Raw genomic sequence first — 135,747 nt, 5'->3', positions numbered from 1 at the left:
GACGGCTCCCAAGGCTTTAGCAGACGCGTCTGTGTGTAACTCGAATTCTTTCGTGAAGTCAGGAAAAGCTAATATAGGTGGTGATGTTAGTATCTTTTTCAAGTCTTCAAATATTTGTTGTTCAGTACTGGTCCATATCCATTCTTTCTGTTCTTTCTTTGAGCGTTTCTTTGTTGAAGTTCCAGGTATCAGGTCTGTAAGAGGTTTTGTAATTTTGGAGAAGTCGCGTATAAATCTGCGATAATATCCTGCGAAGGAAACAAAGGATTTCAATTCATCAGCATTTCTTGGAGTTGGCCATGTTCTTATCTTCTCTATCTTAGAAGGATCTGTCTCTATACCATGTTTGCTTATGACGTGTCCTAAGAATTTCACTTTTTCTTGTATGAAGTAGCATTTTTCAGGAGATAGTTTAAGTTCGCATTCTTTAAGACGTGTTAATACTTTGTCGAGTCGTTCTAGGTGTTCTTCGAAAGTGTTCGCGAAGATTATCAGGTCATCTAAGTATATAACGCATTAGTCATGTTGTAATCACCAAGGCATTCCTCCATAAGTCGTTGATAAGTGGCTGGAGAGTTGGCTAGACCAAATGGCATTTTAACCCATTCAAAAAAACCAAGTGGTCCTACAGTAAATGCAGTGCGTTCTCGGTGTGTTTCTTCTACTTCTACCTGATGATACCCTGACTTCATGTCCAAAGTTGAAAAATACTTGGATCCATGTAGAACATCGAAAACCTCTTCAATACGTGGCAGAGCGTATGAGTCTTTCACTGATTTAATATTGAGCTGCCTGTAATCAACACAAATTCTGAGAGAATTGTTTTTCTTCCTTACTAAAACAATGTTAGATGCCCATGGTGACTTTGACTTTGTATAATTCCTGCAGATAACAAGCGTTCAAGGTGGTTTCTGACTTCTTCTATCATATTCGGTGGTATTCTCCTATGTCGTTGTTTGAAAGGTACTTCATCTATTAAATCTATGCGATGTTTAATTCTTGTGCAGTTTCCAATATCTGTGTCGTCTTTCGAGAAAATATCTATGTGTTTCTGCAGCAGGCCTTTGATGCGTTTATTTTGTTCTTCTGTAAGGTTGTTATCTGTATCTATGGTAACTTTATCCATGATATCTTGATTTGAACTGTCTTCATCTGCCTCACTTAACAATTTATCTTCTATTTTAACAGGTTGTAACTCACATATGATGGACCTAGGTGAAATCACTACACTGTTTGTTGTGAGATTAGAAACTGTAACCACTATTTGTCTGTTTTTCTTGTAGTCATAGTTCACAATTCCTGGTGTAATGTCTATGAAATCTGGTAAAACACTATCTTCTGTTTCATGGATGATGGCTGTTGTCTGGCCGTATTCTAATTCCTTGTCCGTTTCTCCTAAAATATCTCTCGACTCATTTGGACCTAGAATGATTTTGGATTGCTCTGCACATCTGACTATGGCTACCTTATTTTTATTTCTCTTCAACTCTTTTTCTCTGAAAGTAATGCATCTGAATGCTAGAAACCAAGGAGTGTGTAAACCTGCTTTCTGTATGAACTGAGGACCAAAGTTCTGTTTGCATTCTTGTAGAAGTTCTGATAGTATGTTGGTGCCAATGATAACTGGGGTTCGAAAAGAGTAGTTTGTATCTGGCGTTATCAAAAATAAACACTGCTGAGGTGAAGCCTTTGGTAAACCATTTGTGATTTTCAATTCTGTTTCAATGTATCCTATGTAGGGAAGTTTCTGTCCATCAGCACATTCTATTCTCAAATTCACAATATCTTGTAATGGTTGAAGTGGAGCTATCTCAGATAAATTGTCTTTCCAGTATGAATGTGAAATTGCACTAATGCAGCTTCCACTGTCTAAGAGTGCTGTTGTTTCTAAATTTTCTATGATGATATTTACTTCATTGGTTTCACCTATTAATTTGGGGTCTTGTTTCTGATTGGTGCCTTTGTTTGACCCAACAACAGAGGCACTTATTTTTTGGGCAGTTCCTGGCAATATGACCTTTTTCATTGCAGTTAAAGCAAGTAGGTTGGAATGTTCCTGTTCCAGTTGGTCGTTGTGGCCTGTAATCTCCTCTGCCTCTTGCTCCATCGTAGAATCTCCTCTGTAATTCCTTCTTCCACCACTGTTTCCTCTGTATGAGCCTCTATATCCTCTGTTAAAGTTCTGACTGAACTGTCTATCTGGTGTTTCTTTCTTTTCTTCTAATTTGTCTATCCTTGCATTCAGCTTTAGTAGTAACTCTTCTGTCTTATTCAGTTTCTTCAATAACTCCTCATTTGTGTTCTTGTCTATGTTGACTGCAGCATGACATTTCTTACTTTCAGGTTGTTCTTCCTTCATATTAGCCTCTATCTTCCTAAGTTCTATCTTAAATCGGTCGTAATCTGCGACGGTGTCATATTTATATCCCGATAGCTGTTTGATTTCTGGCCGGAGTCCTCTGTATAACACACTCTTCAATTTTCTATCATCTGACTTACTTAGACCTCCCAGTGAAACGGCCTGTGTAAATGTTTCTTCTAGTCTAGATGCATAGCTTGTTATTGATTCATTAACTTTCTGGTGACTAGAGTAAAATTTCTCCATAATGCTCTCTTGTGTTTCTACATTACCAAATGTCCCTTCTAGCTTCCTCATCACTTCATGAATATTGACGCCAGTACCTAATCGTCTTATAATGTCACTCGCATTTCCTTTCACCGCTCTCCTAAGTCCAAGTAGTATCTGTTCTTTACTAAATACTTTTTCTTCTAAAAGTGCCTCCAATTCAAACTTAAAAGTAGGCCAGCTTACTTCTCCTTTATTCTCCTCACCATAAAATGTTGACAGTTTAGGGTAGTGATGACTACCTGTCTTTGGTCTGGCTCCTAGATCCTCACCAGATTTTGTTTCAGATGCTGCAGATACTGTATCCTTTCTAAGTTCATCTCCTAAATGTTTCATATAGGACATCAAGTCCTCTGGTTTCTCAATCTTTGGTGGTTTCATTTTCATAGCATGAAATGCTTCAAGAATCTTTAAATCTTCCTCTGTAACTGCTGTTCCACCTGTTGCACCTTCTTCTTTATCACTCATCTTGACAATTCTTCTGTTAATCTCTGATAAGCCTAATTTTCTTCAATAATATTTCAAACACTCAGCCTCCTTCTTATATAAGTCTTTTCTCTATGTAATTCAGTTATGCATTCACTATTCAATATGTAACACCTATTCGCACTATATAATCAGTGTCTTTCAGTTCGTGTTAATATTCTATTAATATTTAAGTATTTCTTAATTCAGTACTGCACTGTACTATTCACTTAAGCTAGCTTCTTCTAGCTCTAATTCAATATTTCATGCAGTTTAGTTATACTATATCTTAGTATAATGTAATACTCAACTGGGATCACTTTCTATTCAATTCAGTTCAATGTGGTCCTCTGCAAAATTTCACCTAAGTCACTTTTTTTTTTTTTTCACTATTGTTTCACTTCATTCAATATGCTTCTCATCAATCAGTTTACTTAGCTAAGTATGACTTAAAACTAAGTTTACGTAGAGTTTCTATCGCTTTAATTCACTTTCAAAATTCATTCAATTCACTTTCTCTATTCACGAAATTCACCTTCAAATTCACTTAATTCTACTTCACTTTTCAATAAATTCACCTTCACTTTTCAATAAATTCACATTTCTTCTTCAATATATTGAAACACCAACTCAGTAATTCAGTATGCGCATCACTTCAAATTCACTTCATCTATTTCAATACTAAGTCTTTTTCAATCTCAATACAACTAAACAACTCACTGTAGTTCTAAATTCAATTCAATTCTGTTACAACACCTTTCAGTGAAACTCCAATTCAACTTCTAATCTCAATCAAACAGCTTCTTATAGCACTAAGCTTCAATTTCACTTAAGTCTTTATAGCATTCAGTGTTGCTTAATAATCAAAGTCAACTCAAAGACTATTTGCTTTATACAACCTTTCAACACTAACCCTTCATTCAATTAACTTCCTTTCGCATTAACAGTAATGCTCACTTAGTACTCTTATGCAGTGACTACTGCTTAAATATAAAGAATTTCAGTTTTCAGCTTTCAAAGTCTACTTTCACTTTCAACTAAATCTCTACTTTCACTTTCACTTTCAAAATATCATTATATCATACACAATAACTTAACACCCTTGTATAAGTAAACTCATCAATTATCTTTTATCACCTCAATCTTATCTATCTATATCAGTAATCTATACAATCAGTAATCCTTCAATACCTGTTGTTCATTCAACCAAAAAATCAATAACCCCTTTCATCAATATAAAATATCAATACCAATATTTCAACAATAAATATTTCAATCACCTATTTTCCACTTTATTGCACACTAAAACATGTGTCTAAACCAATAAACCTTTTACCACTATCAAATATACTCAATACTCAATGTGTATCTTTATATCAGCCTCTGGCTTTGATTAATAAACAATGTATATTATGACAACTTTATATGGTAGCAATTTATGCTTATATACCAAACAAGTACACTTTATTTTATACTTGAGCTCAAGTTTAGTTTTCTGTTATTAATTTAATTTCTATTAAATCAATCTCAGAAACTGTATACTTCAATTGAAAAAGGCAGAAATTAAATTTAATCTCAAACTTTTTCAACTATTCAATTAAATTGACAGTCTAAGTCAATATTTCCTTATAGTTATACTAGTTAGGACACAATATACATGTATAACACACAAAGTATCAATACTGTTTACTTTTCAGCAAAAAAATATCTTCACCAAAAATAATAACCAACTATTTATTTTTATGTACCCACTGACCTATATATTCATTGAGTAGCCTTTTACTATATATGATTATATCTAATAATAGTAGTCTGCTATGTCAGATTAGGGTCATGTGGTCTGTGATGTCACAAATGTAAAACAACTCAACCAATGAAAAATGAAACCATCTGGGTCAAACCAAATATGACAGGTCAAAGAGGTCACATGTTCTATATATGGATTGTAAACAACAAGTAGTGCACTGTCACAGCAAAACAGGTTCTGCTGACTTCTACTCAATCACTAAACTACAGCTTATCTATAGAAAACTGCTCAACCTTGACAGTACAACCTTGTCAGCTATCAAAATCCTAACTAATTTAAATAACAAATAAATTCCACTACACAATGTCAACTAAGGTCAAAATTTAGTTCAACCGGTCTCAAAAGTGTTTACATTACTGAATTTGGATATTTTTTTTTAGAAATGTCTCTAAATGGCAGTTTTAAAATTAATTACGATAATTAGTTAGACTGTTACAAGAATACTAGAAATAGTAGACTAGGAGAGAAGAATTATTAAATTAAGAGTACCTCTACCAAGAAAGTTAAGTTATATATGCAATGTGACAACTCTCTCACTTACACTAAGCACTTCATAATGTACATATACAAAAACTGCAGTTATTCATGAAAAAACCACAGACAATATAGCTGTGTAAAATATGAAAATGTGTTGAAATGGCAACACTGACTTTAGCAATTACAGACTAACTGCAATTTAAGTATAGAAAATTCATTTAACTCACCAACAGTTGATAACTGTTCTGTACTTTAAAACTGTTCTACTGTAAAATTCTTGTAAAAATGGATAATGTCCTATTATGCCACTTATACACACAACACTGTCACTGTCTTAAACTGTTTGCTTTGAAAATAACACTTAGCTCCTGGTGTTAGGAACTAAATCACTGTTCTCCACTGTACTTTCTTCCCGTCATCAATATGAAAAGTGATAAATACTTTTCACTTAAAATCCAAAAATTAAATTCACTGTTCAACACTGTTATAAATAAATCCACTGTCACTGTTCATAAATTAACTGTTCAAATTTAACTCTCTTTTCACCGTCACTGTAAATACTAGTTGTCCTCGGATTTGTATTTAAATTACAAAAATGTTCTGAAGTAGAACATAACTTTTACATCCAGTTCTGTAGAAGTATCAGAATGAAAAATCTGATTACCGTATTTACACCAATAAAAATCCATATAAATTTTTCACGTGAATCACTGTTTTTAAATGAGCGTTCATGTGTATATCTACTAATCTAGTGTTGCTGGCTGATGTTCTTCACTAGTGTATGGCTTGTATACACAATATCACGTTGGGCGCCATTTGTCACTTGGCTAGTTTTACTTAAAGTCCTTTTGTAAATTATAAAGAAGTATAACTGCTAGTGGGGGTTGAGGAGTAGGTCCATCTGGAGGCCGTGTGTAGGAAACAAGCTCTTTGTACCTTTATCAATTTATTGGTTGGTAAACTAAGCATCCTGAAAGTACATAACATTAACAAAACTTACAATCAGGTAATACACATAATAGATACATCAGAATACCATACATATTATAATAAATGCATAAATATCTTATTCATATGGTAATACAGGTTAAAACATATAGTTGTGTGTAGTGGCACCTTGCAGTCATTAAACACAATACTTAGGACATATACTTGAATTATATGTAAACTTACATATACATTAAAAGTATACAATTACATATTACACATGGACATAACAAAAACATGTATGCTTACCAAGTTGTGGACTTAAATGCATCACCACTATAGAAAACATCACCAGCTGCACCAACAACTCATCTGCTCTATCACACTGTGATTCAGGTTAATGGTCTGCAAATGATTAAATTGTTAAATGTGTAATTAAAAAATGAGACAGAGATATGTGAGAAGACTGCCATTTATGAAACATGATTTTACTCAAAATATACTAATCTGTCTTAATCAGAAAAGTCCAAAACTGTAAAGGTTAAAATCATTATCTATCACTTTATAAGACTAGCAAAACTGATAGGAACCTTATAAATGAAAGTAACTAACCTCTGACTAATAATTCCATTCCTTTAAAACTAATATATTACTGATTTAAAACAACCTCTACCAAATACATGTACACAGTATCAAAGCTTTCCAGGTAGTGAGATATTGATCACTGATGCCTAAACCAATCAGAACACAGTCTTTTAGAGGGAACAAATTGACCTAAGGTCAATACACCTGACTGGACACAAACTACAACTATGGTCAAAGGGAGATAACTTAGCTTAAACAACTACTTAATCCAAAGCCTTAAAATCAAGACTGCCACACATACGTTCATTTTTTACTTGTATGGCCTTTCCGATTATTATAGTATAAGCGGGTACTGTTTTGTCAATAAAACTAAATTATCGCGTTTTCAGTATTTTTATCAAGCCTTGTGGAAAGATGTAAACAATACAAGTAAATAAAAGAAAAAGAAGAATCATAGAGCTCTAACTTAGAAACCGAGCCATCCGACAATATTAACATTGTAACTTAAAAGTTTTCAATATTTTAAAATGAATAAGTTATTATAATTAAATCAATATAAAAGTGTTAAGGGTAACACCACTACCCCTTAAAACACAACATATTAACTATTATATAAATATCTGTAAAGATTAAAAGATATAAGGCAATGAATTGGACACATTTGGAAATCAAAGATGGCCGCCTTCATAGTATTTGTCTGAGAAAATTCATTGATTGTCTTTCTCTAAAAATCTCAACATGCGCCCTGTGATTTTTCACAAGTTTCTTGAAACAAGGGTTTGGCTGACTCGTAGTCTGTCTCAAAGAAGCAAAATGGCGATTGTGACAGTAAAATATATGTAACCGCCGTAGTCAAAGCTTGTTTACACCACCGCCGTAGTCGATGCTAGTTTTGTGTATAAAATGAGTAAGAACGAAGTTTTGGCGGAACCGGTAGTTATTTTAATTTCAAGGGAAGTAACCCAAATAAAGCTAAAATGGCCGCCTGTTGCTAAGGACATTGTTTACGCTTTTACACATGTAGCAATTTGCTTGCCACAAGAGCAACATTTTCAAACGTTTTTAATGTTTTTAAAGTGGTTCTTTATTGTCCTGAATACTACAGATTTTTGACGATAACACTGATCAACTACAGTAGACCTTTTACTATTCCTGTGGTTCGTACCAAAAACACACGTACCGACATGTCAATAAAAAATGCGTTGTTACTTGTGTGAAATTATACCACAAGTTATTCTTATGCTAATGTAATTTATTATGCCACTAAATTATGATCTTTCTATTTCACAACTTACTGTCACACGGCGAGAAAATCTGGAGTAAGTTCCTGTTTGGGACCTGGAAATGTTTGAAATACAGGTATGAAATAGCGGCATCTGGTGCGATTTAAGTCAAATTTTTGAGAAAATGTTATTCCTTTGCAAAAAATAATTTGGTGCAACTTTAATGAGTTTACCAGCCAACTGGGGTGTGTGTGTGTGTGTGGGGGGGGGGGGGGGGGGGGGGGGGGGGGTGCACGGTCCCCCATTGCCCGGCCTGTTAGCATGCGGTGAAAAATGATTGAATTCGTAATATTGTTTTTCCTGAAATTTATATCTTTTCAGCGTGATTCAAGCATAATTTGACGTTACTGTAATGAGCGTCTAAGGTGAAATGCGCCCCAATGTTTTTGTCGAAATATTGTCCTGAAATTTATACTTTACAAAATTCAGGATAGATTTATATGCGTTTTAGTTCCAGTTTTACTTTTTCACCATATTGTTTGTATTTTTTTGCTATTTTGTCAATATGGCCCCTATATATCGTCAGTTTTCGTGTAATGCCGAGTTCTGAATGTTTTCGGCATTTTTCCTTCCCTGTGCTCTGAATGTCATGTCATATAAATGAAAAATACAAAATAATGTCCATTTTGCAAACAGAAAATACTACTCAATGGTATAAAAGTCAGTGAAATGAAATTGGCCCTTAGAATGGCAGTGACGACTTAGTGACGTCAGAACGAAAATCACATCAAGAATCTTTTACTGTATTTATTAGCGGAGTCTCAGCTGATGTGTGACATCATCCAAGTTCATGCAAAGAGAATGATGAGTCAGAAAAATTAAAACCAAAAGAAAAATATATGTTTGTTATTATTAGCTTCCATACATCACAGAACTAATCTTGCCAAGCTTGGCCCAGGTATATAAAACTAGGTTTGAAGCTTTAGCGTCTGACTCAGTGAGCTGTCCCAGCTACTTCGTAACCCATATATCTACTTTTCATTCAGATCTAAATATACTGAAGTTACACATTCTTCATAGTTATTCTTCTTGGATATTGGATTTAAAGTGTTCCTAAGGACAATATATTTACTACTCCAATAGGAGGTGCGCAAATACAAGTTGCGGAAGTTACCAGTACAAAGCAAAGCATTGCAAATATTGAAAAATATTTGCTGTCAATGCTGTACACCTTTTGTTTTTCTTGCATTCTTATATTGGTGAATCAGATTAATGAAAACTGGAGAATAACAGATTTGCTGATATATTCAGCATGGTGAAAGTTTATATATATACTTGAAAGCTTACACCTAGAAGATTTCTTTTATGTTTTAGCTAATCCGAACTTCCTTCGGGGTGAGCTGTTATAGGCGTATGATCTGGTACCTGGTGTTAACATTTTACAACAAAGTTGGTTCGTAGCATCCAGGCATTGACCTATCAAAGCAAAGGCTTGGCCTTTAAAAGGGGCGCGGATGAGCTAGAAATAGAAGAAACTTGAACAAGTACATGAATCGCTGGATGTGATTTCACTAAACTTGGTCTGTAGCATCTTGACATGGACCCTCCTGAATTTGGTTCAAATGGTTCAGCTTGATCCCTTTTAGTGGCATCCAGAATTGTTTTTAAAAACTTCTCATGAAGCACTTCATAGATTTTTTCCAAACTTGGTCTGTAGCACCCTTCTATGCTCTTTTCAATTTTATTCAAACTTGGCTCTTGTAGGGGCTACCAGAGCAAAAAATAGAACAACTTTTTAACAACTTGTGAACCACTTGATCGATCTTCATCAAACTTGGTATGTAGCATAATTATATGGTCCTCTCACAGTTTTATTCAAAAATACTATTTGGCCTCTTTTAGGAACTGCAAGAGCTAAATATGGAACAACTCCTTGGTGAATTGACATCAAATTGTCCTGTAGCAGCCTGGCACGAACCTCTTTAAAGTTTTTTAAAAAAACGTCATACTTATCCCTTTATAGGAGTCACTCCAGTTAAAACTAAAAGAAAACAACAACCCCCCCCCCCCAAAAAAAAAAACAAACAAGAGGATCTTGAAGGCCCTGTATCACTCACCTGACCTAGTTCTTGACCCTAGATAACTTGGTATTTAACGTGGCCTAGATTTCATAGAGACAAACATTTTGACCATGTTTTATGTAAATCGGATCATTATCCAAGATTTTCAATGATCTTACCTAGTGACATAAGTTTTGACGTTATGTACCCCACTTCTGAACTTGACCTAGATTTCACACGGACTGCCTATGGAAATTAGATTTATCAAATGTATAACATGAAAATATTGGTTAAATCAATGGATGCTCCCTGAAACATGGTTATTGCATATTAAAAGAACAAAAAGTGGCATTCATCGACTGGGCACATTTTAAGCTTCCAAAGAAGTTTCTTAGAACTTAAGCAAGTACTTCCTAAGAAGTATGCACAAGACATGTGACTCTCCTGAAGTTTTGCTGAATATCAGGAATACTCCTGACAAGAAATGGTACTATATAGTATACTAATGTTGAATAATCAAAGGGCAAACATTATCTGACCGGAACATAACGATAATATGTAAATCTTTTCTTAAGATGGAACTTTCCTATGAAGTTTGATGAATTCCATCCAGTGGTTGCTGAGGAATACTCTGGACAAGAAATGGTACTATAGTACACTAATATTGAATAATCAAAGGGCAATAACTCTGTGAAAAATCATCTGACCTAAATATGAAGACAATATGCTCTTGGGAGTGAAGTTTCGATGAATTCCAATTAGTGGTTTCTGAGGAATACTAACAAGAAATGGTACTAAAGTGAACTATGTTGAATACTAAAAGGGCAATTACTCAGTGAAAAATCATCCGACCAGAGCATGAAGATAATATGGGCATCTCCTCTTGGGAATGAAGCTTCCTGTAAGTTTTGGTAAATTCGAGAAAGTGGTTGCAGAGGAACACTCCGGACAAGAAATTGCACTAAAGTATTATTATGCTAAGTTATCTAAGGGAAATAACTCAGTGAAAAATCATCCAACCACAACACGAAGATCATATGCTGGTCTCCCCTTAGGACTAAAGCTTTCTACATGTATTTAGTTTCTCTAAATCCCAGTGGTTGCCCATGAATACTCTTGACAATAAATGATACTATAGTTTACTAATATTGAATTATCAAAGGGCAATAACTCAATGTAAAATCATCTAACTGGAATATGAAGACAATACGTGCATCTTTTCTTGATAGTGAAGCTTACTATGATGTTTTGATAAATTCCAACCAGTGGTTGCTCAGAAATACTCCGGACAAGAATTGCAGAACGAATAGATACAGGGAGGGAAACACAGTCGGACAAATTAATGACTATATACTTCCCCTTTGGGCGTGTTAAAACAAATACCACACTTGAAGCAATTCTCTCCTCATATGCGTGTATTGAAAGTACTTATATAATTACATGCAAAATTGCAAATATAGTCAAATATTATAACATATAAATAATTTCTTTCCTGCATGTATTGTCATATATTATTGAAATTGCCTTTTTTAATTACATGTAAAATTACAAATATCACATATAAAACATTTTTCTCCTCAATGTATTGCTATATGTGATTTTAGATTTTGTTTTTCATTACATGCAAAATTACACATATCACAACTGAAACACTCTCTCCTGTATGTATTGCCATGTGTGTCTTGAGGTTTTGTTTTTGATTACCTACATAATTACAAACATTACACTTGAAACACTTCTTTTCTATATGTATTGTCATGTGAGTCCTGAGTTTCTTTTTATTACATACATAACTACAAACATCACACTTGAAACTCTTCTCTCCTGTATGAGTTGCCGTATCCCATACGAAAAAGAAATTTAATAAAAGGTCAATAAAAGGCAAACAAAGGGCTAGCAAAAGGTACTTCTATGTTTTGTTAAAACCTTTTATAAGCCTTTCATTTAACAAAATACTAACAAAAGACTATTAAGGATTTTGTGAGTAATACATTTTGTTTACCTTTTGTTTCAGATACTGCCTTTTATTAATGTTTCATTACACTTATAATTTGAAATTTACCTTTTATTAGCATTGGATTGGACTTATATTCTTAAATGTTGCCATTTGTTTGTATTTCATTCCACTTAGAATCAACACTTACATATTTTGTTTGTATTTCATTACACTTGCTTTCAAAAACAAGAAGTCTTGTTCATATTTCAATATATTTGTAGGTTTGGACGACTTGTTTCACAAAATCTAGCATAAACAAATTAGTTTCATATTTCATTGATATAGGCTAAATACTGCTGCTGCTGTTTTGAATTTAGAGCTACATCTACCATTCACTATGTTCTTCATATACATAATTACACTAAGGTTTGTCAGTAAGTAAATGGCTACTGAGCACTTGCAAATGCATAATATTCTTTATCATACATAATCAGCTTTAAGAGAGACAATCTATAAACAGAGACCACTTAAAATAATAATTAAAACTTCTCCTGAAAAAACAATTACAATGTTTTTCTCATTCCATAGAATTCCTTAGACTTTTTTAAGATAATGCAAAGTTTTCCTAGTAAGATTTTTTTTATTTAAATTGCAGCAAAGATTACATTGAAAATCTTAAGATTTGTTTGAATTATACTAGGTATCCAAATTAATTGAAATGAAACAAGGAATCTAACTAATTAAAATTTATGTCAATGTTTTCATTTTGTATATTAAAAGGATGTTAATTAGAATTCTATCATTTTATTTATAATTAATATAACAAGATATATCATTGAAAATAGGTCCTATTTATAAATTATATAAGCTATTTATTTTTTGGTTATTGAACACCTCAAACAACAGCACCAGATAATAGGCATTAAAAGTCATTTAATAAGTACAACAAATTGTAAATGATATTATGCTTTTGATATAATGTTACATCCTCATAAGTGAATTAGTCTATTCTTTTGATGATTGGCAATGATTAATTATCCTGCTTTTACAGCCACTTGATATACTGCTGTTCAATGTATACACATGTGTTAACACACAGAGATACAGCTTATCTGATCAAGATAAGGACCAATGAAAATACAGGCTTCTGAACCGTTTTACCCCTGTACACCAAAAAATAATCCCCATCTTTCTGCTTGTTTTTTTTTTTTTTTCTCTGAGATCTTTGCAAATGCTGTGAGCAAATAAATGGCCAAATTTTCCCATGAACTGTATACTTATATATTTGAAGAACATAGATATTCCCTTCAGTAACTATATATTGTACCAAAGGAAATGGCTCATGAATACAAAAATTTGAATGCAAACAGGAAGTTCGTTGTTCATGTTATTGGAGGCAAATGGAATAAAGCTAACTTGAAACTCTAAAATGCTTTTAGAGAGATATCAGGTAAGTGTTTCAAACTTTCTAATGTAAAATTTTAAGTTTTACAGCTATATGTCACAGATCTTGAATAAATAGTCTGAAGCAGGAACTTTATTCATTGCAGTAGATTGAACTTTCGATCGCCTGGTTACAGGTAACTTTTTCAGGTATATGTGAATGATAGATAATTTATAATGCTTCTAAGAAAACAGTTAAATATTCAATACTTAATTGTTGCAGTTCTCAATTATTTTTTTTTAAAAAGTACAAATATGTTAGTAAAATCACTCTGAACCTAGGACTTGCAACAGCCTCTAAACATTTTCAGATGAAAGAGTGTGCATATATCTAGTTATTAGAGGTATATGCCTATATGTATGAATTGATGTAGTTGGAGAAATCAGATCGCTTCAGTGCATGACTATGCTACAGGATGATACAAGATCACAGACAGGAATTCGATCAAGAATCAAACATAAATTACATAATACTTCAACTAAATTGTAAGTTAAATTTGCAAACAGTCTTATACTATACAATTACTATAAAAGATTGATAAATTGTTTATTTTGTCGGGGTTAGCCTCACACTGAATTTAAAGGTTGATCATAATACACCAATATTTTGTCAGTTCTAAATTCTAAAATTTCTTTTTACGATTGTCTGATAAAAAACAACAACAAAAAACTTGCATTATTTTATGGTGAAGCAGATGAGGGTCAGTACCCACAAGTGGTGCTCTCAATATTTTCATTTCGGTGTCCAATAAATATATAAATAAATGGTTTTGATACATGTAAAATGTTTAAAACTGGCTTTAGAGTTGTCATTTCACATACTACTGTACTAAGTTAGGAATACTGTATTGCCTAAAATTATATTTTAATCGCAATTACTAATATTACTCATTTCTGTAATTATGTTATATCATTTTCAGAAATGTATGGCTGGAATGAAGTTCCTGACCCTGGTGATGACTTTGGAAAAGCAAAGAGACATTCTGATGCCACCTTGTATTGAGCCTGCAATACTCCAAAATGATTTTGTTGTATTCATAATTTTCTGTCAAATAATATTTTAGCTTAATTTTCAAATTTAAGCTAAGTGAACTTTTATTATTCTAAACCACAAGTGTAAAAGCCGCTGGCAGATGTGTTATTCCCCTTTGAATTTTATTCTTTTTGTTTTTTATGAAACCCAGATCTGTCTCAACATTAGATTAAAATAATTTTGTAATGATACTATTTCTTCTTTTTTTGTTTTGTGTCAATATCAGCAATGTTTTCCAATGGTTTTCCATCAAACCTTTCCTAACTTTTGCAAAGAATTCTTCTAAAAAATTCCTTCAACTTTAACGCGATGATTTCCAATGTTCAAAGAGTTCCATGGACTTTCAACTGCATTTTCACAGGGCTGCTCCCATGGGTATGTGAGTTTAAATTTAAATTAATTTTCAGACTTTTTTTTTTCATGCCGTTTTTCCAAACTTTTCCATGGAACATGTACAGACGGGTGTTTTTGTGACATAAACACTTTCTAGTTTTAGTTTATGTTTGGGATCATGCAAGATATCTGGACAGTTTTTTTTAAATTCAAAATCAAGAATTTATTTAATTCGGCAAAACAAACATTTTGGTTATCTTACAGTATTTGTTCATTGCTGTGAAATTGATAATTGCATGCATTTAAATAACTTTTTACATTATTCTTTTGATCATAAATATATGTATAAAAATGTATACATTGATTTGTCAATAGTGTTTGATTAATGTGTTCTTACGAAAACTTAAATAAAAGGCAATTGATGATATACCTTTTATTTATGTTTTGTTTCCAATATTTTATTTGCAATTTGTTTCTCATATGTAATGAATGTGAATGCCTTTTGTTAGTATTTTGTTACTACCTTTTATTCATGTTTTGTTTCTTTGAAACAAAATATTAATAAAAGGTCTCTCTGCCTTTTATTCATATTTTGTTTCCTATATTTTATTTGCAATTTGTTTCTCATGTAATGAATGTGAATGCCTTTTGTTAGTATTTTGTTACTACCTTTTATTCATGTTTTATTTGCCTTTTGTTATCTCATTTGCATATCATTTGCTAGGCTAATAAAAGGTCTTCAAAACATAACATTTTATTTGCCTTTTGTTTCAGCCTTTTGTTACCCATTTTTTTTTCGTATGGGATGTCTTGAGGTTTTGTTTTTTATTACATTCATAATTACAAACATTACACTTGAAACACTTGTCTCATGTATGAGTTGCCATATGTCGATTCAGACTTTGTTTTCGAATACATGCATAATTACAAATATCACACCTGAAATGCTTCTCTCCTATATGTTTTGCCATGTGTCTTGTCAGATTTTGTTTTCGAATACATGTATAATTACAAATATCACACCTGAAATGCTTCTCTCCTGTATGTATTATTTTTGCCTTGTTTGTCTTGAGGTTTTGTTTTTGAATACATGCATAATTACGAACATGGCGCTTGGAACACTTCTCTCTTGTATGAGTTGCCATGTGTGCCTTGAGACTTTGTTTTTGAATACATGCATAATTGCAAATACTACACCTGAAATGCTTCTCTCCAGTATGTATTGCCATGTGAGTCTTGAGGTTTTGTTTTCGAATACATGCATAATTACAAACATCACACTTGAAACACTTCTCTCCTGTATGAGTTGCCATGTGTGTCTTGAGGTTTTGTTTTTGAATACATGCATAATTACAAACATTACATTTGAAACACTTCTCTCCTGTATGTATTGCCATATGTCTATCAAGACTGTATTTTTGATTACATACAAAACTACAGATATTACACTTCAAACATTTCTCACCAGTATGAATCTTCATATGTGTCCTGAGCCGGTATTCATAATAACATGCATAATTACACTGCTCACATTTAAAGCGTTTTTCTCCTGTATGAATTTTCATATGCTTACGGAGTACAGATTTGAAATTACATCCAAAATTACAAAAATCACACTTGAAACACTTCTCTCCAGTATGTCTTTTCATGTCTACAGAGCTGGTTTTTGTATTAACAAAATAGACTAATTACACGTAAAGAATTTCTCCCTTGTATGAACTCCCATGTTTCATGAGTTCAGATATTTTATTACATACAAAATGACGTGTTTTAATAGACTATTTGCAATTACAAGTAAATCTACAAAAATCACTCTTTACACATTTTTCTCCTGTATGTAATTTCTTAACTGTATGGAGTCTATTTTTGCTATTACTCTTAACACCACAAATTTCACACCTAAATGTCTTTCTTCCAAATGTATTTTCACAATGTGCTTGTTAGGACTAGCTTTGCTATTGAATACCAAACTACAAATGCAGTTATAATGCTATTTTGAGGCTGATGTATTTTAACTGGTGGTCCAATTCACACTGTGTGCTTCAAAGATAGGAACAAGCACTGCATCTTTCTTTTGTATGAAGACTTATTTATATTCTCTGTTTCACACACTCCACTAGTATTTTTGTTTGTTACATCTTTTGCTGTATCTACATAATTAGTTGTTCTGTCATAAGTTCTAGAAGGCTCGACATCCTGAAACGAAAAATTAAAGACTAAGTTTTATTCATATTTATAAACAGCAGAAAGTTTTATACTTGACCTTAAATGGTTTTAAACTTTGACCTCCATTTGATAGGCATCGGTCATTCAAGCAACAACATCATCTGGTTATGTGTGTGTGTGTTCGGGTTTAACGTCTTTTTCAACAAGTTTTCAGTCAAATAAACGACGGTGTCTACTTGTAGCAGTGAGCACAATGCCCAACTTTATAGTGCTGCCTCACTGGAATATTATGCCGTAGAGACGTTGCATGATACCCCACCCAGTAACATTATACTGACACCAGGCTGACCAGTCTTAGCACTGTCCTCTTAATGCTGAGCGCCAGGCGAGGAAGCTACTAGTACCATTTTTTTATGGTATGACGCGGTCGGGGATTGAACCCACGACCTCCCGCACTCGAAGCGGACGCTCTACCAGTAGGCTACTGAGGCGGTTCATCATCATCTGGTTATGGGGAACATGTGTGAGTGTATGTAAACATGCTTAAAGGCACTTCGAAGCTAAGGAACAAAAACTATTTTTACATAAATTTCAATAATGACCTTGACCTTTGATAACTAAGCATGGGTCATGTATGCGACATATTTTCTGGTCACAAGGAACATTTGCTTGTAGTGGTAAGAAAATCCTTAAATAAATGCATATTAAAGTTATCAAGGGAAACAGATTTTTACTTGCATGACCTTAAACAGTGACCTTGGCCTTTAACAGACAAGCATAGATCATGTGTTGACACATTGTGTTATAATGTTTGTGTGTAGCACTAAGATCATCCATCAATGCATATAAAAGTTATAGAGCAGAAACAATTTTTACTTGACCTTCAATTGTGACCTTAAAGTTGACCTATGACCTACAAGAATTAGTCATGTACGTGCATAATCTGCATATTGCTCTTTACACTTATCATTGCATTGATACGGGGATGACTGATACGGGTTTATCTTGTCGTCCAATCAAAGCCTATGTTGTAGGTTATTCCACCATTATCCACACGCTTATGCCATACAGTTTAAATAATCTTTTCAGTGAAAGTCTCAAAAACCATTTGTTGTATTTTTAGTTGGAAACAAAAGTTCTACCATGAAATTATTCCCTGCATCTGTTTTTGAATGGAAAATATCTACATTAATGTTACATTTGCCGTGTGAAAATGGCTAATAGCCTAAATCTAGGCTTGTTTAACCGAGAGAGAAAGATGTCGTTTTTATATGCTAATTGCCTTGTTGATTCAGGGTATTTAGATCAAAGATTTTATGACATATGTTGATAATATTAGCAAGTCGTAACTGTAAACTGTTCCCTGAAATTATTTTTTTTCATATTGCTTTGTTCTTCACCATTTAAAAGCGTGTTAAACCTGAAGTTTTTTTTTTCAGAAAGTTTGGAGTCAGAATCAGTTTCAAAGCAGTGTTTGCCACTAAATGTAAATTCGTTGTCAACCTTTTTTTTAAACAAGAGGGCCATGAAGGCCCTGTATCGCTCACCTGACCTATTGACCTAAAATCATAAAGATTAACATTCTGACAAAGTTTCATTAAGATATGGTCAATCATAAATGTGGCCTCTTAAAGTGTTAACTACTTTTCCTTTGATTTGACCCGGTTACCTTGTTTTTGAACCCACATGACCCAAATTTGAACTTTAGGTGATCATCATGATTAACATTCTGACTAAGTTTCATGAAGATACAGTCATAAATGTGGCCTCTAGAGTGTTTACAAGCTTTTCTTTTGAAATGACCTAGTGACCTAGTTTTTGACCCCACCGGACCCAGATTTAAACTTGACCTATAGATAATCGAGATTAGCATTCTGACCAAGTTTCATAAGATATGGTCATAAATGTGGCCTCTACAGTGATAACTAGCTTTTGATTTGACCTGGTGACCTAGTTTTTGACTACACATGACCCAGATTCAAACTTGAACTTGAGATCATCAAGATTGACATTCTGAACAAGTTTCATTAAGACTTGGCCAAAATTGTGACCTCTAGAGTGTTAAAAAGCTTTTCCTCTGATTTGACCTGGTGACCTTGTTTTTTCCTTTGATTTAACCTGGTGACCTAGTTTTTGACTCTAGATGACCCAATATCAAACTCGTCTAAAATTTTATTGAGAGTAACATTCTGACCAAGTTTCATTAAGATTGGGCGAAAATTGTGACTTCTAGAGTGTTAACAAGTTTTTCCTTTGATTTGACCTGGTGACCTAGTTTTCGACCCTAGATGACCCAATATCAAACTTGTTTAAGATTTTATTAAGAGTATGGAATCAAAATTTGCATATCTGCCAGAATCACAGAGTTACAGCAAAACCAAGTGTTAAGACCCTATTAGTCGCCTCTTACGATCATGCAAGGGTAAGGCAGTGGTTCCAATTCTTTTCATACATAGATCATCCCTGAACAACATGGGGTGACCAAGATTCAAACTGATCATCAAACTTGACCTAGTGATCATGAAGACAAACATTCTGACCAATTTTCATAAAGACTGGGTCACAAATGTGGCCTCTAGTGTGTTAACAAGCTTTTCCTTTGATTTGACCCTGTGACCTAGTTTTTGACCCAACATGACCCAGATTCAAAGTTGACCTAGAGGTCATCAAGACAAACATTCTGACCATTTCTCATCAGTTTCAAACTTAAATTGTGGACTCTACAGTGTTAACAAGATTTTCCTTTGATCTGGCCTAGTGACCTAATTTTTGACCCCACATGACCCAGATTCGAACTTGATCTAGAGATTATCAAGACAAACATTCTGACCAAGTTTCATAAAGATTGGGTCACAAATGTGGCTTCTAGAATGTTAACAAGCTTTTCCTTTGATTTGACCAGGTGACCTAATGTTTGACCCACATGACCAAGAATTGAACTTGACTTAGAGGTCATCAAGACAAACATTCTGACCAATTCTCATCAGTTTCAAACTTAAACTGTGGACTCTAGAGTGTTAACAAGATTTTTCTTTGATCTGGCCTAGTGACCTTATTTTTGACCCCACATGACCTGTTTCGAACTTGACCTAGAATTCATCAAGACAAACATTCTGACCAAGTTTCATAAAAATTGGATCAAAAATGTGGCTTGTAGAGTGTTAACAAGGCAAATGTTGACGCACAACGCAAGCCGACAGACGCCGGACAATGACTGGTCACATTAGCTCACCTTGAGCACTTTGTGCTCTGATGAGCTAAAAATTAACCTTTTGTCAGGCATTCCTTACCCTGTTTGAGTAATTCTCTACGTGCAAAAATAATGTTTCTTACAGCTATAATTATAATCTACACTTTTGAGTGAGATAAGTGTTAGCTTTCTGTTGACATTTTAATGTTTGAAGTTACGTGGTGAAATATATATGTGAGCTACTTACGCTAATCAATCAGTTATTGGACATTGGGTAAAATCTCAGCTGAATCTGATTTTTGCCTCTGATCTAGCAGGTAATTGATAACAGGGCAGAGGCAATAAACTGACCATTAATACTCAGCAGGTATGTTCATAAAACACTAAACTCTTATTCCTCTATCAGTTGTTTATCAGGCACCTTACAGATCATTATGTGATTTACCCCTCTCTTTAGGGACAACATGAAGGGAAGCTGACTGCTCAGCTAGTTATCATGTAATTTGAGGTAGTGATAAGACTGAATGGAAACCATTCAGTTTCATCCCAATGTCCTATGAACAAAATATCGATCGCTAATGATCGCTAACGGCTGATCGATATTTACAGGTATGGACGACAAGATAACACAGATAAATGTACAGTCTACTCGCGTATTCAGAACCAGTTCACATAAAAATTAAAATTGGACTAATGCTTCAACATGTACAATATCGTTTATACATATTCATGAATATATCATTTAACTGCCAATAAAAATCTTTTATCTAAATTCTGAAATATCACTTACTTTGCGTAATATTCAAATTTTCCCGAACTCTGGACGTTGGCTATTTCGAGTCATTTCCGGGTATTTCGAATCACTAGTGCCATTACTCATTTCTACCTTTAGATGTTTATTGATGGATACTAGTTTTAAAATGAAATGTTCTTTGGAATGTTAGAAAAACTTCATGATTGGTAGATCACACAAAATAATTATTTTGAATTAAAAAATAAGACAATATATATAAATGAAAGCTGAATATATTTATTGTTACAGTTTCAACATGGAGAAACACGCCATTCTGTGTAACACAAAGTAGCATGTAAAATGGTTCAGACTTACTACTGACATGAGTTCAAGGCATTTTAATAAACCATTTTTAAATGAATTGGGTAACACTAGTAAATATTAATTTAATGGTGATGAAAGGTAAATGAGGTATATATGTTATATATAAACAACTATTTTGCATAGAATAGAACAGACCGTTAGTAGCAACCCCAGCATAATCCAATAATCAATTAACTGATAAGGATTTTCTACATAAATTCCATGGGTCATTAGGTTTATTATCCAAATAAACCATTTTATTACTAATCAATTTATATAAAACTGATATCAGATAAATCAGAAATGAATTATCTTTCATAAGCTGCAAATTTAAAGAAAATCCATTAAGGAGAAGTATGTTAACTAATTTATTAATTACCAATTATTGGTAATAATCGGTATTTTTCACACCTGCGCGCGCGGCTATTTATGGTGGACACGTGTTTATGACGGGGTGTGTTTTCATTTAAAGATGCGGTAATCTTGCCATTCATGAATATTTATGAGGTAATATAATCCAATCAGAGAAAAGAATGAGCTTCACAATGGCGTTACTTCCGTAAAAAATGACCAGACTAAAAATTCGGATGGTTCCTTCAATGACAATGTAAGATTGTGTGTGATTGAACTAGCCGGTCTTGAGGTAGCTGTTGAGAAAATCCCAAAAGTCATCCAATCTGTTTCCCATCACATGTTCTCTAAAGATCTTGCTAACAGTGATCTTCCCTCAAAGTCAACTACCCAAACTATTGTCGACGAGGGCCACTTCATCGCAAAGAAATTTATTGCCTCCAAGATTGATGCAGCTGAAAGTTTCGGTATTAACCGCGATGGAACCACCAGAAAAAAAAACGAAAAATACTGGATACTTCAGTGACTTTAGACAGTGGAGAGATCATGAGCCTTGGTTTTACACGCGTTGCACATGAAACTGCAAAAACAATAAATGAAGTAACGAAACACCATGTTCAAGAAATGTGTGATATACAAACAAATGATAAGAGTGGTGAATTAGATTCTGAACAGTACATAAGAAATACATTAGAAAAGCTCTCTTTTAGTATGTCGGATCGTGCAAGCAATGAAAAAGCCGCAGATAGACTGCTTGATGAATGGAGAGACAGTGTAATAAATGAAAGTCCTGAAAATGATAAGCAAAAAATTAAACACTTCCACTGTATGGCTCATGTGTTACTAGGTTTTAACAAGTAAGCATGTGATGATGTGAAAAGAGTTGAAAAAAATATTGTAGAAGCAGAAGGCCCACTCGGTCGGGACAGTCTTGAACAATTCAAGTTCTGGGGTAAGACTGGTACCGTTATAGAGAGAGTTGTACGCACAGTATCCGACACATTTGCACCAGCTGGAGACCACCATGGATTACGAGACAGGCGGGAAGCTCATTGTAGCGAAAATGGTGTCAAGTCTGTTATAGGAAACTATAAAGACAACAGGTTCAACGGTATATTCCAGACCTCAGCCGAGATACTTCATCATTCAAATGATATGCTCGAGGTTCTTAGTACAGTACAGCAACCAAACAGAAAACTTATTTCAGTCAAGGCAGACTTGCAGTGTCCAACTATACAAACACTTCTTCATTGTTTTGTACTGTTCTTTCTCAGAGTTACAGGACCTTACTGGAATCTTGTTACGTCTGGCTTAGTGCCTTATTTGAAGCTTTATTCACATATTCAGAGCCTTGCAGACTATTTGCAAACTTGTGTTGCAAATCCCAAAACCCTCTTGAACCCTGAAAATCACTGGCAATCTGATGATGTTGCTGATGTGCAAAACAGAAAATTATTTGAAAATCAAGTGTTCAAAGAATCTGACAAAACAGAGTTACTGCTTGAATTGATCAAAGTAGTTTCTAGTGCAATGCTTAGATGCATTGAAAAGCAGTTAAAGGATTTTCTCCCCGGTGGCCAGTTTAGTGAGGAACCAAACCCAGAAGATTTGAAATGCACAGGCTATGCACAGTCGACCAATCTTGGCTGCGAACACCATTTTGGGGACTTGGATTCCAGTCAAAAACGTCGCCCAAATGCATCTATGCACCACCACTCCTCAATACAGTTGCTGAAAAGAAATCGCAATAACATGTTGAAATGGCTTTCTCATATGCCCTCTACAGACAGAAATAAAGTTATGAAAGATGCAAGAAAAGGGGGGCTGTCATTGAGAAAACTTCATTTAGAATCAGAGAAATGTGTACTAAAAGAAATTCACAATGACATGTTAGTAGAAAAAAATAAAAAAATAAAAAAGAGAAAGAGACTTGAAGCAGAAATAGATGATGAAAATGAGTTTGAAAATGATATGAATATAAACAATGAGAATTTCAGTGTCGGTGAATATATAGCTGTTGCTTACCAGGACAGTTGGTACCCGGGCATTATTGAAAAATCTTGTGATGACTGTCTGTTTGTAAATTTCATGGCTCCAACAAGGCGACCTGGGCATTTCACTTGGCCATCCCGGAAGGATGTGCAGCAAGTGTCTCTTGAATTTATTATAAAACGTGCATTTTTACCCGAGTGCAGAAATTCTGGGCGCTTGTGGTACATTTCTTGTCATGAGGAAATAAACACAACATTCAAAAAATACAGCAAAATATACTTTTGAGTTGTGAGAAAGGTTGTTGTATGTGTGACAGTATAATGACTATGATAAGAACATGTTATTTATTCATTTAATTTGAGCCATGTCTTGGCAAAAACAGTCTGACTTTGGGCCAGCTTAATTATGCGAGTTCCTCACATCTCGCATTTCTGGTTCAGTTTAAGCTAAAATGATTGTGATAAATGCTATTTATTTTTAATTTAGATAACCAAGTGATATTGCTATGTTTTAGTGTTTACATTGTATAAAGCAAATATTGATTATTGTTACATAATGTTTTTGTTTTATGTGTATGATGTGTCTTCATCTTTGAATAAATGTCGAAATCTACATTGATTTTTTGTCAACTTAAAGAAAACTGACATGTATATACCAGGTCCTAGCCAAAATTTAAGTGCAAAAATGAAAAGAGCACCAAAAATTACACAAGACTGCCAATTTTCATGAAGATATCTCAAGTAATAAAAAAATTATGGCAAATTTACTAAAAAATCTGTCGTTTTCGGTGCCATCGATTTTGTACAAAATTTACCAAAAATGAGAAAATCTTATAAAAAAGTGCGTGAAATTTTGCGAAAAATACACGTATTTAAATTGCCATAACTTTTTTTCTGGTAGAGATATTTAGAAAAAGTAAACTGTTCTGAGCTTGTCTAATCAAGATCTTTATTATGAAATAGGTTTTATTGATAAATAAGACATTTAAAAAATTAGCTGGGGTTGCTACCGTTAGTACAGTGATTCGGAATACCCCATATTTAATGACTTTTGTTTAATATAAACAACTTTTTTATATGTAATGTTAAAATATTTATATATCTATAGTGTGATAGGTATATAGTAGGGCTGGGATGATTTCAAAATTTACAAACTGGATAATTGCTTATCTGAAATCGAATCCCACTGATTAATCGGCTGCCAGTGTGAAAACACTGCATTCTTCTCTGATGACCGTATCTAGGAACTTCAGACAGCTGACTTCATTAAAAACTTACAGACTTTATCGTTTGTTAGCCGTCATAAGTCATATTTTACTGAATTTTATCATTCAACTTCGTTAAAATATCACGACATGCAAATCAGGGATTACTCATGTAAAAATTAAAGACACTGATTATACATTGTACGATGCTTATTTTTTGAGAGCGATTTTTGGTTTTGCGAAATGGAAACTGGTTTCACCCAGTAATCAAATTGGATCCGATTAACCCAGTAATCATCCCAGTCCTAGTATATAGTGTACACCATGTCCATGTATTATTCGTCTGTGTACATCACCTGACAATTAAGTAAAAGTCTCTTGAAGAGCCTAGCAGCTCTATATTTTCTCGGCAAAAATTCGCATCTCGAGTCAATATACACAACATACTTAAACTGTGTTTATTGCTTGAAAAAAAGGTAAATGATATAACCTATGGTTGTTTAATACGCACAGAGGCTTAAAGATTACAAATATAACCATTTTCTTAATTTTGTTGAAGTAATTGAAAATTGTCATCAGTTGTAGAACGTTTAGAGTGGCTTGCATTTTAGATTGATTCGGAATACCCGAGTAGACTGTACTGACTGGTATAAAGTATCTACTCCCCGTTTTAGACCTTCCTGATCGATAGTAAATGGTAAATTTTAAAACATGCTGAATTTTTAACAATAGAGCTACATATAGATCTAGGTATGTGCTAAAACTTAAAAGACTAAAATATTGGCCAATATTTGGCAGGGGCGGCTAGGGGTCGACTTCCAGACAGTCCCAGTTTTTGTCAATAAATTTCATCTAACTCCTCCCTCTATTATTATCCTATTCATGAATACCAAGGTCAAGAAAACGCACGTAGTCTATCAATCGTATTTGGACATTCTGTTTTATGTAAGCATTAATGATTGACAGTTTTGGATCCGTCCAGTGTCTGTACATTTACTAAGGAAATTGACATTTAAATGAAATGACTTTTTTTGTGGAGAATTTAAGCAAACATATCATATATACCTTTTTAATCGCCTCTATAAAAATGGCAAAGTTCAACCTAAGGGATGTAACTTTGTACTAACTAATTTACTTATCGTGTCCCCGCGCGGTTACACTCTACCAATTCAGTTCCTTCTTTAAGGTATGAAGGTATTAAATGCATCCGCTGCTATTTTCTATATAAAATTAACAACTTATAACATATTTTTATCAAGATTTCTAGCCTTTCACTTCCTGCGAGACTACCCTTGTCTTGAAGGTCTGTCTTTAGGCAATCAAAATATACACAAAAAATATGGGGTTGACCATAATGCAGTGAAACCATGGTCACGTGACTGAGACACGTGATGAAAACGTTAATATTGCGTAGGTAGACATCAGGAAATACCTACTTTCACTTTCATTTTACAAGGCAGCTTCCAATCATCTTCTGAAGCATATAACGTAGCTTAAAATCATCTGCGGACATTCCTTTTTACAATGAAGCACAAATAAAGCTTATATCTGGCATGAAAATGGCCTTTACTAGGCGGGAAAATTGCACTATATATTGATATGGACTACATTCGAGTGGACCACGGAGGCATATCCGGCTAATTGCCCCCTTCATGCCTTTATTTCATATAAACAATAAAATTGTCAGACCTCATTTTCAGCATTTTAGAGCATTTCAATGATATGAAAACCATATATGGTCATTTAGTATGACATGTCTTCTTATCAAAAACAGGAAAAATATTGACGTGTTATCTATCTATCTATCTATTTATACTGCAGCACTCCTCTCTGCGAGTATCATGTGCAGCTGCGCGCCTATACAAGAAGTTAAAAGTAGATTGGATAGGAGGATAAAAGTAATACACGATGTGTATTGCAAGCATGAATACAGTTGATAGTGTTAAAAACAAGAAGGATTTACAGATAAAAGCAGTTTAAAAACAGGTCTATCATGTTAAGCATTGTGTACAAGTTTGTCACACCCTGCTTAAACTGATTCAGGGTGGGGGCTTGCACAAGTTGTACTGGAAGGGAATTCCAAATCACTATGGTGGCTGGAAAGAAAGAGTACTTATAGTAATTACAGGGAGTGAGGATCCGAGTACAGGCGTGTGGATGCCTTTGTCTTGTTAGACGGGATGGGGGGCTGACATAGGGAGGGAGTGGCACAGTAACCAAACCATTCACTATCTTGTAGAACATAAGGAGGCGTGAATCAGATCTCCTATCTTCAAGGGTACGCCATCTCAGCTGACATATCATGTTTGTGACACTGCTGTAAGGGGAGTAGTCATGATTAACCCATCGTGCTGCCCTCCGCTGAATCATTTCGATCTGGTGGATGTTTTGTTGGGTGTAAGGGTTCAAAACACAGCTAGCATATTCTAGCTGTGGCCTGACTAGGGCTTTATAAGCTACTTCTCGAACCTTTGGGTTCTTGCATGGGATATTTCGCTTGATGAAGTTAAGTGTTCGGGTAGCTTTGGACGTGACTAAATTGATGTGTTTATTCCAATTAAGATCTGAGGATATAGTGACCCCAAGGTACTTCAGGGTTTGCATCAGGAACTGTTTCCAAGACTTGGCCATGGAGTGTGTACTTTGATTTAAAAGGTTTTTTTGACCTTGTTATGTTCATAACAGTGCATTTTGAGGGGTTGAACTCCATGTCCGACTTACTTTCCAATAGCTGTAACCTATTTAAGTCTTGCTGAAGGATGTTTTCTTCGGCAGAACTATTTACAGTTAAATAGACAGCAGAGTCATCGGCGAATAAACGAACCTGTGAAATCAGATTTTCAGGCAGGTCATTAATGTAGAGTAAGAATAGAAGGGGGCCTAGGAAGGAGCCCTGTGGGACTCCGGACGTTACTGGAACTTCCTCTGATGTTTCACCATTCACAAGGACAGACTGGCGCCTGCCAATCAAGAAAGACTTGACCCATTGCAACGTGGTGCCCTGAACACCATGTTGATGAAGTTTGTACAGAAGTTTCAGATGGTTAACCTTATCAAATGCTTTAGAGAAGTCCAGAAGGATCAAGTCCGTCTGGTGGCCTTGAATTAAATTTCGGGATAGATCTTCTACAGGTTCGAGTAACTGCGTTTCGCATGACCTTTTCTCTCTGAACCCATGCTGTAGGTCATAGAGGACATTGTTAACCTGGAAGTACTTGGTAATATTAGAGGCTATGATGTGTTCCAGTAACTTACAGAGAATACAAGTTAGGGAAATAGGCCGGTAATTTGCAGGATTGCTTTGTCGCCCTTCTTAAATAAAGTAGTGACATTGGCCTTGGTCCAGTCAGCTGGGATAGTGCCCGTGTCAAGGGACCTTTGAAAGAGCTTAGTGACTAGTGGTGAGATTTGTTCACTAAGAATTTTAAAAAGGATCGGCTTTAGACCATCTGGACCACATGCTTTATCTATTTTTAGGGACGAAAGGAGTTTCTGAACACCATTTATGCCTATAGTGACCTTTGGTATTAGGGGATATTTTGGTTGGTAATCAGTTGGTAATCTGTTTAAGGGTAACATTCTGACCAAGTTTCATTAACATTGGGCCAAAATTGTGACCTCTAGTGTGTTAACAAGCTTTTCCTTTGATTTGACCTGGTGACCTACTTTTTGACCCCACATGACCCAATATCAAACTTGTCCAAGATTTTATTAAGGGTAACATTCTGACCAAGTTTCATTAAAATTGGGCCAAAATTGTGACCTCGAGTGTTAACAGTCAAATTGTTGACGACGACGATGGACACAGGGCGATCACAAAAGTTCACCTTGAGCACTTTGTGCTCAGGTGAGCTAGAAACAAGAAAGTAGATCAGTAGGTCATGGTCACAGTAAGCTGACGCATAATCACTTGAGGTACATCAGGTAAATATAATAAACAGTCCAGGAAATATGATCTAATAATTTTTAAAGTATTTTTTCCTATATAACTGATACAACAAGTGACCCCCAGGGCGGGGCCTCTTTTTACCCCAGGGGCATAATTTGAACAATCGTGTAAGAGGTCCACTAGGCAAAGATACATACCAAATATCAAAGGCAAAGACCTTGAACTTTATGACAAGAAGATTTTTATTTTTTCTCTATATAAGTTTATGTTAAACTTGGGACCCCCGGGGCAGGGCCTCTTTTCACCCCAGGGTAATAATTTGAACAATTTTGGTAGAGGACCACAGGACAATGCAACACACCGAATATCAAAGGCCCAGGCCTTGCAGTTTCAGACAAGAACATTTTTAAAGTTTTCTATCTATGTCTATGTAAAACTTGGGACCCCCAATGCAGGGCCTCTTTTCAACCCAAGGGCACAATTTGAACAGTCTTCATAGAGGACCAAAAAGCAATGCTACATACAAAATATCAAAGGCCTAGGTCTTGTAGTTTCAGACAAGAAGATTTTTAAAGTTTTTTACTATACAAGTCTATATTAAACTTGAGCCCCACCCCCACCCCCCCCCACCCCCGCCCCACGGGGCGGGGTCTCTTTTCACCCCAGGGTAATAATTTGAACAATTTCGGTAGAGGACCACAAGGCAATGCTGCGTACAAATTATCAAAAGTCTAGGTCTTGTGGTTTTAGACAGGAAGGTTTTTGAAGTTTTTTCCTATATTAGTCTATATTTTCCTGTATTAGTCTATGTAAAACTTGTGACCTATGGGGCGGGGCCTCTTTCCATCCTAGGGGCACAATTTGAACAATTTTGATAGATGACCATAAGATGATGCCACATGCCAAATATCAAGGCTCTATGTCTTGCGGTTTTGGACAAGGTTTTTAAAGTTTTTCCTTCCGGTTGCCATGGCAACCAGAGTTCTGCATGGAATTAAATTTTTTAACAATTGTGAAAGGGGACCACCCAAGGATCATTCCTGTGAAGTTTGGTGTAATTCTGCTCAGTGGTTTTCAAGAAGATTTTTTTAGAAAATGTTGACGGCCACACGACGGATATTGAGCGGTCACAAAAGCTCACCATGAGCCTTTGGCTCAGGTGAGCTAAAAACAAGAGGCCCCTGGAGGCCCTGTATCGCTCACGTGACCTAGTTCTTTGTGTGTGTGTTGGGGTTTAACGTCTTTTTCAACAATTTTTCTGTCATATAAACGACGGTGTCTACTTGTAGCAGTGGGCACAATGTCCAACTTTATAGTGCTGCTTCACTGGACTATGACGCTGTAGACACGTGGCATGATACCCCACTCAGTCACATTATACTGACACCGGGCTGACCAGTCCTAGCACTATCCTCTTAATACTGAGCGCCAAGCGAGGAAGCTACTAGTACCATTTTTCACGTTTTTGGTATGATCGAACCCACGACCTCCAGCACTCGAAGCGGACGCTCTACCACTAGGCTACCGAGGCGGTGACCTAGTTCTTGACCCTAGATAATTTAGCATTTATTGTGGTCTGTATCAGATCATTATCAAAGTTTTCCATTATTTGACCTGGTGAGTTTCTAACCTTATGACTCAGAAGGTCAGGAAGAAAATGTTTTGAGTGTTATCAATGTTTTCCATGATTCGACTTGTTTCATTGCAGGTAAAACAAGAAAATATCCGTTAAACCAATGGATTCTCCCTGAAACATGGTTATTGCATATGGATAGTGTTTTTCAAAATAATGAAGCAAAAGTGTGACATAGGGTTTGAGAATTCAAATCCGTTTCTTTTGTTGGTCACCTATTTCATATGATAGCAAATGCTTTAAATTTCAAGGAAATAACTTTGGGCATGTGTCGAGAAATATCAATTCGAAAGTTCAGTGATTTTCAAGTAAGATGAGTGATAAATGTTGTAGTGTTTTATTACAAGGAAATATGTATAACAGTAATTTTTTCAACATATATGATAAGTAATAGGTGTATGTGTATGGTTTGAAACTTATTTAATCAAATGTTTGTCGACATTGGTTTGTAAAATCAGCCTTCCCAGCAAACAAAAGACGTCTAGAAGACGTCTTTATTTGGTTGTTTCGTGGTCGCGACGTCTGTGACCAGAAAAAGACGTCTTTATTTGGTTGTTTCTTGGTCGCGACGTCTGTGACCAAAAAACGACGTGTTTTTCACGTCGTTCTGCATGCAAAAAAGACGTCTTTTAAAAGACGTTTTTATTCCGTCATCAAGACGTTTTTGCAAAAATAGAACTCAACTTTTATTCTTTTCAGGTGCAATGATAATACAGCACAATTTGTTTGAAAAAAATAACGAAAATCTGTTATCAGAAATGAAATGCGATCGTTGTAAACAATTTCAAAGAGAGGCAACTATACACAAGCCCTGTTCATATCGATTTACCTCCCATGCTTTAAATAAATTCCAACTAGGTGCGGGCCAATCAAAATCCAGCATACCACGTGTTTACATGTAGACCGCCATTTTAAACGGAAAACGAGGAAATGTAAATAGCAATAGTTACTTCTTGGATTTAATGCTTCAAAGTTTCAGTTGTTTTAGAAAATATAGCAGAGGTGTGTTTTTACAGTATAAACATGAGTGGGTATACCATGTGAAATCATCAGTTGTTAAGTATATGTATCATAACATCATGTTTCTTGGCTAACATTGGTTTGATTTTTGTAAATATTTGAAAATGTGTTTTATCTTTCTGTTGTGCTAGTTTTAATTTTTAAATGTTTTATAGGGAGTTTCAGAAGTCGTCACTAAAAGACGTGAAAAAGATGTCTCTAAAAGACGTGAACGCACCTTTCAAAAACAACCGGAAAAAGACGAGAAAAAGACGTCACCAAAAGATGTGAAAAAGGCGTCTCTAAAAGACGTCTTTAAGACGTTTCTAAAAGACGTGAACGCACCTTTCAAAAACAACCAGAAAAAGACGTCATAAAGACGTCTCGGAAAGACGTCATAACAACCAAAAAAGACGTCTTTTGTTTGCTGGGTTTCTGCACAAATCTGACAAGAAAATAAAATTTTACCTAAAAACGTTCTTGCATAATAAAAATAATTAACATATTATTATAAACCTATTTTTTTTCCCGCATTTTGCATGTTTATAAACAACATGCCAGATTTCAAGAATGTCCAGTAATTTTAATTAAAAAAATTCTCAACTCAAAATTGCTTTATTTTACAGGTGCACAGGGGGCAAATATTGACAATCAGTGTTATATTCATTCATTATTTAATATTTGTTTTCTGTTCATAAAAAGACTATTGGTGATCAACGTAAGACAAATCTTATCAAACAATTCAGTGTATTCCACAAAGTAACTATAAAACTGAAATTTTTCCAAAAAAAAAACATGAATTTCAACAGCATATAATGCTTTAAGTGAAACATAAATGACTTTAAACATAACACATTGAAATCACTTTGTTTACATGCTGCTTATTCAAATTATAAAATTGACAAAATGTCATGCACAGTAAAATGATATAGTAAAATTCATACATACTTTACAAGAGCTTCGCCAAGCAAGGCATTATAGGCCCGAAGGGTTACATCAGAGGATGGGAGCAAAATTTAAACAACTTGGGAGTGTGAAGCCCAAAGGACAGAAACAAGAAAGGGAAGAAATTAAAAAAAAATTCTAAGTCCACAAAAAATCCTTACCAGGTAAAGTTATGTCAAAATACACCTAAAAATCGGAGGTACCATCCATGTTGTACCACAGAAAGGTGGTCTCAGTTTTTTCCTACGGCCATTAATAAAAAAGTTTCAAAATAAGCTATTTATAGTAATATAAAAGGGAACTAATTAATAAAAAATATTGTTAGTGAACAAAAGAGGGATCTGCCAAATAAAAGCAAGAGCACTGCAATGCAAAGCAATAAACACAAAGCATAGTCATATATGACCTTTGAAAAGTGTGACATTGACGTTGAAGCGAGTCATCCGAAACACGCGCTCTGTGCGTCGTCTTGATATGGTGAACATTTATTTTAAGTTTCTTTAAAATCCTTCCAGCAGTTCAAGAGTTACAGAACGGACATGAAACAAATTGATATGACCTTTGCCTTCTAAGTTTGACCTTGACCTTGAAGCAAAACATCCAAAACATGCGCTCTGCACGTCGTCGCGGTGTGGTGAACATTTGTGTCAAGTTTCTTTGAAATCCTTCAAGGGATTCAAGACAGACAGACACAGGCGTCATAACATAGTACGTCCCCTCGGGCGAATAATAATGTTACTGAGAAGGTGCACAGGAAACAAATTGCAGCAAAATAGAACATAAAATATGTTCATAGTATAAGTAAAATTCTATCAACTACACAATATTCACTAGTGAACATTAACATATATAGGTAAACTTAAGAGCTCTTTGATGTTTCCAGTTTTTAACTTATAAATTGGCAACTTCGGAAAAATGCAAACAATGAATTTTAGATTGTCAAATAATGCCTAAATTTTGTGAACACATTGCTAAGAATATTGAATGGCCACCACGTATAACAGTAATGCCAAGGTAATTGATGAATGTCAAAAAAGGGTGCACAGGGGACACTTTTGGCTTTGTGAATATTCAACAGTCCTTTATACGTGAAGTTTAAAGCTGCTTTTGTATCTATGGTTACTCCCTTTCAACAGAAATAAATTTAAAAACATTTAAAGAATAAAAGAAATCTGACACTTAACTACTGAAAAGGTGCACAGGGGACATTTTTGGGTGTATAGACATTCATCAAGGTTCTGAGAAATTTGACTTATTAGACAAGCAAGAGGGCCATGAAGGCCCTGCATCGCTCACCTGACCTATTGACATAAAGATCAAATCATCAAGAGTAACATTCTGAAAAAGTTTCATTAACATCTGGTCATAGATGTGGCCTCTAGAGTGTTAACTAGCTTTCCTTTGATTTCACCTAGTGACCTAGTTTCTGACCTCACTTGATCCAGATTGGAATTTGACCTTTAGTTATTAAGATTATGACCAAGTTTAATTCTGAATAAGTTTCATTAAGATACAATCATAAATGTGGCCTCTAGATTGTTAACAAGCTTTACCTTTGATTTGACCTGGTGACCTAGTTTTTGACCCTACATGACCCAGATTGGAACTTGACCTGAAGATCATCAAGATTAACATTCTCACCAAGTTTCATTCTGAATAAACTTCATTATGATATAATCACAAAAGTGGCCTCTAGATTGATAACAAGCTTTATCTTTGATTTGACCTGTTGACCTAGTTTTTGAACCCACCTGACCCAGATTGGAACTGACCTTTACATCATTAAGAAAAGCATTCTGACCAAGTTTCATTAAGATAAAGTCATAAATGTGGCCTCTAGAGAGTTAACTAGTTTTGCCTTTGATTTGACCTAATGACCTAGTTTTGATCCTGCATGACCCAGATTCGAACTTGAGTTTAAGACCATTAAGGTTAAGATTCTGACCAAGTTTCATAGAGATATTGCCATAAATGTGGCCTCTAGAGTTTTAGCAAGCTTTTCCTTTGATTTGACCTTGTAACCTAGTTTCTGACCCTACCTGACCCTGATTTAACTTCACTATAGATCATCAAGATTAACATTCTGACCAAGTTTCATCAAGATATGGTCATAAATGTGGCCTCTATACAGTATTTACTAGCTTTTCCTTTGATTTGACCTGGTGACCTAGTTTTTGACCCTACATGACCCTGATTCGATCATGACCAAGAGATCATCAAGATTGACATTATGACCAAGTTTCATGACGACAAATCATAAATGTGGCCTCTACATTGTTAAGAAGCTTTTCCTTTGATTTGACCTGGTGATATAGTTTTTGACCCCAGATGACCCAATATCAACCTCGTTCAAGATTTTATTAAGGGTAACATTCTGACCAAGTTTCATTTAGATTGGGCCAAAATTGTGACCTCTAGAGTGTTAACAGTCAAATTGTAGACAACGGACGACGTTGATGACGGACACAGAGCGATCAAAAAAGCTCATCTTGAATTGAAAACTAGCCTTCATGTAAAATGTCACACTTATTTGGGTGCATGGGTGATAAAATTAGCTATATAATTTAATATAACTTAAAAAAAAAACTATTTGAGCTAATGAGTTGACACATTTATTGAATACATTGATTTGGATATAGTTTAGCCAAAACACTTTCTAAAACTAAACAGAATTAAAGTAAGTTGAGGGAGAAGAAAAAACTTCATTTTTTTAAAAACCACCTATATTAAAAGAAAAAGTGGCATTCTTCGACTGGGCACATGCCAAGCTTTCAAAGACTTTTCTTAGAACTTCAGCAAGTACTTGCTAAGAAGTGTACACAAGATATGTGCCACTCCCTTGTGAGTTAAGCTTCCTACGAGGTTTTGCTGAATATCAGAAAGAAATGGTACTATAGTATACTAATGTTGAATAATCAAAGGGCAATAACTTGGAGGAAATCATCCGACCCGAACATGAAGATACTATGTGTATCTCCTCTTAAGGGCGAAGTTTCGTATGAAGGTTGACTGAATTTCAGCCAAGGGTTGTTGAGGAATACTCTGTACAAGGAATAGTATTATAGCACACCAATGTCAAATAATCAAAGGACAAGAAATATAGAAAGATAATATACATATCTCCTCAAGAAGTAAGCTTCCTATGAAGTTTGATGAATTCCATCCATTGGCTGCTGAGGAATACTCTGGACATGGAATGGTACTATAGTATACTTATATGGAATAACCAAAGGGCAATAACTCCGTGAAAAATCATCTGACCGAAATATGAAGACAAAATGCTCTTGGGGAGTGACGTTTCCATAAATTCCAATTAGCCGTTCCCGAAGAATACAAAAAAGAAATGGTAGTAAAGTAAACTATGTTGAATACTAAAAGGACAATAACTCAGTAAAGAATAATCAGTCAAGGGCATGCAGATATGGGCATCCCCTCAGGGAAATGAATCTTCCGATGTTGATAAATTTCAGAAACCAGAAATTTGTTGCTGAGGAACACTCTGGACAAGAAATGGTGCTAAAGAATATTATGTTAAATTACAAAGATCATTTGCACATCTCCTCTTAGGAGTGAAAGTTTCCTATGTAGCTTCTCTTAATTCAAGTGCTTGTCCATGAATACTTAAACAAGAAATAATAATACTGTTTTATAATGTTGAATCATCAAAGGGCAATAACTCAATGGCAAATTATTTAACTGGAATATGAAGGCAATATATGCATCTTCGCTTAATAGTGAAACTTCCTATGATGTTTTGCTAATTCCAAACAATGGTTGCTCAGAAAGACTAAGTATAAGAATTGGATGGTTTGTTCTTTGTTTGTTTGGGGTTTAACGCCGTCAACAGTATTTCAGTCATGTAACGCAGGCAATTAACCTAACCAGTGTTCCTGGATTCTGTACTAGTACAAACCTGTTCTCCGCAAGTAACTGCCAACTTCTCCACATGAATCAGAGGTGGAGGACTAATGATTTCAGAAACAATGTCGTTTATCAAATAGTCACGGAGAACATATGCCAAGCCTGAGGATCGAACTCACAATCCCGCGATCCGTAGACCGACGCTCTACCTACTGAGTGATGCGGGCAGGCGCGGGATGGATGGACACTTAAAAGACAAAGCGGTGTCTATATGCTTCCAATTTCGGGCGCACAACACTTGAAGCAATTCGCTCTTTAACACACTCAAATGTGCGTGATCTGAAAATACTTACACAATTACATGCAAAACTGCAAATAAAGTCAAATATTACAACTAATAAATCATTTCTTTCCTGCATTGTCATACATTATCGAGATTGATTCTTTTGATTACATGTAGAGTTAAAAATATCACACTTAAAACAGTTCTCTTCATAATGTTGTTATACGTGATCTTAGATTTTGTTTTTCATTACATTAAAAATTACATACATCACACTTGAAACACTTCTTTCCTGTATATTTTATGATTTGTGTCTCAGGGTTTTGTTTTAAATTACATTCATAATTTCAAACATGGCACTTGAAAAACTTCTCTCCTAAATGTTTTGCCATGTTTGTCATCAGATGTTTTTCCGATGCAAACCTGAAACGTTTCTCTCCAGTATGATTATTTTTTGGTCTTGTGTTTTTGGTTTTGTTTTTTAGGACATGCATATTACAAACAGGTCTTTCCTGTATGTATTGCCATGTGTGCCTTGAGGTTTTGTTTTTGATTACACATTACCCTTGAATCACTTCTGTCCTGTATGTTTTGCCATGTGTATCTTGAGGTATTGTTTTAGAATACATGCATAATTACAAATATCACGCTTGAAACACTTCTCTCCTGTATGAGTTGCCATGTGTCTCTTGAGGCTTAGTTTTTAAATACATGCAAAATTACAAATATCACACTTGAAACACTTCTCTCCTGTATGAGTTGCCAAGTATGTCTTGAGGTTTTGTTTTCGAATACACATCGCCCTTGAATCACTTCTGTCCTGTATGTTTTGCCATGTGTCTCTTGAGTTTATGTTATTGAATACACACTCAGTTCCAAAAAAAAGTGTGCACTTAGATTTCTGTTATTTTTTCTCGGTTATTTTCATGAAAACTTATAATGTTTTGTTCCAAAATTTAAATCAGTTCGTAAACAAATTGGTGTGCATTTTAGATTTTGAGTTATATCTGAGAGTTAGTGTATGAAAAAATGAAACAAAAACTTCGGGGAATTTTTTGAAATATTTAAACTTAAAAAGTGCACACTTTCTTTTGGAACTGAGTATATGCATAATTAAATGTATCACACTTGACACACTTCCCTCCTTAATGTATTGCCATGTATGTCTCAAGGTTTTGTTTTTGATTACATGCAAAATTACATGTATCACACCTGAAATTCTTCTCTCCTGTATATATTGCCATGTGTCTCTTCAGACCGTTTTTTCAAATACATGCATAAGTGCAAAATTTCACACATTCAACGCTTCTCTCCTGTATGAGTTGCCAGGTGTCTTTTCAGACTACTTTTTTGAATACATGCATAATTACATATATCACACTTGAAAGGCTTCTCTCCTGTATGAGTTGCCATGTGTCTCTTTAGACCACTTTTTAGGATACATGCATAATTACAAATATCGCACTTGAGATGCTTCTCTCCTGTATGAAATGTCTTGTGTCTTTTCAGACCATTTTCTTTAATACATGCATAATTACAAATATCACACTTGAAACGCTTCTCTCCTGTATGAGTTGCCCTGTGTCTCTTCAGACCATTTTTTCGAATAAATGCATAATTACAAATATCACACTTGAAATTCTTCTCTCCAGTATGAACTGCCATGTGTCTCTTGAGTTGTTGTTTTTCATAACATGCATAATTACAAATATCACACTTGAAATTCTTCTCTCCAGTATGAACTGCGATGTGTCTCTTGAGGTGTTGTTTTAGATTACATGCATAATTACAAGTCTCACATCTGAATTTCTTCTCTCCTGTATGTTTAGCCATGTGTCTCTTGAGGTTTTGCTTTTGAATACATGCATAATTACAAACATCACACTTGAAACACTTCTCTCCTGTATGAGTTTCCATGTGTCTCGTGAGATTAATTTTTTGAATACATGCATAATTACACATACCACACTGGAAATACTTCTCTCCTGTATGAGTTGCTATGTGTCTCTTCAGATCATTTTTTCGAATACATGCAAAATTACAAATTTCACATTTGAAACACTTCTCTCCTGTATGAATTGCCTTGTGCATCTTAAGTCTATATTTTTTGTTACATGCATAATTACAAATATCACACTTGAAACACTTCTCTCCCTTATGTATTGCCATATGTCTCTTGAAGCTTTGTTTTTGAATACATTCATAATTACATGTATCACATTTGAAATTCTCTCTTTTATGTTTTGTCATGTGTCTTTTGAGCTGGTGTTTTAGATTACATGCATAATTACAAATATCACACATAAAACACTTCTCTCCTGTATGAGTTGCCATGTGTCTCTCGACGTTATGTTTTTGATTAGTTGCATAATTACAAATACCACACTTGAAACACTTCTCTCCTGTATGAATTTCCATGTGTATCTTAAGGTTATATTTTTTGTTACATGCATAATTACAAATATCACACTTGAAACACTTCTCTCCTGTATGAGTTATCATATGTCTCTTGAAGTTTTGTTTTTCATTACCTGTGTAATTACAAATATAACACTTGAAATACTTCTCTCCTGTATGCATTGCCATATGTATATCTAGATTTATTTTTGATTACAAACAAAACTTCAAGTATTACACTTCGAACATTTTTCAGCAGTATGAATCTTCAGATGTGTCTTGAGCTGGTATTCATAATAACAAACATACACTGCTCACACTACAAGCATTTCTCTCCTGTTAGAATTTTCATATGCTTACGGTATAGAGATTTGATATAACATCCAAAATTTCAAGAATCACACTTAAAACACTTCTGTCCTGTATGTCTTTTCAGATCTCCAGAACTGGGTTTTTTTTTTATTAACATGATTAAATACACAAATTACACTTAACTAATTTCTCGCCTGTGTGAACACTCATGTTTCTCAAGTTCAGATATTTCATTATATACAAAATGACAAATGTTTCACTCAAAATGTTTATCTCTCCTATGTGTCTTTTGGCAGTTTTCACTTGTAACATTGTATATATTCAGGCGTATTGATAAACTACCTAAATTTACAGGCCAAACTGCAAAAATCACACTTCACACATCATTCTCCTTTATGTAATTTAGAGACCATTTATTATTCATAAAACCACAAATTTTACATCTAAATGTCATTCTTCCAAATGCATGTTCTCAATGTTTTTGTTAGGACTAGCTTTGCTATTAAATACCAAACTACAGATATTCCAATTAAAACAATTTTCTCCTGTATGAATTTTCATATGGCTTTTAAGATAAATATGCAGAACTTGTTTTATAAATAAAGTCCACACGATGCTTTATTGAGGCTGATGTATTTTAAATGCTGGTCCATTTCACACTGTCTGCTTGAGGCATAAAAACAAGAAATGCATCTGTCTTTTGTATGAAAACTTATTTATATTTTCTGTTTCACACACTCCACTAGTATTTTTTGTGTTTGTTACATCTTTTGCTTCATCTTTATAATTAGCTGTTCTGTCAGAAGTTCTAGAAGGCTCGACATCCTAAAATGAAAAAATGTATATAGAAAGCTTTATGGCAGTGGATACCTAAACCAAACGTCTTTGTTTGTTTGTTTGTTTGTTTTGGGTTTAACGCCATTTTTCAACAATATTTCAGTCATGTTACAGTAACAGTGGGCAGTTAACCTAACCAGTCTTCTGCTTTCTATACCAGTACAAAACTGTTATTCGCAAGTAACTGCAAACTTCCCCACATGAATTAGAGCTGCAGGAAGCATGATTTCAGACACAATGTCTTTTATCAAATCATAACAAGGAACATACGCCACGCACAAAGATCAAACCCAGGACCATGCGATCCTAAAACTGACACTCCCTGTTGAGCTAATCAGGCTGGTAAAACAAAGGCTTACATAGCCAGTTCCAGCACTGCGACCTCTAGAGTGTTCACAAGCTTTTCCTTTGATTTGCCCAGGTGACCTAACTTTTGAACCAACATGACCCACTTTCAAACTTGACCTTGAAAATAAATATTGGGTCACAACTGTGGTCTCTAAAGTGTTCACAAGCTTTTCCTTTGCTCTGGCCTACTGACCTAGTTTTCGACCCCACATGACTCAATTGATATGTTCAAGACAAACATTTTGGCCAAGTTTCATAAATATTGGGTCAAAACTCTTACATATAGAGTGTTCACAAGCTTTTCCTTTGATCTGACTGGGTGACAACTGTAGCCCCTAGTGTTAACAAGCTTTTCCTTTGATCTCGCTTACTGACCAAGGTTTTGACCCCACATGACCCAGATTCGAACTTGACCTAGAGGTCATCATGACAAATATTCTGACCAAGTTTCATAAAGATTAAGTCGCAACTGTGACCTCTTGAAGTGTTCACAAGCTTTTCTTTTGATCTGGCCTACTGACCTAGTTTTTGATTCCACATGACCCAGTTTTGAATTTCACCTGCACGCTTTTCCTTTGATTTGACTGAATGACCTACTTTTCGGCCCCACATGACCAAGATTTGATCTTGACCTATAGATTATCAAGACAAACATTCTGATTAATTCTCTTAAGTTTCAAACACAAGTTGTGGTATCTAGTGTTGACAAGATTTTCATTTGATCTGGCTTACTGACCTAGTTTTTTAACCCACATAACTCAGTTTAAAACTTTACCTAGAAATCATCAAAACAAACATTCTGACCAAGTTTTATAAAGATTGAGCCACAACTGTAGCCTTTAAAGTGTTCACAAGCTTTTATCTATGATTTGAGGTGACCTAGTTTTTAACCCCACATGACCAAGATTTGAACTCGACCTATAGATTATCAAGACAAATATTCTGAATAATTCTCATATGTTTCAAACATAAATTGTGGCCTCTAGTGTTGAAAAGATTTTCCTCTGATATGGCCTATTGACCACTCTACATGACTCAGTTTGGAACTTGACTGAGTCACAGATATGGCATCTTAAATGTTGACAAGCTTTTCCTTTGATTTGACCAGATGACCTAGGTTTTGACCCCATATTACCAAGATTCAAACCTGACCTAAAAATAATGAAGACACACATTCTGGCCAAGTTTCATAGATGTTGTTTAACAACTGTGGCCTCTATAGTGTGTTCACAAGGTTTTCCTTGATTTGGCCTACTGACCTAGTTTTTGACCCTATATGACCCAGTTAGTTTCGAACTTGACCTAAAGATCATCAAGACTAACACTCTGACCAAGTTTCATACAGATTGGGTCACACTTTTTGGGTGTCATTTCCCGACATCATTTTCCGTTTCTCCAAGGTTTTATGCATATATCCCTGTTTTAGCTGGAAGGGGACACGTATGAAATTACTATATTTAGAAAAGACTAAAATATCCTTTCCTGTAATATAAATTTCATGAATGATCTATGACGTATGTTAAGATTATAGTGTTATTTCTTGAGCTCAAAAAAGGCAGGGTGCTGTCTGAAAGGTGCAGGGTGCTCTTTTAGACATGAAAGTTACCATAGCAGTTGTTGCATTTCTAGATGTCTATAGTTGTTTATTCCATTTATCTTAATTGCACACTTAAAAGAAATTTCACAGAATAAAGTGGTAAATGATATCTTCCCAAAACCAGTAACAGATTTTACAAAGGCTTTTAACTTACTGTTTAGTTCAGATTAAACCATTCAAGCCTTTGTCTTAAAAAATGTCACCAAGAATGTCAACTTACTCATATGAATATGAAATGGTGGATGGTAATAATATAAGCTCAATCTTGAAACCAAGATCATGTTGTAAACAAAAGGTCTGTTTCAGGTCACATTGTAAAACTAATAATTGTCAAAAGTCATGTTGTATTGATCAGGTCTTTCATCAATATTTCATAAACAGGAAAGTGCTATTACAGTCTGTAAAACACATTTATATCCAAAGTATACCATCCGGATACCTGATTAATATGGCCAGAAATGTTCACTTCTGCACAAAGGCATTCATTTGTAACTCCTTCTATCCCTTTGGTTACTCAGGTTACATCATATGTATCTTTGGGTACTCCAGTTTTGGTACTCAAATACTTTTATCATACAGGTAGATCTATAAAATGTGAAATATTGCCTATGCATTTAAAATTTCTGGTTACATGGTTACTGCTCTATTCCTTTGGTTACACATAATTGGGAACTCCAGTATCATAGACCTAAAACTTACTTAAAACTTTTCATATATATCACCCATGTATATCTGGTTACAGGGTTACTACTATATTCCTTTGGTTACACAGGGGTTACAAAGGTTACTCCAGTATGATGACTCAAATCTATTTTTTTTTTCAAATAAATCACACATGTACATCTGGTTACAAGGTTACTACTTTATTTCTTTGGTTACTTAAGGGTTATAAAGGTTACTTTAGTTTTGTTGATTTAAAACTTTTTTTAAAATAAATCACCCATGTATATCTGGTTACTGGGTTACTACTATATTCCTTTGGTTACACAGGGGTTACAAAGGTTACCCTAGTATGATGATTATCCAAGTGTGTGGAGAAACGACTTAACTTGTTTTTTTAAGTAGAATTTCACATATTTCTCCAAAAGAAGAGTGTATAATGTACTTTAATGATTTAAAATTTCTGGTTACATGGTTACAGCTATATATATTCCTTTGGTTACACATAACTGGTAACTCCAGTTTCATATACCTAAACTTACTAAACTTTCATATTATCACCTGTATACTAGTTAATTTTAATTGGTAAAATTTACTTATGAAAAAATATTCAACCAATGAATTATTAGATTTGTACATAGAATATTACTTATGTAAATTTATCTAATTATATAATTTTATTTTATAATTTTTTACATTCCAGTACATTATGTCAAGTTTCCAAAATATGTAAGAGTGAGATCTGTGTGATCGAGTCGCGACAAGTGGGGGTGGGTGCGGGAGTGGGTGTCCTCCTCCCTCTGGGAGAGGGGATGTCCCCCACCCCCCCAATATTTTTTTTTAAATATACATGAAAATATGCATTCTGGTGCTTTCTGAGACCATTAATATGAATTTCAGGTCCACCCTTTTTTGCCTTGCTTTAACACATTCTATATGGAAAACACATGATTTTTTTGGTTGATAGTTCTACAGGAAAATTTAGTTTTCTAAAAAACAAATAAAATAGATAATATGATTTTGTCAGTGAAACTGTTTTGTGTTTTTATTACAGCCGTGATATAAAATGTATATGTGAACCTGAATGTTTAATATAAACGTCTTACTGATCTAAATATTCTACTTTCGATTTGAAATGTACTTTCGGTTTGAAACTGCACCGGAAAAACGGTTGTGCATACAGCTTACTTCCTACATAGCTTACAGAAAGCAAAACTAGGTCCATTGTCTGCTTTTCTAAGCCAAGGAAATTCCAGTTCACATACGTTGTTAAATTTTGACGAATAATTCTTTTTTTTTCTGGCGTCTTCATGTTTTTTTTAGTGTTGGTCAATGTCAAGTGCCCGAATGGTTCTAATACTTTTCTGAAAATGCAACGTCCACGAATAGCATAAATGGTAACCAGTCAGACAAATCGATGATTTACGTAATTGACTCGTAGTCATACAGAAATTAACGCATCAATTTGATTGGTACAATCTCTCTCGGGAAACTTCGGTTAAAGCAATCAAAGTACTGAAAGTACAGAAAGGCTGGCTACCACAAACACTGGATGAAATCTGTGCGGGAAAGATGTTTGCAAAATCTTAGATATTATGTGTTTTTCTTATCAAACTTAGGGGAGCATAAGGTATTGTTTGATAAACCATCTTGATTAACTTGTGAAGGTAGTGTAAGGATATTACAGACTATAGATTGTGAAAAAAATACTTTGTGTTTGCTTCATTGGGGATAACATAATTAGTGAGACAAACGGTACATAATTCTCATCTGGGAATCTGAAACCACAAAAATTAATATTTTACAAAAAAGTCAGGTTCCGAGAACCGTTATCCAATCACACCACATAGGACAACGACCGATATTCATAGTTTATTCGAGAAATGTAGTTTATCAAATGTAACCCATGGTTTACGGTCGATATATTAGGATTTAAAAAAAAAACAACTATGGATTTCGGGTGTGAACCTGCATTTATGAACATGAACCCCTGTTTACTGGCGACCGTGTGCCTAAGTCTATGATCGTGATAGTTTACAGACATTACTAAGTTAAAAAATGGTAAAATAAATATTGAAAATCGAAATATGTCTCTGAACTATTCAGATGATTATTTCATCAGTATCTTAAGCGTAATGAATTTTATGGTAGAGTGTCGTCCAAAGCAAATTTCGCATTCATTAAGTGACGAAACTCAATTTGACAAACAATATTTTCTTTAAGAAACTCTGAGCTTCGTGGAATTATGTACCCATTTAAGATTAATTGCAAATGATTAAGATTAGTTTCACACTAAGTCTAAATAAGTTATAAATCTTATTGAAACAATTCATTAATGAGTTACAAACTATAAGGCCGGATATTTTGCAGTCATGCTTGAAAATTACAATGATAACCAGATGGCGTCATACCAATCTGTATGCAACACAGGAGCTCGAGGTCAGGAATGTAGGTTTTTCGGCCTCGTCAGATCTTTATGTATTGCCGGATCTTCCGGCCTTTATGAATATGATCCAAAGCTTCCATAATCAAAACTTAAAAAAAAAAGAACTGAATAGGAATGCGTTAATGGGATAGAAGAAACAGTACGGGCAATATGCAACAAGAAAAAAAGACGCGAAAGTGATTATCTCATTAGGTTTACCTAGATTCGATAAAAAGCTAAATAGGAAGATTGAAAGAATCAACAATAACATTAAAGAAAAATTCGTCGATTCGCATCAGGTCAAATAATGTGATAATTCAAATTTGTTTTATAAAGGTGAGGCCTACAGAGGAGTGTTAGAACGAGACGGTCTGTATCTTTCGAAACTTGGAACAAACATGCTCAGCAAAAACATCAAAGCATGTCTCATGAAAGCTCTAAATATGAAACACAGCAACTATGGTCAACAGCCTAAAACAAAAGTGGGTCCCTACAACAATGCACAAAGTAATCATGTAAGAAATAGGTGGCGCTATTAAATCGGTGGCGCTGTATTAAATATGGACTGGTAATCAACAATATAAGACTATTGAAGTGATGTGTTAAAACCTTTACAGAACCAGATATGAAAATAACACAGGAAGAAATAAATGATGCTATAGGGGAACCTGAAAAGAAACAAAGCGTGTGGGCTTGGTGGAATTTCAAATGAAATGATAATAAACGGGAACACTTTATTGATGCCATACTTACATCGCTTGTTCAATGCTGTTTTTGAGTCATCCATTTATCCAGATAATTGGTCAACATCTTATATAAAATCTTTACTCAAGAAAAACGATCCTAAATTACCAGAAAACTACAGAGGAGTAGCTATATCATTTTAAACAACAGATTTAACAAGTTCCTTTCTGATCACAACATCAGAGACGAATGCCAAATTTGTTTTTTCTGAAAACGCAAGAACTTCGAACCACATGTTTGTTTTAAAGACCATATTGACAGATACAAGTATGCGAAAGGAAAATAAAACTGTATACATGCTTCGTAGATCTAAGGAAAGCATTTGATTCAGTAATTCATCCAGCGGTCAAACTTAAACTATTAGATATAGGCATCGGAGGACTCTTCTTTAAAATAATTTCAAGCATGTACTATAAATCCTCAATGACAGTGAAGGCAGGCAATTCATTAACTGATTCGTTCCAGTCGTACATTGGAGTCAAACAAGTATACGTATTGAGTCACAATTTCTTCAAAATATTCATGAATGACTTTCCAATTCAATTCAATAAATGGCAAGACCAAATCAATATTAACGGTCAGATAATGACTTGATGTACGCACATCCTCCTTGCTTCTACCATAGAAGGTCTACAACAGAAAATTTACATCGTTATTGCGACGAGTGGGCACTAGAAGTAAACACTGATAAAACCAAGGTTATGATATTCAATAAGCAAGGTCGATTTATCAAAGAACAGTTTAACTGCAATAACAACAACATCGAATGTGTTCAGCATTACAACTATCTTGGCCTGATATTCTCGGTAAACGGTGGGTTCGCAAAGGCTAAAGACGATCTATATAAAAAGAGCATCAAGGCATCCTTTAAAATGTCGAAATTAACTATACTGTCTAATCCTACTATTGATACAAGTTTACACTTGTTTGACGCTATGGATAAACCAACTTTTTAAATGGAGCTGAAACATGGGGTGAGATAAATACTTATTCAAAAAAGTGCAAAAATAGTGCAACCATCGACAAGTTGTTCAAGGACAATATTGCAGACAAAAAAAAAAACAAAGACAAATATCAAACAGGGAATGCCACGTACCAAAATCGCAGCCTTCCCAAAACGAAACCTACAGCACGCAGACGTGCACACCACAAACACACACACACACATACACATACACGTGCACACACACAAAGCCAACACACGAGGACAAAACGAACAAACAAAGGAACACACACACATACACGCGCACACATACAAAGCCTACACAAGAGGACAAAACGAACAAACAAAGGAACACAGTGGGGCACCGCCTTGGAACGGTCAGTGGCAAAAACACCACTGGGGAGATTAAACCGGTTTATGGTGCGCACCCAACCTCACTCTTACCCCCACCATGTTCCAAAGACACGGGACAGTGTAAATAAAAGTAATCCCCTCCAGGTGAATCTCTAACACACGTAATGGAAACAAAAAGGCATGGCATGTAAAACACAAAAATGCTCGTGTATAAAAATATAAAAAGCAAACCTTTAGAACCAAAAACGTATGTACTCAATGCCTTTTCAGAAGACAGAGCAACAAAAGAAACATCCTTAAGGGCCCGACGAAAGTCTCAAATCAGATACCTAAAATATATCTCAGAAGTTCAGAAAAGTGCATCTAATATAGCGGTTTTGTCAGAAACAGGCAGATATCCGATGTACATTAGCATTATTGTTACTATCTCAAATTATCTCCATAGACTAGAAAATTCGCAAAATTTGTTATTAAGAAATGCATAGTTTCACAAAATCTGAATTAAGCTGGTCTACATTCATGGTTTTCAATTGCTACTTACTTACTTACTTAAACGTGTTAACTTTGACAGTCACTTAAACAATATTCTGTGGAAGAATTTTCTAAAGTCGTTGCTCAGTAGTTTGTTAATGAATGGACAAATATAAAAATGGTGCCTGGAAAACTGGAAACGTATTTTAATTTCAGAATGTTATTTGGCAAAGAACATTATTTGTCAGTATTGAATGATTTTAAACTGCGTCAAATATATTGTAAATTTACAATCAGTGCTCATAATTTACATATTGAAACTGGCAAGCATAATAACATTAAACGAGAGGATAGATTTTGTTCTACATGTAAAGTTATTGAGAACGAAATGCTCTTCTTATATTACATTTTTCAATCAACGCCAATCTTAGAATTCAGTTATTAAAATTAGTACACAAGCTAAACATTAATATGATGGTAAAGGAGTTTCTAAAAAAAAAGCTTATCAGATTACTACTCGATGCCTAGCTTTTGTAAAAAATGTATTGTAATCACTTGCTATTTGTTGAATAAAATATTGTTTAAACCAATATGGTTGTAAATGATTAAAACACCATTTTAGAATTATTTTACAATATGTGATCATTCCGAGTTTGTATAATAATGTCAAAAATGTTATTTTTACTATTGCTGGACCCCTGTGGCGAGAAAATATTTTCAATTTGTAATCCGTCATATTGGCACGGTACGTTACAGGTAATAGACAGGAATCAATTTCAAGCGTTTGACTGATTGCAAGGAAAGAAAAGGAAAGCGGGTAGACAGATTATTTTGTCCTATGTTTTTCGTAAAATTTAAGAATTGACATTAATAGATATACTACGCAGTTGTATATCTGACATAAATATGAAGTAAGATTATTGTCCTTTATTCATATTCATGATAAACACCCTTTATTTATGATCTTAGTCATTTAGGCGCTTGGTGTTGCTAAAAACTCTGGAGGGTATGTGACTCAAATTATGCAGACTTGGAGTACCGGTATAAACTACAGACTCCGGTATATACAGGATTAACAAAATTTGAAAGAAAAATATCTTAAGGTGTGACGGTATTAAAAACATTTCTTCTTTGAGTCGTATTAAATTGTCAAAGTCTACACTGTTTTATTTTAGGCAGTGGCTACGATTATTTAAGAGGCATCAAATTTATGTTAGGACATGCATAAATGACATTGTAAACTTACTCATTTCACTTAATTTCACTAATATTTCGTGCTATTGATCGGCCGTTTTGGGTTAGTATAATCTTCATGGCGGTGCGTGGAATTATTATAGAATTATCTATGTTTCGTATATACCTGCATTTTTTTTTCCCCAAGTCAACACAAATGGTCTTTAATAACATACAATATGGTTATAAATCATAAAAATTGTATAGAATTTTTTTTTAAATCTAACTTTGACACTCATATTTCTAATATATTTCCGCGCGCTGCCATTAAGATTATACTAACCCAAAACGGCGGATAGATAACACGAAATAATAAGGCAGGAATGAAAAATTAAGTGAAATAAGTAAGTTTACAACATCATTTATGCGTGTTCTAACATACACTTTATGCCTCTTAAAATACTTCCGTAATCCTAGCCTATCCTCATAGGGTTGTCTAGGAATACGGAACTTCCGTAATCCTAGAACCGGAGGCTAGGATTACGGTACCGTAATTGTAGCCACTGCCTTTATTTTACTTTTCCTTTCTTTCACTTGTTGCCAGACCATGTTCCTTGTATAAAATAATCCAAATCCTATTGAAAGCACAGAAAAAAACAATATGTCGACCATAATGCAAGAGCACCGGATAACTTCGAATGACATCACTATTGTAAACAATGTATTCTTCCGCAAACTTTCCCAGCATCCTCAGCTGTCACTAAGCAACATCACAAAACTACATGTAAACATCTTTCATATATCTGACCTCTTCTAAAATACTCTAGAAGGATATTATTACTGATTAAATTGAAAATAAAAGCAATACCTAGCATGAAAATGCCTTTTTTACCCCCCAAACATTTTGAACTATATAGTGTCGTACATTCGAGTGGACAACGGAGGAATACCGGCGCATTACTACCGTCATACCTATAAATGTATATATTTTGTAACGATGGTGATACTAACCCTAACCTTTAGTCAGTATTTTATGCTTATTATACACTAAATGCTTGCGGACATGCAAAGATATGCATATTTTGGCCGTGCACTACAATTGATAATCACTTTGGGCATGCGCAGAAGACCGCTCCAACTCTGCAATGAGTTACATCGATGTTTTCCTACCTGCATGCACTTTGTACAGGTTTATTATAAATTAGATTATAGGTACAGATGATATTTTTAAAATTTAAGCGTGTTATTCCAGTATTACATTTGTTACCTACACTACAGTAGTACACTTTATATCATTCTTCTCGTCTATCCTCCGGTATGGAAGAACCCTGAACACACATATTAATATTAATCCAACAAGAATAACTTCAATAATCACATCCACCAAATTTGTACAAGTGATATGATCACTTGTTTCAATTCTCAAGTAAAGAAAAAAAATTATGGCGGTTTCTCACCGGAAGCTCAGATGTCAAGGTACTTTCTTTTTTGTTTATTGATAGTAGCATAATGTCTATAGCGATTACTATGCAGGGCACAAACCAATCTCTTACACTGAAACTCTAGGTTTACAAGTCTTTCCAATTTCACACTGTGAAACAGATGTGTGGAGTCAACAATAACTTGTAATTTTTCTTCAATGACCAGATTGCACCATTGTTGATTAAATTGCAGTGAGTTGACTTCAAATTCAATATCGCTGATAATAGGTTGACGAATGGATTGTAAATAATCACAACGAAGTATAAAATGTTCCAAAGTCTCAGACTCTTCATTACACATGAGGCAGGCCAGATTAATCTGATTTTGGTCAGACATTGTCATATGCCCATATTGAAAAAAACAAAATGGGTAATTTGCCATAGAGTCGAACAGGTTAATTGTTTGATTTTCTAATACTTTTGTCCTGTGCATGCTGTGCCGTCTTATACAAGCGGGATATGTTTTGTATTATCGTAGGTGTGTCTCGTATTCAGATATTAAACTGTATCTTGGACCAATGATATCAAAGGTATACTAGAAAAACGAACACACTTGTTTTTGCCCTGAAGTCAAACATATTCACCCTTGAATCATACATGTCAGACCTGCGTATATTATTTTTTTATGTACAAAAAAACATAACCTTTAGATATAAGCCTGAAGCGCATGTATATCAACTCATATGTACACGGGTACCCTGTGGCTTGACGTGCCTTGTTGACTACCCGCCGAGATTTAACCAGTATTTCTCATATTAAAATTTTTTTAAAATTTATAGTCAGCAATTAAGCCATAGCTTCGATTTAAGTGTGTTTTTATAATATTCAGAATTTGTCGATGATTTTAAAAATGTCAAGGTAGTTCTCACGCCATTTTGTCAACCAGTAGGCTGCAATACTTGGACTGCTGTAACTGGTACAACCTAAACATGGACAGCTTTGTTGTTGTCCATTGTACATACTTACTGATATATCCAGGAAAGTCTTTGGCACCTTAAAATGCTGATTTGGGCATAGTATAAATCAATTAACTTGGTTGGCTACCTCAAGTGCAACAGATTAAGGCTAAAAAAACATAATTGTCAAAAATCCCAGTATATATTGATTTTCTCAAAAATGAGTCAATGTTGCACTCTTATTTTCACAATATTAAGGTTCCACAAAAAAGGGCTAGAGCTTCAATACAGTTTGGATAAAAAAGTCCTCTTAATTGATGTAATCATCACAGTTTCTTAACGTTGGTTAACCAGATGCAAACTCCTTTTCTAGGCTTAATTTGTAATTATTTTGTTGGAATGGAAATTAATTTTAATTGAGACTTTTAACAGTTTTAATAACTTTGGAGCAATTAATGCATGTGTTAAAAATTACCAGATGCGGCAAGCCTAGATAATCCTTAAAGGCTGAAAGGATAGAATAGGCATTAGGGTACTGGATCGACGTCTGGAAAAGTCTAGGTGTCAAGTTGCTCTTGGGTCACTGTAAGTCATGTAGAATGTCTCAGTTTTGATCTTGTTCACCAATTCCCAAAGATAGTGTTGACTCGTAAAAGCTTAAAAGAAAGATAATATGTATTTGAGCAGGGTACCATAGTTTATCCTAGGGGAGAAATCTCTAGTCCAGTGAATGATAGTTTAATACCGTACAACCTCTCCAGAGTGGCACTCTTTTAAGCAAAAACCTCTCTATAACAACATCATCAAAATTTCCCTAAGCTGAAATATACTACCAAATTTACCTCTCCAGAACAACAACCTTTACATAACAGCCGATATTTGTATCTCCTAAAGGGTGTTGCTCTACAGAGATTGCACTGTATGTTCATTTATCTGAGTTTAGAAGGCATGTACCCAAGAACTTAACTGATATGTTCAGCTTCTTTCAGTTGACAGAATGACTTCCCTTGACCTGGATCCCGTATTTGTGAAAGCACTGAAACTATTACACTCTAAAAGTAAAGAGTCTGGTGCCCTGCTCAAGCAGATGTTAGATGATGCCATTGCACAGAGGAAAGGACAACACAAAACAAAGGTTAGTAGACCTTTACCAAGAGATTTTCTGAAAAGATTTCCAACCAACTTGCTCATTTCATTAGCGATGTTTAACCTTTAGCCTGCTAAATTTCTAAAATGGAGTGGTCTGTCATTCAGTTTTGGCAATACCTGTTATTGTTCGAATGGGTGTTCACTGAAAAGTTACTGACTGAATAGCGAACAGTGTAGACCATGATCAGACTGCACGGATGTGCAGGCTAAACTTGGTCTGCACTGGTAGCACAGGCTGAGTTGAACTTGAGTTTCCATAGCATTCTTCCATTTAATCTACAGATCAGTTTGGATGGATACCTTACCATTACTAATATGTTCTAAAGCAAGTAATTGGCAGTTTTGCCCACATCAGTCTGATTTAAATAAAGAATAATAGTGTAATGACATCTTGGTTTAATCTTGAGTTCACCTGCTGGCGGCAAGTGATTCTGCCTTTGCGACCAGTGCAGACCAAGATCAGCCTGCACGTATCTCTGAAAAGACCAGAATTAGCTGTTTTGACCTTGTCTGCACAATAGCAGCTTCATTTATGATTTTATTTTAACCAAACTTGCACACAACTTGTATCACTATAAGATCTTGGTTCTTTTCTTAAACTGGCGAGATTCCTTTATGGGTTCCAGAGTTATGGCCCCTGAAAGGGCCAGAATTAGCTATTTTGACCTTGTCTACACAATAGCAGCTTCATTTATGATTTGAATTTAATTAAACTTGCACAAAACTTGTGTTGCCATAAGATCTCAGTTCCTTTGTTGAACCGGCCAGATCCTTAATGGGTTCCAGAGTTATGGCCCCTGAAAGGGCCAAAATTAGCTATTTTGACCTTGTCTGCACAATAGCAGCTTCATTTATGATTTGATTTTAACCAGACTTGCACACAACTTGTATCACCACAAGATCTTGGTTCCTTTCTTGAACTGGCCAGAATCCGTTATGGGTTCCAGAGTTATGGCCCCTTAAAGGTCCAAAATTGGCTATTTTGGCTTTTGCAGCCATATAGAGACTTCATTTATGGTTTTATTTGATACAAACTTCCAAAATATCTTCAACAACAATAAATCTTGGATTCCATGACAAATCAGATCCAATCGTAGGTTCCAGAGTTATTTTATATCTGATTACCTCCCCTGATTGTAATCAAAATGGATTTATATCAGTAAGTACTTATAGGACTTATTTGAAATTTCATTATTGTCATTAGTTGGACTGAGTCAATCAGGGTAGATAACTATGGACTGATTTTATGTCAAATTACCTCCCTTTATTTCAAATTAAAATGGTTACATCTCCGTAACTAATAAAGATACTGATCTGAATTTTCATTTATGTCAACAGATTTATTTGGCAGATCCTTCTTTTGTTCACTTACAATAATTTTCTTTTTAATTACTTCCCTTTTTCGTTACTATAAATAGCTTATTTTTTGTAACTTTTTTATTATTGGCCGTAGGGAAAAACCGAGACCACTTTTCTGTGATACAACATGGATGGTACCGCCAATTTTTAGGTGTATTTTGACATATCTGTACCTTTTAAGATTTTTTTTTTCTTTTTGGTTAAATTTCTTCCCTTTGTTGTTCCTGTGTTTTGGACTTAGATATTTTTTGTGAGGACCTTCTTGTCCTCAAGTGCAATGATAACAGGTGAGCGATATAGGGCCATCATGGCCCTCTTGTTAGTCTATGTTAATTGTAGACTGTTATTGTAGCGGCATTTTCTTTGGTTAAAAAACCAGTTTCAGTTTAAGTTTTACATGTCCTTAATTTTATAGACAACTTCATCAGAATCTGAGAAGAGTTCAGAGAAGTCTTCGTCCAAACATTCAAGTAGCTCAAAGAGAGATGAGGATTCAAGCAGTAAGAAGAGAGAGGCCGAGAAAAGGCATATAGAAAAGGTAGGTAGTTACTATAATATATAGTATCACAATACTGGTACCCAAGTCAAGAAGCAAAACTTATGCTGAAAAATTTTGTTGACATTGAGTTAATAAAAAAAATTGCTATCAAGTGTATCATAGATAACAGAGAACTGCTATATATGACCATCTTCAAACTGAGTTTTGATAATTGTTTGTGTCCTGAAGCTGGGATAACTTTTTGTACTACACCCTGATGTAAACAGGGTTATGCAATTTCTTTCTAGACAAAACAGGGTGGATCAGAATCTTCTCCCGAAGTGCCAGCAAAGAAGTCACGCCTTGAAAATACAGACAGTCACAAAGAAAAAGATTCGAAAGACAAACATGCTGAGAAAGATAGGGACAAGGACAGAGAAAAAGATAGAGAAAAGTCCAAGAAAGATAAAGAAAAAGAGAGGGAAAGGGAGAAAGAAAGAAAGGAAAGGAAAGAGAAAGAAAGAGAGAAGGAAAAAGAGAAAGAAAGGGAAAAGTTAAAAGGTAAGTCTGAAATGGTCAGCCAAGGTTTTGATGGCTGAGAGGTTTATTTCACTGACTGAATCACTTGCCACTTACTGCTGTGGTTTGAAACCTCACTTAGGTTGTAGAATCCTGTTACATGTATGTGAAGCAGGCATCCAGCTGCTGTGGTTTGAAACCTCACTTAGGTTGTAGAATCCTGTTACATGTATGTGAGGCAGGCATCCAGCTGCTGTGGTTTGAAACCTCACTTAGGTTGTAGAATCCTGTTACATGTATGTGAGGCAGGCATCCAGCTGCTGTGTTTTGAAACCTCACTTAGGTTGTAGAATCCTGTTACATGTATGTGAGGCAGGCATCCAGCTGCTGTGTTTTGAAACCTCACTTAGGTTGTAGAATCCTGTTACATGTATGTGAGGCAGGCATCCAGCTGCTGTGTTTTGAAACCTCACTTAGGTTGTAGAATCCAGTTACATGTATGTGAGGCAGGCATCCAGCTGCTGTGGTTTGAAACCTCACTTAGGTTGTAGAATCCTGTTACATGTATGTGAGGCAGGCATCCAGCTGCTGTGGTTTGAAACCTCACTTAGGTTGTAGAATCCTGTTACATGTATGTGAGGCAGGCATCCAGCTGCTGTGTTTTGAAACCTCACTTAGGTTGTAGAATCCTGTTACATGTATGTGAGGCAGTCATCCAGCTGCTGTGGTTTGAAACCTCACTAAGGTTGTAGAATCCTGTTACATGTATGTGAGGCAGGCATCCAGCTGCTGTGGTTTGAAACCTTACTTAGGTTGTAGAATCCTGTTACATGTATGTGAGGCAGGCATCCAGCTGCTGTGGTTTGAAACCTCACTTAGGTTGTAGAATCCTGTTACATGTATGTGAGGCAGTCATGCAGCTAGCTTACAGAAGGGTGGTGGTTCTACCCAGGGCTGTCTTTGCCTGAAGTGATGTCCAAAAACTATAATGTCACTGCATGTTAACATGACATCATTCTATTGTAAGTGTGTTTTAATAGAGACAATCATATTAGAATGACTTGTTTTATGTGGGCAGACACATAGAAAAAATAGTGTTAACTTAAAGGTTTTTCTTTGTGAGTTTAATCTGTTGGAACCATTGAATGCTTGTTACTCTGCTATAGCATCATTCAAAAATGCTGACAATGCAATATTTTAAGTCTTGGCAAAAAAATAGCCTTGCATAAATACTGGATAGAAATTCTAGTATGTGATCGCTTAAAAAATGTTCACAATGCAATATTTTAAGGAGCAAGTGTGTGAGTACATTATATTTTCCCATTAACTTAACATAGTTGAGAATGTTTGTTAATACGAAAGTAATGGATTAAAAGCCACTAATTGGTACAGCCTGGCATAAAACATGGATATGACATACAATTGTTTAACATTGCCACAAACGAATTACAGTTACTGTTTCTTTGAAAGTTGAGTTTACAGTTACAATTTTGCAGTTTAAAAGATGTTTGAATCCAATATATATTCAAATAATTGCTGTTAAAGTGTCTACTGTTGTATGAAATATTCTGATATACAAATTTTTTAATTTGTTTAACTGAAATGGAAGCACGAAAGCCTGTTATTTTTAAGCCAGTATATTTTCAGAACCTTCATAGAACTTTGTGTACTTGACAAAGTTTGATAAAGGTTGAGTGAGTTTTATGAAATTCTGCATTCTTGAAGAACTTTTGCTTCAGACGTGCATGATAACCTTAAAGTTAAATGCTTTTTAAATCAGATGTTTATTTTATTAGATGGGCTGTATTGTATATGCCAGCAGATATGAAATTGTTTCATATGGGTAAAATGCATGTGAATCGTTTTGGTACACCAGATAATGCAAAATAGCATTTATGAAGCAGCACAGCACATTCAGGTGTACAGATCATTTTGTTGGGTAAGTTGGTGCTTACAATAAGTGTCCATCTATTGTTTTATTTCCTAATGTAGCCCAAGAACAAGAAAAAGAAAGGGAAAGACAGAAAATGAAAGAAAAGGAGAAAGAGAAAAAGACAGAGAAGAAGACAGAAGAAGAATCCTCAGATGAAGAAGAGATGGACAGGAGTATGGATGCAGATGACTTTGCCATAGGACTGGGCCTTTCTTGTGTTGTTTGCAAGTATGTAGAATATAAAAAATTAGCAGTGACGATACTGTGATTGTTTGAATTTCTAACCATTTTAACTTGATAAAACTTACAGTTGTGCTTGGTTCTTTAAGGTATATTTCTTGATTCAAAAAAAGGTTTCTTGACAAGAATGTTATAACATTAAGCTGTGGATATATGGAACTTTGTAGTGAGCGTCTGCAACATCATAAGACATCTAAGGTATTTTATTGTTAATATGTTATTGGGATTCTCAGGCTGAGATTGAAATTTGTTGCAAAATGCTGTTTCAATACATATAACATGTATGATAAACATAAAAAAAAAGAAAGTTTGGAACCATCAAAACATCTGATATTAAGAACATATACATGACGAGCAGTGCAGCAAGCATTTAATGAAGCTGAATTTTGAATTTTTATGATATCTAATCTTTTATGAAACAGGAATTTGCCAAATTAGTGCACAGTCGTGTGGCACAAATGAGATGATTGGAAGGGACAATAAGTATACAATAACATTTTTGGTGTCTCCCCCAACCATCCTCGTTTTATGTGGGTGGAGGGCACTTACATTTGCCCATGTATGTATATCTGTCAGTTCAGATGTTAGTCTGTCTGTTTACATTTGTGTCATGCATAACTCCAAAATTATTTGACCTAGAGCCATTACACAAGAGAGGATTTTTATTTAGCATGTGAAGTTGTGCTACTTGGATCTTTTGCAAAATCAGAGTTATGGTACTGAAGATGATATTTTTAAAGTCCGGAATTTTATTATTCAAATGTTTTGTTTCATAATCAGTAAATCTATAATTATTTGAATGTTTCAGACAGTTGAACCTGACGTCTGGTAATCAGCTTGTAGAGTGTCAAGAGTGTCACAGTTTGTATCATCAGGTAAATAAAACATCAAGCTTGAAACTTAGCTTTTCTTGCTCACCTGAGTATATAGTGTTTGGAATGAGCTGTTGCAATCACTCGCCATTTGCTATCTGACCATTGTCTACAAATTCTTCAAACATCTCCTCTGAAACTGTTGGGTCGAAGTTGATTAGAGTTTACTTGGATGGTTCTCTACCAAAGGTATTCAGAGTAATTTATTCCATGCAGAAATCATGTTGCCATGGTATCAGAAAGCAAAAAAAAAATGAAGCCAGATAATGAGATTTTAAAATTATTCCACTGAAATATTACTTTGGTATCTATCTAGTAAAAAGACTGTTCAAGTTATTCTAATTTTGTCTCGATGATATTACTGCTGAAAAGTGGGATATTTTCCCCATATGCATATAGTCGAACCTGTAAAACAGTTTTGCTAGAATTGTTGGTCAAATTTGAAATTAATTCTACACAAATGTTTTTTAGCTGACAATTTGATTGACATAAAAGGATGTCTGTTAGAGGTACCGGTCAGGTTCATTTCTTGTAATCATTTTGTCAGAAACTGATGGGACCCTCTTTCAAAACAAACATTTCTTTGGTGACCATTACCAAGATTGTTTAGATTATTACTGTTTGTCACAAACATTGCCACCAGAGATAAAACAGATAAGTCTTCAAACAGAAGTCTTCTCCCAGATTTAGAAAAGGCATGGAAAATGACATTTTTTGTGTTCGAAAACGGCCTATTTTCTTGGGGAACAGTCATGGAAATTCTCAAGAATGGCATTAAGTTTCCCAGTACCTCCTAGGAAACAATAAAAGATGACCAATATAATGAGCTTAAAGCTGTTATCTTGAAATAGGAAATTGTTAAAATGCTTACAATGGAATCTTAAAAGCATTATAAGATCGCTTGTTTACAGAGCTTAGAGCCAGATAATTTTCAGTTTCATTTTAACCCTTACCATGCTGAACATGATTGATTCTGCCTTTGCAACCAGTGTAGATTATAATCAGCCTGCACATCTGTGCAGTCTGATCATGATCTGCACTGTTCACTATTCAGCTGGTATCTTTTTAGTAAGCAACCCTTTTAACAGTTAATGGTACTGTCCAAACTGTAAGATGGACAAGTTCGTTATAGAAATTTAGCAGGGTAAGGGTTAATGTTTGTACATTGTCTGGTAACTGGAAGCATTTGGTTTGTTTAAGTTCTCTAAAAGTATTTAAGATTTCCTTGAAGATTGGAAAAAAATCAGTGAGCTTCTCTGTTTAAGCCTGTGTTAACCATGAGCTGCGCCTCTTGGATGGCTGTCTGTTCTAAAATTAGAAACATCATATATATGTGGTTAGGTGGTTTATATATTTGTCATAGAACAAGTTTAATGTTATTATATATCAGGCACTAGCTCTGCATGTGTCACTGACTGTAAAATTGATTGTTTTAGAACTAAATGCTTTGACAAACTTTTTATTTGATTGTCTTAGTTTTGTATCACTCCAATTACTTTTCTACATTTAGGAATGTCACAGACCTCCAGTTATTGAGCAAGATGTGAATGATCCTAGATTTGTATGGTACTGCTCTAGATGTGAGAAGACTATGAAAAAAATGGTAAGAATTTATGACTTCAGAAAAAAAAACAATGTTTCACATAACAAAAAGAGCAACTTGTCTGTTGCATTAAGATATTTTTTCTGCTGCAGAAAATTGTTATTAGTCCCCTACTGGTTGAAAACCAGTTTCGGGGACTATAGGAATGCACTTTTCCGTCATTCCGTCATTCCATCCATCCGCAATTTCGTGTCCGGTCCATAACTCTTTTATCCATGAAGGGATTTTATTATTACTTGGCACAAATGTTCCCCATGATGAGACGACGTGTCATGTGCAAAACCCGGACCCCTAGCTTAAAGGTCAAGGTCACAATTGGAGGTCAAAGGTCAACAGGGCTTTTTTCCTGTCCGGTCCATAACTCTCCCATCCATGAAGGGATTTTAATATCACTTGGCACAATTGTACCTCATAATAACATGATGTGTCATGCACAACTTTCAGACCCCTAGCTCAAAGGTCAAGGTCACACTTAGTAGTCAAATGTTAACATGGCATGAACAGGGTCTGTTTCGTGTCCGGTCCATAACTGTTTCATCCATGAAGGGATTTTAGTATTACTTGACAGAAATGTTCCCCATGATGTGACGACATGTCATGCGCAAAACCTGCACCCCTAACTCAAAGGTCAAGGTCACAGTTAGAGGTCAAAGGTCAACAGGGCTTTTTTCCTGTCCGGTCCATTACTCTCTCATCCTTGAAGGGATTTTAATATCAGTTGGCAAAATTGTATGTCATAATAAGACGATGTGTCGTGCACAACTTTCAGACCCCTAGCTCAAAGGTCAAGGTCACACTTAGTAGTCAAATGTTAACATGGCATGAACAGGGTCTGTTTCGTGTCTGGTCCATAACTCTGTCATTCATTAAGGGATTTCAATATTACTTGGCACAGATGTTCTCCATGATGAGACAACGTGTCATGCGCAAATCCCGGAGCCCTTGCTCAAAGGTCAAGGTCATACTTAGAGGTCAAAGGTCTAATTCAAGAAGGACTTTGTCTGGAGCATTTCTTCTTTATGCATGGAGGGATTTTAATGTAACATGGCACAAATGTTCACCACCATAAGACAAATTGTCTTGCGCCAGAACCAGGTCGCTAGGTCTAAGGTCAAGGTCATACTTAGAGGTCAAAGGTCAAATTCAAGAATGACTTTGTCTGGAGCATTTCTTCTTCATGCATGGAGAGATTTTGATGTAACTTGGCACAAATGTTCACCACCATGAGGCACACTTTTTTATAATTACGTCCCTTTGTTGTTACTATAAATAGATTACATCGTAACTCTTTTATTACTGGCCGTAGGGAAAAATCGATACCACTTTTTTGTGGTACAACGTGCATGTTACATCCAATATTTAGGTGTATTTTGATCTATCTCTACCTGGTAAAGATTTTCTTGTGGACTTACATTTTATAGATTTTTTTTTTTTTTTTTTTTTTTTTTTTTTTTTTTTTGTTAGGATTAATTTCACTTTGTTGTTACTATAAATAACTTTTTTGGTAACTTTTTGTATAATCGGCCAAAAAAATTCCAAATGAAAACAACTGTATGTTTTCATATATGCAAATTTTAATCCAAGTGCTTTGTTATATTATATTGTATAGATAGTACACTATTGTTTATACATCATTGACAGATATCAGTTCATTATGTTATACTGCAGTAGAGAAAATTAGGTGCCTTCCAGTAGGGGACTTTGTATTGCATGGCAATACTTCATTCACTTGTTTTACTACGGAAAGTTCCTATGTGATTCTAATGTTGTAAGTGTTTGATATATTGATCAGGACCTGATTGTTTGAAACTTAAACAGGCAATTAAGCTAACGATCCATTAACATTTAGAGTTAAGAAGACTTGTGTATGAGTAAAGAATGAACACTAAATTGTCTTTACAGTAAAATTAAAACATCATACTAAAGTTTCCCACCATAACTGAATATTTTGATTTAAAATTTGACAGGTGGCTAGTAGCTTAACCCTTACCATGCTGGACACGACTGATTATGCCTTTGTGACCAGTGTAGACAAGATCAGCCTGCACATCTGTGCAGTCTGATCATGATCTGCACTGTTTGCTATTCAGTCAGTAAATTTTCAGTAACCACCCCTTCGAGTGATAAATTGTACTGCTCATATTGAATGACGGACCAGTCCATGTTAGAAATTTAGTGGGCTAAGGGTTAACAGCTGGTTAAAGTTTCAAACAACTGGGTCCAGGATGATAAATGATCTCTTGAGAAAATATCAAGTTGCAGTTTTGAGGCCTGTTGTAGACCCAGGAGGCATATAGTGCTTGAATTGTCTGTCTACCATGAATCGATCCATCCATCACACTTTCTTAATTTTATTTGTGGTATACAGTGTCAATATCAAATGGACATACATACACTGTCGGGACTTTTTTTGTCCAGATAACCTAAGAAACTCATATGGTTGAAAAAAAAATGCAAAATTCTCTAACAGTGGTCACTTATCTTCTGTTTCATGCAGGTTACAAAGCCGCAGAAGAGTAAAACATCAACAATCACTGTACCGGAAAAAGCTGAAAAACCTGTAATGAAACCTTCAAAGACAGAACCTGCCAGTCTGTTTGCTTTCAACCGTAGAGAAGCTAAGCTGGTAAGTACGCTTTTCTTTTTTTCAAATGGCGTAATGCCAGATGAACAACACGGTTTAAAATTATTTGAGTAAATCTTAAGTGAAAAACATCTATAAAATTTATAATGATATAACTGTATTAAAATAATAGTTTCGGAGTTAAGAATAAAGTACAGATTAATTCCTACTATTTAAATTTCATGGGCCCCTCTCTAGCCATTCTAGTTCTGAAAAACACTAAACGGTAGTTATATGAAGTTCATCTAAGTTTGTAGCTTAGGTGAACTGTGTAGTCAAAAATAGGTATTGAAATAAAATATTCCATGTCACTATTTATTACTTCAAACAACCAACAACTGCTTCTTGTTACCTAATTTTTTTTTGGAAAATATGGCAGAGAGTATATGTATGTGTTCATCTCTGAAAAAAATTTTTTCATCCTTTGTTTCAGAGTTCATCCTCCAGTAAGGACGTAGCAGGTACAGGGGCTGCCAAACCTCTCAGTGGTCTTGCCAGTTTAGCTGCCAACTTGTCTGGTTCTAAATCTAACTCCACAAAATCTGACCAGTCAAAATCAGGCAGTTCAAAAACCGACCAGTCAAAGTCAAGCAGTGTGAAGACAGAGCAGTCAAAATCATCATCTTCTAAAAGTGACCAGCCAAAGTCAAGTTCATCATCATCTTCCAAATCATCTGACCAATCAAAATCAAGCTCTAGCAAAAGTGACCAATCAAAATCGAGTTCTTCTTCAAAATCAGACCAATCAGAAAGGACTAACGTTTCAAAGGATAAAGATAAAGAAAAGTCAAAAACTGACACTAAACCTTTTCACAGACCATCTATAGATTCCAAGGCTGAAGGTAGTAAATTGTTTGGTGGTAAATCTGGGGAATCGAGTAAAATGACAAAGTCCTCCTCGTCTTCAGCTTTGGTACCAGGTAAATCACCCGGTCAGGGTGGACAGAGTGCGGTTGTTAACGCTGATAAACGTCTTCAAATGATGAAGAAGAAAGCAGCAGCTAAACTTACAGAGAAACGGACTTCAATGAAGTAAAATATAGGACCTGTAATATGTTCGTATGTAATGCCATCAGGAGAAAGTGTAAATTAGATGCAAGAGAATATATAATTCCTTTCGAACACAGCATATTCACTAAAATATTTGCTTCAATCATGGCAATAGATATAGGCATAGTTGGTGCGTTTAAGAATGTGTGCAGTAAAAATTTATGATTTTCATTTATGGTTATCAGATATTGGGAAATGTTTAGACACAAATTAGCCACATATGACAACATTCAGAAAGGTAATCAGTAGCAGTATGAAGATAGATATATTCTAAGTTCATGTTTCTTTCATAGTTTCTCTTACCATGCTGGACATGATTGATTCTGCGACCAGTGTAGATCATGATCAGCCAGCAAATCCTTGCAGTCTGATGAAGATCTGTATTGTTCGCCATCCAGTCGGTATCTTTTAGGTAAGCACCCCTTTTAACAGTTAATGGTACTGTCCAAATTGAAAGACAGACAAGTTCATTATAGATATTAGCAGGGTTAGTGTTAAAATAGATTAATTTCATTGGTTTAAATTTTGTGGCTGCAGTTAAATATTAAGCAAAAGTGTTTCGAAAGTAGCTCTGAACCCAGTACAATTTGTAAGTCAGTCTTTTTTCATCAAACTGAATCAGTTTTATAGTTTTTGTCATAAAGCTATTGTTGTTGCCATGTTAACTAAACAGAGTTGGTCTAGAAAAAACGTGGCTGCTTCCAAGGCACATCTATTCATTGTATTGTCATACAAATTGTATCAAGATGTATGATAATTAAATTCTGATTAAATCGGGAAATATTATTCTGTATGGATATTTTATTTTAAATATATACAGTTATAAAGTATACCACTGGGTCTGTTTTGCTGTGTTCTAAACTGATACTTATTAGTCCCCTACCGCAAATCTGGATCCTGCAATTACTCAAAAGTTTTCAAGCTAAGTTCATAAAACCTGGTATGTGAATAGAGGGCAATATGTAGATTACCCATGTACATGACTTATGCCCGTAGGTCAAAGGTCAAGGTCACTAATGAAGCAAAATTATTTTATATGAACACAAATTCACAGGCATACACATCGGGGCATTTAGTTTGACATTCAAGAAGCTCTTAAAGAATGGAAGGGGTGAATTTTTCCTTTGAATTATCTCCCCTCCCTCATCTCCAACTTTTGTGAAAAGCTACTGATTTAGTTTTTCCACGCAAATGACTATATATATATGGTAAGAGCTGTCTTAGAGTAACAGCTTTCGGTGGACTTGTCATCTACTGTGTATGCAACTGCAGGAATCGTCAAATCTCAGCAAGTTTCAAAAGTAACAGGTTTTACTGTTGGTCGATTACTTTCTGTTGATAGGTTTCGGACCTCCCTTTAGTATGTTTCTATTTATGCCCAAATCATTTCATACTTCATTATGGCTTATCTGGTCAAGATTTATAAATAATATAGTATACCTCTGTCATTGCAATACTGCTTGTCATCCTGTTCGGGCCATAGTTCCTGTTGTATTTAATCAAGCACTTATCTCGACATCGTAAAGTGTGTTTAGATTTCACCATCTTAGGAAAGATCAAAATGGATTTTAACTTGCACTTTTTTATCCCAAGGGTGCGTATTTACAGTCCTACGATTGTATTGAGCAGTCCTATGTTGGCCTAGGGGTTTTCTTAAGATTTTATTATGCCCCCGAAGGGAGGCATATTAGTTTTCAACTGTCCGTCCGTTCGTTAGTTTGTTCGTTCGTTCGTCACGTTAACTTTTTGCATGAAGGCACTTTACTCGCGAACCACTGCACCCAGGACCTTCAAACTTCACTTGCTGATAGTATTTACTGAGTATACCACCCCTACTGACTTTGGGGTCACCAGGTCAAAGGTCGAGGTCACAGGGGCCAACGTTAACTTTCTGCATAAAAGCCTTTTACTTGCGAACCACTGCACCCAGGACCTTCGAACTTCACGTGCTGATAGTACTTATTGAGTGCACCACCCCTACTGACTTTGGGGTCACCAGGTCAAAGGTCAAGGTCACAGGGGCCAACGTTAACTTTTTGCATGAAGGCACTTTACTCGCGAACCACTGCACCCAGGACCTTCAAACTTCACATGCTGATAGTACTTGAGTACACCACCCCTACTGACTTTGGGGTCACCAGGTCAAAGTTCAAGGTCACAGGGGCCAACGTTAACTTTTTGCATGAAGGCACTTTACTCGCGAACCACTGCACCCAGGACCTTCAAACTTCACGTGCTGATAGTACTTATTGAGTACACACCCACTACTGACTTTTGGGTCACCAGGTCAAAGGTCAAGGTCACAGGAGCCAACGTTAACTTTTTGCATGAAGGCACTTTACTCGCGGACCACTGCATCCAGGACCTTCAAACTTCACATGCTGATAGTACTTATTGAGTACACCACTCCTACTGACCTTGGGGTGACCCGTCACCAGGTCAAAGGTCAAGGTCACAGGGGCCAACATTAATTTTTTGCATGAAGGCACTTTACTCGGGAACCACTTCACCCAGGACCTTCAAACTTTACATGCTGATAGTATTTTATGAGTACACCAACCCTACTAACTTTGGGATCACCAGGTCAAAGGTCAAGGTCACGGGCCAACGTTAACTTTTTGCATGAAGGCACTTTACATGCGAACCACTTCACCCAGGACCTTCAAACTTCACATGCTGATAGTACTTATTGAGTACACCACCCCTACTGACTTTGGGGTCACCAGGTCAAAGGACAAGGTGTTGCGGGGGGCATTTGTCACCATTAGTGACAGCTCTTGTTTTTATTATTTTTAAAAAAATTATTTCAAAAAATCAAATTGATCTCAAGTTAAACATAAGACTAAGTCTAAGATCGGCGGTCTCAAGTGCAAACATAAGATCAACAAGACGTTCGTTGAAACGCAAACCAGGATATAATGTTTTTACTCGCACTCTTATCTTATATAAGCATTAATTATATGACTACATAGTGTTGTGCAATGCACAAGAATCCGTTTTCCTATCATCGTGCAAGGTCAATGTCAAAAGCGATGGAAAAGGTATTGATACGTTGTACTTCTTGTTCGAGTCGTAGTTTTTTGGACCCCTGTCACAAGTTACGATGGGTTTGTGGTACTGGCTATATATATATATCACAACCTTACAATTCCTGGAGCGTGGACTCGCTTGTAAATATTTTGTCTGTGTTATACGTTTGTTCCTTAATGTGTAATTTTGCTTTGATTTCGTACATGATTAGAGTATGACTTTTTTCTATTGTAATAGCTATATGCAGTATCAGTTATACAACGAAACAATCTTTTCAATCGGCTGGGTATTGCAAGTTTTGTATTCTAGTTTTCAGTAATGTGCATCCGTCTAGTTTTTGATATGTCATGATGACGTCTGGAAAATTAGTCGACGACCTCCAAGTTATATTTGCTGCCAACAACGCAATACAAGAACGGCAACGAAAACGACCTAAATTTCTTTAAATAACTCGTCTTCGATCCCACCATGATTAACTAAATGGATCAAACAGAACAACAAATGGGATGTTAGAAACAAGCAATCTCTGAATATATTTATCACCTGAGGATAGAATACACATAAGGAAAGAATATCAAAAGGTAAACATACATGAAATATCAAGATTGGTTAAAAGAGACGCCCTGCAATAGTAAACTAATTAGCTAAGTAATTCAATTAACTTCAATAATAATACCACACTATTACCCTAGTATCATGCTCATTATAAAGCAAAATGCTAGAATTTCTTTCTATCCAGCGCATCTCATACTTTTTCGTGTTAGTGAAAACCATGAAACTGACACGTAATTAATGATGGTTGTTGCAATTCTGTTCTCACAAGAGCACAACAATTCAATACATCTTTTCAGCATATTATCTGGTATTTCATATACATTTTACACTTTTATCTTTGTACAGTCGGTCCTCTGCTCGTCTTGCTGCAATTAGTATGGCGCATAATCATCACTTCCATTGTGGCTATTTTTAGTTACATCACTGAATTCTCGTGCTTGCTGACTACTAAACCTAGACTTACAATTTTCAATCAGAATGTTAAAGCTGCCAATCATCTTTGGGAAGTCAGACAACAGTATCGCTGAAAAAATACATATATCTCATTATCTGATATTCCTAAGTACTGCTGTTAAACGGAAGAAAATTATACGATTTCCAATCCTAACCAAGAATATTTTTGACAGATATAAGCATAAACAGATAATAAAATTTAAATCAGGTAACGGTGTTCTTAAGGAAGTGATTTTTTTATGAGAATCATTTTGGGTGTAAAGATTTGGCAGGTTACTCGATGTAATTTTTAAGACATAACAGAGTTTGTTTAAGTGACAGCGTCATAAGGCCTTGAATCTATGCAATGCTATTGGCTGTGAACGCATAACTAAGACACTTTGGGTCAGGACCCATCCACCCTGTTTCGCCCCTGCCAGTATTTGTTTAGCAGTCCGGTTTAACATAGTCGTAAGCGTATTGACTTTGTTACCCGGTTTATGACGGGCACGGTGCAAATCGGGGGTTCAAGCGCAAGGAAGTGTTCCAAGTGTCAGTTTTACAGATGCCCATATTGATATTTACTTTTAAAGACTGTTCTGACGTCACAATTATTACGTCATAGCGTCAAACGGCATAGCGGCGCGCTGGAAAAGAAACCGATTGAAAACGGGCAAATATTTAATGAATGCCGGTCAAGGATGTACTTCAAAATAATATTATCTCATTTAGTGATTTGCTCTTGAATAAAATCATTGTTTGTCGTTTGCTGCGCCCTCATGATATAGACTAATTCCTTCGCATCTGAACTCCAAACAATGATTTATTCAGCGACAAATCACTAAATGAGATATATCATTTCTTAAACAAAAACAGTTTTTTGATTTGCACCTATGCTCAGCACGTATTAAAATTCTAAAAAAAAAAATACTGGCTTACAGTTGGCAGGGGCGGTGGAGTGTGTGGGGATGGGTCCTGACCTAGTGTGTCTGTGTCTATAACTGGAGCTCCTTACCCCCTAAAGAAGTGACGAGCAACACCACACCCAAAATATAGCCAACCGCTATCGCTGACGTTCTGTTATCTTCAGCACTTGTCTTCTTTCGGATGGTCGAGGAAAGTGTTGATTTGTTAACTGCTAACTCTTTCTCGATCTAAATATTTAATAATAAAAACAGAATTTTGTAGCATAATTAATCCGAAGACACTGATTATAAAGAATAGTGGTAGAATACCGTGTCATTGGCAGACACGGATCCATGATTTTGGGCTGGAATGGACATGTACTTTTGGTACTTTTAAAGTTTTTATACTAGTATATAAGGAGACGTTAAATGTGACTGTTCCATGTAGTATAAAAATACTTAATATGTAAGCGAAACGAGCTGACAAAAACAACAACAAAATGCTTTTATCTTGCATTTGCCTGGGAATATCCATTCCCCTAAGTAATGATTATGTTACGTTAGTAGAAGTTGTGTTTGTTGCCTAGAATATTACCTACGGTGGGTGTTATATTGCTATGAATTGCGAGCGAAAAGCGAAAAGCGACCAAAGATATCGCCACTGTGACACCGGCTACAAAGAATGATGGCTATAATGAATTTAGCTTTTAATTGTATAAAAAACATGGCTCTCCCCACACACCCCGAATCAGTTAGTGATTAGTTAGTCAGAATTACAAACCAGTCAGAGGGCAGAGTTTGACTTTTAGAACACTTTATTCACTAAAATATCACGAATACGAATTCGAATAATTTATTCAAGTTTAAAGCATTTCATGACGATATCTCCAGCAACACAGATTTTCAAAACTATGGAACTTCGTGATACAAAAAGAATATTCAAAAACGAAATGTTCAATGAAACATAGCCAATAATATTACAGCAATATTTTATAATAGTTCAATAAAACAACAAAATGTTATCAGGGTTTTACTACTTGGGAAAACCTTAAGAAATATTTACCTTTTAGCAAAAATATATCAATTTAGCAAGGTTGCAAATAACTTTTCTAGATGTTGCAGACATCGTGTCAAATTTATTTAATGCGGACCAAAGACAGTAACAATTAAAGTTTGGACAAAAAACGCTGTTCTAAGCTCACGGTAATGGGGATAAGCCAATGGAAAATAGTACACATTTTCCACTTATGACAGGTACATGATTTAAAAAATAAAATTATGTTCAAATATACTATATTACTGTAGTCGGTTAGAGTTCTTGTATCCAAATACCACTTCTGAAGATAAGGATCAATGATAATTAACAAATAATCAAGTCCTTCGATTGGTTTATCGTTTGATTTACCACGGTTCAGAGTTCAGATGCGTAGGAATTGAACTACTCGGGCTAACGCCCTCGTGGTTAAATACTGAAGCATCTGAACGATGAACCGTGGTAAATTAGACGATAAATCACAAGAAAGCCTTGATTGTTTTCATTCTGAAATGTTCATTGAAATATTTTAATAAATATTATGCTGGACTTCATTTACCCGAGGAGTAATGTATCGGACGTCATGCGGCAATTTAACGTCCTAATTGACGTCATAATGCTCTCTTACCGGTCCGCGCGTCAACCGTTGTTTATCGCAGACTATACAGAGCTTGATTTCCTTCTTTGTTTAACTGGAAATCAAAGCGAGTCATGTTAGAATCTTTGTTATATCATGTTTACAGCGACGTCCAGAAAAGCTTGTCTTTGCCAGATATACAAAATCCCTGCTCACCTAACATGCCTTTGATTTTTTACGACTAAGTCTTATGCAGTACTTAATCAATGAAACTGTACGATACACAAAAAGAGAAAGAAGTCCAATTCCATAAATAAGGCCAAACAGAACAGGGACTTTATTTAAGTCAAACTTGAACATTGACAATTCATCGTTACACACAAACAAAATCATACAACAGTAATGTAAAGATAACATATTAAAGCAAAACATACATCAAACTATTGTAAAAAGTCAAGTACTGAGTGAGTTTAGCATGGCAATATCTTGGTATATGTTTTGCTCAAAATAAAGCATAAATTGGAAATATATTCATCTTCAATGTCATTACATAGATAGAGTATAATTTTCCTATCGTTTCTTTGTTTCTATATCTACATGTTTCAATAGAAAGCTGTTGCAAAGGTATACAATTACTTAGATTTAGTGACAGCTTCATCTGGCCTTTAATCTATGCAATGCCGTGCACTTTTGTGCTTTCCACGCATAACTCACTTTAATGTATACATCTATAACTGGAGCATCTTGCCCCCCTGTATATGTGACAAATCAGATTCTACAGAATTAAAGAATTTCGAATAATATATATGACGTTACAGTCGGGGTATATCATATTATTACAAAACATGTTCAAAAAATTAAGATTGTTGAAAAGGAACAAACTGGCTTTATATGGATAAAGATTAATTTTGACCAAGATGTGTACATTTGATATATCACGACTGTTGTCCCTTTCTGGTATTTTATGATTTTATTTTCAGGAATATTTCACTAGAAAAGTTCTCAACATTCGCCATGATTACCACGTTTCATTTCAAAATAGCAAATCTTAATCCGGTAAATAATCAATAAAAGTTTCGTTGCACACTGTTGATGTTCCACGATAGTATGTTAAGGCTTGTCTCCTGTATGTTTTTTTTGTTTGTTTTCTTTTGACACCTTTAATGTTTCATTGTTGCCGCTGTTGGATCTTCACGTTCGCTGAATTTTTTTTCCGTCAATAAAAAGTTTAGTGCCGATGAATTTGATATATTTTTCTTTCACTTTTGCGGCTTTCATCACTGGTTACAGATGTTTTCTAACCTTCCTGATCTCCCTCTGAAGCTGTTCGCCAATGCCTAATTTTGCCGAATTCAGCTGATCCGTGAAGTCAAATGGAACTTTTCTCATATGTTCCCTTTCTGCAGGGTAGTGAAACTTAGCGACGATTGGTCGTGGTTTCATAGATTTGCCGAAGTGTCCAACTCTGGCGGCGCGATCGATCAGAATTTTAACTGACGCATTCTTACCCATATCAAGATTGTCTCGCATAGACCTTGATTCAAGGTCTATCACTTTTGAATCGAATTTTTCATTTGTATCTGAAACTAATTTAGAGCCCGTTTCTAAAGATCTACACGTTTCCTTGAGCTGCTTGATTTCACCTTTCGCACGTTTTATGTCTGCTTTGTTTTGCTCATTTTCTTTGTTGCTGTGCTCGCATGCACTTTCTGATTCAGTAACCCTAGTATCTAGAGATTTCAATTTTGACTCCAGATCAGACACTTTGACGTTAATGCTGTTCACAATTTTCTCAATTTGTTCCGTGATCTTTAGCTTTTGTTTAATATCCTTTATCTCTTCAAGAAGTTCTGTAGTCCAGGGTTGGGGTGAATGTTGCATAAAAGGACGTTTGAGCTGGAATTGTTCCGACGCGCTTTGAACTGCATGCTACACAAGAATAAAACAGATTAAACACGAGGTTTAATTAAACATATTTTTTTATTCAAGACGAATGATATCAGTAAATAGTAACAAAAATATGTACAATAAAATGAAATACCTTCTGTGTGACATTTTTTAGGGCATCTTCAATCTGCTTATAGGACAGGTTGTTGTAGGGCGAGTCTCCGTACAACAAATTATATACCCAGCATTCACACTCGCATTCTTCACTTGGAGTGGGCGTCGTCTGCTCTTCAGCTAAAATCAGTTGATATATTTAGCCGACAAAATGCCTGTATATTTTTTGATAAACTAACATCCGATTACCTCCACTATAAACAATAACAGTATTTTCTCTCTTTTTTTTTTATAAGAGTTAAAATCCATTTAGCAGGTAATATACCTGTATATTATTTTTCAATAAACAAATATAACCTCACCTCTACTAAGAGTCATGTAACCTCTTAAAATAGAACTTGTTATTACATGACTCTGGCCAATAGTTTTTGCTCAATGGTCAGTCTGTATTCAAGACATTTTTACTGGGCTAATTTCAAAAATTTAGAAATAAAAGAAATTGAAAATTAATTTCTGAAGTCATGTAATAAAACATCTATTAAAAGGCTTGGAAGTAAATAGTCAGAACTATTCTTCGGACGATAGTTTTGACTTTGACAAGCAAGCCAACATGTACTACTAGTATTATATTGTAAATAGTAAGACATGGCGCATTGGGTACAATACAGTTCTAAGCGATACCGACACTGACACACTGACGAAAGTTCCGTGTATGGAATGATTTGAACCCTACCTGTCTGCCACGAAGCCTCGATAGTAAAGAACTGGGCCGTGACAAAATTGTGCCCTGCAAGAAAACAGGCATTCTGTTTAATCCTTACTGATTAAAATAAATTTGTACATGCACCTTAAAGGAAGCTTCTTAATTATATTTTCTAACTTTGGAATGTCAAATACAATATATAAATGTTTAGAAGATATTAGGCAGCGAACGTTTTCGTCTTTATCTATTTTGAATTTTCAGTCGGATATTTAGAATGGCAATTTTTAGTTAAATTCAAACACATGAAAGTATTAATAGCTTACTTTCAATTGATATCATCGTCATATTTATTGGAAATGTTGTCGCATTGTCTGTGTTGTTGTCGTACAGGGAGATATAAACACATTGTACAAGTAGAGGTTCCATCTCCAGTACAAAATATGTATCTACCGCAGCTACACTGAAAGTCTGAATGGATGATTGACATGTAGAGAACACATGTATTATTCTAGACGAATATCAAACAAACGAACGAACGTGTATAAAACATAAAAAATCCTGAAATGATTTAAGCAATTTGATATGTATTGAAGTCAGCACATGGGTATTATCATTTTGAATACTGCCATCACACTGCTCTTCATCTTTTCATTTTGCAATTTAACATGCTTTAAGGCTGACAAATTTTTAGGGGAGAATGCTTCCCAAAATTCACCTTTCCATAGAAAGAATAAGCACCACCCTTTAACCATAAATTTACTTTCATAAAATACTTTGTCCGATCGGAGAATTACTAATAGTAATTATACGTATTTATGCAATAACACTTGATAGGAGAGTAGGAGCAGCACACTGTTTACCTTCTCATATGTCGAATTCGGTATTAATGTACCACTACATGGTTCGGCACGATAATGAAGAACCATACGGATAGAGGCCGGCAAGTTGACGGATGCTATCGTCACGTTGAATCCGTATAGGTGCATTGCCCATTGGTACGATATCACCTGTTTGGGATAAGACTATGTTTGAGATTGCATAAATGAATAAAAAAAAATACAGTTTAATTCAATCTCAAATGTTTCTAGATTAGAATGTGTACCTAACAACTTTAAAGCTATTTGAAAATCAAAATCTATCTACTCTGTCCATAGTGTTGGCATTCCTTTGAACGCATTTATATATCAATACATAAAGTACCCAATAGATTAAGTAATGATAAATCGATAGAAGTTTCTGCTTCTTTCGATTCAAAGTGTTTCCATAACTTAATCTGTTCAGTTATCATAGCAAATCGATCATGAAAAAAAATCAAAATCAAAATTTATAAACATTGTGTAGCACCATTTTTATGATAAACACTCAACAATTCAGATACATTTACCGATCTGACCAGAAGGACAGTGCGACAGAAAGTCATCCGAACATAGAGAGAATAGGCATGTCCGGCTAGTTTTTAACAGTCTGGTTCTTAAACATGCCATTTGAAGAGCCCCGATACACTCGAATGCAACTTTCTTTGTAGTAACAAGTACTAGTCTCTGAGATTGGTGGCAGGAGACACTCAAGAGCATCTCAGAAATTTAGAACGCGGCTTTCCCTGTTGGATATTCTTCCGTGTTATTTTTTGCAAATTGGGCGTTTTGTATTGGGCCTTAAAGCTGATCCGTTTTCAATACTTATGAGTTAGTTTATTTCTGACATGACAACTAAACAAACAGTAGAGATAGACCCTAAAATTTTCAATGATAGTAATATATTAAATAAAGTCTAGAAATGGATTTCCAAGTCCTTGAAACAACCAAAAATGATTTCACAAATGTAAAGTTTATGATAGTTTTGTTAATATCAATAACAGAAGTTTTAATTTTTAATTTAACGTTGTGATCCACAAAGAATGACAACTCTTGCCTTGGGCTAGTACTTATAAGCAGAGATATCTATTAGTTTACTTCCCTTGCAATTACACAATTGAGTGGAAAATGAAAACTGTTTTAGACACAATATCATATTTTTTTGCACAACGAAAACATTTAGGATTTATTCATTTGTGTTTGATTTACCCCTCAAAACATGGTTCCTATGATTTTGTCAACTTACATATGGTAAAAAAATAACTTTTAACAAGCCAATAATAAAATAAAGTACCAGTAAGTAAACAATAGTGCAGATAATACAGTTTTGCTTCTATCAAAATGTCACAATAGAAACACTTTTGTAATACAAAACATCTAGTAGGATTAGTAAATGTGCAATTATATTGATCTCTATTTCCTATGCCTACAACCAGATTAATAGACCTAAGGTTTATTGACAGGTAACGTCTATGCTTACATATAATTGAGCCGTGCCATGGGAAAACCAACATAGTGGGTGTGCGACCAGCATGGATCCAGACCAGCCTGCGCATCCGCGCAGTCTGGTCAGGCTCCATGCTGTTCGCTTTTAAAGCCTATTGGAATTGGAGAAACTGTTAGCGAACAGCATGGATCCTGACCAGACTGCGCGGATGCGCAGGCTGGTCTGGATCCATGCTGGTCGCATACCCACTATGTTGGTTTTCCCATGGCACGGCTCATATGTCTTTTGCTAAAAACATTTTGTATGTTTGATGCAATAAAAGTATTGTATTGTATTGTATTTATAAATACGTACATTTATACTTATTTCTTACGTCATTCTTATTAAGAACTTGTCATTTGGCTTGACTGAGTATGAAAATTAATTGCATGGAGGTGCACATTAAAAAGATAAATATATACATAATAATCATATGTACTAAAATGGTTTTACCTCAGTCTCCCCATTTACGTGTACTTCCTCCACCAGTGTTAATGGTTTATCTAACTGTGAAATGTCAACTGAAATGAAAAAAAAACTCAAATAAAGTTAGATATTGATACATATTTTACTGTTAAATGAAATAAAATTTAAGATTAAAATAACCCCAATGTAATAATACTGGAACATGTTGAGAAGAGTAAGGCTTAGCGATTATAGACCGGGTGGTGTCCTGGTGCCGTTTTACCGCCTATTATATCTGTTCGTTTTCGTCTGTTTTCGATAGCCGATATTGTTTGTCTATATGTGTAGTCTGTGTGCATGTATATATATTTTCAAGTGTTGTGTTGTTTAGATGGCATAGGTCTTTCATTGAATGTGGCTTTTCTGTTGGACTCCAGTTTTTTTTCTATTTTGGCACGACTTCCCACTCAAAGCGATGTAATACAACAAGATACAAGTTTGACAAGATTTTAAATTTACATCGGATATCACCAGAGTGTGAAATACAACTTACTGTCTGTATTAACGGCGTTGAAGATTATAGCTGGAGGTAGAGCCCCTCCACACATTTCATCAGAGTTTCCTGCACAAGGTTCAGTGCATGCTGTCAATGTAGGTCCACTAGCAGACGCATCCAGACACGAACATGTTTCGCCCTATCAAACCAAACACCAAAAAACAAACCCGACTGTGAATAAACTGTATTTCTGCTCCGTTTAAATGTAATAGTTAGTAGCAACAGTAGTATTAGAATTACCGAAGCGAGCGTCTTTTACCCCACTTGACCTTTTGACCCTCGGTCCGAACTGACCAATGCCGGACAATTTAAAATCCACAGGTTTTAAACCCAATTAAAAACCAACTAAAAAGTTTTAAAGTTAAATTTAAATACATATGATATAGATGAGTTTACAAAATAAAATATATTGTTTGAAAGAAAGAAAATTTACAGATAATGTAAATCCTCACTTTGTTACAACAAAAAACGGGAGGCTAATGATAAAAGCTACCTGTTCATCTTGTGGAAAGATGAAATCAAAGTTTGTTAAAAGTACAGGGGGTAATTTAGATATTCACAAAGCAATGTTACCTTTATTACCTAAGAAAGGTTTAACACTTCCAGGATATAATTATTGTGGGCCGGGAAATCCCCTAGATAATGGACCCCCTGTCAATGAACTGGATGCAGTATGTATGGACCATGATTTTTGCTATGACAGTGATGTAAAAAAGGGTACATGTGATAAGCAAATGCTTTCCAACTTAAATAAAACTAAATCAAAAACATTTGGAGAAAAGATTGCAAAACATTTAGTTGTGAAACCTATAATTAAAACGAAATACACACTTGGTCTTGGACAAAAGTCAAAAAACGGGAAAAGGGGGTAGAGTATACCCCCGAAATAAACTGGAGCGATGAATTAGCAGAAGAATTACACAAACCAATTAAAAGGAAATTTAGGAAACGAAGAGTGATAGTTAATGATATTGATGATACTTGGTCAGCTGATTTAGTTGATATGCAAGCTTTTTCAAAATATAATAAAGGAGTAAAGTACTTGTTAACCGTTATTGATATATTTAGTAAATATGCTTGGGTTATTCCATTAAAGAATAAAACTGGAGAATCTGTTACTGAAGCATTTGAAAAAATAATTTTAGAAGATAGAATTCAGGGACAAAAGTCCCCGAAGACTGCAAGGATTCCACAAAATTTATGGGTAGATGAAGGAAAAGAATTTTATAATAAAAAGTTTGAATCATTTTTGAATAAAAAAAATTAATATGTACCATACATTTAATGAAGGAAAGGCTTAGTAATAGAAAGATTTAATAGAAGTTTAAAAAGAATAATGTGGAAATATTTTACAGCAAATAATACTTATACTTATTTAGATAATTTGCAGGATATGGTTGATAAATATAACAAAACAAAACATTCTAGTATAAAAATGGCACCAACCGAAGCTAGTAAAAACTTAAATAAAGGTACTGTTTACTTTAATTTATATGGTGATTTAAAGATACCAAAGAGCAAAGCAAAATTTAAAATTGGTGATCGAGTTCGCTTAAGTAAACTTAAAAGACATTTTGAAAAAGGATATACACCAAATTGGACAGAGGAAATATTTATAATTTATAAAATTAATAATACAAATCCAAGAACATACACTATTAAAGATTTAAATGATGAAATAATTCAAGGTTCATTTTATGAACAAGAACTTTTACCTACTACACAGAAGTTTTTAGAATTGAAAAAGTTATTAGACGAGACTATAAAAAAACAAGCTTTAGTAAAAGGGAAAGGTTACAATGAAAAATTTAATAGTTGGGAAACCATTTAGTAAATTGGAAACAAATTTAATTTAGAAATAAAAAGTTTAATTATATAAATGAGTAATAAAAATCTAATTTCTAATAATAATGGAATAGAAACAATAGATAAATTTAAATTATTCACTTAACTAAAACTAGCTGCTGCTTACAGAAAAAGTTATAAATTTTGCGGGAGAGTAAGTACCGGATTATATATTACAGCAGGTGTTTTTGGTTGTTCAGCTGCATTAGTACTTGTTCCAGCTATTCCTATATTTGTAGCAGTTTGCTGGCGCTGTTCCATCAGTAATTACCATATTTACTAACAGACTAAAACTTGACGACAAGAAATTTATTTTAAAATCACATCATCAAAAAAATAAAACAACTTATAACAAAAGCACATATCGGAAAAGTAAATAAAGAAGAAGAGAAAAAAGTTATTCAGGATATTTTTACAATACTATTAGAAATGCAGAAAGAAAAAAATTATTCAACACCTCTTGAAATGCATATGAAGGAATTTAAACTTAACGGATATAAAAGTAAAAAGAAGAAGAGCTGTATTAAATTTTTACGTGTGTTTTTAAAGATTTTTTTCTATAAGTATATTATTATTAGATGGTTAATTTAGAAAGGTAGATAGAATGATTATGCCAAAATTATCTAGCACTTTAGGAGAAATAATGAATCCAGATGAAAATTCATATAAGAAAGTTCTTAAAAGAAGAAATGTTATTAAATATCGTTAAATCAAATAGTTAGCGATAAAATATAAAAACCACGTCATTGATAAATTACAAATGTTATAGATCCTTATCTTCGTAAAAGAACTTTATTTGAATGGGACTGTGGTTGTCTATTAACTGAAGAAGAAAATGATGAAAGATTATGTGATTGTCCCAGACCAAATAATTATCGAAACAATCCTAAAAAAGTTATTGTAACCGACTGTGATACTAATGAAGAAAAAATATATAGAAGCACTTACAAAGCATCTAAAGAATTTGGTATTAATGCGGGGTTAATAAAAATGTGTTGTGAAGGGACAAACCGAGTAAAATGTGGAATATCAAAAGTTAATGGAAAAAGATATAAATTTAAATATTTTATTTCTTCTTAAAGATAATTTAAAACTTTATTATATTTTATTATTTTTTAATTATTTTTTTAATTATTTTTTTAATTATTTTTTTAATCCTTTTTTGCTTGAAGATTTTTTTTTCTAAATATAATATATAGATGGAAATCGAGAGATCTTCAAAACAATATTATAAGAAATTTGAAATTAAAATTACAATATAACAAGATCCAAAGAATCAATTATATTTAACTATAAACGACTCTTATGAAATACTTAAATCTGAACTTAAAATTTTAAAAGGTATAAAAATAAACGTTTTGTTTTAAAAATAACTTTTGCAAAAATGGATAAAACTGATACAATATATAAATCACTTATTTTCAATCAAAGGCTTTAGAAATTATTAACAAAAATGAAAAAAAAAAACTTTACATCAAGCTTTTGATGAAATAATAAATAGAATTGGTAATTGGATTTCTGAAGGAAGTGGCTGGAGAATAGAGTCAGTTGATGCTCATTATAAATAGATATAAGTATAGTCCATTGGCTGCTTCAAGTTATTTAGAGTTACCAAAACCATTACAAAATTCAATGAAAGGATTAATAAATATAAAGAATGATGATAACGAATGTTTTAGATGGTGTCATTTAGCTTACAAATTTCCTGTTGAAAAAGACCCTCAAAAAATTTCAAAATATAAAAAACATATAAACGATCTTGATTATACTGGAATTAAATTTCCTGTTACATTAAATCAAATACCTAAAATAGAAGTTTTAAATGAAATATCATTTAATATATTTGGTTATGAAGAAAATAGTATTTATCCATTGTACATATCAAAGTATCAATACGAAGAACACTGTGACATGTTGCTAATTACTAATGATAAGATAAATGGCGACTGTAAATCACCAGAGACCCCAGTTCATCATTATGTTTGGATAAAAGACTTTAATAGATTAATGACTAACAAAACCAAAGACCAACATAGAAAATATTTTTGTAAAAGTTGCTTACAACATTTTACTCAAGAAAGAATATTAAATGAACATATTCCAAATTGTTTAGCTATTAATGGTACCCAAGGTGTAAAAATGCCAAAAGAGGGAAGTAAAGTACAATTTAAAAATTATCATAAAGGTTTAGCAGTACCTTTTGTAATTTATGCTGATTTTGAATCAATAACTAAAAAAGTTTTAACTGCTTTACCATCAACTGAATCTTCATTTACTGAACCATATCAAAATCATATAGATTGTGGTTACGGCTATAAAGTTGTTTGTTGTTATGATAACAGTTATACTAAACCAACCCAGATTTATAGAGGTCCTAATGCAGTTTATAAGTTTATTGAAAAAATGCTTGAGGAAGAGGAATATTGTAAAGAAATATTTAAAGAACATTTCAACAAAGAACTAAGAATGTCTAAAAATGATTCAACCGAATTTAAAAAACAAAAGTTTTGTCATATCTGTGAAAAAGAATATAAGGAAAATGAAAATCCTGTCCGAGATCACTGTCATATAACAGGAAAATTCAGAGGAAGTGCTCACTCAGAATGTAATATCAATTTTAAACTAACACATAAAATTCCTGTTATTTTTCATAATTTAAGAGGTTATGACGGTCATTTTATTATGCAACAAATAGGGAAATTCAAAAAAGAAATTAATGTTATTCCTAACAATATGGAAAGATATATGGCATTTATGATTTCCGACTTGGTCTTTATTGATTCATTCCAATTTATGTCTCAATCATTGGATAACCTAGTAAAAAATATTCCAGAATTTAAATACATCTCAAGAATTTGATTGTGAAAGCATTAATTTATTAAAAACAAAAGGTGTTTATCCATATGATTACATGGATTCATTTAAAAAATTCAAAGAAACAGAATTACCTTCTAAAGAAGAGTTTTATTCAATTTTAAATGAAACTAATATTTCTGATAATGAATACGAACATGCTAAAAATGTTTGGAATAAATTTAAAATTAAACAATGGAGAATATCATGATCTATATTTAAAAACTGACGTATTACTTTTAGCTGATGTATTTGAAAATTTTTAGAAAACTATGTTTAGAGTACTACAAATTAGATCCTTGTCATTATTTTAGTAGTCCTGGGTTAGCTTGGGATGCAATGTTAAAAATGACTGGAATTAAGTTAGATTTAATAACTGATATTGATATGTATCTTTTTATTGAAAAGGGACTGAGAGGAGGAATAAGTTATATTTCAAACAGATACAGTAAAGCAAACAATAAATATATGAAGGATTATAATTCAAAAGAAGAAAGCAAATACATTATGTACCTCGACGCCAATAACCTTTACGGTTGGGCTATGTGTCAACCTTTACCCTCTGGAAACTTTAAATTTATATCTGAAAAACAATTTAAGAAATTAATTGCAAAAGGTAAAACTAACTTTATAGTTGAATGTGATCTTGAATATCCAAAAGAATTACATAAAACCCAAAATGATTATCCTGTAGCTCCTGAAAAAATTAAAATACCAGATCAATGGCTTTCTGATTATAATAAAAATATTAAAACAGAATTTGAAATAGGAAAAAGTAATGTAAAGAAGTTAGTTCCAACTTTAATGAAAAAACAAAATTATGTAGTTCATTATAAAAATCTTGAACTATATACACAATTAGGGTTAAAAGTAACAAAAATACATAAAATATTAACTTTTGACGAAAGTTCTTAAAAAAGTATATTGATTTTAATACTCAAAAAAGATCTAAAGCAAAAAATTCATTTGAAAAGGACTTTTTTAAGTTAATGAACAATTTCTGTATTCGGTAAGACAAGGGAGAATTTACGCAAGAGGGTTAAAAATTAAATTAACACATGATGAAAATATTTTATTAAAATACATAGCCAAACCTTCATTTGTTAGTTCAACGATGTTTAATTCTAACCTTTTTGGTATTCATAGAATAAAAGAAAGTTTGTTATTAAACAGACCTTGTTATGTTGGAATGTGCATTCTGGATTTATCAAAATATTTAATGTATGATTTTCATTATAATTACATTAAGGAAAAGTACGAGGGTAATTGTAAATTATTATTCACTGACACTGATTCATTATGTTATGAAATTAAAACCAAAGATGCGTATAAAGACTTTTATAAGGACAAAGATTTATTTGATAATAGTGATTATGATAGTAATTCAAAATTTTATTTCGATAATAATAAAAAAGTAATTGGAAAATTTAAAGATGAAGCTGCCGGTGTAGTAATTGTTGAATTTGTCGGATTAAGAAGTAAAATGTATTCATATTTATTAGAAAATGAAGTTAATATTAAAAAATGTAAAGGAATTAAAAAACTTGTTGTTAAGAAAACAATAGTTCATAAAAATTACAAAGATACTTTGTTTAATTCAACCCAAAGTAATCACACCTTTAAAGTTATTCGTTCTAATAAACACAATCTTTCCAGTTATGTTATAAATAAAACATCTTTATCATGTTATGACGATAAAAGATATATTCTTGATAATGGTATTGATACATTAGCTTATTCTTAAATTAATTAAAGTTTTTTATTAAAGTTTTTATTAAAGTTTTTTATTAAAGTTTTTATTAAAGTTTTTTATTAAAGTTTTTATTAAAGTTTTTATTAAATTATAGAACCATAAATTGTTAACTGAATATTCATAACGTTTAAAGAATTAATAGAAATAACATCATTTATTTTAAATTCATTTGCATAATTAATAGAAATAGATTCATTTTTTCTGTTATTTTTTGCATTGTAACTTTGAAGAATTACATTTTCTTTATTTTTTAATTGTAATTTAGCTTCTCCTTTATCTAATTTAATTGCATCAACAAGAATAATTAAGATGCAATTAAAATTAATTCTTACATTATTACCATTTTGAACTAAACCAGGACTAGCATTTACAGTTTTCCATTGAAATAATCCACTATCAGTATCTTGGGTATAACTTGTTAAAAACAATGGAGGTTTTCTTATTAATTGCCTTTCTATTTGTTTTTCTATTTTATTTACTTTTTCATTTATATTATTAAATATTCCCATTATATTAATTATTTCAGTTAAATAAATGTCCTTTTTAGTTAAATAAATGTTCTTTTTAGTTAAATTAATTTATAATAGTTTGTTCATTTACTCTTTGATTATTAATTTTTAGTATTTTATACAATAAATCATACAACGGTACTTTATCTTGTAACATTTTAATGAAAAATAAACAATAAAAAACCACAAAGCATACTTGTTTTGTCTTGATATTGAACATTGTTGTATTTTACATTTGGTAAAATACTTAATTACTTCTTTCGGCGAGGAAGTCCAAATGGGTCGAAATATATATTATTAAAGTAACAAACCCAATGTGTTCCAGGACCAACAGAGTCGTCCAAATTTATAATTCCACACTCGTCCTTTTCTTTTAATTTTAGTAAATTATTTCTACTAAATACACCCCTAAAGTTTTTAATTTTTAATTGTTTTACCCATTGTTCAATTTCAAAGTTAGAAATAGGTTTGTTTATAAATTTTATTTTTTTTTTACTATAGGAATTCGTCTGTAAGGTCTCCGTTGAGAATCAATCTGTAATCCTTTCCCACTTAACAAAGATGTAATCAAAGGTATTCCTAGACTAGCAGCCAACATACCTAAAAACCCACCGTCTTGTTTTTGTTTTTGTGTTAATTTAATCACTCCAGATCCTACTAATTGCTTTCTTTGATTAGGTGTAAGATATGGTGATATCATATTTCTCTTATCATTAGCTACTGAAATAATACCATTTCCAATTTATTTTACTAACACCAGTACTGGCCAGTCCAGAAAGGGCTCCAATGCCTAAAGGGGCTAATATTTTTGGAGCTATTTTTGCTGCCATTGGAAAATTTGTTTTTCCTAACAAACCAGCCAAAGCTCCTAAAAATCCACCATTTTGACCTTGACTGGACATTTGTTTTTTGAAATTGTAATTTCTAATCCCTTCTTATTGCAACAGCCTTTTTAATTTGATTAATTTGTGTTTTTGTTAATAGTAAAGGAAAGTTTCCACGTAATTGTTCATGTTTTAATCTAAAAGTATGTGGAATTTTGTTGTTGTAGGCTCGGGCTAAATTTTTCTTTTGTCCATCTGTAAGGTTAATTTTATATTCAATATAATTTGATGACATTATATATAATTTATATTTATATTTATTTTAATTTATATTTATTTTATTTAAACAATAACAAGTTCAATTTAAACAATAACAAGTTCATTTCCAATAGTATTTATTTCAACTGTTTCCTCATATAATACAATTTGCATAAACACGAATATTGGCTGCTGGTGGAATATTTAATTTAGCTGTTAATGTAATATGCTTAGGATCTTCTGTTATTACTTCCTTTTTATATTCCAAGTTAAAATGAATAAATCCAAACAAACTTTTAAAATTAAATCTATTTAAAAGACTTCCAGTAGTTTTGTTATTTTGTTTATAATAATAATTAATTACATCATCATATATTCTTGATATGCTTGTGTATTCTGTTTCTGGATAAAAAACACCATTACCAACTTCAAGACGACAGGAGCTCAAAATGCAATTTTCATTTGCTGCATTAATTTGAAATGTATCTAATAAATGTGGGTTATGTTCTTGTGAATTACTTTTATCAGGTCGTTGTAAATAAACAAATACATGTTGTGGTTTTATTACACCAGCCGTTATTCTAAAGGTTATATTAGTTTGTTGTGTATCAGTTGATTGTGTCACCATTTCCCTAAGGTATGACCATCTTGCTTTTGTAAATCTTTCAGAAATTAAATTAAGTCCAAATTCATTGAAAATTAAACGTGGAACCCATAGAATTAATTTTGTTACAATTACTCTACCTGGGTCTCCACCAGCTCTAAAAATTAATTCATCATCATCTGTCAGCTGCAGTGTTATTTGAATTTGACTTGGAGGTAAAATATTAGTTTCTAAACCTTGAAAAAATGAATAATTATTTAATGGAATTTTAGCATTTACTTCTTTACCACCTTGGATTAATGCCTTTCTAATAGCGAAACCACTATTATATCCAGCTTGATCCTTCCTACTTTCAGCAGTAGCAGTAGTATCTAAAGAGATAAATTCATTTGTTCCAGTTGATTCTGCATAATCATTAGATAGTTCAACTAAATTTTTTACATTTATTACTTTGTATAAATTATTACAATCATATACAATTTTTCCATTTTGTTTAACCACTAACTGATCAATTAATGAAGCTGCATTATTAATTAGAGCAATTTGATCTCCATTAGCATAATTATTACCATCAGCAAGCTTATTTACTTTAAAACTTACTTCAAAATAACCATTAAACCAATCAAAATATGAACTTCTATCATTAATTGTAAAGTGATATCCGTTTTTTTGTTGTTTAACATTATTTCCCAAGACAGATATTAATGCTGTATCTAATTGAATAGGAGTTAATTCATATCTTTCACAATATTCTTTTGTTCTAAACATGTATATAATATATATTATTTTATTTTTTTATTAAAGTTAAAACTTTAGTTTTTATTCTAGTTTTTAATTTATTTTTTATAAATTAATCTGTTAATACGTTTACGCGTCCCCGATCCTGACAATAATCTATTTAATCTTATATCAATATCCTCCTCATTATCATTATTATTTTTATTATTATTTTTATTATTTTTATTATTCTTTTCTTGTAATTCCTTAGCAATTAAATTACCAACTGCCGGAGCAGGTTTCTTTTTAAGTTTTTCAACAATTTTAGCTGCAGCTAAATTTCCAACTTCTGTTCCAACCTTTTTTGTTCCACTTTCAAGTGCAGAAGACAACAGTCTCCCGGGGCTATTAGCCACTGCTTTTCCTGCTGTTTCCAAAGCTTTTTTTCCAGCTGTGCTAATTGAAGATGCGGCTGAACTTGAAAGCAATTTCGTTAAAGTGTCAAAGATACCTGTTCCAAGGACTGCGTCCTCGGAGACCTCAGGTCTCCCGTGTATATTTCTTCTCCTGTGTGAGCATCAACATAAATAAATATTCCTTTATTTTGTCATAAACTTTTTTGTACATTATATAAAACTAAAATTTATAATTTCAAATTCTTTTAAAATTAGTGTAAAACTTGTTTCAACCTCATTAAAATTAATTATTCTACCAAATACATCTGTAATATATATTCTAATTGAATTTATAATATAGTTATTAATTCAGAATACCAACTCTTTGTGGTTCTTTTGTAAATGGATAAGCTCTTTTTTAAATCTGCAGTACTTAAAGCATAGATAATATCACTGAAATTACCATCAACAAGTGAATTATCAATAAGATCACAATGAATGTAAATTGTATCCAGAGAGTTAGTTATATTTGGTGTTTTAGTTCCCCATTCAGTTTGTCTAATTTTTTTTTTTCAAATCCAAGCAATGTATGAAAATTGATATTTCCAAATCCAACTTAAAATTATCTGTAATTGAAATCAAAATCTTAAAACTACTTAAATCAAATTCCAAACTTATTCGTGCAATTTCTGATTTATCAAATTCAAAAATCATCATTACTTATTAATGTTTCCTTAATATAATTATTAATATCTGTGTAACTGTAAGAACCATTGTAAATATAATATCTTTCCAATCCTTACCATTATGAAAAACGAATTCTTTTATTGTCATATTCATCACTAATATTTTTGCCAAGAGTAGGTCATAGTGTTAATACTATCCAAACCAACAACATAAGTTTTTTTTATCTAAAATTAAAGAACGACTAAATCTGATTGTAAAATCACTCGGAGTATTTTATTATCTTTTACTGTTTCAGAACATAATACTATTTTTTGTTCCATTTTATAATTATTAAACATATCTTTTTAACTAAAAACTTTAACTAAAATTTAAATTCAAGAAAAATAATTTTTATAAAACATTTCATGTTGTTCTGGTAACAATGTTTTCATTTTTAATAGTTCATCAATTATTCTAATACCTTCATTTTTTAGTTCTTCATTATTATTTCCAGCATTAATTGAACCGCAAATTAACTCCAAGTCATTAACCAATTCTTTCGGATTACAATGGGCAAACGTCATAACCTTGTCCCCTAATTACTTTTTTAAATTTCATAGATCTTTTAATTGAAAGGTAATCCTGACTTTTCTGTTAATTCTTTAAATATTTTTCTTGAATGAATTGAATGCTTTTTATTATTGTTATATCTTTTATTAATTAAACCAATTAAATCATCATCTACTTTAGTGTTAATTACTTCTTTTCCAGTTATTCTATCCTTGGCAATTAACTTATTTTGACCATAAAGTTTATTTAAGTTAATAATTAAATTACCATATTGTCCATTTGGTGAAACTTTATATGGGTTATGATATCTTATTCCCTTTCCAACTACCTCTGAGTCATTAATCATTTTTGATAAGCGTTCACCATATCTTTTAAGATTTTTTCTGTCTAATTCTAACTCCGAAACATACTCACCTGCAGCCATAGGTTCTGCATTTGTAAATTCAACTATTTCATCTGGATTTTTTTTACTGTGTTCATTTATTTTACGAGTACATCTCTTTAATTTTTCGGTAACCTCTTTTCTTGTTTTTATCCAATCATCTTTATTTTTGTTTATTACTAACTCTGATAATACAGGTAACTTCCAATCTGATAATACATCTTTATCAATATTTACATCTAAATTTGCCTCAAATTTTTCTTCTTCTGATTCTTCAATTGTATCTTTAGTTGTATCATCAGTTGTTTCAGTTATTCCCATCTTTTTTCTTCCATAATCTTCTAATCTTTTAAATTCATCTTGAGAAACCCGTTCAACAGATTCATCTCCCCAATCTATTGGTGAAGCCGATTTTAAAGCTTGTTCTCTTTCATAATCTTTCAGTACTTTTTTAATTTCTTTTTCAGTAGGTTCTTTGTTTATTTCCCTGTATTTTTTATATTCCCTCGCCACATCTTCAGGAGACCATGTAATTGACGGTTCTTGGAATAGCTGTGGTACACCCTGGTATGTTTGTATGTCTTTCATTTCATCACCTAGTAATGCTAATTGTTGTTTTATTCCAGGTAATGCTTTAACTGACTTGATAATTGTTCTTTTTGACTTTCTATTTTTTCAGTAATTGGCTTATAAATTCAGTAAAACATATCCCGATTGTAGCTTTTCTTATTTTTTTCTCTCATTATTTTTTCTCCAAGATCTCTCATCTTTTGCCCGACTAATTTTTTTCTTATTATCATTTCATTAAGTTTTGATTGCATTTATATAATAATGTAAGATAATGTAAAATAATGTAAAATAATGTAAGATAATGTAAGATATTGTAAAATAATGTAATATTATATAAATGGAAATTCCAAATTATGATACAAAAAATGATAAATCCAATAACTTTAAACAATTTTATCCTTTTATGCCAGATTCATGTTTTAGAATGTTAATATGTGGATCTTCTGGATCTGGAAAAACAAATACATTAATGCATATACTTCGAAAACCTCTTATATATTATGATAAATTATACTTATATGCTAAAAACTTAGAACAATCTAAATACCAAGATTTAATTAACAACTTAAATCAAATTGCAAAAAAGATTAAATTAGATCCAAATGAAATACTTGAATATTCAGCTGATCCCGACCAAATTGAACCTTGTGAGAATCTTGAATCAGAAAACAAAAAGTAGTAATATTTGATGATTTTGTATGTGAAGATAAAAAGGTTCAAAATGAAATAACAAAATACTTTATTCAAGGACGCCACAAAAACTGTTGTGTTATTTATTTAAGTCAGTCTTACTATAAAACACCAAAAGATATTCGAATTAACTGTTCACATTATATTTTATTTGAAAGTCCAGGTAAAATGGAAAATAATAGGATTTGTGATGAACAAAATATAGATCGTGATACTTTTTTCTAATGCAACAAATCAAAAATATGATTTCTTATATATTGACAAACCAAGGAAGTTTTTAAGAAAAAACTTTACTGGTAATATATAATAATTATATAATGGAGTTTTTAATGATGTAAAACAAATAATCAACCTGACAGTATAAGTAAAGTTAAATTTGATATTGATTTAAGTGATTATGCTACTAAAAAACAATTCAAAAAGCTTAAAAAGGAAACGGAATCGTATCTTCATAGAAATAAGGAACTTGATAACACAATGAATAGAGCATTAGATATGGGAGGTAATGAAATAATCAACCTAGGAAATCCAGATAAACCCAACGATGCAGTTTCAAGACGGTTTGTGTATAAAAAAATCAAGTGTAATAGATGACTATAAACTTGAAGATGTCAAAAGTATAAAACAAACACTAGAAGTAGAAGTAAAGAATATTGAAGAATTAACAAAAGATTTTAAAAAAAAATTCATTATTAATTAATCAATTACAAGGTAAAATTGAAGAAGAAATGAAAGCTATGACTGATTCTATTAAAGAACTTGAAGAGAAATCTGATTTGACAGATGAAAACATAAAAGAAGTATTTCGAGTTAATTTAAACATTTTATACACTCAAGTTCAAGAATTAAAAGATAGTATGATTAAACATGAAGAACTAAAAGACAAGATTATTGAAGCTGAGAAAAAGTTACAAAATATGTATCAGTTAGAAATCAGAACAGAAATAAATAAACTAAATACTGAAATGACAAAAGGGAATCAAGATTTACTCGATACATTTTCAAACAAATTTGCAGAATATAAATCTGAACTGGAAAAGGCAGCTTCACAAAGAGGTGATGATCATGATACAGCATTAGATGACTTTAAAAAAGAAATTAATTCTAAAATAGATGACTTTAAAAAACAAATTCGAAATTGGATTAGTATTGTTGACAACCGTCACAATTTAAAATATGCAGAATTAAGTAATATTACAAAAAAATTACAAGAAGATATTAATGAATTTAATGATAAAATTAAAAAAATAATAAATGATCTGGACTCTGTAGTTGAAATATCAGCTAAACAAGAAGAAGCAATTAAGATAATTAATGATAAAATTAATGATAAAATTAAAAAAATAACAAATGATTTGGACTCTGTAGTTAAAATATCAGATAAACAAGGAGAATCAATCACTGCTAATACCCAAGTAATTACTGCTAATACTAAAGCAATAACCGCTAATGTCGAAGAAATTTCTACTAATACTGAAGAAATTACAAAAGTAAAAAATGTTTTCTTAAAACAAGAAACACAATTAGCTAGAACAAAAGGTGTTGTTGATAGTTTATCTGCTTCTGAAGTTGCTACAACAAAACGAGTTGATGATTTAGCTGAAATAATTCTTAAACTTAAAAAGAAAGACAAAAAAATAGAAGAAAGGGTAGAGGAAGTGGGACGTGAAGTGTTTCTCTTTGAATACTATAATAACACTCTTTATGATTATGTAAAAATGAAAAAGTATTTTGACCGTAACGGTGACTGGATATATTCAACATATGAAGATATGGCTGGTTTGAACTATTTAAATGCATTTCAAGTAAGACCTGGAATTTTATTAGATTATAAAGATTTTATAAACACAAACCAAGAATATCAATTAATTAGACAAAGGGTGCTTTTGAAGGGTGTGTTTAAGATCGAAAAAACCGGAACTTATATAATAGATATTAAATTTTTATTAACGGGGGCCAGACCCATAGGTGAACCGGATAAACCGATTAAAAGCCCAATATCACATTTTATATTTAGGTTGTGGAATCTTGACTATAATCCAGCCTTTGGTCCATTTAATTCATTTAATATTGTAAATATAGTAGCCAAGGACTTTGACACTGATCAGTTAATATCTATGTATAAGAAAAAAATTAAAGTTCATCTAACACAAGAACAAGAGACAATGTTTGATATTCATCCTTATAACGATTCGGCATCTACAGAAATAACATTTTCGCTTTTGAGGGATAGTTACATCAAATTCTACATATCGGATGAACCTGTATCCTATGATAGAAACAGATTTTTGGATTAAAAGCTTAATTAAAAGCTTAATTAAAAGTTTAATTAAAGTTTTAATTACTATGTGTACCCTGATAATATACTTACTAATTGAAAATAAGATCAAAGACCATAGACCCACCTTACATTTTATTAATAAAAATAATCTGCCAAATTTCTGCCAAAGATTCGGCCAAAGATTCGGCCAAAGTAAAAGCAAATGACAGTTTGCTGCCAACTTGGCAGAAAAATGGCAGGCTTTTGATTGGTTGAATTTGTGGTTTCCCGCATTATCATTTTTAAAAAATGCACTTGATTTACCTATGACACTTATATTAAATCACCTGTAAAACGTAAATCGATCACAAGGAAGTTTAAACGAATTGTACTACAAATGTAAACATATCGCGGTTAACTTTATGAATGAAAGTAAATATTAATAGAACGACACCGGTGTCGCTTTACATTGAGCTTACAAACGATATTGATTGATAAACTTATTAAAGAAAATGACTGGTGTCGTTAGATTTTGAGGGTACAAGTGTACCGAGTGCAACCGAAGACTGTAGGTCTGACTGGGTCAAAGACCTCGAAGGTTTCAGCTTCGCGAGTTAGTATTATAAGTTTAGGGTTGGGTTAATTGTTGGGTTTAAAACCTGTGGATTTTAAATTGTCCGGCATTGGTCAGTCCTGACCAAGGGTTAAAAGGTCAAGTGGGGTAAAAGACGCTCGCTTCGGTAATTCTAATACTACTAGCAACATAACCAACCATCTGTCTCCTTCAGGGACTTTTGTTTTAAAGAAAAGAAAATTTTTGTAAAGTTGTGTAGAATTCAAAGATTTAAACTTTGTAGATATGTTGATCTTTTTTGACATGGACATTGACCTTTCATCAGGAAAAACTAAGATAGAGTAGTTGTTAGACAATTTTTAACTTTTGTCGAAGTAAATTTATTACATTTTTTTTTGCATGAAGGCGACGAAGTAATAAGCTCATTATTGAAAATGTACGAAGCAATGATTCTTACGTGAACACCGCCTTGTGGGTAGTTTCTCTCGCGGCAAAACCCCGAGCAGTAAATGTGTGTCATGTTTGTCTTTGTGACGTTAATTGAAAACGGGTTAGCTGTCAGGTACGATGCATAGCAATCACCTGCCACTGAAAAACAAAACAATGAATGAATACTATAATAAAAATGTCAGTCTAGACGATATAAAAGATGAAATCACGCAAAGAAACACACAAAAAACTTTCAAGCCGGCGCTATGGGACTTGTTGGAAATTTCATTTCCCCTCTTATGGACACACATAAATCAAATCTAGTCTACGACTGTTTTATTTTTATGATTTTCAAGCTTTCAATGAATCTATTTAAAGATCTCATTAATTATCACAATTAAGCGACGTGCAGCGGTCGTAAAATGTCATCCTCTATTTGGACTTAACGCTTTTTCTAGTATATTGCGAGCATGAAGTCCATTTAATTTTTTGTTTCATAAAGTTATGATTATGCTAAAGAGGGTGCTATGTGGTGAATGAATTTTCATTACTACGCCATTCAGTCCGAATCTACTATTCGTTTTTAGTTTGTTCATCTTTTGTTTGATGCATTTTTTATTTTATTTCCATAGGAATTATAATCGTTAAAAATGCCGTACGGCGGCTGTGTTTTTGTAATATGGCCTTTCCTGTTGAACTTTGACCTCGTCTTTTCTTGTTTTTATTATTCAACAGATGACTTTCTTGAAGTCGAACATATTTTTGATAGTCATTTAAATGTGAAAAATATTTTGGTATCAAAGGGTGGGTACATATCTATTTTTTTTAGAAATGTACTCGAATTAGGGCTGTCATTGATTGGGTCTTAGGTGTATCGACGATACCGATATATCAGAAGACAAATATCGACGATACATCGATATATTGATTATTAAGTTAGATTAACGACCTATTTGTTCATATAATACTATATACCTTCCTGTAAATGCTATTTTAAGTTTTATTGCCGACTTTCCATATTTCTGTTTGATTGTGTTGTATTTGTATTTATGAAATAAAAGAAATACATAAAAATTAATAACATCTTTCATTTTTAATTTGCCTTCACTCCTTTTTTGCATTCATCCAAATTTACAACTTTGTGAACTTAAGTTGTTTTTTAGGGTCTGAGTGTTTATTTGGGTAGTTTTTTCTCCCTGTAAAATATCGATTTTTGAAAATGGGAATCGATAATCGATCGACAAAAAAAAAATCGTTGATACATCGATATCGTTTCTATCGATGACAGCCCTAACTCGAATTGAAATTAGTTCGCGTATAATTGCGTTTTGACCTGCTACCGTAGAGTTATGATGTATTGTCACCGCATGACATAATTGCGGTGCCAGCTGGATAGAGGTTCCATTACCAATTAATCAATTATATATCAATTGCCATGTCATAAAGTACTTTAAATAACTGGCGGAGTAAAAACGGGAACGACATGACATAATTTCGGTGTCAGCTGGATAGAGATTGCATTATCTATTAATCAATTATATATTAATTGCCATGTCATAAAGTACTTAACTGGCGGAGTAAAAACGGGAACGGCATGACATAATTGGAATGCATATTTTTTGCCAGCAATTTATTGCATGGTTTTTATTAATTGTGCTTTTAAGAACACGGTAGCTAGAACAAAGTGCACATAATAGGAAAATTGTCGTTCAGATTAATTCATATTTTATTCATGTAACGTATTGATTGACATGTCGCAGCTTACAATGCGGATGTTACTATCATCAAAGTCGGATAGTAGCAGTTAATGTAATTTGCCTTTCTGACGTAATCACAATATAACAGATATCAGATTTAAATGTTTTATATTATTGGTACATTCAGTGTTGCATGCATGATTTTTTAATGTTATGTGAAAGGTTTCTGTAAATCAAGTTAGGGCATTATTTTAATCTAGTTTATTTATTGTACGAGGGAGATTCAAAGTGTTCAAACTGTGTTTATTATTTGACTTGATGTACATTTATATATAGTATGAAGGCATGCAATGGGTCTGAGCATATGTTTAATTCGACAATTAGTAAATGAAAATTCTATCACGACCACAAAAAGAGAAGAAATTTATTAGATATCAGAAAATCATTGCTATATTTTTTCGGAAGGCTTTGAAACTTATATACTGACAGATTATATTCTATGGAAACACATAAGAGGAAGTTGTTTTTACTATTTTTTTCCATTCAAAATTGAAAAGCGTTTGTAACGGGGTACCGAAGATAAACTGCCTTAATTATAAAGCTTTACATTTGTACGTTTTCCTCCGTTGTCGCAAGATTTTTTTTATTTCCTTAGCGATCTGAGTTCGATTCCCAACTCGGGCATATTTCTTTCTTGATTTGGCATTTTTAAGGTTATTCAGAAACAAAAAAAATCATATTCTAATGTTTATGATTTGACCAAACTTTAGTTTTAAAGAAAGGTATTTTTAGTGAAAATCTGGAGATCAGTGCCTTCAAAAGCAAAGTAAAAGCGTAGACAGTTCATAAAATTATGAAAATGATTTGCAAAACAATATTTTTAAAATGCTCAGTAACCCTTACCATGCTGGATACGATTGATTCTGCCTTTGCGACCAGTGTTGATTATGATCAGCCTGCACATCTGTCCAGTCTGATCATGATCTGCACTCTTCGCCATTCAGCCAGTATATTTTTGGTAAACACCCCTTTTAACAGTTAATGTTACTGTCCAAATTGAAAAATAGACGAGCTCATTAAAGAAATATAGCAGGGTAAGGGTTAATGATCCAAACAGTTGTCTTACCTGTAGGTGTGGCCGGTAAAAGTGCGAACGTCCGCCCTGTACCCACAATAAAGATCACTGTCCCATTCGCCAGTTTCAAACTAGCCGCCCTGTACCGTACCGGATCTAGACTTCTGTCAGACATGGTGAAGTCCACACTGTAACTGTATAGACATATCAATTATAATGGAAAGAAAGCAGATATCTGGAAGAATTTATGGTACATTTCTGGGAATGAACTTTTTTTTTTGTTTTTCGAATTCTAAATTTCGAGGCGTCCAACAAACGCTATATTCACTATGCATCATTAAATATTTCACGCCAGTTCAAAGCACTGAAGCCAGTACAGACTCATGTTAATAAAATAATGTGTAAATCCCTTGACTTTATGTATATTATTCAGATCTGGCCATACTCATTGAAAAAGCAAATCAGGAAACAGAGATATATGATCAACGAAGGATTTTTTCTGTTGAATTCATATTAAACAAACATATTTTGATAATTCACTGAAAAAATAACAACATGTAGTAAAAGAGCTTTTTATCACTATATCACTATATTGTATGATTTATTTGAGAGAGAGAGAGAGAGAGAGAGAGGGGGGTGGGGGGGGGGAGGGGGGGAGAGGGGGTAGGGCGGGGTGTGTGTGGGGGGGGGGGGGGGGGGTATAGAGGGGGGAAAGGGGGGAGAAAGAGGGTTACAGAGAGAGTAGGGTGGAGGGGAGGGACGAGGGAGGGGAATGGTGGTGAGAGCGAGGGGGGGAAAAGAGAGAGTGAGAGGGGGGTTGAGGGATTGGGAGAGAGAGGGGGGGAAAGGGGGGTATACAGAGAAGATACGGGGGGACAGGGGAAGAGAGAGAGGGGGGAGAAAAAAATATGGGGAGGAGAGAAAAAGATCCCCGTATGACGAAGCAGTTAAAAATGAAAGATCTCAAAGAATTTTGTATTTTTTATACGCCCTTTCATTAAAATGGTTGTAAAAAGGAGATATAAAAGCCTTTAGTTCAGTTCGATAAATTGGGTATTCAGTTTTTAAAATTGAAGTGATTTTACAATTATGGCCGCAAGAAAATATAAAAAAATCAAAAATGGGGTTTTCCCAGTTTATTGAAAAGAACCTTTTTTCTTTACGCGTTTTTATTGGGGGACGTGAATCATCAAGTCATTTCCCAAACACGGAAAACTTTAAGACTCACAGAATCACGGCATCAAGGGGTGTATCTAAAAATGTATAGCAAGCCTTAACCTCTTAAAACAAATTTTGTGTTACATTAAAATAAGTTTTCTTTATTTTTTCATCATTAATTTTTATTGTTTATAAATATTTTTTGATTTTGACGTTAAAAATGAAAATGGGAAATTTGAAATTTTGACGTTAAAAATGAAATATGTTTGAAAAATTGACGTTAAAAAAGACAAAAGAATTGCAAACCTTGTATAGGAATGATTAAGTTTTTTAGCGTCCAGCCACAAATCCCGAATTTTGAAGTGAAACCGTCTGGTTTGATGTTTGTCGAGTTAAAATTTTTGTTAAATAAAATGCTCCCATCTTTATTCCGGTAAGTCACTCTTGTCTGACAAAAGAAAAAATTTAAATACGGCACATCGTGATTTGTAAAATAAAAATGGAAACTTTTACTTTTGAAAATTGATTTGAACTTATGATGTAAAACTCTTGCAAAATTTTTCAAAAGTTAAGAAAAAATTTTTAAATTTTCAACGCAATGCTTTTTAAAAATAAATAAATTGGTTTTCGTTGTTACCTGTATACAATAAAATGTATGTACCATAAAACTATAATTACAGTTTATTTGATATTTTTGAGTTGTTTTTTTCGTTTCGGCAAGATCAAATTTTTTGTGTACATACTGTGTAATTGATGTAAATTGATTGAAAATGTATAATAGTTTTGTAAAAGATCGGGATAAACATATTTTATCGAAGTACCGGTACACATTTTTCCCCACAAGTATAAAAAAATAATAAAAACATAGTTTTAGTCAAGGTCTACATTATTCCACTATTTCAAAACAAATATTATGAAAAATGAAAAATTCTGTAAATGTGAAATATTAAAATGTGACATAGTAAGTTCTGTTAAGCATGATTTCTATTTTTTTAAATGAAATCATTATTTTTTACATCATGTGTTTTTTAAATAGATATGTTTGTAATTAATATGAAATTTTTTATTTTATTTCTCGTTAACTTATTTTGTAGCCTTTTTAAAACACTTTCCCTGCCGTATTATGTTTTTTTTTTTCCTCATGGCTTTTTTGCTTATAGAACTTTGAAAAATAATTATAAAAACTTAAATTATCATATAAAAAGTCCTTGCTTTTTTTTGGCCAAAGTCCTCTTTTTATTTCGATGCTTTTTTTAGAAAAACGTCATAAAAGGGTTTGTCTCGTCACAGGTAGGTTTAGTTGTAAAAAAAAAATTTCGTTATACCTGTAGGGTTTTTGACATGCCCCTTTCAGTTTTTGCCTTAACTTTGCATTAGCCAGGATACAATGACTTTTTAAAAAAGGTTTTATTTTTTTTTAAAAAATTTTTTCCCTATCGGCGGTTTTCTTCCCCAAGTTAAATAAGTATTCCTATATCCTCTTGTTCTGTCTGTAAAAATTCGTTCGCCGTGTTTTTTGTCCCTTTATTTTGGTTTCTGCTAGAGTCGCCCCAAAATCAGAAGGTCCCCAACTTTCATGCTCCCCACAGCAATACGTTGTAACCTATATATTTTTTAACATTTTTAAAAAAGGTATGTTTTACTAAATTTTTAAAAGAAATAAGCTTAATCGGGATTTCTTACAGGGTTTGTAATTTCCCAGTTCCCACATTAAATTTAAAAATTTTGTAAATCAGACTTTTAACAAGCAGAGCATTTTTTTTGTAACTTTTACTAAAAACCAAAGGATAAAAAGCGACTTAATTAATCACCCCAAAATGGTTATCATTTTTCCTCTTTTTTATAATTTGGTTACATGGTTCGGCCCCTACTTCGCGAGCATGCTCTATGGTGTTTTTGGGGGTGTTTTGTGTTCCGGGAATCTACCTTACTTTATCTTTGTTGTGACTAGTACCGGGTTCACTGTACAAAATTTTTTTTTAGATGAGTGTAAACTTGGTCAAATAAAAATGTCTGAGACTCCATACCCAAATATCAGGTACGACAAACAATGAATTTTATTTTTGATCCCTTAACTGAATTTTTTTTTTCAGAATGGTCCTAGTCCTAGCGAGGTAAAGGTGGGCCCAGTAAAGAATATTTGGTAAAAAAGGTGAGTCACAGGGCCCAATGAATTTAAATTGACGCGAAAATTTGAATTAAAACAGAGAATTTTTATTAAAAATGTTTGTAATTTTTTATCTTTTTGATAAATATTTTAAAAACGTTGAGAAATATATTTTGTCCATATCTAAAATATCAAGATAGCTTCAGGTTTTTTTAAAAAAGTTTAAAAAAGCATATGGGCTCAATGCATGAAAGCTCGTTCAACAGTTTTGATGAATATGAAATGGGCGATGTGCAGTAAGTTGTTTTTGGTTATCTTTTTTTAAAAATGTGAATATGAAACCTGTATTCAGCACAAACCCAAGACAGCCAACGATGAGTATAGATCAAAAAGGGTTTTTTTTAAAATATTTACAAATCGAATATCCCAAAAAAAACAGTTTTAATTACGTTCATGTTACGGACGTTGTTTTAAACCCCCCTTTTCCCTTAAACTTTTGTTTTAATTGTAAATTTACCCCCCTTTCTAAATATTTATTTAAAAAAAACCCCTAACAAAAAATTAGTTTTTAAATTTTGTTATTGTTAATACAATTTTTTTTGCCTTTTTTCTTTTCCCTTTTGTTTTTGTCAGTCAATGAAATACTTTTTTAGTTGACGGGCCGGGGTCAAACCATACCTCCGCACTCAAAGGACAAAGTCAGAAAAATGACGCAGTCTATGCCCATGATTTCAATAAAAGAATAAAAAATTTCCCACTTTTTTTTCAAGAAACTTAAAGTACACATAAAAACGGGTGGTACAAAAAACTAGATTTTGAAAACTATTGCGATACTAAAAGCAAAAAAAAAAAATCTAATGTTTTAAATGGGTCAAATTGGCACACTGTGAGTTTTTGTTTTAAAAAAAAAATAAAACTACTTGTGTTAAAAAATCATTTCTATTTAAAAAAAAAGTTTTTTTTATTAAAACCATGGCATTGGGGCCCCCCCCCCAAAACTAGAGATAAAAAAGCCAATTTTAAACTTTTAGAAATTTCAGTGGTTTGATGTGGGAATCGTGTTCAATAAACAAAAAAAACCCGTAATCAAAAATCTCGGGTTTAAATATCAATGAAAAAAATTTCATCTTTTTCCAAAGGTCGTCAAAATATAAAAGTGATCTAAGAGAGAGAGAGAGGAGGGATAGAGGGAGAAGGAGTCCGAAGTTTGTGATGAGAGCTGTAAAGATATGAGAGATCTGTTTTTAAAACACCCTTTTTAGAAACTTTCAGGGGCGTTAGGAGTGAAATTTTTTTTTACTTCTGAAAGAATCTGCCTTTAAATTTGGGGTTTGACGGGTTTATGCTTCAAAAGGGGCCCCTTAAGATTTTATAAACAACCAACATCCTCTTTTAAGTCCCGGGTTTTGCAATTTTTGGAAAGTGTCGTATTTGTCTGGTCATTGGGATCATGGAGCACATTAAATTTTGTAAACCCAAAAATCCACCAAAGCGGTATGGGAGGAGGGGGTTGGGGGGGGGGGGGGTTGGGGGGGGGGGTATTGTTGACTTTTGTTCCCTCTCATGAAAAATCAGGTCGTTATTCTGTTTTTTGGTTGGTTCTACGTTCAAAGTCTTTCCAATAGTAATAATCATTTATCAACTTATTCAAGCGAATTGTTGACATCGCAACATAATACGCATGACTTCCTCAGATTTCTTTCTAATTTGTTACAAGCGAGATTTCATCCCCAGTTAAACAAAAAAAGCTATTAATAATTTGTATTGAAGCTTTAAGTTGTGCTTTGGGGGCAAATATTCTCCCTTTGGCCCAGTGAGACCAAATCAGTTGATATCTTGCTTTTTCCCCTATTCAGTAATTTTTTCAATAAACACTTATTTGAATAAATTGGGGGTACTCCCCAAAATTTGAATGATGGCCAGTCCCATTTTTAGAATATAGCGGGGGGAAAAAGGTTATGAGAATTCAAAATATTGTATGATAGTTGAAAGTGCGGTAATTTTTTCTGTCTGTTAGTAGATAACAAATAAAAACTCGATAAAGCAAATACCGTAGTTTTGAAATTTGAGTTGGGATCAATTAATTTTTTTTAATTGGACTTTGATGGAAAAATTGAGCACTATTGATCCCCAATTTTACTGTTTGTTTTAAAATAAGAGTTGCAGTTTTTATGTAAGTTTTGAACAAAATTGAATATTTTACTAAATAATAATTAATTCTATTTTAAAAGAATACATAATCCTTTTCAAGGTATCTATAGGGTATTTAAATTCTTTATGTATAATTGAAGTTGTTCATTGTAAAATGAAAATTTCAGATTTTTGTTTGAAATTTAAAAATAAAAATTTATGTTTATTGCAAAAAGTAATCTATCAAAAAAGCCTTTGGGAATCTTTGACTTACTACAATTCATTTATATCCCAGACCTTTTGCAGGCAATAAAAATGCGAATTTTGGTGGGGGTTAGTCGGGGTTTAAATTTTGTTTTGGATTGGTTTTTCCCAAAAGGGTGTTCCATGAAAGACAGGTGCTCAGATTTCGATTGTTTGGGGGTCCCCTGACACAATTTAGGCCAAAAATTTTGCGTTTTGGATGGTGGAGGAGGCCCCTGGGGCCCCCAGTCATTTTTTACCGGAGCGTATTTGGGGAAGAATGAACTTCTGTGAGTAAGTTTGATGCGTAAATTTAAAATGAGTTTTAAAATTTATTGAATTTTTTGTTTTAATGCATGAATACTTCAAAATTTTTTTCCAAATTTTTTTGATTTTTTTTTTTCAAAAAGAACAGAAACAAAAAAAAGATTTTTGGAAAAAATTTTAATTTTTGTTACTGAAACTTACTTTTTTAAAACTTATTTAAAAGTTTTAGATATTTTCAGTAAAAACCAACCTAAAAGTAGACCCGGTTTGCACTATAGCCCGTGACCCCAAATGCAAAAAAATAATTTTTAGCATTAGTGAAAGGGAAAAAACATAATGAATTTTTAAAAATTGAATTATAAATATTTTTATTATTATCCCAAAACATTTTTATCAATAAAAAATGTTAATGGAAATGTTTTAAAAATTTAAAAAATAAATGTTTTTGCGGGAAATTTGTAAAAACGTTTAAAAGAGTGAATTGGCACAATATTACTTGAAAATGTTGTAATTTTTGTAGGAATGCTTGTTTGTTGTATTTTTCGGTAATATTCAATCGAATAAAATTTATTTTTACCATTTTTTGAGAGTGTTTTTACGAGATGAAACCTCATTTCACTTTCCCGGGTATCTAGGAAACGGGGTGGGAATTTGTTACTAAATCTTTGGCATACCATGCATGGTGCAAATTGCTAAGTTTTTTCACAAAGTTTTGTTCTTTTTTTTGACTTTGCAGTTTTGCCAAGTTTTTTTGGGACTGAAACAGATCTCTATTCTTTTTATTCACACATACGGTTTGTTTGAGTGTTTTAATGTATATAAAGTTTCTTTCTTTTTTTCCCTTTTTTATTAAAAAATTCTCGTTTTCGATTAACTTGGCAAATTTTTGGGAGGGTTTTAGTCCTTTAAGGGTATGTTCTATGAAAAATCCCATTTGTTGCCTATTTATTTGGGTTTTTGTATTGAATTATTATTCAACTTTTTCAGTGACAAGGTTTGTTTACCCGAGCGTTGCCTTTTCCCCTATTTGAATGTCTTTTTAAAACCCTTTTTAAGGAAATTTATGTATTGCTTTAAACAATTTATATTAAAATGACAAAAATCTATAAAAAATAAGACAACTTTAACTTGTTATTGGTTTTTCCAGCAAAGTTATAACCCTGAACGAAAATAATGGTTATTACTACAAACATATAAGACGAACGAATTATAGGGTGTTATGATAAATAAAAATTTTGAACAAAAATTTAAATTGGTTTTACAAACAAAATTTAATTGAACGAAAAAAATTTTGTTTTACTAAAAACATAATTTATGACGAAATATCTGAAATCACTAATAAACAAAATTTTTTGAACGAAAATATACGGTTTATTATATAAAATTAATTTGAACGAAAATGTTTTTTTATTACTAACAAAAATTTTTGAACAAAATTTATACGGGTTTTTTAAAAAAACACATTAATTATGAACAAAAAATTTTCTGGTTCTAAAAAATATATAATTTGAAGAAAATATATGGTTACTCTAAAAAAACATAATTATAATCTGAATGAAAATATGTTGAAAATTATAACAATAAAATTCTGAAAAAAATATAGGTTACTTTAAAAAACTAAAATTTCTGAAAAAACAATATGTTATTATAACAAACTAAAATTATAAACAAAAATATTTTGGTTAACTAAAACTATAATTCTGAACGAAAAAAAATGGTATTTATTTACAAAAAAAAATTTTTGAACAAAAATATATGGTTTTTAACAAAATATAATTCGAAAAATAATAGGGTAATTTAACAAACATAACATTGAACGAAAATACGGGAATAAAAAACGATATAATTTGAACGAAAGTATACTGGTTTTTACAAAACAAACTTTTAAAATTTGAACGAAAATATCGGGAAATTTGTAACAAACAAATTCTGACGAAAGTATATGGAAATAATAAAAAAACATAAAATTCTTAGCAAAAGTAGTAAAAATATAGTAAATTTTAAAATTCTGAACAAATTAGATGAAATTAAAAGAAAAAAACAAATGGTTTATAGTAACCTGTATATCCACGTAGGAATATCTTGAAGTTCAGAGAACAAAGTTTTTTTAAACTCCATCATAAGTTCATTGTATTGTTCCAGTGAAATTCTTTAAAACTAAAAGCAAAGAAAGAATAAAAAAAAGACAAATTGTTAAAAATTGGTCAACTTTACTTTTTTTTTGTTTTAACCTACTAGATATTCGTTGTAGGTAACTTTGTTTTATTATAGATTGTATCATAAAACGTTCTTAAAATATGCAATTTAATTCTTTTATCCTAGCTGATAACATTAATCCAATGAACCAATTGATGAGTGGAACAAACATCAGGTCAGTGAGCTTTAAAACGACGAACATAATTATAATCGTTAGAAAGCTCAATCCGTTTCAGTATAGGAATCTGTTAAATTTTAACCAAGCAAAGGACAAAAAAAACGAATCATAGTTCAAGTTGTTTTAAAAATTTTTAAAAAGTAACAAAGTTTGCTGCGGTTTTTTGTCTTGGTTATTAAGGAACTTATGTACTTTAAATTTAATTTTAAGCTGAGTGTAATATAAAAACTTACCACAAGACACTAGTAAATTGATGACTCAAACTTTAAAAAATTAGAAAGGGAAACATAAACATTACAAAAAAAAAATAGAGAAAAGTGACGTATTAAACATTTGCAGGTGTCAGAAACTGAACTTATACTTTAAAATGTCTTTGGCAATTTATTTCCTAAATTTATTTCAGTCAAATTAAAATAAAATCTTTTTTCGTTTTAGTTTTCTTGTCTTTCAAACTTACTGGAAAGTTTTTTAGAAGTTTTTTGTTTGTAGACAAAAAGTATAAATCAAAAAAATTTGGTGTGAAAAAATTGTGAAAAATTTTTAAAATTGATTGACCCTTCATTTATCGCATTCTTTCTATTTGATGGTCTGAAAGACTTTGTAGTTTTCCTACATCCTTAAAAATGGGGGGGGGGAGTTGAAATTTTACTTGAACTTGCTTTTTGGCCCTTAAATTTACGCTTTTTGTGCTTGACTGCAAAAAATGTTGAGTAAAAAAACCTTTTACTGATGGGTTGGGGGTTTTTTTTTTCGATCTTTCGGACGTTCAGCACGACTTTTTATGTGTTTTGGTTTTGTTTATCCTGCTGAAAATTTCGGCCTGGGGGATTCCAATATTCCCACTTTAATAGTTTGGGTATTGTATAACAACTTTTGATAGGGTGATGCTTTCATTTTAATTTGTTTTTTGGCGTCCTGTCAATGCAGCTCTATAACATAGTCCCCTTTCAAATTCTTTTTTTTTTGTTCTGTCATTTTTTTTTCGTTTGGGCAAACCCTTATTCTAATGGGGACCATAAAACCCCTTTTTATGGAATTACAGCTTGTGTATATTCAAGGTTCCTGTGAAACCCCCGTATGAACACACTGCGAATGTCTTTAAATTTTTTTTTTTACTTTTAGCATTTGAAAAGTTTGAGTTTGCTCAACCGGGATAGCATCAATACCCTTGTCAGAAAAATTTGTTATTGATATTTGATAAGTAAAAATAGCACGTAGGATTTACTCCTTTTCATGTTGTCGTTGTATAATTATTGTTGAATTGCTGTAATTAAAAGGAATTTGGGGGCATTTGTGGTGATTTGGGGTCATTATGTGAATGACGGGCCAGTTCGCAAATTATGCCCTATAAAAATTAAAAGGGGAACCCCGATATTTTTTAATAGGAGGTCTCGTTTTTTAAGACACAATGTAAAATTTGGACCAAAACAGAAACAAATTTAAAAATAGAGTCTGGGGGTATAAATAGTAGATGAATGATAGAGAGCTATTCGGTATCCCGCGGTTGAAGAAGAACCGAGGATTCAATAATAATTTTTCCATACCCTTTAAAGGGACTATTGAGTTACCTGTCAGGGGGGATAAAATTTAAAAAGAAAACTTTTGGGAAATTTTTTAGACTAAAAAGGTAGCGAAATTTTATAAGGTTTGAGTATGAGCCAGCGCAAGGAGTTTTCCTTAAGGTAATTGAATGTATAGGCATGCTTATAGGTGAGTCGGGAATGAGAAGAGACCCCGGTTTTGGTAATTACTGAGATGTAGGAGAGTTCCAGCTTATAGACGGTTCGCATTTTGGCAAAAATACAGCCAAGGTCGGGGATAATACCTAATGGGAGTTAATGCTACATATGATGCTATAGGCGCTGAGCATCAGGAGTCAGGGAATTTTATAGAGTTTGAGGGACAGAGGCCCGGGCCCATGCGAAGGACCGTAGTTTTTGATTCAAAGACATTTTTGACAGGAACTTCAAAAAAAAAGACCGTAAGTATAGAGTTCCAGCCTTGGAGTTGGCTAAAAGGAAAATTTTTAGTTTGAAATATTTTTTAATTTCCCGATCCTGAAATTGATGCTCATAATTAAAATCATTTACGATATTGGTCACGAATTTTTAGGAAGGTGGGGCCCGAGGAAAATTCTATATCTGAGAATTTTGGGCTCACCCCGCTTACGTTTAAACAAAGGACATTTACATTGTTTTCAGCTAGTCTAAAAACATAGCCTTGTGATTGGATCAAAACATTGTTCAAAATACAAAGGGTAGGATTCCCCGGGTCATTAAACCCGTATCCGAATCCTTTTCCCCTCCCTGAACGGCTAGTTAACCCAGCCTTTAACATTTTTGGTTTTCGGATGGTATCAGTGGACTGTCCCCTTTTTTATTTTAACCTCTAATTTTCTTTCATAGTCTTGTATTTTGTTTCTAAGTTAGAGTTTTTTCAGCGCGGAACTATTTCGTTTCACATTTGTCTTAAATTTTTTGAAAAAAAAAGTTGGTTGGTGCCCCAAACGGTTTTTAAAAATTTTTTCATTTAATTTTGTCCCTTCCAAAATCATTCCCCAGTTTAACTTGCCATTTTTGTTTTTTAGCTATGATATTGTCTTTTTTGCGGCGGTGATACTTCCTTTTATACCCTTTAAAGCCCCCCAAAAGTTTTTTGTCCCCTACTATTTTACCGCTTTTCCCGTTTTCGCCATCCCTTTTTTTTGTAACAGAAAAGTATGTAAGAAACCCCTTGTATTTATTTTCACTACAGTGTTTATTGTGGTGGCCTTTTTTGCCCTGTAGTCAATGGCTTTGTGGTTTGAGGTTCAAAGCCTTAGGGGGTTGTTTTAGTAAGTTTCAGTTTTATTTTGCAGTATGTTGTTTTTGGGATGAATTGGAAAAAAATATATAGATAAAAAAATAACAAAATATTAATAGGGACCCATTTTAAATCGGCTTTTACTGTGAGATAAAAGTTTTTAGAGGAATTTAATAAAAAGGCAATTACCATTTTTAAGTTTTTCGGGAAAAGATCGCTAATCAGCTATAAGACAAAAGGATAAACTTTTTATATTTCATACTTTAAACTCCCCCCTTTAAAAATTTTTTCTTTTAACAGGTCTATTTCCTTTTTCTAAAACTTCCCCCTTTAGGAAAGTTGTAAATAGAAATTTTTATTATGCAAAATTTTTAAGAAAAAACATTTGATTTTTGACAGACAAAACTTTTTTACTTTACTTGTTTTGTGCGTTTTTCTTTCGAAGTATTTTATACGTCACCCGTATTTTTCAAATTTATGGGGAGAAACCTGATGATTGATTTTGGAACTTAGCTGAAAATATTTTGAAAACAACTAACAAATTTGGCACACGAAAAATCGAATTTTTTAAAAACTATATATCCCTTTTTTAGTTACAGGCTTTTCAAAATTATTAGTAACAATTTAAAAGAATTAAAGCAATCTGCAATAACCAGTGAACTTCGTTCGTTTTCTTTGTGTTATTGTTGTTAAACGTTTTAGTGGGGCCGGTCAAATACTTTGAGCTCTTTCCCTTTGTCTTGTTGGTCCCAAAACTCGAGAGGTTTGTTGAATTGTTCTTGTTAGAAACCCCTCGCCCGTGGTTTTTGTATAAGTTAAAATTTTTGTCTACAGGGTTTTTAAGGTATAAAGGAAAAAAAAGCAGTAGTTTGTGAGATAGAATGCCGAAACTTAACAATTTTGAGCTGAATAGGGAGTGAACCAATAATTTTACTACGAAATTTCCATGCGATTATGTATTCTATGTATGCGGTTTCAGCATAATTCGGCCATGACAGAATTTTTTATAACGACAGGAAATGCTGAAATCGCACCAGAAAATAGGTAACCGAACGGAAAAAGGGTGGTTTCATGTGGGGTTTCTTCTTTTAAAGATCATGTCCCCCCCCACCCCCCCGCTAAATTGAACTATTGAAAATAATACGTAAAGCAGAAAAATTCACGGGGTTACGCTTTTTCGTGAAGCCTACTCTCGCGAAAATTTAAACCTCGGTGAATATTTACCTTATAATTAAAAACCGCAGGTACCGTTTTACAAATTTGGAAAATTAAAATCGCGACATACTAAAAAATTTCAATTCGCGGATGAAGACCCCGGAAAAAAATTTTGCCCTTTTTTACAACAGTGAATGTTTGTGATTTTAAACGTGATTTTTTTATGTTTTTTAATTATATGCAAGTTTATTAGGTGTAATGAGCCCTGTTTTTCAGTTCAATATATGATAACAAAATACATTTTTTTTTACTCTTCTTTCCCCTCTGCAAAATATGCGCCTTAAAATTTCTAGTTTTCTTTGAAAATTTTTAAAATTATTTGCAATTCGTAAAAATTTGGGATTTTTTTTTTTTTTTCCCCTTGGGTTCCCAAAATTTTTGTTTGTTGTTCGGGTCTGACATGTTTTTCAATTGTTTTGGGGTTGGTTTAAATTTAATCTTGTTTTCGTTATTAGTATGGAATGGGAACGTTTTTTTAAAACTGTCCGTATCAATCTTTTAAAACTCTTTCCCGTCGGCGTAGGGGAATTCCCCTTTAAAAAAAAATTTTAAATGGCGTTGTTTTCTCACGCCGCCATTGCCTGGTGAGTTGAATTAAATACCTATGACTCCATAAAATTTCTGTCCCCAAACCAGTCTTTTCCCGAAATAAAGAGGGGCCCAAAATTATTAATGCCCCAATGTTCAAATTTTGTTATTAAATTTTTTTTTTTTATTTTATTTAATTACTTTGATTGAGAACTTTAAATTTTTTTGCGCTTGGTTTGGCCCCGTGCCCCCTTTAGTTTGGGCTAATTATTGAAAAAAAAGATGGAAACTGCAGTAATAACTAATATATACTTTCTTTAATAAAACCCCAAATAAAATTGTAACAAAAGGGGTCTTAAATAAATTAAACTTTTTTTGGTTTGTCGTTTTCCCCCCTTGCGGCAAACACCTTCGGTTTTAAAATACTTCCGTAATTTCTTTCCCGTTCTCCCGGGAAAAAATGATACGCAGCGGGCTAAATGCTTTTTCGTGAAAATCCCCTTTTTAAAATTTAAGGGAAGAAAAGTTAGGCCCCAAACACATTCTCACCACACCCCCAAATCAAAACATCCCAAAAATACTTCCTGGGGTTATGGATTTAGATGAAATGAAAGAAGAGGGAAACCCCCTTGAAAAAAGAAACAAATTCAAAAAAAGTACCGTTGCTAAGGCAGCCTATTTCAAAAAGTTTTAGTGTTTGATGGATTTAAATAAAAAATTTTAATAGCAATTAGACAAAAGAATCTATTGACAAGTCAAATAAACAAACGCCGAACCCCTGGAAACGGGGCAATTCTGTACAATTGGAAGTTTTTAAAATTAATGAATTTCGCTGAAAACCACCTTTAACACCCACATGCCCAAATTATCTAAACCCTAGGAAAACACATATGATGCCGCAAATACCGCGAGAGAAACGCAACCAGTAAAAAAATTTTTGAGCTATAGAAAAGGTATAAAAACAAAAAATGAAAGCGGTCATTCCCGGGGTTTTGAAATTGTTAAAATGATTTTCTGTTATTCATTAGAAATTATTAAAAAAACGTAAAAAATTTTGTAGATCTAGCTCAATTTTTAAAAGGGATAAAAATTTTTGTAAAATAAACAATCGTAAAGGGGATAAAAAAATGTCTTAACAGTATAACATTTACAAAAAGCGTCGGTATGAAAGGTAATAAATTTTGCGAACCTTCAGCCCCTGTCGCAAAACTTGTTATAAGGAACATTTGGTGGCTTAGGATGAAAAGGATAAGAAATAAAAAAACAACATTGGTTCAAAAACGGAAAAATATCAACTTAAGTTTAAAAAAGGAAAAATGTGTATGAAAAATTAAATTTTATCTTTCATTTAAACAAACTTTATTTCTTCAATAAAACTTTCAATTTTTCCCAAAAAAAACAAAGTTGAGGGAGGAAACTGGTTTCTTAAGATTATGCGTGGTAAAAATTTTTAAAAATTTTTTAACTGCGTTTTTAAAACAGTAGTGCAATACATTTTATTATTACATTTTTGTGGTATGAAAACATGCAAAAATTTGAAATGATAATGCGGCTGATAAAGGACTTTTATATTCCAAAAGCGTGATACCCCAAAGGAAAAATTTTTCAGTTTGAGTATTATATAAATCCCCCGACCCCGTTTTTAGGAAATCAATTCGGAATTCCATACATATTTTATCGTATTAACTAATGTGAAAACCCCAAAGAATTTTTAGAAAAACCCCCCCCAAAAATTTTTCAGAGAGTGTATTTAAATGGTTGTACATTTACCCTTTAAACAACAAAGTTAGCCGCCAATAGCTGTGCAATCTTTTATTTAATTGAACTGTAAATTAAATCTTTGGATGGGCGTGAGAAAATAAAATACATAAAACAACAAAAATCAATTTTAGGAGCAATTTAAAAAAAAATGATTTTCGTATTTTTTCAGAAAATTTTCCCCCCGTTTTAATTCTAAAGGTGATAGGGCGAACGAAGCAAAAAGACAGTAGACTCTATTTTAAGTTGAGGGCGGGAAAGTACAAAATGCTTCGCAAATTTCCTGTAAGTGGTTCCCTTGATATTTTTGTATCTAAATTTATATTTTGTTAATCAAGATCAGTTGAAATTACTGACATCCTAGTATCTTTTTTGAAGTATTGAAGACATTTGGAATGGGTGGCAGCGTTATTCTTAAACATTCATCATTTTTTTTATTTTCTTCCCCGCTGGCGGCAAGTGATTTGCCCCTTTTGGGTTTGTGCGACAAGTCAGCCTGCAATATGTAAAGTTGATATGGTCGACTGTTGCCATTCAGTCAGTATTTTTCAGAAACCCCTTTTAAAAACTTAGTGATACTGTCCAAATTGAAGATGGACAATTCATTATAGAAATTTTTCCGGGGTAAGGGTTAAAAGATTTTTTTCCTGAAAATTTTTTTTAAATTTTTCCAAAATCACTGTTGGACAAAGGATAAGTTTTTTTTCAAAAACATGACGGGTTTTTTTTAGATTATTTGCTTTACGTCCTAAATTTAAGAAAAAGTTCAACATCCGTTTACCTTGTACAATTGTTATTAACCTCCGCTCAACGGAACTGAAAGCAAGGGCTGTTTGAAAAATTATTGACGTAATCTATAAGTTTGAAAGAACAGTGAATTCTAAATCATGCTGTCGTAGTCCGGTAAAGGAAATTTTAAAGCATTTCAAGAGAAAGAGATCAAATTGAATTTCAAAAAATTTTAAGAAAATAGAAAAGGTTTAAAGGTAGTTTTTACAAAGGATGCAGATGCTGAACATAAGGGAGTTGATAAGGTTTCGTTTAGACAAAACGGTCAATAAAAAAACATTTCAATTTTTAAGGCATTCAAAAATTTACTGGTTGTGTTTGGTTTAAGAAGTGGGGGGGGGCAAAACCAAAACTTATTTTCTTTAGTTTAAAATGAAAGTCAAAAAAGTATGATTCACTTAATCAACTATACGTTATTTTCCCCAAAAGCAAGTCTTGTAACTGCAAATTCTTTTCAAAAAAGTGATTAAAGTTTGAATATTTTTGGTAAATAGGGGGAAAGCTTCCCCACCCCCCATTATACCGTTCCGGGATAAAACGGGGGTTACTCAATAGGGGCCAAAAAAAAGATAAAGTTAAATTTTTTTTTAAAGTATCCTGACTTGAAAATATGTGTTAAAAAATTAAAAAAACGTGGGGAAGTATGCAATAAATTACTAACGAAACCTACTAATTCAATGAAATTAAATTCAGTATTTATCCGTTGTGCATGAACTTTTATGTTTATTGACAAAATTCCTTTTTTCGGAATTCAGTTATTTTCAAAACAAAGTATTTAATTTACTGGATCAATTGATACGATAAATTTTATATAACTGCAATGTATTAATTTCTGTAAAAAAGATTTTGTTTAGATTATTGAGTTAAACCTTCTCGTGATTTTTTCGAAACAGGATATTTAAAAACAGTTTTCCGAACTATGTCAGTATTTAAATATGCTCTCGTCCATGTAACGATGGAAAAATTTTTTGGGGGTTGAAATATAGATTTTCATTTGCTAATTGTACAACGGTTTTCTATCTAATTTGCCCATCAGTAACACGCTATGTATCGTTCCCAAAAAAAGATTTTTTTTTGGTATTGTCGCGATTTCTAGATCGAAATTCCGTTTCAGCACAAATGATTGTTTTTTGATTCATATAAATTTAAGTCAGACACAGTACGTTTCTTTGATTTAGTTTTCTTTAATGGTAAGTTAAGATATTATTTTTAAAGTCAAATCTAACAAGTGGCCGCCCTTCATGATGGAGTTTGCTTGTTTTTGTAAGCAATCGTGTTAGGTTAAATTCCCCTTTTTATTCAGTATTTTTGGCCCTTTTCAAGATTTCTGTTTCACCCAAAAAAGAAAGTGATTTGGCCTTATCTGTTAGTTTTTTCCTTGGGGTGGGCAATTGTCTTATCTTTCTTGCCAGCCACAATCTGTGGTGAAGTTGGGTCATGCTTATGATTTGTATCGGAATGAAGTTTATTTATATCGTTTGGGGTTTTCCCCTTTTGTAAACCCTTTGCGCAGGAATTTTGAGCGCATGAACAAATTGTCAAATACTCTTTTGCTTTTTTTTCCGTTTCAATTTATTTTTTGGTGGGGTAAGAATTCATATAAAGGAACCAGAACCGAATGCCCTAGTATATTGTAATCTTGAAAACATTAAGTTGGGTTGTGACGAAATCATGCGCCTTTCAAAACCCCGAGACCTGCTTCTTCGGGAATGATGACATGCTTACTGCCAAATTCATTCTTCATCCTATCTTGTACGTAATGACTCTCCCCAAAACCACCTACTAACAACATCAACTTTACATCCTTCATCTTCGGCTCTGCGAGTATTCCTTTGACATGACCAATCATACTGTTAACGGGGCCATCAAACCAACTTTTCACGATCGAATTGTCAACCCTGAGTTTATCCCCAGTAACTGACATTTTGCCACTCAAACCAAGAGATGATAACTTATCTGTCAGGCTTTCTTTTTCAGATTCATTGTAAATTTCCTTCAACGATGCAGAAATCTTGAACGTAATTTTGCCTTCGGTATCGCCTTTTATCCCTCTCTTCTTTGTCTCAAATTCTCTTTGAATATCAAAGAAGTCAGCCATTTGTTCCAGTTTAAATTTTTCTATACTTTCTGTCCCGAAGATATCTGTTACGCATTTGATATAATTCTTGTCAACATAACTCCCGCCCCATGGTCCTCCACTTGCTTTGTGTAGTTCTTTGAGTTGGCCATTACACAGCTTTTCATGTACAGATATATCAGCGGTCCCTCCTAGATAAAAAGGTCATGAATAATGATTATCTAATAACATCGGAGAAGCATTTTACTGTTGTAAATACATTCACTTCAATAGTTGGTTTATAACATTATTTTCATTGAAATTTCCAGTTGTTTACTTAGTTTAGGCCAGTTTGACAACTGTTTACATAAGTTTAAATATAAAGGGAACTAAGAACAAAACGTCGTAGGAAATCCTAAAGAAAGTATTCATTGTCCAGAAAAAAACAACAACACTATAACTATTGTGTATATATAAAATGTTGTAGAGTTTCAATTGACAGAAGCTCATGTATTTACATGTATTATCTTTACATTGATTGTTTATACGTTTCATTTGTAGATAAAATATTGTTAAATAAGGGAACTGAATTCTATAATTTTCTTCAGCGTTTTACCTTAAAACTCATTATATCGTAATTTCTGGCCCGAGAATGACATCTACACAGCATCTTGTCAGACGTGTGTTTGTTTTTTCTTGAAGTATTATGTGTTGTATTAACAGTATTCAAACTGCGTGTGGATATGCGGGTTTGTTAACTTTACCATAGCTCGTGAATTATAACATTCCTCCGCAAATACCTGATATTTTATACCCATGGATCCATGAAAGACATTTGATATTCACATATATTCATGGACCAGAGGAGCACAAAATAACTTAGACATATTGTTAGAACATAGGCCACGTCCGGTAATCGAAAGCAAAACCTCGATTTGAACTTTGAATTAAAGACTGTCACATCAATTCAAAATTGGCTAAATCGTGACTATAAAATAGTTTCCCCATTTAATAGCCAAGCAAATATTGTGCATCATTGACCTGTAATGAATAATATGAAATTAGCATAGTTACATGTATTTTTAGCATATATATCAAATTACCTCCAAGATCTATAACCATGTATTTACTTCCAGTTCCGGTTAGAACTTGTTTTGCCTGTGTTGTAACTTGCTGGCACCATATCGATGCTGCTTCCGGCTCTAATGCTAATTTTATTCTACTGCTTTCCATTCCAGACTAAAACAAACAATAACAAATATTAAAACGGCAAGTACATAAACTTAGTGCATATGGTTTGGTATATTGATACTGGCTAACGTGCTGTATGCACAGGTGCATGTTCGCCAATCACATAGATAGAGACGAAAACAAGTTTGTAAAATGGAAATGTTCGTCACGCACACGCACACGCACACGCTCGCACACACACACACACACACACACACACACACACACACACACACACACACACACACACACACATATATATATATATTATATATATATATTATATATATATATATATATATATATATATATATATATATCTGTATTGCAGCTTCCCTCATAAACTGTTTGGCGCTATCGTTCCATATAGCAGGCAGTGTGATAACGTACTGTACATCCTTCTCCAGCACACCACAGGTCTGCTTCCCCAGGGCATCCAGGAAATGTTCCCGCAGGAACCGTAACGACATACTAAATATCTTCATCGCTGGCATTGACGTCCCATTGATGTCTTCTATAGTAGTGTGTCTCGATAAACCCTTCAAATCAAATTACTTTTTTAAACAGATTATTCTGTGCATAAATTAGCTTTTAAATGATTTGTTGTTAAAAAAATGGAAACCCATTTTATATGAGGAAGATAACAGCCTATCATTTGATCGAAAACGTGTAAATATCTACTCTCATCTATACGGTATCCCTACTATTTTAAGGGCTTGCAAACGAAAAGTGGAAATACCGAAAGTTTGGAGTTTACACGTGACAGGTTTCCGGATGATAAAACCATGTGAAAGTGAATACGAAAAATTTAATTGGTATAATCAATATTAAGACTTATAAATATTTTGAATGTGTGGCAGTACAGAATAAATTCGCGCATGCACGATCTGACAAATTTAAACAAACCTGCATATGAACTAGTCATTAGTGATAGCCATGAATTTCTTCCGCTACTTTGCAGATAAAAGGCCACTTTTCTGACATTTCCGACTTACTACGGAGACTCTACTATAGTTTATATTACTAAATAAGAAATGTCAACGTATCACTAAAGTACCTCTTTAAAATATTTACTCTTGACAAGTTTATCCATGAATAACTCATAGATTCTTTGAATTGGTACAAAGATATTTTATTGTCACAAAAAATCATGAAAGTTTGTATCAGAATTTCAAACTGTTACCAGTAATAATTCAGCTTCATTTAAAACTTTCCTTTCTTTCAACTTGTAAAAAAGTTTATTTATTGTCGCAGGAAAAATCATTATTGCAAACTTACATCAGTATTATGCAGCTTCATTTTAAATCTTCTGAAAAGTAACCACCCATGATGTTCATCGTCTTCTGCAAGGTCGGCATATTTGTTTTCGGCTTCGAAACCAAATGAATGGAACTCCTTGTTTGGTTTGAGCAATACACAAGTTGGAGTCTTTAATGAAATCAGCTTCTCCGAGCCCGCTATCCAACTCTGATTGGTTACTATTTTAAGTGGATCGTTGAGAAACGAAAAGGCATATCCGCTGTATGTTGTTCCGAAATCAAACGCAGCAACAAGTAAATGTGAACCTTTAGACTTTCTTCCCGGTACGGCCATTCTATTTCAGTAGATTATCTGCTAATTGAAAACTGAAACAAAATAATTATTAAATATAGTGATAATTCTGTTTCCGTTTTCAAATAACATATTCATTCTGTTAAGGAATTAGGAAAGTTGACCGATTGAGTAAGCCATCGAATATCTAATGTACTAGCAAATGTTAACAATTAACGTGACGGCGTTTTGAAGCTTTCACACTTGATATAAAAAAGAATAAAACAAAAGAATCTCCTTACATACCTCCATGAAGTGTGTTAAAACATGTCTTTACAATTTTCCACTGAGTTTAAAGTATCATCTTATCTGTTCGATTGTAATTCAAGTGGAGTTAAGATTCGTACATGTGACCTATAAATCAACAGGTAGTAAATTATAGAAAATGAGATACGAAAGTCATGTTTGCGTTGTCAAAACATATGCAATGCTTTTAAACAGATGATTATATCAAAATTAAAAAAGAACAAACAATAATGATAAAAATTAAACAAAACAAAACAACAATAAAAGACAAACAAACAAAAAAGCAAAAAAAACCCCCCAAAAAACCCAACAACAACAACAACAAAAATCCCAACAACAACAAAAAATGAAATAAAAACAATAGCAACAACAACATCAACAAAAACAGAACAAAAAAGAAACTACCAAACAAACAACAACAAAATAGCACGGTTCCTTTTATGTTCAAAATTATTTTAATGAGAGAAACTCTTTCGTAAATTGAATGTTAAGGTATCCAATCCACAAATAGGTAAACTTTCGATATCTAATGACCCATGACTTTTTGCATCATTTGAAAGAGTTGTGTCTGCTGAACAATATTTAGTAAATAATTTGACAATAACTAATATGCACGAATTGCTACAGTCATGTTTTTGATTGCGAAATGATGACTCTTAAACTGTAATAACCTTATTTCTGTTTAAGTATCATTAAAGACTATAAAGTAAAAAAAAATAATTAAAAAATTCTATATTATATTTTTGTCTTACTTTTTCAGTAGACAATACACTTTCAAATGATACCAAAATTATACTAGTATACGCTTACCAGGCATCTATATATGATATATATATTATAACGCTGTTGTATAGAATTTGTTTCTTTGTGGATCTGATACTTTAAATGAACCTACTAAACTGTTGAAGTATGTCCATGAAAAGTATTTTACATTTAAAAAATATGCAATCAATGTAAAAAAGAAAATTGTAAACTATTAAAAGGCAAATGATATAATTCTTAAATAAAATACACCTGGTGATAATTTATCTGCATACCTTGCATAACAAGCGAATAGTTTTCAACTTATTATACATGTTGTTTTATCTAAGGCAGTTTTACATGTAGAAACGACCTAAACTACAAAAATATCCTTCCAATAACCTAGATCAGTATCGGGCTTTATTATAATATACTTCCTGTTCAGATGAAATACTACTAAAATTTATTAATTTCATCATGATATAATTTTACATTTTCTTTTTCTTAAATAAACGCAGAGTGCTTACACAACTTCCGTTACTTTTAAAAGTAAGTTACCTCACTTGGTATTGACTACTTAAAAAAGCTATTTAAACATACTAAAATGAAAAAGAATGAATACCTTTTGAAATACTTTTCGTATGACAAATTTCACCAAACTCGACCTGCTAACGTTTCTGTTAAATGGGATAATTACTTCCTGGTTTATGATTTCGATGAAATGACACACTAGTGCAAATAATGTATTTCTTAAAGGTGGTCAACCGCGTGTAAGCAAAGTTTCGTAGTATTTTCAACTTTTGAATATAGTATTGCGTTTCAAACTTATTTAAGGACCAAATCAGTCCGTTATATTGAGCAATAATTCTGTCCAAATGGTATAATTAATTGTGTTTTTAATGAACCACATCTCCTTTTCAAGCCTCCTTTTCATGCGAAAATATCTATAAAACTGTGTACAAATATTTTTACATGTTTCACCATTCCGTTTGATTAATTTTGAAATATTTAACTAAATGGAATGAAAAGGATAGTTTAAAAGACGCTCGAAACATCATTATTTATATATTCTTAATCTCTTCAATAAGGGTTTGACATCATGAGCCCAGGATTTTGGATTTCGATTGAATCGTTTCCACATACACCATTTTCAAGACAAATATTTTACAGTTATTCAATTTCTATAGTTTCCTATGCTTTGCAGTTTTACAAAATTATTTACTCTGCTTAAATCTTGATCTTATTTGGGTAATCAGGATAGAAAAAAAAAGATAAAACAAGCTCCAGTGATTTAAAAACATTACCAAACGATGCAGGTATTCAATGTTCTTCTGCCATCAAAGCGATTCTAGTTCGCTGCCGCCATATTAGAGAAATATATTCTCCACTGTAGCCGTGTAGATGACTTTCAGAACAACCGTATATTGACACATTGATAGTGTATGAACCAGGCGATCATTTGCTATTGTAATTTACTTTGGATCTTTAGTCGACCAAAATCCGAATGAACACCTTTAAGCATTACATTTATTTAATCTATACAAACTAATGTCATGATCCAACTTACAAAGCTTAAGACATTAAGACAATATACCTTAACATACAATGACAAATTTTGCAACAAAGCTTGTTAGTATAAATCATTTCATATTCACTTGACGGGTGACCAAAAGTGCAGACTAGCGTATATTTATCATAATTTGAACATGTTCCAGTTTATTTTTGCAAATGAATACACACGCATTCATCAGTTTTGAAAATAATTAATTAAAATCTAACTTTGTCGAAATACATAAAATATCTTAATACAACGAATTAGTAAATGCATTGTAAATAAATTGAATTGAAAATGAATAGATAAATTATGATCAACTTATTAGCAAATCCGCTCAGATTGATAAATTATGATCAACGTATAAGCAAATACCGACAGAATTTATATATTACAAATAAACTGTTTCCGTTAAACAATGGACTTTTGAACCCATGACTCCAGGATTAAATGTCTGATGCTCTACCGAATGAGCTGCTCGGCTTAAGTATATCATTCATAACTCCTTATATATAATATTGTCTTTTAATCTAATTTGTTAAAATTAGTTATTCTCAAATAATTAATATATTTTTATGACAGACTGCATGCTATATCTCGAGATCACGTTTCACATGTCGCTCCAGTATTTCTAGTCGACGTACAGAATGATTTTTCTTGTCGTATTTCTAGTCGTATTTCTGACACTCCTTTTGGAAAATCATAATTGTCATGACATAATTGTCATGTTAAATCTTGTGAATAAATACCTGACGTTTATTTTTCGGGTATTTCCTACCGTAACATTCTTTTCGTTATGTTTAAAATTCTTTGTAGAAATGACCCTGGATTTATCTTATATTGCATAGTTCTATATGATCATACTTTTACAACGTAGATAGTTATAACATTTTAATGAGTCATCATGTTTTATTGACTGGGCTAACAATTGAATTTTCGATATTGATTTGACGTACAGTATATGTATGAAACTGTAGAATGAAACAATATGACTAGAGTTAAATGTTGAAACTATAGTCGAACAGGGCGAAGTGACTGTCAATACAAACTTCGTTTCCGCTCGTTTAAACCTATGAACTTCAAAATTTTTTTCGCATGTTGCCAATCGACACTGCATTTCCCTTTTGATTTTTAGGACATTAAGGTTAAAAGTCAAAGTCAAAGTGACTGTCACTTCAAAAACTGTTTCCGCTCATACTTGGTAGACACAATGCTCTTCAGTAGCGAATAACCTCTGTTGATCTTTCTATCAGTTGATTAGAGGGTCAGTCACTTTGACTTTAGTACAAAAATCGTTTCGGCTTAAATGTTTTTAACTTTATTTGATTTGATATGCGCATTAATATGAAAATGAGGTACTTAATAATAAGAAAATATGAATAAACAAATAAATATAGATAAACAGGTATGACTTTCAAACATCATTTAACATGTGTGTAAAATAATTTGGAAACTTCGCCCAACATGGGACTCGAACCCATGACCATCAGATTAAAAGTCTGATGCTCTACCGACTGAGCTAGCCGGGCGACTTGTATACTGTACACATATAGCCATAATCTTCTAGTAATGATATTTCACATTCAAATATTAAAGTTCAAACTAATCCTGATAACATTTTGCACTGACCTTCTATGGTTTGTAATAAAACAGTTGAGTTTTGATTGAAATGTACAATTCTGTCCAATTATTTATTTCTTTTAAACTTTTAATCCGCTTATACGAGACATTAGATGTAAAAAGACTTCATTTTTCAATGAGACAGTATTTTCCCAATAACTAAAGACTTTTATGTATCTTGTGATACATGTTAGATTAAAAGTCTACCGACTGAGCTAGCCGGGCGATATATGCAAAGTTGCATATGAATTAATTGTTACACAACTTGCTGTCAATACCGGAAAACACACAAACGCTGACAAAGTTGCATTGAAATCACAGGTCATGATGGTAAACTAAGAAACAAAAACTGTCGATATTCACTTCTTTGATTTGTTCATATTTCGCATGGTTATGTTATATAATTCCATCGGATCATCTAATCGTATATATCATTCCCGCGTCCCCTAATTCTTTATCTGACATCAAAAAGACAGAATTCTTTCTAATTTATATACATAACCGCTAGTCAGAGCAAATCTACATTTAGAGAAAATGATTTTGATACTTATTTTAAATACTAAAATGAAAAAGATTTGATACATATTTAAATACTTTTCATACGACAAAAGTTCTCCAAACTCGTCCTGCTAATGTTTCTGTCCAATGTGATATTTACTTCCTGGTATTTGATTTCATTGAAATGACATTCTAGTACAAACAGATTACAAGTGCTTAAAGGTAGTCAACCGTGTACAACCGTGTGTTAGCAAATTTTCATAGTATTTTCACCTGGAGTATCCTAGTATTGCGTTATGACCAAAACAGTAACAATCCTGTCCAAATAGTATAATTAGTTGTGTTTTAACTAACCATCTCGCTTTACATGCAAACAAATAGTTTCTTACATGTTTATCTTCTCATTTGATTAATATAGAAATATTTTGATAAACGAAATAAAAGGGAAAGTTGTAAAAATACTCGAATCGTAAGTATTGATATATTCTTAATCACTTCAATAAAGATATACTGAATCGTTTAATCATACAGCATTTTTAAAACAAATCCTTTACAATTAATATAGTTCTATAATGTCTTCTGCTGTGCGGTTATGCAAAATGTCTTACTCTTCTTACAGCCCTGACTTGTTTGGACAACCATGCTAGAAAACAAATAGCTAAAAAGCTCCAGTGACTAAAGAGCATGTATCAAAAGCTCAGTGAAATAGATGCAAGTATTTAACGTACTTCTGTCATCGGAACTATTCTCTTTCGCTGCCACCATATTAGAGGTACGTGTTCTCCACTGCAGCCGTGTAGATGACTTTCAGAACAACCATATATACTGGAATAGGCGGTCATTTGCTACTGAAATTGATGTTGGATGTTTAATCGACCAAAATCTGAGTGACCACCTTTACAAAGCGTGAGATATTTTATTTGAAATGTATGTCAGCTTGATTTATATTTAACCTTCAATCTGATTAAAATCAAACCCTATTCACTGAATCTGAGAACAGGCTGTTGAGTCTCTCGTTCACCAATCAGAGCCTTTGCTTTGCTTTCAACATGTTAAAGTGAAAGCAGAAGTTTTAAAAATCTGCATTTAACCTAGGATTCCAGTTTTCGATATGTGATTATCACGTGCGGGTTTATAATTCTAAAAAGTAAGCTTAAATAAACACACGATAATTAGTTGTTTTTCCTACATTTTCCATTCAAAATTGAAAAGCGTTTGTGTAAGGGATACCGGAGGTAAATTGCCTTAATTATAAAGCTTTATATTCAACCATCGATAATAACGTGTTCCTCTGTGGGGTACTGGTCAAGTACGCTGGAAAATATTCATTGCCGTAGCGGCCCGGTCTCGATTCCCGATTCGGGGGTAATTTTTTCTTGATTTCACATTTTTTTAAGATATATTAGACACAAAATCTTATGTTCTTATGTTCATAATATGACGAAACTTTTATTCTAGAGAAAACATATTTTAGTCAAAATCTGAATTCAGTACCTTTTAGCCAAACGCTTGTTGAAACGAGTCGTCTGTTTGGTTCAAATAAAAATAGATTGGTGGAAATCCGATTATACAAAGATGAATTTGAATAGGCTGTCTTTAGATCTAACTGTTTAGGAAGATCTAGAAATTTAGTGACATTGATTTAACCTTTAGCCTGCTGGCGGCAAGCGAACAATAATCTTGGTCTGCACTGTTTGTTATTTAGTTAGTACAGTTTCAGTGAGCACCCCTTCGAATAGTAAGTGGTACTAACAAAATTGATGGTCCATTTTAGAAATTTAGCAGGGTAAATGTTAATAACTTATATTTTAACAATGATACAAACAATGTTTGTCTATATCACTTTATATCCACTTGACAGGTGACCAGTAATTAGCATTACACATGCGTATATCGTGATTGCCCTACATTGATTTGTTCCAATACCAGGTCCCTGCTTTTGATTGCATAACAAATAAAATGTGTAAGTAGTTCCTTTCTAAGCATGGAATGCAATCAAACAAACATCTTCAACAGGAAACTCAGTTTGACTGAGTCTGTACATGAGAGGTACCTTTAATACTTATATTACATGAGAGGTAATGAAGTATGCAACACTACTTAAACCTCCTTGCATCGGCTAAAAGAGGACATTCAATTAAAACTTGGTTTAAGTGATTAAATCATTAACGAAGATTTTCAAATATTGTTTCCTTAATTTGCAGGTGCTAGTTGCTAGTTGAACGTTGAAAAGGAAATCTGTACTCGTTGAAAAGGAAATCTGTAGTAATAACAAGCGTTTCAATAATTTTCGGCGTACAATGCAAACATTCGCCATGAAGAATGCATAAAGAAACAATATAGTGCTTGAGCGGCATTTAATGAAAATAAGCCAAATGAGGGACCGCAGTATGCATATGGAAAGTTTTACTCAACTGAGTCGGCTTTGATAAAGGTACAGAATGACATCCTCGCATCTCCCGACCAAAATTTTGTAACAGTCCTCGTGCTACTCAATTCGACACGATTGACAACCAAAAACCTGTTACACTGACTCGAACATCATTTTGAAGTCACAGACAAAGCACTTGCATGGGTGTCATTATATCTTAGCGACCGCTTTCAAACTGTGCTCGTTGATGGTGAGTTGCCGACGCCCATAGATGTTGATACATTTGTAAAATACAGTGTACCTCAGGGATCAGTACTTGGTCCAAAGAACTATATCATGTAGACTAAACCTGTTGGTGCCACATAGACGCGTCATGGACTTCTTCATCATTTCTATGTCGATGCCTCTCAATTATACCTGTCCTTTTAGCCGATAGAAGCTGTGGCTAGAAGTGAGGCTTTACGCCCCACTGAGAACTGTCTGGCTGAAATTGTCTCGTGGGTGCATTGCAACATGCTGAAGCTCAATGCTGATAAAACGGAAGTAATGTTATTCACATCAAAGCATAACTCCAAGTACATTGATGAGGTCTCGGTGAAGATCGGTGACTCTGTGATAAAATCCACAAAATGTGTTAGGAATCTTGGTGCAGTATTCGACAACAGTATGAATATGGAACAAGTCAACTCTGTGTGCCGAGTTGGATATGCACAACTACGCAGAATAGGTCACATTAGACGGTATTTTACTAGTGATGCCACAGAGACCTTTGTCAACAGCCTGGTTACCTCACAGTTAGACTGATGTAATGCCTTCTTAAGTGGTATTCTGAACAGCACGCTTGACAAGTTGCAAAATGTCCAGAACACGGCAGCTCGCGTCATCACTAAGACGCCCCGCCGCAATTATATAACACCGGTTCTGAAGGAGCTCCATTGCTTGCCAGTGAAATACAGAGTGCAGTACAAGGTTCTGACCAATACCTTTAAGGCTTCACTCGATCAGTCCCCTGCCTATATAAGGGATATGATAGAAGTGTATAAACCTGTCAGAAACCTAAGATCAGAAGGCACGCTGTTACTGGTTATGCCACTAACTAAATCAATGATGTATGGCAATCGCAACTTTTCGTTCACTGCTCCAAATCTTTGGAACTCCCTTCCCGGCAAGATCAGGGAAGCTGATACGCTGGCTGCTTTCAAAAGTCTACTGAAAACCCACTTCTTTGTACACCATTTCGTTAACTGACCCATACAATACATTTTTATTTTCCATAACACAGCGTAATAAAACAGTATTTTATCCCTAGGGTCACTTAAATACTTTTAGATATATATGTATGTATGTTTGTCTTGTTTTATCTATATGTTTTACATTCATGATTTTTGTAAACGTGAAATGCATCTTTTGTTTGTGTTGAACATGTATGTGATTGTATTGTTTGCAAGTTATTCTGTAAAGCACCTTTGAATGTGTTCATGGGCATGAAAAGGGTGTTATATAAATATGGTATAATAATAATAATAACAATAATAATAACAATAATAATGATGATAATAATAAAAATAAAAATAAAACAAAGAATGATGTAATTTAAGATTATATTATGTTTATATATTTATCCGTCGCTTCTGTATTAAGGCAGTATCAACAAAAGAAACGCAATTTATCTAAAAGTTCCGCAACTTGCAATATATTGTATACATGTATAGCGATCAATGGATAAAATAATAAAAATAATTAATAAAAATGAAAGATAAACAAATAAAATAAAAACTTAATAGATAAATTATTATTAACTTATTATGCAAATATAGAAGTAACAGCAGAATTTATGTCTTGCAAATAAAAAAGTATTCGCCCAACATGGGACTCGAACCCATGACCCTCAGATTAAAAGTCTGATGCTCTACCGACTGAGCTAGCCGGGCGACTTGTGTATAACCTAAATATATATCAGCCGTAATCTTCTATGAATGATATTTCACATTCAAATATTTAAAGTTTAAACTAATCCTGATAACATTTCACTGACCTCTTATGGTTTGTAATTAAACAGCTTAGTTTTGATTAAATGTACAATTCTGTCCAGTTATTCATTTCATTTAAACTTTTTACTTGCAGTTTTCGTGACATTTGATGTAAAATACCTCATTTTTCAGTATGACAGAATTTTCCCAATAACTAAAGATCTTCCCTTTAAGTCCGTTTTATACATCACGAAACGTAGTTATCAGATAAAGTTTAACATTTGTAAACATTGTTATAAGGTATTCGAAAACTTTAGCCCGACTATACGATGAATAGTTAAAGCTATTGGAATCTTTAAGAAATGTTTTACTTCTTTAAAAATCCATTTCTTTCTATAGTTTTTATGTTGCATGCCAAGTGTAACCGAACAACGTAAAACTATACACGGAGATAAATACGAGACGTTTATCAACAAGAAAAAATGAATATACAAATAAATATGAATACATAGTGTAAAGTATAAAAATGTACTCCAGTCAGTCAATAAATCTTGATAGATAAAATGCTTGTCATATCAGGATGATGATAAGTGCGTTTTAAGACAAAAACTTTACGCCCAACATGGGACTCGAACACATGACCCTAAGATAAAATTCTGATGCTCTACCGACTGCGCTAGCCGGGCCATATAAAGCTATGAAAGACATGTATCATATACTAAGTTGCCTATGAATGATGTTACACAACATGCAGTCAATACCGATAACACAAAAACGCTGACAAAATGCATTTAAATTACAGGTCATGATGTTAAAATAAGAAATAATTACTGTCAATATTCACTACTTCGATTTGTTCATATTTCGCATGGTTATATTACATTTGTATATAATTCCAAAGGAGCATCTGATCGATTTGATTCAAAAACACATCGCATATATCATTCATGCGTCCCATAGTTCTTTGTTAGCATTTAGCAGAGATTTTGATATGGCATTAAAAGACACAATTCTTTCAAATATATATATATATAACCGCTAGTCAGAGAAAATCCACATTTAGAAAGAATAATGTTGACACTTATTTTTATGATAACATATGATAGAAACTATGGTTATTTATTAATTAACATTATTCAGATGTTTATGTCTTTGGACCGAAATGTATAATGAAAAATGTCTAATTCTTTTGAAATAAAGATTTTGAAAATAAAAATCAATCAATCAATCAATCAATCAATCAATATTGATAGAAATAACGCTTGACCTAAAAAGGTAACAATAAGAGCGTTCTTTTTCCGACAAAAATTCGCGCCCAACATGGGACTTGAACCCATGACCCTCAGATTAAAAGTCTGATGCTCTACCGACTGAGCTAGCCGGGCGATATACAAGTCAAACTATATTATACTAAATTGAATATGAATGATATTGCACAACATGCTGCCAATACCAATAACACACAAACACTGACAAAAATGCATTTAAATCACAGATCATGCGTGTAAAATAAAAAATAAATACTGTCAAAATTCACTACTTCGATTTGTTCTTTTTTCGCATTGTTATTTTATATAATTCCATAGTATCATCTAATCGATTTGATTCAACAACACAACGAATATATCATTCCTGCGTACCATAGTTTTTTGTTGGCATTTAGCTGAGCTTTTGTATTAATCAATTCTTCATATGACATTATAGGGACACACTTCTTTATATATAGACATTATAGGGACACACTTCTTTATAACATATCCGCTAGTCAGAGAAAAATCCGCTAGTCAGAGAAAAATCCATATCTGGAAAAAATGATTTTGACACTTATTTTAATGTTAACATATGATAAAAACTGTAGAGCCTTTTATTTTCCAATCAACATTTAAAAGTTGGATTTGACTAATTGACTTTTCACTAGAACAAAGAGAGAATGAAAGTACATCATACCAGCATAACTATGCATTCACCTGTAAAACTTAAAAAAAGACCAACTAAAATCGAATTGCATAAAAATATTGTCAAAAGTTTTATTTCGAAAGAATGCAGGCAACATTCTTTATTGTGTTAAATGTATTGAATTTCACTTAAATTCAGTTTGGCCCTATACATATAAACAAACACATAAACATCTGAATGATGTTAATTAATAAATAAATCAGTCAGGCAATAAATCTTGATAAAATGCTTGTCATATAAAGATGATGATAAGTGCGATATTTTTGAAAAAATATTACGCCCAACATGGGACTCGAACCCATGACCCTCAGATTAAAAGTCTGATGCTCTACCGACTGAGCTAGCCGGGCAATGTATAAAATGGAAAATATTATACTAAGTTGTATATGAATGGTATTGCACACCGATAACACGCTCACTAACGCTAACAAAAACATTAAGTTAACGTTACAGGTCATGAGGGTAACATAAAATATTTACACTCGCCCTGTTCTTTTCCATTGAAAATTATGACGATAATAATGGCGTTCATTTCATATGAACAGCAAACGGTAATGCGCAAAAGGTACGTCAACGCTGCTTAGTGATAACAGGCCGCTGTTTTTTGACGACGTCCGCGTATATTTAGGGAGAACGTTCCTTAGATGACGTCGCGGTTGTTCCGTCTGGTAAACAGAATGGTCGGGAAGCTGATTTTAATGTTAAATGCAACACAGTATGTGCAATTTATTATATAATTTTGTTTACAAATGGAAAGTCAATATAATGTCAATACAAATTGCATTAAAAATATTGTCAAAATCTTTATTTCGAAAGAATGCAGCCACATTCTTCATTGAGTTAAATGTACTGAATATCTCTTTAATTCATTTTGGCCCACATACATTTAACCAAAGACATAAACATCTGAATGATGTTAATTATTAAATAAATCAGTCAATGAATGAATGAATGAATGAATCAATTAATCAATTAATCAATCGTGTTAGATGAAATCATGCCAAATCAAGGTCAGAAAAATTGCGTTTTTATTCAACAAAGATTTCGCGCCCAACATGGGACTCGAATCCATGACCCTCAGATTAAAAGTCTGATGCACTCCGACTGAGCTAGCCGGGCGATATACATGGTTAACTATGAAATATATTACACTCAGATGTATATTTATGATTTTGCATAACTTGCTGCCAATACCGATACTACACAAACTCTAACAAAAATTCATTTAAATTACAGGCCATGATGATAAAATAAGAAATAAATACTGTCAATATTTACTACTTCGATTTGTTCATATTTCGCATGGTTCTAATTTATAAGTGCAAAAGAACAATCTAATCAATTTGATTTAACAACCATTTCTGCGTCGCTTAGTTCTTAGTTGGCATTTAGCTGAGATTTGTATAACTCGATTCTTCATATGACATTAAAAGGACACAATTGTTCCTTATTCTAATTTATAGATATATTACCACTAGTCAGAGAAAATCCGCATCTATATAAACGATTTTGAGACTCATTTTAATGCTAACATATGATAGAAAATATGGTAACACAAGAACTTATTATCTACAACAACATTTAACAATTGGAATTGACTAATTGAAATTTCAGAATTTTCACTAGAACAAAGAAAGAATAAAAGTACATCATGCCAGCATAACTGTACATTCACGTGTAAAACGTAAACAACAACTGAAAGCATTTTACATAAAGAATGTGGTAAAATTTTTTTTTAAGGATGCAGCTTACATTCTTCATTATGTTAAATGTATTGAATGTCACTTAAATTCGTTTCGGTCCTTATACATATAACAAAAGGCATAAACATCTTAATCATGTTAATAAATAAATAAAAAGAAACAACTCGATCAATCAAGCAATCTTTATAGATAAAACGCTTGACAGATAAAGGTAACAATAGGAGCGCTTTCTTTTTCAACAAAACACTCACGCCCAACATGGGACTCGAACCCATGACCCTCAGATTAAAAGTCTGATGCTCTACCGACGACGATGTATTACTATAAAATATATTATGCTAAGTTGCATGTGAATGATATTGCACAACCTGCTGCCAATACCGGTAACACACAAACGCTGACATTAATGCATTTAAATTATAAGTCATGAGGCATAAAAAAATAGTTTGTTTCCTGTTTCCCGACCTACCATAAAATTTCGGGTCGACCCTAAATGTTTTATGGCCTTGGAGAATATTTTCAAGATCTATATTGATGAGTAGCTGATGTGTATCTATTGTCTGACTGACTGATTAATTGATTGATTGACTGACCGATTGAATGATTGATTTCACGAATTTGTACAAAATCACGCTCATGATTGTATACTATTATATCTAGTTATGCTTGTAAAAATATAAGATATTAAATGTTAAAAATAAATCATTTATGTATGTTTCGTCTTTTTAGTTTTCTTGCTAAACTTAAATTCAAGACAGGAAGTCAAAAATATATCACTCAGCTTCCGGCAATGTTCATCCTTGCGACAAGCGTATTGTTATGGTGCAAAGTTATTTCTAAATTTTACATTTTGCGCTTCCACTGACCCAATGACACTGTATCCACCAGTCACTAATGATAGGGTCGATAAAAGTTTGTACATTTTACATTCAGAGCCTCTATATTATACAAACTATAGAAACAAAGACATAAATCCTTCTTAAGGGTAAATTGTGCAAATACACAATGCTATCTCGCCATCTTGTCAGTCATGCTTTGCAATATTTCTCATCACCATGTTATATTAATGCTTTGCCAATTATCTTTCAGAGGGTTTTAGTACAAATAAGCATTTTTCTTCTTCTTCCGTTTATAATCAATGTGTTTGAAGATATGCAAATCCTTTTCATATTTTTGAATAGGTTTAGCATTAAGGTCAGTATTTATACAATACACGGTTTAAATAAATGCAACAAAATACAATATATTGTCAGAAAAAAATCCCTAGTTTCCGACAGTATGTTCAACTATAAATAGTCCTTTTGTGGCGCATTTATGAAATAGATAGAGCGCTTAAATTGTCTGTTATCAAACGTACTTTAGAATTATACTGTAATATTTTATACTTTTCATGTTTCAAGCGATGGCAAAACTTATATCTGTCTTAATGTGGTTAGGATTGTACAAAGGATGTTTGTGTCAGGATTCAAGTTCAACAGACACTTTGCCGGAAGGTGAGCTTAATGTAATGTACTAAAATGTGACTGACTATATTTGCTCTCGTCATCTACTGAAAAACAAACTGGAATAAAGTAAAGTGATATAGATCTGCTGAATTATTGTAGACTGAGTAATATTTCCAAGGATTTGTTTTCGTGAATTATATGTAAAATATCTAGTTGTAAAATTCACCACGAAAAGCGAATTCCTAATAACGCTATTCAGTCTATTTAATCGCAAATGAATTATTTAGTATACTTAAGCAAACTGTAGCTTTAGTTTTGCAAATGGTCTTATGTTAAAAATTCAGACAAGATTTCATGTTACCATACGTACAAAAGTCTAAACAACTTGGTTATTACAGGTTACAGAATTAAGTGAAAATGTTTTGGGTTTTTTTGTGTCAAAATTTATTTATAGTCTCCACCGGTCGTCAGCTATTAGAGAATTATGCAAACTACTGATAATGCTGTATTTTCATTCCTTATCCTCGTTCTTTGATTAACATGTAGGGTATAAAGCATCTTAGATTGGACCTTTTAGTTAAAGTCGCATTTGAAATATAAATATAGGCAAAATAATAGCAGAATCGGTTTGATTGAGTCTTTTTCATGATAAGTATTGATATGTGTGACAACCCTTACACCCCCTAGCGCCGGCCTAGCGGAATGCTATAATGGTGATATTGAATAGACTCCATGAACCCAAAGGACAAGAAAATAAGTAATAATGTAGGGATAACGCATGTTTTTTCGTGTTATAACATCTGCAGAATCCCGAGGGATTCTGAAGATGTTTTAACACGAAAAGAACATGCGCTAACGCTATTCTAGCATAAAACGTGTAAAAACCAAGTAAACGAATGTAGTATCCCTCAAGTCATTAAAGTTCCATGGGATGAGCGGTAAAGTCTACGTTGTTTTTTCACGTTGACGTCATTTCCTTTTGAATTATCCATTTTAAGGCCGTAATGCGTTTACGCTTTGCCACGGAATGCGCATATATAAAAAGGTGTTATAACAGCACGTGAGCGCGAGAATCTCTCTGTTAACACACGTTTTCTCTCCTGTTAAAACACCCCCGAAAAGTGACAATAACAGCAGTTTTATGCTAGAATACCCGTAAACATAATAACGAGTCGTAGTTGTCATCGTCAATGTCCGTGCCAGAACAAGATTCATATGATGTGAATATATCTGTATCTTTAACATCACATATCATCTCCAAGTATAAACGTTCCGTTACTTTCCAAACGTAATCATTTCCTTTTCCTTGTTTTACTTCTGTTAAGTTTTGCATGACTCATGTTTTCATCTGATTTTAGGAGACAGCTATGTGTAAAAATGTTCTCTACAGCGGATTAGAAAAAGTGATTATAAAGTATGCAACCTCTAACTGTGCCTTGACTTTTCAGCTCTCAGGTCTTTCCTGCAATACCTTATTATTATTATGCATGTTTTTAAGGTTCTAATCATTATGCACAACGTAGACTTGGTGTGGTAAATATTTTCAATACAGGTATCTAAATACTTTCATGCATGCTCAAAAATGAAAATATCTTTAATCAGTAAGCACGAATTTTATTTTTACCTTTTGGTTTTGAACATGCACGCGGAGAAATATTGTCTTGTTGTTTGTGTCAACTTATTTGGAAGTTCTACCATACATAAGAATTTGGAAGTCCTACCATACATAAGAATGAGCTATGAAGGAATAACAATTACCATTAACACAACTTGAAAAGGAATATGGGTCAACAAGGCTACGCAGAATAGGATCGACTGTTAACAAATAGTGTATAAAGAATATGGACTAAGTGTTGTAGCCAGCCAAGACCTTGCCCTTTCGGCTGGTAACAATGCTCAAGACAGGCATATTGTTTTGTCGAGTGATTTCTGAATCTTACACAGGGCAATTGCACTCACTATGCCGAAACACATGGTAACCATTATATTTACCACTAATTAATTACAGGGGTGTGTTACATTTTGCATTCCATGTCTTAATATTATACGATCCAAATACAATCAATCAAGGGTTACAGCCCCAGTCCCAGCTCAACATAAAATGCAAAGATCATAGCATTGAATCCAAAACTTCTGTCAAATATCTTGGTGCAACTCTAGATCAAAGTCTGTCTTTTGAAACTATGACAAGGTCTATAATAAGAAAATCAAATACCTGGTTAAAAGTTTTGTATAGGAAAGTAAGTTCCTCACTCAGCATACAAAGAAACTCCTCAAAGCGTCCCTTATACAATGCCATTTTGATTATGCGTCTTCTGTTTGGTTCTATTGTTTAACTCAAGAGTTAAAACAGAAGTTACAGGTAACCCAGAATAAATCAATCAGACTTATTTTTAATTCAAACCCCTGGGGCCGTATTCATAAAGCATCTTAAGTATAAGTATAAGAAATTGATGATTTACTTAAGTATTAAATAGGTAAGAAATTTATTTTACTTAAGTTTATTTGTTATTCATAAAACAACTTATTTATAATAATTAGTAATTCTTGGCTTTTATTGTGGACGAAAACATTTAAAAAAAACAACATTAATTTCAGACAGATACAATATGCACCATTATATTTAAAGTGCTTTTATCTGAAAAACAACACTTTAATCGTACTTACGACGCCATTTTGTTTTCTGACTTAAGTCATTTCTTACGTATCTTAAGTTTAAGCTGTTTTATGAATAGGACTTAAGTTTTTACTTAGACTTAAGCTGAAATCACCACAAACTTAAGTAAAATCTTAAACTTAAGTCAAAACTTATACTTAAGATGCTTTATGAATACAGCCCCAGGTCACATATTAATAAAGAAAATTGTGCACGCCTTAACTGGTTACCTGTGGCGAGTAGGGTCAGTCAACATTGCTCCTGCTTACATGAGAGAGCATTTTATTCATGTTAGTGCAGTACATAATTAGTGTAAAAGTAAATTCTGCTTTGGACAATATGGACAATTATTATTCAGATAGTAAACGTTTTGCTATTCCAAAAGTGAAAGGTTTCGGTAAAAACTCTTTCGCATATAATGGTTGTAACCTGTGGAACAGCTTGCCACAAACTGTTAGGGATGCAACAGAAATTTTAACGTTTAAGTCAAAGGTCAAAGAACACCTGATTAGTATTATCTTAATTTGTTTAAAATTATTTTAATCATTTTTAAGGTTCCAGTACAATTTTATTCGTATAGATTTATTCTCTGCTAGTCATTTTTTTGTCAGATGTTTCATGGCATGACTTTACCATAGTAAGTTTCATATCTTACATAAGGTGCAGTACCGCGCGCTTGGACTGCCCAGGCAGCGTACTTGTTACCTTATTTTGCTAGATGATTTTTTAGCAATATCAGTTATATAGAACTAATATATTAGATAATAATGTATAATATTTTCATTTTAATCCATCTATTGTGATAATGTTAGTTTTTTTATAATTATAAATCGATGATTTGTGATAACATAAGTCTTTCGTTTTTTTCTCTGTGATATGTCTTCCAATGCCATACCATATTATACTACACAAGGACCACACTGGAAATATGAGATGATTTCTATCTCTTTTTTGTGTCATTCTTTGTGTTATAATGTATATGACATTGCTTTATTTAACATGCATAATTGTTTATTGTTATCTGTATGTTGTTATTTATATTGCCATGAATATGTACACTGTACACAGAAATAAATATATCTATCTATAATCAATGCATGTAATGTAATACAATAGGGTTATTATAACAATAGCTTGATCTAGGATGCAGTATTCGGCTCGACTGGATTTTGGTAGATCGGATCTCACGAGGCGCGCAAGCGCCGAGTGTTATCCGACCTTGCAAAATCCACGAGAGCCGAATACAAAGTCCCAGATCTAACTACTGTTATAATGACCCTTTTATTATATACCTATACCATTTTGATTCTTGTTTTTTTCTTGAACGAAATCTTCAATGTTTATTGATATTACATGGAACGTGAAGTTTTTATGTGCGCTATTTATAGAAATGTGTCGGATCATGCATATTAATGAAAATAGTCCGGCAGCATACAATACGGAAGTTACAATACGGAATTTAAAAGGTACAATACGGAATTTTTGTCTATCTATTCATATTTAATTGTGAAATACAAGCCGATTTTTTACAGAATTTATATAGGTATATAATAAAAAGCTTTTCCGATATCATGTATCATATTAACACACAGTGTTTGTCTACAACTCGTTTAAATGGGTCAATCGTGTTGTTGTACTTATAAAATAGACTGGCCCGGTTTATAGGTTGGTCAGGGCTACGATATGTATTGTATTTTACCATCAAAATATTTTTATAAAATGCTTTTTCCCCTTCCGTTTGGATCCGTCCATGTTTACAAACACGTTTGTTTATTTCATGGACTGTAGATAACTGTACAAAAACACCGTATGTCCAGAAACACCTTAGTTCGCGACAATAAGTTCAACCATTAGCAGCACTTTTGCATTTAAAGACGCTCGTTGCAGTTTCTTGCAGTTATATGAGAGATGGGGTAACAATTTCCTAATAATAGAATTTGTTCAAACTTTGTATATGAACACAGCCTCATGTTAGAAACAGAAAAATGCAAAACAATCAAAAGTCACCGCGCTTGTTTAGAAGTTATCTGTCCTTAAAACTGACTTTTTCTACAAAATTGCATATTCAAGGGCAGATAACTCCTGAACAAGCATGATTACCTTCGATATTTTGTTTTCATAATTCTGTTTCAAATATGACACTGTGTTCTATCATATACAAAGTTTGAACCCATTCTATTATTGGGAAGTTTTTTTTTACCAAACCCTGTCGCAACCACCCTTAATTCATAAAACTAATCAATCATTGAAACATTCTGTAAGGTCAACCGAATGCATTTGGGCGATATTGAATCACGATAGTAGAAACTTCGGTAAATTTCTATTTATTTCATATTTTCAGCGACGGCAAAAAATATAATTGTCTTAATATGGAAATCGAGTTTGATATCTGCAAAAATATTTAAAAAGCAATTTGAAAAAAAGTAAACATATATAGTTTTTTTGGACAAAGTAATATTGACTGGGGAGGGTGGGGGGGGGGGGGGGGGGGGGGGGGGGCTCCGTGGCCAAGTGATTAAGGTCGCTGACTTCATATTACTTGCCCTTCACCGATGTGGGTTCGAGCCTCCCACCAGCTGGCTTACGGAAGGTCGGTAGTTCTACCCAGGTGCTCGCTCATAATGAAATAATGCACGGAGGGGCACTTGGGGTCTTTCTCCACCATCAAAGCTAAGCAGTTAGTTTTTGTACAAAATTTTTACAAAATTTTGTATAGTTTTCATGAAAATTAAAACCCTTTCATAAAAAGAAAATCTTATTCTAAGTAGAAAAATTCACGAGTGTGCCAACTACTGCATGCGATAAACAATAAATTTATGATTGAGATAAAAAGCCATTCTTGTTCTCGTAAAGAATGAATTATATTAAAAATGTTGTTTTTCTGCATACGATAATCTGGAAAATATCATAAAAATCGTTCAAACTTTCAAGAAAAAGAATATTGCGAAATATTTAAACTTTATGCGAAAATTATCTGCTAAAGTGCATGCTGAAATATGGCAACAAAACGTTTGTTTTCACAAAAGTAAAAGGTTTTTGTGAAACTTTCTTTTTTTTCAATAAAACAGAAATTGTCTATATAGAGTTATCTTTATGCACTACTGGGCTCTATTTTGACATATAGTCTCGATAATATTTTCACGAAAATGTTTTCCTCAATTCATGAAAGTTTATTATTTTTTTCACAAAAAGCATTGTTTCTTTCTCTAAAGTTCTGCAGTTTTCATGAAAAAAATATATTATCGCACATGTATGCAGAAATATGCCATCATACACCATAGAACGCACCTTTCCTTGTTGGATATTTATCCTTGTGTTTTAGTTTGCACTGTCGCCAGTTTTAGTAAATCACGGACAAATTTCAGCATAGCAATTGGTACAAATTACCGAAATATATAACTAAAAGTGCACACTTTATTTGAAAATGGCACTTATTCCCTCTTTTCGAGCTAAAAATGGATCGTATTTTGTCATATACATAAAAGAAGCTAAGTTTAAAGGTATGCTCAGGTATCTTTTTGATAGAAAGATTCATGATTTATTTATCCTATTTTACTACATAAATTAAAGAAACAGAAAGAGGATCTTTTGTCGAATCAAATCTTGCTGTGATAGTCTCTATATGACTACATTTGTCGCAAAAAAATATATTAAACGATCAATAATGTGACCATCAAAATCTAATTACCTTATATTGTCCATGGTAAAATCAGTAGCATCAAATAAGTTGAATGTCTAATCTTATAGCAATTTTGCGTGTAATTAAAAATTTGAAAAAGGCCCTTTTTATAATGGATTTAGATTATTATTATTGTTATCATTATTATTATACCAGATTTATACACCAGTAGCAACATTTTTATGATAAACACGTTCAAAGGCGCTTTACATATAGCAAACGCAGCCGCAAAGGGCGCGAAATTCATCTTGTACTAGTACAGACATAGAACGATCTGACCAGAGGGACAGAGTGAGATGAAGTCCCAAAAATAGATAGGAAGAAATAATTTTAGATACAGACCTGTCCGGCCTGATTTAGATATTGCATCCACAAATTAACCTGTTTATCCCTTAAATAGGATCAGTAATCAATTTTATCACCGTTCATAAATTCGTAGTGTAATGATGCAGTACAATTTCGGTAAGCAACAAACTTGAAGAGTAAAACTATTAATACACAATTTTTCTAATACAATATTCTCTCCATAACTATTCTATCTATGCAACGAACGAATTTTAGAATCTTAAACAATCCCTGCACGACGTCATTATCTATGCAGGGGACGTATTATAGATTGTAAAATAAGTTCAACATTATCAATGCAATAAACGAATTATAGTTTGTAATATAAGTTCAACATTATCTATGCAATAAACGAATTATAGATTGTAAAATAAGTTCAACATTATCTATGCAATAAACGAATTATAGATTGTAAAATAAGTTCAACATTATCTTTGCAATAAACGAATTATAGATTGTAAAATAAGTTCAACTTTATCAATGAAAAAAAAAACGAATCATAGTTCAACATTATCAATACAA

The 135,747-nt window shown here is 33.2% G+C and overlaps 4 protein-coding genes, 1 long non-coding RNA gene and 4 other non-coding genes across 10 annotated transcripts; 2 read left to right on the top strand and 7 right to left on the bottom strand.

The window, feature by feature from the left end:
• Positions 1 to 13,441: 13,441 nt before the first annotated feature.
• On the top strand, positions 13,442 to 15,715 carry LOC128550224 (uncharacterized). The gene is made up of 3 exons (XR_008368168.1): positions 13,442 to 13,556; positions 13,861 to 14,035; positions 14,470 to 15,715. It is a non-coding gene; the product is annotated as an uncharacterized LOC128550224 (long non-coding RNA).
• A 20,928-nt stretch (positions 15,716 to 36,643) lies between these two features.
• Positions 36,644 to 44,023, bottom strand: LOC123536574 (zinc finger protein 84-like). Of its 2 annotated transcripts, none has more exons than XM_053528793.1 (2): positions 43,864 to 44,023; positions 36,644 to 40,058 (listed from the first exon to the last, which is right to left on the bottom strand). In XM_053528793.1, the coding sequence occupies exon 2, from the start codon at positions 39,108 to 39,110 to the stop codon at positions 37,824 to 37,826; it is 1,287 nt and encodes a 428-aa protein (XP_053384768.1). In that variant the 5' UTR covers positions 39,111 to 40,058; positions 43,864 to 44,023; the 3' UTR covers positions 36,644 to 37,823. The 2 variants fall into 2 exon arrangements, with proteins under 2 accessions (XP_053384768.1, XP_053384769.1); XM_053528794.1 differs by having other exon boundaries at positions 43,880 to 44,023.
• Positions 44,024 to 48,368: 4,345 nt separating this feature from the next.
• Positions 48,369 to 63,774, top strand: LOC123536377 (integrator complex subunit 12-like). The gene is made up of 9 exons (XM_053528792.1): positions 48,369 to 48,429; positions 52,152 to 52,297; positions 54,086 to 54,208; positions 54,457 to 54,709; positions 56,660 to 56,828; positions 57,649 to 57,715; positions 59,223 to 59,315; positions 61,813 to 61,941; positions 62,372 to 63,774. Exons 2-9 carry the CDS (start codon positions 52,160 to 52,162, stop codon positions 62,972 to 62,974), a joined length of 1,575 nt encoding a protein of 524 aa, XP_053384767.1. The 5' UTR covers positions 48,369 to 48,429; positions 52,152 to 52,159; the 3' UTR covers positions 62,975 to 63,774.
• Positions 63,775 to 70,804: 7,030 nt separating this feature from the next.
• LOC123536376 (uncharacterized) lies at positions 70,805 to 95,676 on the bottom strand. Its single transcript, XM_053528672.1, has 10 exons — positions 95,661 to 95,676; positions 94,248 to 94,390; positions 91,453 to 91,583; positions 75,523 to 75,664; positions 75,018 to 75,085; positions 73,085 to 73,231; positions 72,548 to 72,692; positions 72,255 to 72,308; positions 71,562 to 71,701; positions 70,805 to 71,449 (listed from the first exon to the last, which is right to left on the bottom strand). The coding sequence occupies exons 2-10, from the start codon at positions 94,369 to 94,371 to the stop codon at positions 70,805 to 70,807; spliced, it is 1,596 nt and encodes a 531-aa protein (XP_053384647.1). The 5' UTR covers positions 94,372 to 94,390; positions 95,661 to 95,676.
• Positions 95,677 to 111,236: 15,560 nt separating this feature from the next.
• On the bottom strand, positions 111,237 to 116,146 carry LOC123537106 (heat shock 70 kDa protein 12B-like). Its single transcript, XM_053528671.1, has 6 exons — positions 116,053 to 116,146; positions 114,690 to 114,797; positions 114,132 to 114,478; positions 113,176 to 113,392; positions 112,727 to 112,864; positions 111,237 to 111,835 (listed from the first exon to the last, which is right to left on the bottom strand). Exons 3-6 carry the CDS (start codon positions 114,444 to 114,446, stop codon positions 111,237 to 111,239), a joined length of 1,269 nt encoding a protein of 422 aa, XP_053384646.1. The 5' UTR covers positions 114,447 to 114,478; positions 114,690 to 114,797; positions 116,053 to 116,146.
• Positions 116,147 to 118,438: 2,292 nt separating this feature from the next.
• On the bottom strand, positions 118,439 to 118,511 carry Trnak-uuu (transfer RNA lysine (anticodon UUU)). Its single transcript has one exon. It is a non-coding gene; the product is annotated as a tRNA-Lys (tRNA).
• A 4,818-nt stretch (positions 118,512 to 123,329) lies between these two features.
• Trnak-uuu (transfer RNA lysine (anticodon UUU)) lies at positions 123,330 to 123,402 on the bottom strand. Its single transcript has one exon. It is a non-coding gene; the product is annotated as a tRNA-Lys (tRNA).
• A 1,351-nt stretch (positions 123,403 to 124,753) lies between these two features.
• On the bottom strand, positions 124,754 to 124,826 carry Trnak-uuu (transfer RNA lysine (anticodon UUU)). The gene has a single exon. It is a non-coding gene; the product is annotated as a tRNA-Lys (tRNA).
• Positions 124,827 to 125,674: 848 nt separating this feature from the next.
• On the bottom strand, positions 125,675 to 125,747 carry Trnak-uuu (transfer RNA lysine (anticodon UUU)). Its single transcript has one exon. It is a non-coding gene; the product is annotated as a tRNA-Lys (tRNA).
• Between the last annotated feature and the right edge of the window lie 10,000 nt (positions 125,748 to 135,747).

Source organism: Mercenaria mercenaria, chromosome 17, assembly GCF_021730395.1.
Source record: "Mercenaria mercenaria strain notata chromosome 17, MADL_Memer_1, whole genome shotgun sequence".
In the NCBI taxonomy this organism is placed as follows: Eukaryota; Metazoa; Mollusca; class Bivalvia; order Venerida; family Veneridae; genus Mercenaria; species Mercenaria mercenaria.
This window is presented reverse-complemented; position numbering and strand designations above follow the sequence as displayed.

What these genes read in the sequence shown, in the direction of transcription:
- LOC123536574 (XM_053528793.1), bottom strand. Translation starts at nt 39,110, where the DNA reads ATGGCAATGCATACAGGAGAGAAGTATTTCAAGTGTTATATTTGTAAT.
- LOC123536377 (XM_053528792.1), top strand. Translation starts at nt 52,160, where the DNA reads ATGACTTCCCTTGACCTGGATCCCGTATTTGTGAAAGCACTGAAACTA. An exon ending in AGAAAGGGAAAAGTTAAAAG is followed by an intron (nt 54,710 to 56,659) that starts GTAAGTCTGAAA and finishes TTCCTAATGTAG; the next exon opens with CCCAAGAACAAGAAAAAGAA. An exon ending in GTCACAGTTTGTATCATCAG is followed by an intron (nt 57,716 to 59,222) that starts GTAAATAAAACA and finishes TTCTACATTTAG; the next exon opens with GAATGTCACAGACCTCCAGT.
- LOC123536376 (XM_053528672.1), bottom strand. Translation starts at nt 94,371, where the DNA reads ATGTCTGACAGAAGTCTAGATCCGGTACGGTACAGGGCGGCTAGTTTG. An exon ending in ACGTAAATGGGGAGACTGAG is followed by an intron (nt 73,232 to 75,017) that starts GTAAAACCATTT and finishes TATCCCAAACAG; the next exon opens with GTGATATCGTACCAATGGGC. An exon ending in CGAGGCTTCGTGGCAGACAG is followed by an intron (nt 71,702 to 72,254) that starts GTAGGGTTCAAA and finishes AACTGATTTTAG; the next exon opens with CTGAAGAGCAGACGACGCCC.
- LOC123537106 (XM_053528671.1), bottom strand. Translation starts at nt 114,446, where the DNA reads ATGGCCGTACCGGGAAGAAAGTCTAAAGGTTCACATTTACTTGTTGCT. An exon ending in TGAAGCTGCATAATACTGAT is followed by an intron (nt 113,393 to 114,131) that starts GTAAGTTTGCAA and finishes TTTGATTTGAAG; the next exon opens with GGTTTATCGAGACACACTAC. An exon ending in CATGGTTATAGATCTTGGAG is followed by an intron (nt 111,836 to 112,726) that starts GTAATTTGATAT and finishes CTTTTTATCTAG; the next exon opens with GAGGGACCGCTGATATATCT.